At 51.2% G+C, this 142,686-nt stretch overlaps 2 protein-coding genes across 3 annotated transcripts; both read right to left on the bottom strand.

The window, feature by feature from the left end:
• Positions 1-27,008: 27,008 nt before the first annotated feature.
• On the bottom strand, positions 27,009-45,123 carry RASSF2 (Ras association domain family member 2; the record flags this gene model as incomplete). The annotated part of the gene is made up of 10 exons (XM_080716784.1): positions 27,009-27,078; positions 28,841-28,938; positions 30,794-30,915; positions 31,643-31,694; positions 34,379-34,480; positions 34,704-34,864; positions 35,762-35,850; positions 39,293-39,444; positions 42,768-42,843; positions 45,065-45,123. 10 exons carry the CDS (start codon positions 45,121-45,123, stop codon positions 27,009-27,011), a joined length of 981 nt encoding a protein of 326 aa, XP_080572910.1.
• A 36,855-nt stretch (positions 45,124-81,978) lies between these two features.
• Positions 81,979-125,139, bottom strand: SLC23A2 (solute carrier family 23 member 2; the record flags this gene model as incomplete). 2 transcript variants are annotated; one of them, XM_080716168.1, is made up of 15 exons in its annotated part: positions 81,979-82,211; positions 84,218-84,313; positions 84,912-85,049; positions 85,927-86,056; positions 90,735-90,840; positions 92,712-92,859; positions 95,173-95,329; positions 95,961-96,081; positions 99,514-99,695; positions 100,836-100,906; positions 101,892-101,980; positions 109,355-109,512; positions 112,233-112,349; positions 113,691-113,789; positions 125,032-125,139. In XM_080716168.1, 15 exons carry the CDS (start codon positions 125,137-125,139, stop codon positions 81,979-81,981), a joined length of 1,953 nt encoding a protein of 650 aa, XP_080572294.1. The 2 variants fall into 2 exon arrangements, with proteins under 2 accessions (XP_080572294.1, XP_080572295.1); XM_080716169.1 differs by having other exon boundaries at positions 113,691-113,786; positions 125,032-125,136.
• Positions 125,140-142,686: the final 17,547 nt, after the last annotated feature.

Below are 142,686 nucleotides of genomic sequence, written 5' to 3'. Positions count from 1 at the left end.
CCTCGCTAAGTAGCTGAGGCTGTCCTCGAACCGCGATCCTCCGGTCTCAGCCTCCCGAATCCTGGGGTTACAAGCGTGCACCACCACCTGGCTTAGAATTTGATTTTTTTTTTATCCTCTGGGCACTGTCATCATGACTCCTAGTGTACGTTCAACATCCCAGCTGATATCCTTGTTTGCCTCGTCTTGGGCATTTTGTGGGTTCATTCCTGCCTTCCTTCCACAAACAATGACTGATTCCTACTGTGCGTCCAGCTACTCTGCCGGAGCTACTGAGCCGGAGCGCTCATGGCGACAGAGGCAGCGGCCCCGCTGTGAGGTTGGTACCTGCGTGCACCTGTGCCGAGGCCCCCGTTGTATGGTACATCAGAGTTGCTTGTGGTTGTTGCTTCTGCAAGGCTCCTGTCTCTTCTCCATCTCTCCCCCAAGAAGCCCCACCTACCCTTGCAGACGCACCCTACCTGGAAACCTTTCTCGCTCACGTCCAGGTCACGCACAGCACAGACAGCTCAAAGAACACGTCCCCGCTACTGCCTTCAAGGCGCTCTCGGTCTGGTGGGGACAGAAACCTGGTCTTGCAGCACCGAGAAGCACCCGGCCAGACCTGGGCACTAGCAAGAAAGGTTCCCAGGCAGGGCGAGTCTGAAAGGATGGGTGAAGGTATTCAGCAGAGAAATGGGAAAGAGACATTGCAAAGATGTGTGCTGGGCGCCCTCGGGTAGCTGTGTGTCCATCATACGGGGGGTGTGGTGTGTTTGGAGTGGAGTAATGCATGCAGGGGCTGGCGAACGAGAGAGGTAAGACCCAGCAAGGTCCCTCGTGCTGCTGGCCTACATACCCCCAGGGCAGTACATCTCAAACTTTAATGTGCACACAAATTCCCTGAGATTTTTTTTTTTTTTTTTTTTTTTTTTTTTTTTGGTGGTGGTACTGGGGTTCCTGGAAGCCCTTCTACCTCCGGGCTACACTCCCAGACCTATTTTTACATTTTTATTTGGAAACAGGGTCTCCTAAGCCAGCGCGAGCGGCTGGCTTCCAACCTGCACGATCCTCCTGTCTCCGCCTCCCAAGCGCGGGGATTACAAGCGTGCGCCACCACGCCCGGCATTCCCTGAGATCTTGATAAAATGTGGCTTCTGCTTCATCAGGTTGGAGCAAGCCTGAGCCTGGAATCCTGCATCTCTACCAAGCGCCCAGTGATGCCCGTGTGCTGGTCCGTGGACCACGATTTGCTCAAGAAGGCAGCACGGAGCCGGGCGTGGTGGCGCACGCCTGTCATCCCAGCATTCGGGAGGCTGAGACAGGAGGATCGCGGTCCGCAGCCAGACCCAGCTACTACTTAGTGAGGACCTTTGCAACTCAGTGAGACCCTGTTTAAAAATAAAGAATAAAAAATAGGGCTGGGAGTGGACCTTGGAGGTAGAATACCGCTGGGTTCCATCCCCAGTACCACAAAAAAAAAAAAAAAAAAGGAGGAGGAAGAGGAGGCCAGATCACTCTTCTAAAGATGACTCCAAGCCAGGTGTGACCCCAGTACTGTGATTCCAGTACCTTGGGAAGCGAAGACAAGGAATGACAGGCTGAAGGCCAGCCTTAGTAACTCAGGGAGACTCAGCAACTTAGTAAGACCCTGTTTCAAAATTTAAAAATAATAAAAAGAGCTGGAGATCCCCAATACTAAAAAAAAAAAAAAAAAAATCAAAGATGGCCCCAGGTACTGGGGGAACTGGCCGCAGGAGCCCTGGGGGTGGGCTGGGGGGGCTGAGCTGTGTCTGTAACACGTTGAGTTCCAGGCATCCCGTTGGGATCCTACCCTATATCCCTGGGGCTCCCTGGTCCTCTGCACCAGCCCCACCCATGTCTCCGCCTAAGGGGCTGACGAAGCACCAGGAGCCGGCCCCTCGCGTCTGCACAGCACAGCCAGCCACCGCAGCAGCGCTTGGCTTTACAGGTTTAGGCAAATTCATGCAGATTGTTGCGCAGTGCTGTTGAACCGGAGTCGTCGTATTCTGGGGAAGAAGCTTGTTTCGGTAGCTTTAAAAGCACCCGCCCCAGTGTATATATTCTAGACCCAAAAGGTGATGGTTCATGTCTTCTTCATAAACGCTCTGAATGGAATGGGGCTGTGCGCTATGCTGAGATTCATGAACAACTTCGGTGTGTGCTTTGAAGTGCCACCGTCCCCAGAGGTTGGAACACCGGAGGCAGAGAGGGGACTGAAGGGGCCGCCGTGGGAGCTGGAGGACTGGCTGGGACGCTTAGCTAGACAGTAGAGATGAGACTCGGGCAGAGTCCAGTAAAAGGTGACATCATAAAAACAGGTTCTCCTGCAAGAGAAAGCGACATGCAAGAGAAAGGGGCGTAACGGGCTGGAAGAGGCGACGGTTCTGTACTGCACAGCCCGGGCCAAGTCCTCATTGCCTGTGGACGCCGCAAAGCCTGTGTGCAGGACCAGAGAGCGAGCCCGCTGAGCTGCGGGCCCCTGGGCTCTGCCCCGGCCAGGTCTTAGAAACGGACCTCCACTGAGATTCCCCTGCACAGGCCCCAGGGATACAGCCAAGGAAGCACAGGCAGGGCCTGCTCCCTCCGCTCAGCTGCCCAGCAGACCTAAACAATGAATCAGGGACCTTAAAATTAATTCCACGTGTGACTAGTAAAGGGCTCAGGATGTTAGCACAAGAGGCTTGCCTCCAGCCAAGGTCAAGGGCAAACCCACCTGCGGGAATGATGTCGGAATTGAGGCCTGAAGGTGAAACAGGAACGAGACATTAAAAACCCATACCCAGCCAGGCGTGGTGACACACGCCTGTCATCCCAGCACTTGGGAAGCTGAGACAGGAGGATCTCGGTTCAAGGACAGCCTCAGCTACTACTTAGTGAGGCCCTTTGCAACTCAGTGCGACCCTGTTTCAAAATAAAGAATAAAAAGATAGGTCTGGGGGTGTAGCTCAGAGGTAGAATGCCCCTGGGTTCCATCCCCAGTACTGAAAAAAAGAAAGAAAGAAAGAAAGAATCTGCAATCGAGGGTGGAGATAAACTTAATCAGGTCCAAGGAGAGCACAGTCTGTATCCTCCCTTCCTCTCGGAGCGCAGGAGTCTCTGCGGGTCACCTGCTCACTTGGGCAGGATTCCCCCAGGACCAGATCCCTGACCAAGGATTCACGTGCAAGGAGTTTACCGAGGGGCGATTCCCAGAAACAGCACAAGTGGCGACGCAGCGGGCAGGGAAGGCAGCCAATGGGCAGGGAAGCAGCCAGCGGGGGCTGTCAGACAGTTCACCACAACACGGCTTCCTCCTGTGGGGACCCCCGGGCCAGCGCAGGACACACACAGCAGTCACCCGCCTCCCCAAGGGGCAGGGGAGCTGGGGACACGAACACTGATGGAAAGCGGCTTCTCAGCGCTGTCATTCCAGTCAGCCAGGAGGAAATAAGCGGAGCAGCAAGGACGCTTTTTTTTTTTTTTTTTTTTTTTGTGGTACTGGAGATGGAACCCCCAGGGGCATTTTACCTCCAAGCTACATCCCCAGCCCCATTTTGTGTGTGTGTGTGTGTGTGTGTGTGTGTGTGTGGACTGGGGTTCCTGGAAACCCTTCTACCTCCGGGCTACACTCCCAGACCTATATTTTTATATACTTTATTTGGAAACAGGCTCTCTTAAGCCAGCGCGGCTGGCTTCGAACCTGCGCGATCCTCCTGTCTCCGCCTCCCAAGCGCGGGGATTACGCACGCGCCACCACACCCGGCTTCCCAGCCCCATATTTTTTTTTTTAAATTCTTCACTTTGAAACAGGGTTTCTCTGAGTTGTAAAGGGCCTACCTATGTAGCTGAAGCTGTCCTCGAACCACGATCCTTCTGTCTCAGCTTCCCAAATGCTGGAATTCACAAGCGTGCGCCACCAGGCCTGGCTTTTATACTTTATTTTGAAACAGGGTCTCATTAAGTTGCAGAGGGCCTCACTAAGGGGCTGAGGCTGACCACAAACCTGCAGTCCTCCTGTCTCAGCCTCTCAAGGACTGGGATTACAAGTGTGCACCACCACACCTGGCCTAATATTAAACTTGAAAACAAAGACAACAGTTAAAAGTAAAAAAAAAAAAAAAAAAAAAAAAAAAAAAAAACTGTTACTTTTCAACATCGGCATCTAAAAGCAGAATAAGTGTGATTTCAGCTTCTAATTATGGAGCTTGTTCATAAAAGTGCTTTATCAGCTCATACTGGGCAAGTGCTCAAGATAACGAGCATTCTAGTCTCTTCTATATCTATTATCTACAGAATCTTCACCGCAGAGATGCAGCCCAAAGGGGTAAGACGAGGGCCGCGGCGGGAGGTGAGAGGCTCGGGTCTCTGGGCTCGCTGACCTGCTCTGCGGTTCCCATGTGGCAACGCGGGCCTGTCCTCGCGGCTCTCCACGTGAGACTCCACGCCTGGAATTCTCCGCCACCGAAGTCTATCCTCAGTTCAAAACCAGCAAAGCTCACCACTGAACCCACAGAGAGCTCCTGGACCCCTTAAAAGTGTCTTTCATGCCTATCAATAGGGCACACGGCACCGTCTCGCTTTGCCCACATTATCTCCTTCTGAGCAAAGGATGGGCTGGGGCTGAGGACTGGAATGTTGACTTCTTTGCCATCATCACACAGCACCCAGCACAAAGCTGAGCACGCTGGGCCAGTGAAGGAATTCATTCGTTCATGCATTAACGCACACTATCCTGCTTGCAGAAGCCTGGTTTCACCCTTTCTACTATTCTCACGCCTACTCAGAAGATTCTATATGTCTTTAAAAAAAAACTTTTATCACCAGGTGTGGTGGCGCACGCTTGTAATCCCAGCATTTGGGAGGCTGAGACCAGAGGATCGCGGTTTGCGGACAGCCTCGGCCCATTAGTGAGGCCATCTGCAACTCAGTGAGACTGTTTCAAAATCAAGAATAAAAAATAGGGTTGGAAGCTTCGCTCGGTGGTAGAATGCCCCTGGGTTCCATCCCCAGTACCATACACACACACACACACACACACACACACACACACGAACTTCTGTCTCTTTCTGTGTCCTAAAAACAGGCTGTAAGTGGCTTCAAGTAATCCAGCATGAATTTCTTTGCTTCTCACTCACACATAGTTTACCTGCACCACAAAAAAGGCAAAGCAAAAAGTGTTGGAAAGAGAGGCGACACCCCAAGTCCTTTTTATTTTATTTCAAAACAGGGTCTCGCTAAGTTTTGGAGGCTGGCCTTGAACCAGTGATCCTCTGACCCAGCCTCCCAAGTACTGGGATCACAGGTGTGCACCACCATGCCCAGCTTCTTTAAGCAGAACTTCTTCCATTGCCATCAAGAACAGTGACTCTGTGTCTTGGCCAAAGGTCACAAAACCTCCAGAGACCAGCTGAGAGTCAGCCCGGTCCTCGGTCCTCGCTTGGCCCCCGCGGGCACCTTGGCAGGTGTGGCGTAAGTTCCAGCACGTGCGGAGCGGAATGGAGCAGGTAATGAACTGGTGTCTCCGTGTTGGGGTGTTTACAGACAAGCCGGGGAGGCTCTAACGGTCCCTGCGGTGAATGATCAGAGTGGGACACTCCAGGATTCAGGCGTGTCTCGCCTGATATAAACCGGAAGATCACAGACTGAAGCATTCATGCCTTGGTGCATACACTCTGTGTATTTCCTTGCTCTTGCAGCTGAAAAAAACTAAAAGAAACAAAGAAATATCACCCCAGTAGCAACCAGAGCCCTGACACTCAGGTCTTGGTTTCTGTGGTGTGTGCGTGCGTGTGTGTGTGTGTGTGTGTGTGTGTGTGTTGCTCTGGGGACTGAACCCATAGGCATTCTATCTCGGAGCTACACCCCCAAACCTAGTTTATTTTTATTTTTTGAAACACAGTCTCAGTGGATGAGAGTCTCACTACTTGCTGAGGCTGGTCTGGAACCTGCGGTCCTCCTGTCTCCGCCTCCCAAGTGTGGGATCACAGGCCTGGGCCTCCCTGTGCATCAGACCTGGGTTTCTAATCTCATCTCCAGTACAAGAACTGGGGCTCCTTTGAGAAATGGGCTCTTTAACTGAGGCCGATGAGCCTGGAATCAACATGTTGGGTTCCAGAAATCAAGGACGGCTCAGAAACAAACCCAAACCCAAACTGCCCAGACCCGTGTTAATGGGCTCTGTCACAGAGACGCAGGTAAAGCTCCCAGTGGCAGGAGCAAGGTCAATTCAAGCAACAGAATGAAGCGGTGCTGGATTAGGCCCAAAGTGTAAAATATTCCCAAGATTCCATACCAATATAAATAAATGATTGAACTAATTGATTAATCAGAGAGAAGAGATGTATCTCCGGGCACAGGAAATCCAAATAATATATGTAGATACTCTGTCCCCGGGAGGAGGAGCCTAAGTCCCCCCAACCAAAGCGCCGTGACTTCCTCCTCAAGAGCTCAGCGTGGAAGGAGGGGAAGGGGCAGCTTTGCAGTGGAGAAACGTGACGGTTACTACCTCTGCCAGGGGATCCAGGTCAACAGCGGAGCCGGGCATGGTGGCACAAGCCTGTAATCTCAGTACTTGGGAGGCTGGGAGAGAGAGGAGGATCACAGGTTCAAGACCAGCCTCAGCAACTTAGCGAGCCCCTCAGCAACTTATCAAGACCTCGTGTCAAAATAAAAAAATAATAAAATGGGCAAAGGGTGTAGTTCGGAGGTAGAATGGAACCCGGGGTCCCATCCCCAATACCGAAACAACAACACAAGGCCACATCAACAGTGGTGAGCCGTGCCGACAGCAGGTACTTCCGGTATGATGCCAGGAAAATAATATTTTGCCTCTGTGCTTTTCCTCCTGAAAAGCCCACAACTCCAGCTTAGTCGCGAGGGAAACATCAGACAAAGGATGCTTTGCTAAATCTCCGACCAGTGCTTTTCCCAACTGCCAAGGTCATCAAACACAAGGAAAGTCTGAGACGCTATCAGAGCCCAGAGGAGCCGAAGGGACTGACAGCCAGATAATCTGTCAGTATGGATTCACTCACTGTAACAAATGTATTAGGCCAATGGGAGACGTTAAGAAAGGGACCTGGCGGCAACGGGAACCCTGTGTACTCTCTCCTGGAAAATCTACAATCGTTCAAAATAGAAAAGTCTTTAAAAGATACCAGCAACCGAAGACAAGAGTGTGTTTGCGGTATATAACAGATAACAGATTACAGAATGTATTAAGACTGTCTATTATTGGGCTGGGAGTATATATATAGCTCAGCGGTAGATCATGTGCTTAGCATGCGCCAGGCCCTGGGCTCCGTCCCCACAAATAACAAAAAACAAATGCAAGAAGAGAGAGAAAAAACCTCTCATCATCAACGAGAAAAGGATAAACAACCCAATAAGAAATTAAAAGATGTAAGAAGGCATTCCGTAGACCAGATAAAAGTGGACAATAAATAAGAAATCTGCTAAGCCGGGCGTGGCGGCGCACCCTTATGATCCCAGCATTCGGGAGGCTGAGACCCGAGGATCGCGGTTCGCGGCCGGCCTCAGCTACTTAGTGAGGCCCTCTGCAACACCAGTGAGACCCGGTTTCAAAATAAAGAATAAAAAATAGGGCTGGGGGTGTAGCTCAGAGGTAGAATGTCCCTGGGTTCCATCCCCTCTTTCACACACATACACAAAATAAATTAAATAAATAAATAAATAAATAGATAGATAAGAAATCTGTTTAATCTCACTAATAATCAGAGAAATTCATGTTACCTTAAAATAGCAATATTTTACCCACCAATTGTGTGTGTGTGTGTGTGTGTGTGTGTGTTACTGATGTAGGATAGAAGGAATAAATAGGTAGAAAGGAGACAGACAGGAAGGAAAAGTAACATTTAACTTTAATGTAAGAACCTGGAGCTGAAGTGCGTCAGCCTCTAGTCCACAAACCAGCTCTCTTTCCCAGGCCTGACTCTCCCAAAAATTCCTGGGAAACCTGTAGATCCCGGAGTTAACTACAATATTTCTGAGAAACCTATAATTTAGGATATTTCAGCTTATCCATCAGTCGGCTAAGGAGGACCCCAATCAACCCGAGATCGTCCACCCTAAGGCTGACCAGACCAATGCCCGCCATGAACCGCCTCGGGACCACCGGACCGAGCGCATCCTCACATGGCGTCTCTAGCCCCACCCCTCACGGAAGTCCCCTATAAGAAGAGAACCCTGAACTCCCCAAAAGGCCCTCCTCATCTTGAGGGGCCACATTCTCTCTTAAATGTGTATTTCCTTCCTTTTCCCCAAACCTCTGTCCATGTCTCTGATTGGCACCTGCTAAAGTTCTTTTCCGTCACGTTAGCCCAGGCCCCTGCAGACCCTACGTTAGCCCAGGCCCCTGCAGACCCTACGTTAGCCCAGGCCCCTGCAGACCCTACGTTAGCCCAGGCCCCTGCAGACCCTACGTTAGCCCAGGCCCCTGCAGACCCTACGTTAGCCCAGGCCCCTGCAGACCCTGAGCTCCCGAGTCGAGGGCTCACCCCAACAGTACTAGGGATGGAACTCTTTGCGGTACAAGAGTGTGAGGACCAATGAAAAAGTCTTCATATAATCCCTGTGTATTTAAATGCAAGTTAACAAGGGTGAGTAGGTGGGGCTGGGGCTGGGAGACTCCTCCCGCAGCCTCGCCCACTGGACTGACTGCTCGCTGCTTCACTCAGCCTCAAGGAAGTCTCCATGCCGTTCAATTTGTCCATATCACCCCCAAACAAATTCTCTGCCTTCCATAGTTCTTGCCAGGTTTGATGGTACGTGCCTGTAATCCCAGTACCTGAGAGGCTGAGACGAGAGGACCAAAGGCTTAAGGCCAGCCTCTTTAAGGCCCGTAATTTAGGCCCTTAGCAACTTAGCAAGGTCCTGTTTCAAAATAAAAAATACAATCGGCTGGGCCTAGTGGCGCACACTTGTAATCCCAGTTTTGGGGAGGCTAAGATATGAGGATCACAGGTTCGTGGCCAGCCTCAGAAACTTAGTGAGGCTACCCTCAATTTAGTGGGGCCCTGTTTCAAAATAAAAGAATAAAATAGGGCTGGGGGTGTAGTTCAGAGGTAGGTAGAATGCCCCTGGGCTCCAGAAAGAAAGGAAGGAAGGAAGGAAGGAAGGAAGGAAGGAAGGAAGGAAGGAAGGAAGGAAATGAACTGCTAAAGCTCTCTAACAGTATTTACCCATGGAGGTCACCCCAAAGCAGAGCCTGAGACAAAGCTTTGTGTGTGTGTGGTACTGGGGATTGACCCCAGGGGCATTGTGCCTCCAAGCTACACCCCCAGTCCTAATTTTTAGTCTGCATTTTGTGTGTGTGTGTGTGTGTGTGTGTGTGTGTGTGTGTGTGTGTGTTACTGGGGATGGAATCCAGGGGCATTGTGCCTCCAAGCTACAACCCCAGCCCTAATTTTTTATCTACCTCCAGGCTACATTCCCAGTCCTATTTTATACTTTATTTGGAAACAGGGTCTCCCTAAGTTTCTGAAAGCCTCACTAAGTAGCTGGCTTCGAACCTGTGCGATCCTCCTGTCTCAGTCTCCCAAGCGCTGGGATTACAAGCGTGCGCCACCATGCCCGGCTTTAGTTTTCATTTTAAAACAGAGTCTCATTAAGTTGCTGGGGCTGACTTTGAACCTGGGATCCTCCGGGCTCAGCCACCCAAGCACTGCGATTACAGGTGTCACCATGCCTGGCGACTGTGCCCCTTTTCCAGCGTGAAATGAGCCAGGAATCAAACACACTGAGAGGTTCAGGTCACAGGCCGCCCCCCCCCTCCTGCCCTGGCCTTCATGCTGGCCCCGCCCCCAGCATCTCCGCACTGTGAGGACCAGCCAGCTCGAGGATCCCGCCACACAGCAGGTGAGGGTGAAGACAGCCAGGAAGCGCCTGGGACAGGGCTCTCCCACCCCATTGTGTTGGCCGGCAAGGACACCCGGCTTCCTGCTGCTGCAAGAATGGGAGCTGGCCGGGAAGGAAACGCACAGGACAAAGAGACAGGGAAGCCAGGGGGCCCTGGGGAGGCGCTGCAGCTGGACCCCTCCCTGGAGGGGGGCAAGAACTGTGTGGGAAAAGCCATTCTTGGTCTGGGAACCTGCCCGCTCTACCAAACCAGACAGCGAGACATCGGCCCTAGCGTTTGATTTTCTGCATTGCAAAAAGGACTCCAAACATTTGGTCCAGAAGACTGGACTTTTCTCTTTGCATTCGAAATACTTGTTTTTAAAATGTTAAGAGCTTCTGAGCCAGTACTGGTGAGACACATCTGTAATCCCAGTACTGGGAAGCTGAGACAGGAGGCTCACAGGTTCGAGGACAGCCTCAGCAATTTAGCAAGATTCTCAGAAACTTAATAAGACCTTGTTTCAAAATAAATAAATAATAAATAAATAAATAAATAAATAAATAAAAAGAGCTGGGGAGCCAGGCATGGTGGTGCACACCCAGCATTTGGAAGGCTGAGACAGGAGGATCCCGGCTCGTGGACAGCCTCAGCTACTTAGCGAGGCCCTTCACAACTCAGTGAGACCCTATTTCAAAATTAAGAATAAAAAATAGGGCTGTGAGTGTAGCTTGGAGGTAGAATGGCCCTGGGTTCCATCCACAGTACCACAAAAAAAAAAAAAAAAAAGCTGGGGAAGCTGGGCATGGTAGCACACGCTTGCAATCCCAGCATTTGGGAGGCTGAGACAGGAGGATCTGGGTTCGTAGACAGCCTCAGCCACTTAGTGAGATCTTGTTTCAAAATATAGAATAAAAATCAGGCTGGGGGTGTAGCTCAGAGGTAGAATGCCCCTAAATTCAATCCCCAGCACCACACACACACACACACACACACACACACACACACACACACACACGCCAGGTATGGTGGTGCACACTTGTAATCTCAGCATTTGGGAGGCTGAGACAGTAGGTTTGCAGTTGGAAGACAGCCTCAGCTATTTAGCGAGGCCCTTTGCAACTCAATGAGACCCTGTTTCAAAATAAAGAGTAAAAAGTAGAGCTGGGGGTGTAGCACGGAGGTAGAATTGCCCCTGGGTTCCATCTCCAGTACTGGGGGAAAAAAAAGAGAGAGAAAGAGAGGGAGAACACCTCTGGATTCAATCTCTAATTCCCCCCCCCCCAAAAAAAAATAAAAGGTAAGGCCACTTCTGGCTAGCAGGACATGGAGGTTCCTGGAGATTGTCGCAGCCAGAAAGGGTGGGGAATCTCTGTGCCCCTCCCTCTTCATCTCCCCATCTCCTGGCACCAGAATACGAGTGTCCATGGAGATAGGCCTCCACAAGGCTAAGCTAATGGAATACGAGTGTCCATGGAGATAGGCCTCCACAAGTGTAAGCTAATGGAATACGAGTGTCCATGGAGATAGGCCTCCACAGGGGTAAGCTAATAGAATACGAGTGTCCATGGAGATAGGCCTCCACAAGGCTAAGCTAATGGAATACGAGTGTCCATGGAGATAGGCCTCCACAAGGCTAAGCTAATGGAATACGAGTGTCCATGGAGATAGGCCTCCACAGGGGTAAGCTAATAGAATACGAGTGTCCATGGAGATAGGCCTCCACAGGGCTAAGCTAATAGAATATGAGTGTCCATGGAGATAGGCCTCCACAAGGCTAAGCTAATGGAATACGAGTGTCCATGGAGATAGGCCTCCACAGGGGTAAGCTAATAGAATACGAGTGTCCATGGAGATAGGCCTCCACGGGGGTAAGCCAACAGGAGGGGGGGACCCTCGTCCAATCTGACTGTGCCCTTTGGAGAAACTCTGCACTCCCGTGTCCCCCACATGGAACTTGACACCGGGTGCTCCACAACTTCAGTGTCAGCTGCCTAAAGCAAAGGAGGTGCATAGGCCTGGGCTCAGCACTGCTGCCCCCCCAGCCCTTCAGATGGGACGCCCACCCAGTGGTCATTCCTCACCTGGGCCCAGACTTATTTGTAAATTGTATACATGCACTTTTGTGAGTGTGGGAGGCACTGGGGATTGAACCCAGAGGCATTGTATCTCCAAGCTACACCCTCCCAGACCTTTTTATTTTTTTGTTTTGAAACAGGTCCTCACTAGGTTGCTGAGACTGTCCTCTCATTGCTACATTGCTGAGGCTGTCCTCAAACCTATGATCCTCCTTTCTCAGCCTCCCAGGTACTGGCTTTGTGGCTAGTCTTTGAAATACTAGTATTTGCATTTGGTATTATCTTGATCTGCATTTTTTGCAGTAATTTTTAAGCCTCTTGGAGTTTTTATGAGAGGTTTAGTCTAAGTAAAACCAAAAATAGTAATACTGATAGTTGCAGCCACTTACGTAATCCAGCAAGCCCTTTTTAAATACTCTAAATCTTTTAAGAGCATTTAATGCCAGACATGGTGGCGCACGCTTGTAATCCCAGTTTTTGGGAGGCTGAGGCAGGAGGATCGCAGGTTCGTGGCCAGCCTCAGCTACTTAGTGAGACCTTCTACAACTTATTGAGACCCTGTTTCAAAGTAAAGAATAAAAAATAGGGCTGGAGGTGTAGCTCAGAGGTAGAATGCCCCTGGGTTCAATCCGCAGTTCCAAAAAATAAAAAAACGAGTGAATAAGGGCATTTAATCCCTTCTGAGCCCCTGAGATGGATACTAACAACATACCCATTAAGCGAATGAAGAAACGGCGTTGGGCAGAGGACGCTCCAGGGTCTCACAGAGTCTGATTCTGAAAGCAGTGGAACCTGCCAGGCGCGTGTGAGACTCTGTCTCCACCCACCAAACCCAGGGAAGGCATCCGTCAAGTGAGAACCCATCACCCTGTCCCTCTGCCTCATACAAGTGGTAGGGAACTAACACACACACACAGCCAAAGTGTGGCTACTGCTAAAGTTTCGGTGACATAGAAATAAAAGCTAACCACCACTCCTAGCATAGCTGTGAAGCCAGGTGCGGTGGCGCACGCTTGTAACCCCAGCATTTGGGAGGCTGAGACAGGAGATCGCAGTTCGCGGACAGCCTCAGCTGCAACTCCGAGGCCCTTTGCAACTCAGTGAGACCCTGTTTTAAATAAAAAATAAAAAATAGGACTTGGGGTGTCTCTAGGAGATAGAATGCCTCTGGGCTTCATCCCCAGTACCGGAAAAAAAAAAAAAAAAAAAAAAAAAAGCTGTAGTCTGTCTTGTCCCACCCGGCTGTGGGTCCCCGCTCAGGGCAGCGGGAGCGGGCGTCGTGCGGCATCTGCACCGCTAGGGGGCGCCCAAGGCCGCTCCGGGATGGATGCCGAGGACCAGGAGGCCGCTGCCCCGCGCTGACGACTTCTCCTTAACCATCGTCTGTCTACCCAGGTGGAAAGGTGAGCCTGTCTCTCTCAGCCCCACATCCTTCCTCGCGCGACCATGACACCCGTGTTGGGAAAGGTCAGTGAACCCCTCTTCAGCCACAGAGACAGATGGTGCCACCAGGGGTCGTCCGTCTTCAGCTCCGTAGGTGGGTGCCCCTCCGAAGACAGGTTTTATTTATTTTTTTATTTTGAGGAACTAGGGATGGAACCCAGGGGATTTGACCTCCGAGCTACACCACCTGCCCTATTTTTTATTCTTTATTTTTGAAACAGGGTCTCACTGAGTTATAGAGGGCCTCACTAAATAGCTGAGGCTGGCCGCGAACCTACGATCCTCCTGTTTCAGCCTCCCAAGTACTGGGATTACAAGCGTGCGCCACCACGCCTAACCTTTTTATATTTGCAAGCGGGTCTTGCTAAATTGCAGGGGTCTTGCAAAGCCGCTGAGACCTGCATCCTCCTGCCTCTGCTTCCGAGGACTGGGATCACCGGCCTGTGCTGCCTGGCCCAGCTGGTCCCTGCACCTTGAATTCCACACCACCAGCCGTGCCTAAGCCCACGATCCGGGGTTAGTTTACAGCGTTGGGAGTCACGGCTGCGTGCTCACACCCGTGGAAAAGACCTTTCATCCCCTCAGTGAAACCAAGAAGGACAGCTTAAGCAGGAGGAATACAGCACTGAACAAGACAGAGAGGTCCCTGTTTTCTGGAAGCTTCCATTGTGGAGGAGGAAGCAGACCACAAACAAGTAAGACCACGTACGTCCTGCAGAGCTCAGTGGGGTCAAGGAAGCAAGCCTCTGTGATAGGAAGGGACCAAGGCAGCCGGGTGCTGTGGGCACACGTGCAATTCCAGCACTCAGGAGGCTGAGATTGGAGGATAGTAGGTTCGAGGCCAGCCTCAACTACTAAGTGAGGCCCTCTGCCACTCAGTGAGACCCTGTTTCAAAATAAAGAATAGAAATAGGGCTGGGGGTGTAGCTTGGAGGTAGAATGCCCCGGGTTCCATCCCCAGTATTGCAAAAAAAAGGGAGGGGCTAAGGAAAGGCTCCATCTTGACGGGGTCCGTGACCATACAGACCCACACATGGGTCAAAATGCCTTACCCTGGGCACTTAAGATAAGTACAATTCATTGTACATAAATTTTATCACAGTAAAGATCTTTTCTATATAATGAAAAGAGTTCTGTGGGGTGGTGCCCGCCTATACTTAGGAGGCTGAGACAGGAGGATTACAGGTTCAAGGCCACTGTCAACAATTTAGCAAAACCCTTAGCAACTCAGACCCTGTTTCAACATAAAAAGAGAAAATGGGGCTGGGAGTATAGCTTAGAGGAAGAATGCCCCTGGGTTCAATCCCCAGGACCAAAAAGAAAAGAAAAAAAGACCCCAGGCTGGATGCTTAGCCAGTGAACACCAGTCCACTCCCTGGATAAGCCCAGTAGCAGCACAGAGGAGGGAATCCAGGAAAAGGGGCAGGCCCCGTGCCTTTTGTTGGGGTTCTGGGAATTGACCCCAGGGCCACACCCACCCGAGCTCCATCCCAGCTACCCAGGAGGCTGAGGTGGGAGGGCTGCAAGTTCAAGGCCAGCCTGAACCACTTAGTGAGACATTGTCTCAAAATAAAAATGGTTGCCAGGCATGGTGGTGTACACTTGTAATCCCAGTACTTGGGAGGCTGAGACGGGAGCATCTGGGTTCACAGACAGTCTCAGCTACTTGGTGAGGCCCTCTGCAACTCAGTGAGACCCTGTTTCATAAAGAATAAAAATTTAAAAATTCCCCTGGGTTCCATCCCCAGACCCACAGAAAGAAAGAAAGAAAGAAAGAAAGAAAGAAAGAAAGAAAGAAAGAAAGAAAGAAAGAAAGAAAAACATTATAAGACATCCTGCAGCTTTATAGAACATTTTTATATACTCGTGTCATGTAAAGCCTGGACATGGGCCTAAACAAACATTGTGATTGGCAGGAGTCAGGGCAAGTGGGGAAGGAGGCGGAGGAGACCAGGTCCCAGAGCAGCAAAGTGAAAGAGGCATGACCACGTGGTAAACAAGGTGATAAACACCAGACGCTGCTTGCGGCGTCCATGGCTGCCTGGAGAACCGGGATTTGGGTGTGGGAGGAGCAGGAGAGAGCTGTTTTTGTTTGACCTTTTAAACCATGAGCACGTGTATCATTAAAGAAATGAAAAGCTATTTCTGAGAAATTCAGTGCAAAGCTATGTCCTGAAAAATGTAATCCTTCCCAAGTAAAACACTCCCCACCCCTCATCCTGCTCTCAAGATGACCTCTGAAAGCAAAGACACATATATAGTATCAACCCATGTGTCTGTTCTTTAACCAGCTAGCTATTTTAATTCGTCATTATGTCTTGGCATCTACTTTCAGTTATGACAAGTATGATTTGTGATAAGTGTGTAGGTTTTACTATTCTTTCTCTACAACTTCTGAATAAAGCATTACTCACTGCGAGGCTGATCTTTAGCTTACAATTTCTAGGGGGATACATTTCGGAGGATCTTCCTCGGAGAACAAAATAGTTTAAGTCTCGGTAGGATTCAATTATAATATCCTGTATGAATTCTTCATGTTCACTTATTTATTTATTTTGGTACTGCAGATTGAACCTAGAGGCATTCTACCTCTGAGCTATTTTGGTTTACTTATTTATTTAATTATTTATTTATTTATTTATTTAGCGGTACTGGAACCCAAGGGCATTCTACCTCTGAGTGACACCCCTTGCCCTATTTTTTATTCTTTTTTTTTTTTTTTTTTTTTTTTGGTGGTACTAGGGGTGGAACCCAGAGGCTTTCTACCTCCAGGCTACACTCCCAGACCTATTTTATATTTTATTTGGAAACAGGGTCTCACTAAGTTGCTGAGAGCCTCAGTAAGTAGCTGAGGCTGGCTTCGAACCCGTGCAATCCTCCTGTCTCAGCCTCCCAAGCGCGGGGATTACAAGCGTGCGCCATCACGCCCGGCTGTATGCCATTTTCAATAGGGTCCACATAAAAATAAAATAAAATATAAAAATCCAGGGTCTCCCTAAGTCACCGATGCTGGCTGTGAACCTGCGATCCTCCTGTCTCAGTCTCCCAAGCCCCGGGATGACGGGCGTGAGCCACCCCTCCAGGCTTCGGCTGGCTTGTCCTTTAAGGGGCTCCCCTTCTTTTCTCTACAGGCTGGGCTGAAGAGTGACCCCGTGACCATAGGAGCGCTTACCTTCCATCTCACAAAGCCCACAGCCTACACCGTTCTCATCTCAATTCAGCGTGCATTTCGGTGACTAAAATGAGAAAAACATGGCAGAATCGTGGGACAGGTTTTGGGTCCCAGTTTGAAAGAAGAGTGAAATTAGAAAGAGCCTTGCTTCACCCGTGTGGCAACAAGGCCCTCAGGTGGGGCCCTGGGTGAAGCTTGGGGAGGGAGCGCCGGCCACGTCCCAGAGTCCTCATCCCGGGAGGGAATCAGCATCACCCTGGGGCGATCTTAATACCGTTTTTTATCCTTGTTCCGGGATTAGGGTGTAAGATGAGGCTTCTTAGGTTTAGCGTTTAGATCAAAGTCACATCTGAGTCTGGGAAAGTCTCGGGGTCTCTCTGTGATTGATGGCTCTCTGTCATTAGGATTACCGGGGCGAGGACACGGGGTTACCAAGAGGGATGACGTGTGTTAGGGTTCTGGTGAGTGTGTCTGTGGGTTTCTTCCCATGTCCTTTACAGCGTTCAGTGTTCAGTCATTAGTTTATGTAATTAGGCTTTACGGTTGTCAGGGTCGGGGAGTCGGGATCAACCTCAAAGACTTCCACGGTCACTTGGAAGTCAGGGTCTTACGTAAGTCCCGAGACCGAGCTAAAGCCGCTCGCTGTATGCCAGAGCCCCGCCCGTGGGCACAGACGTCAGGTCTCGGGGTGTGAGTAACCGAGGTCAGACAGGTCACTGACAGGGCGTCTGCCCCTGGGAGGGCTTGGGGCTGCCGAGTGGTCCGTGTCAGTGTCACCTTGAGGCTGGGGTAGTCAGGCCCAGTGCGCTTTTTGAAACCGTTCAAGGTCACTTGGGTTTAGAATAATTCTGGATCCATTAGATCCAAGTTAGTTTGGGCGTTATAGGTGCCTTTAGGACCTCGTGGGTCTTTGAGGGCCTTTTGTATTGTTTGGGCTTTAGAGTATATTTGAATTTCTCATTTATATCCTGTACTGATTTTTTTTTTTTTTTAATCCTGGGAAATTCAGAAGCATTCTACCTCTGAAACAGGATCTGCTAAGTTGCTGAGGCTGGCCTTGAACCTGCGATCCTCCTGTCTCAGCCTCCCAAGTACTGGTATCACAGGTGTGTGCCATCACACCTGGCTGGCTCTGTGCCCACTTCCTCAAGGGCCCTTTAGGGTGGTATAAAGTTTAAGATCTTTTAGAATCTACGGAGATCTTTAGGGTCATTTGGAGTTGTTAGTTTAAGGTCATGTGGCTTAGGGTTTTAAGTATCACTTAAACTTTTTTTGCAGTACTGGGGTTTTTGCAAGTTTTGAAAGGGGAAAAGAAGGGGTTCTGTTTTGTTTGTTTGTTTAATTAAACACTCAATTGGAGCTGGGCGTGGTGGCGCATACTTGTAATCCCAGTACTTGGGAGGGAATAGTTGAAAATAGAGTTGGGGGTTTAGGAGGGAGCTAAAAACACCAACCGGGTTATCAGAGACCGCTGTTTTATTAGGCCCCAACCCCAATACCCTCCGGAGAGTCAGCCGGCCGGGGGAAAGGAACCGACCGGCCACCGTCTGGAGAGTTGTGCCTAGTCCTGATCGGCCGGCTGTTTTATAGGCATGCCGATTCCCTCGCGACATCTGTAGTCTCACGATGTTTGGAGTCTCGAGGCACCTGGGGTCTCACGATATCTCCGCTTCTGGCTTCCGGGGTTCCGCTGAGAGATCACGTGGGGGAGGGACCCAGCTTATCAGGAGGCTGAGACAGGAGGATCCCACGTTGTGACCACCTTCAACTACTTAGTGAGGCCCTCCAGAATTTAGTGAGACCGTTTCCAAGTCAAGAATAAACCAAGCCGGGCGTGGTGGCGCACGCTTGTAATCCCCGCACTTGGGAGGCTGAGACAGGAGGATCGCACGGGTTCGAAGCCAGCCTCAGCTACTTAGTGAGGCTCTCGGCAATTTAGTGAGACCCTGTTTCCAAATAAAATATAAAACAGGTCTGGGAGTATAAGCCCGGAAGCAGAAAAGCTCCTGGCTTCCACCCCAGCACCACACACACACACACACACACACACACACACACACACATAAATAATCGGGCTGGGTGTGTAGCTCAGAGGTAAAATGCCCGAGTTTCATTCCCAGTACCAAAAAATAAATAAATAAATAAATAAATAATAAATAATTAAAAAAAGAGGAAGAGAAGAAGCAAGTCCAGGTCAAGTTAACCCTGCATTAGAGTTCCAGACAAAACGTTTCTCAAATGGGCCCTGTCTCCATGCAGCGCTGGGTGGCATCGGTCAAGGCTGCAGAGAAGACAGGCTCAGGCTCCCCACCGAATGTCCCACCGTTCCCCATGACTCGTGGGGATGTCTGCAGCCCCAAAGAGTCGCTGCTGTCAGCCAAACAAGACTTCAGGGCCCTGAGAAGTCAACTAGGCAAGTGTCCCAGCACCTAGTGTCCAAGGTTTTAGCTATAGGCAGGCTCGTGGCAGCCTGACCACGGATGGCCCACATGTCTGACCTCCAAAGTGAGTGATTTATATTTTTTTTTATTTTTTAAATTTCTGGTTGGTCCTGGGGATTGAATCCAAGGGCATTCTACCTCTGAGCTAACCCACAGCCCTTTTTTGTTTTTATTTTGAAACAGGGTCTCGCTAGGTTGCTGAGAGTCTAACTAAATTGCTGAGACTGGCCTTCAACCTGTGATCCTCTCAGATTCACAGGTGTGATCTGTGATCACAAAATGAGTGATCTTTGTGTGTGTGTGTGTGTGTGTATGGTACTAGGGATGGAACCCAGGGGCTTCTACCTCCGGGCTATACTCCCAGACTTATTTTATATTTTATTTGGAAACAGGGTCTCACTAAATTGTTGAGAGCTTCACTAAGTAGCTGAGGCTGGCTTTGAACTTGTGCGATCCTCCTGTCTCAGCCTCCCAAGCACCGGGATTACAAGTGTGGGCCAGCAAACCAAGCTATAAGTATTTTTATAAGTAATAATACTAGGGGATTATTACTTATAAAAAAAATTAACTTAAGGCCGGGCGTGGTAGCCCACGCTTGTAATCCCAGCATTTGGGAGGCGGAGACTGGAGGATCGTGGTTTGCAGACAGCCTCAGCTAATACTTAGTGAGGACCCTTGCAATTCAGTGAGACCCTGTTTTGAAATAAAGAATAAAATAAATAGCGCTGGGGATGTAGCTCAGGGTAGAATGCCCCTGGGTTCCACCCCTGGTAACACACACACACACACACACACACACACACACACACACACACACCATATAACTTACATACTTACCTGATATGACAAAAGATAATTTTTATTTTGCATGATCTTAAAATTATAATCCCAATTTTACCCAAGTTCAATTTGCTTGTATTTAAGTAACGTCCTAGTAACTTTCTCAAATGCGTTCAAAACTTCAAAGCCTTATACCTGCTGCGAACTCCATTCAGTAATAACTTCGTTGCCTAAAATAAATACCAAATGACTTCATAAAATGCTTCCATAAAGCAAGCCAAGAAACCCTGGCTACGTTGTCAGAGGCACTCGTATTTGGGAGTGACCTTCCACGCTCTGGTATCTGTAGGGCTGATGGCTTGATGTGGGGCCTTGCTGACTCCAGACCAACCATTTAGCGCTCATCCGTGCCTTCTACTTCCGGCCTCTGCAGTTCAAAAGTGTCACTGCTTTGAAAAGGCTCAGCACTGCTCATCTACTTTACCAGCTTATATAATACCCAGCTGCAAAGCCCTCTCATTTGAAATCTCTCAGTGTATGCAAGTGAAACAATACAGACCTCTTCCCGCTCAGTAAATATAAGCATGGTTCTGGCAGGCATCACGTAAAATCTTGTCTTTAAAACCTTTTTCTAGAATCCAAATTCTGATGGCCATCATTTAGGCTACAAGCCAGGTTTCCTCGGAAGACAACTGTTAATTGTGTGTTTTATTTTTAACCTTGTATTTTATTTTTTTATTTTTTGTGGTACTAGGGATGGAATCCAGGGGCATCCTACCTCTGAACTACACCCCCAGCCCTATTTTTTATTCTTTATTTGGAAACAGGGTCTCACTAAGTTTCAGAGGGCTTCACTAAGTAGCTGAGGCTGGCCTCAAACCTGAGCTCCTCTTGTCTCAGCTTCCCAAGTACTGAGATTACAATCGTGTGCCACCACGCCGGGCATTTCAGACCTTTAAAACCAAATGCAGCCGGGCGTGGTGGCGCACGCTTGTCATCCCCGCGCTTGGGAGGCGGAGACAGAAGGATCTTGCAGGTTCAAAGCCAGCCGCGCTGGCTTAAGAGACCCTGTTTCCAAAAATAAAAATAGGTCTGGGAGTGTAGCCCAGAGGGAGAAGGGCTTCCAGGAACCCCAGTACCACCAAAAAATAAAAAATAAAAATAAATAAAAAATAAAACCAAATGCATTGGGAGAGGGCACCAAGTATAGTTTAAATATATACCATTTATGTTCAATAAAAATTTGTTTATAAATAAATAAAACCAAATGCACTGCCGGGCGTGGTGGCGCACGCTTGTAGTCCCCGCACTTGGGAGGCGGAGACAGGAGGATCGCGCAGGTTCGAAGCCAGCTGCGCTGGTTTAGGAGACCCTGTTTCCAAAAATTAAAAAAGAATAAAATAGGTCTGGGAGTGCAGCCTGGAGGTAGAAGGGCTTCCAGGAACCCCAGTACCACCAAAAAAATAAAAATAAAAATAAAGCCAAATGTATTGCTTCTCTGTATTCATCAGGGCTCTCCAGAGAAGCAGATACGAAGATGTGTGTGTAAGCCAGGCATGATGGGCAAACACCTGTAATCCTCGTACTTGGGAGGCTGAAACAGGAGGATCACAGGTTTGTGGCCAGCCAGCCTCAGCAACTTGTGAGGCCCTCTGCAACTTAGTGAGACGCTGTTTCACAATAAAAGATAAACTAGGGTTGGGGGTAAAATTCAGAGGTAGGACACCCCGGGTTCAAACACATGCACACATAACGCACACACATGCACACACACAGTTATACGTATTTGGTCTTTATCCAAGAGGGATTGGTTTCAGGGTCCTTTATAGAAACAAAAAATCTGTGGGTGTTCCAGCCTATTTGTGTAAATGACATATTTTCATATGACATATATACATTCTCCTATTTTATTTCTGCAACACTAAGGATGGAACCCAGGGGCATTCTACCTCCAAGTGACACCCGCAGTCCTATTTTTTATTCTATATTTTGAACCAGGGTCTCACTGAGTTGTAAAGGGCCTCACTAAGTAGCTGAGGCTGGCCTCGAACCCGCACAATCCTCCTGTCTCAGCCTCCCAAGTGGGGGGATTACATGCGTGTGCCACCACGCCCAGTCACACCATTATTATTATTATTATTATTATTATTATTATTATTATTATTATTTTACTATTTTTGGTCAGCAGTTGATTGGATCCAATCATACAGAGACTGCAGATGTGGTCTGACTAAGCCTTACCCTCGGGGACCACTAGGGGGCAGCCTCCATCAGCAGCCTGCCCGGGGTCGCCACACGCATGCGCAGTGGCTTGGCAGTTTTACCAAGGAGGAAGGGAAGTCCTGCCAAAGGGTTCATCAAGCTCATGCCAGAGTCCCGAGGAGCTGAGTTTGGAGCCAGGGCAAAATCTAGTCTTGCTGTGCGGTGGTCCGCGGCCCTAAGCCCCACTGTGCGCTGGTCCCCGGGCCTGGACTCCCAGGAGGACGTGCTCATTTTGCTTACTTTTCGGACCCTGCCCTGGCTTGAACGTGTCCCCCAGCTCGGGTGTTGGGCCGTGATGCCCACTGCAGCAGCGAGGGCCGGGTCTTTAGAAGGAACTAATCCTTTCATGGATTAATGGCTTGTTGCAGGAGTGGCTCAGGTGGGAACGTCGCTCCGGTGGCTGCACACCTGTAACCCCAGCGTTGGGGAGGCTGAGACCCGTGGATGGCGGCTCACCGACAGCCTCACTACTTAGGAAGGCCCTTTGCAACTCAGTGAGACCCTGTTTCAAAAATAAAGGCCAAAAAATAGGGCTGGGGGTGTAGCTCGGAGGTACAAGGCCCCTAGGTTCCATCCCCAGTACCGCTAAATAAATAAATATATAAATACTAAAGTTTCCCCAACTCAGGGGATAATTTTCCATTGTATTTCCCAATCCTGCTCATCCTGTAGCATAAATGAAGTACACTGTTAAACTGAATAGTTGCTCAAAATAAATAAATAGACTAAAAAGTTGGGCTGGGGGTATAGCTCGGAGGTGTAATGCCCCCGGGTTCCATCCCCAGTACTTAAAAAAAAAAAAAAAAAAAAAAAAGCAGGCACTGGGTTCAGTCTCCAACACCAAACACACACACACACACACACACACACTCACACACACGCCTGTGAAGCCGAGCTCTTCCACACTTGCTTTGTCCCTGTGACGCCCTTGGCCACACTAGGACCTGCACAAAGGCCTCACCAGGTGCCAACCCCATGCTCTTGGACTTCCCAGACTCCAGAACTGTGGGCCGAATAAACCCTCTATCTTTAGCCGGGCATGGTGGCGCATGCTTGTAATCCCCGCGCTTGGGAGGCGGAGACAGGAGGATCGAGCAGGTTCGAAGCCAGCCATGCTAGCTTAAGAGACCCTGTTTCCAAATAAAAATATAAAATAGGTCTGGGAGTGTAGCCCGGAGAAGGGTTTTCAGGAACCCCAGTACCACCAAAAATAAATAAATAAAAAACCCTCTATTTTATAAATTACCTGGTCCCAGGTGTTTCGTTATGGTAGCAGAAAACGGACTAAACACCACAGTGAGGGGTGGGCCTCTTCTAGCCATAAACTCTGAGGAAAGGAAAAATCAACTTATTTCCCAAATGCGCCCTCAGATTCCCAACCCGGACCTTGCAACCACAGCTCCCGGCAGGCAAAAGCAGACCCACTTAAAGCAGGGGTTCTCTTTGAAAAGCGCTTTATTTCCATAAGGTCTAAGTCAGGTGCATCAAAACATATCAAAAGGTTACAAAAATGCGCGGCTCCCTCCCGAGGCCTCGTCGAAGTTTAACCTACGTGACGCCTCAATGCATCACTTTCTCGGTTCAGAACCAAACGCTGAACCAGGTCATGTACCATCGCTGGAAGGCAAGTCAGGAAAAGATACTGCACGAAACTAAAACACGAAGAAAACCATCCAGAAACACCAGCAACCACCGGCCTGGACAGGTCGGTAATGTGCCAGGAATGCACCGAGGGGAAACTGAGGCCTCCCTCACAGCTGTGCTTCTCTGTGCTCAGTTAAAGCACGAGGATGGGCTGGCGGGTCCTTCAGCGCCTGGTGATGGGCAGACGCTTCCAGTTATGGCAGAAAGAATGGGTGGCACATTCGCCCTATTATTACCTCTTTAGGAGATCATATCTCATCTGGCTCAAGCAAGACTTTGTGTAAAACCATTTAAGAAGAAACTTAAAATATTTGTGCTGCCCACAGCTTGGAAGCTCAGGGCAGCCTCCTGTCTCATTCCACATGTTGTTTGGTCACTGTGAGACCTTTTTTTTTTTTTTTTTTGGTATTGGGGATTGAGCCCAAGCTATACCCCCAGCCCTTTTTAATTTTTGGTTTTGAGACAGTCTCGCTAGGTTGCTGACAGCCCTGATACATTCATGGGGCTGTCCTTGAACCTGTGATCCTCCTGTCTCAGCCTCCCAAGGGCTGGGATTATAGGCCTACACCACCATGCCCAGCTGGAAATTTCCATCTCAGAAATGTATCTCTGATACCAATTTCTTTGTGGTATAGAGCTTTGAAATAAAATGTGGAGTTGTCATTTAAGAGCATTTATTTTACTATTATTATAATTTTTTTTTTTTTTGCAGTGCTGGGGATTGAACCCAGGGCCTCACAAGTGCTAGGCAGAGTTTTACCACTGAGCTACACACTCCTGACACTGAATAACCATTCAATTCCATAGAAAACAATTCCTTAGCCCTTAGGAGACTGGGACAGGAGGATTGCAGGTTCCTGGCCAGCCTCAGCAACTTAGTGAGGCTTTCTGCAACTTAGTGAGACCCTGTTCCAAAATAAAAGAATAAAACTGGGCTAAGGACGTAGCTTGGTGGTAGAATGCCCTGGGCTCCTTTCTTAGGACTGCGTGTGTGTGTGCGCGCGCGCACACACACACACACACACACACACACACAATCTCAACAATTTATATCAAGGCATTTTTGCCTGGAGAACAGATTTTTGGGGGTCAGTGTATGCCACCAATACACTGAAGGAAGTCTTTTTATGAAGGTTACTAGGAGAGCATATTTTCCTTTTGGTAGGGTGGACAGAAAGGTGCAAATATTTCTCCTGGAAGCATCAGTACATCTTAGACCATAACCTTGCTCTCAGGTGTTGGCACTTTTTCCAGGACTGGGGTCCAGGCACATGTGCTGCTCCACCACTCACGAGCAAACCTACCATTTGTGCTTTTCAGGCCCTTCCCAAGTAACCCCCCCCCCCATTCAAGTCATCGGCTTTGCCACTAATGTGATGGCGGAGAGTGCGACCTTGTGCTTAACCCCACCACCCAGCCACGTGGACTTGGGTTTTTTTCCTTCACTTGATCTTGTAACAGAACCCTCTGCACAAGAAAAAGAAAAAAAGCCAGATGCAGCTTTTCACAAGATGTAAACTGCTTTTCACAAGTTAGAGGGGGAAAAAAACACCTCTACGTCTTGGCTGGTTGCTCTTCACACAATTTCAGGTTCACTGCACACAATTACATAAACCCACATAAGTAGGTTGAGAAGCTCAAACCTTACAGGCCATGTGATACCGGTGAGAAAATCCCATCCACGCTGTGTGGAAGTGTCTGTTTTAGCCTCTGCTATTACAAAGGTTTCCAAAATTCCGGGTTTTGTTTTTGTTTTTGTTTAGTTTTTTGGTGCTGGGAATCCAAGCCAGGTCCTTATGCATGCTAAGCATGTGACCAACCCCTGAGCTGCGCACTCCCAGCCAAGTTTCCAAGATCCCTGATCAGATTATTAGGCCTGGAGAAATGATCTCTGCAGAGTGAGCCAAGATGAACAGCCGCACTAGCAGAAGCGTATGGTATGGGACCCGCTTTCCTCACTTCTATCCTGGACCCATGTCTTTAAAAAGCCACGTCTACGCTGGTATCACATTCTCCAACGCGATCCACGTCTGCGACATTTGCATATTCAACAATCATCATGGTAACTAGGACAAATTACAGAGGACTTTCACAAACCAGACACAGCTGTCCATTAAGAGTCAGTGGTTAATAATTTGCTTTGTGAAAATTCCTCCCCCAAGCCCCGAAAGGAGAACTATTGGGGGCAGTGAAGGCTTTGAATGTTCAAGATAAAAATAAGGGGAAGAGAAAGTCTCCAAATCCTGTTCTCAGATGCAAACCTCAGGAGGTCTATTCACATTCACGAAACTGCTCCTCGGCCTCTGCAACAGAGGAAGTCCAGCCCACACTCTGTCCCCTCCCCATTTTGTGCACTTGGCAGAAGTGCAGAAGCAAGTCTAAGCCCCTCTGGGTCTCCGCCCACCTCGGGCTGGTGGTTCTGCCACACAGAGGAAGTATGCTTGCTAACAGCCCCATCCCCAAACAAGCCAGCCCCGGGCGCACTGGCCCAGCCACACCTCTGCTTCGTGAAACTTTCCTTCAGCCCAGGGAAGCACCCAAGAGGGCTCGGCGGCTTGGCGAGCAGAAACCCGCAGCCTCCCGTCTCTTAGAGGTGACCGTGGAGATGGAGACGGGGACGAGGTGGAATCCATCCTTTCCTGGCATCCGTCCACGTGGAACAGCACATTCACCCTTGTTACTTAAAACAATCAGTTTCCAGTGTAAAAACTTGTGGACTCATTGCATCTACCCCGTGACGATTCCTTTTTCTTTCCATCAGACTTGCCCCCAAAGTAAGGGGCTGTTATCCTGTCCACTTCCAAGGTCCTCACATCCACAGATCCTTCTAAACATACAGGGAGAATCTCTACTGACGTATAAATACCCCGCACGGTGAGCCTGCGGACCCTCCTCCCTTCCAAACATGGTCTGTACGTGGCTGCCCCGCACTAAAGGGGGAAATCTTTTCTTTAGCCTAAAGCCCTTCGGACGGGACTCCCCTGACTCTCCGGCCACAGGGAGCACACCTGCCAGCCGCACGGCCCTTGTGCTGGCTGCCTGGAATGGGATTGCGTGTGAAAGCCTCAGGGAGGCACATGAACATGGATCATGTGCGTGCGCACGCACACTTTCACGCATGCATACGCACACACATTCTGAGTGTTCCTTAGAACAAAAATCAAAGCTCTTGAGAGTGCAAGAGAGGAGAGTGGGGATCCAGGGCTGGGGAGCTGTCTGCTGGCATCTTCATCCCGCTGCAGGGAGGCTCACGTTTAACCATTCCTGTGGAAGGAAAGCGCCCAGTTTCCTGAGGGTCTTCTCTGAGCGATGCAGCCCCGGAGGTGTCTGGATTCCCTTGTTCCTGAGGCTCAGATTGTTGCTGGGGTCTCGGCTATCTCCTCCAGCCTTTGCCGAATCATCAGCCTGAGCACGGTGTACCTGGGAGCAAGAAACAGCCCGCGGTAGACGCCAGGCGGCCGCACCCCTCCTGCTGGTCTCCCTGACACCAGGCAGCACCCGCAAACCAGGGGCTGCGCCTTCGCGCTTCCAGTATGCGCTCATCCTGTAGCTTATAGGAGGAAATAAAGAGACCAGATCCAAATTAGATTACCAGCCATCAGAAAGTCTGGCCAAGCCGGGCGTGGTGGCGCACGCTTGTAATCCCAGTACTTGGGAGGCTGAGACAGGAGGATCATGGTTTGCAGACACCCTCAGTTACTTAGTGAGGTCCTTGGCAACTTAGTGAGACCTTGTTTTGAAAGAAAGAATAAAGTCAGGCGTGGTGGCACACGCTTGTAATCCCCGCGCTTGGGAGGCTGAGACAGGAGGATTGCACGGGTTCGAAGACAGCCTCAGCTGCTTAGTGAGGCTCTCAGTAACTTAGTGAGACCCTGTTTCCAAATAAAATATAAAAAAAGGTCTGGGAGTATAGCCCGGAGGTAAAAAGCCTCTGGGTTCCACCCCCAGTACCACCAAAAAAAAAAAAAAGAAAGAATAAAAAGTAGGGCTGGGGGTGTATTTCAGAGTTAGAATGTCCCTGGGCTCCACCCCCAGGATGGCAAGAGAAAGGAAAGAAGGGAGGGAGGGAGGGAGGGAGGGAGGGAGGGAGGAAGGGAAGGAGGGAAGGAAGGAAGGATTGATTCATTCAAGCCAAAGAAGGATGAGAAGATGGGAAGGTGAAAATCGCAACCATCATGAGGGCCCGCTCACTGTGTGGACTTCCACTTCCTGCCAAGAGCCAAGGGTTGCAGGAAGCCATGGCTCGGACATGGACTGAGCGCGTCTCCCACGTCATGCAGTCAACCTTTTTTTTTTTTTTTGGTGGGCCTGGGATGGAACCCAGGGGCATTCGACCTCCAAGCCACACCTCCTGCCCTATTTTTTATTCTTTATTTTTAAACAGGGTCTCACTAAGTTGCAGAGGCCTCACTAAGTAGCTGAGGCCGTCCGTGAACCATGATCCTCCGGTCTCAGCCTCCCGAATGCTGGGATTACAAGCATGCGCCACCACGCCCGGCTACACTCAACCTTTTAAGACGCGGGCCTAACGGAGCCTGGCTAGGTCAGTCACTGGAACACTGTTCTCAAAAGAGAGGGGACCCCAACTAGTTCTCCAAAGAACAACTAGTTCTCCAAAGAACAAGCTGATATAAGAGCAAGCCCGGCCCCTAGACCCCTCCGGCTTCCTGTCTCGTGTGATCTTTTGTGTACAGGTTCCCAACACTGTCATGCCACCTGCCGCGAGGCCCTCACCAGAGCCCAGGAGAAGCAGGGCCACGCTCTTGCATTTCCAAAACCATGAGACAAACAAACGTCTCTTCTTTGCAAGTTACCCAGCCTCTGGTATTTTGTTATAGCAACAGAAAAGGCACTCATACACAGGATGAAATCACTTCCCCTATTTCTGGATCTAGGCTCCAACGAAATTTAAAACCAACCCTTTTGCAGAGTTCTTCCCATTAAAAAGGAGGAAAAAACATTTTGATGTCCCACATCAAAATAAAGAGCTGACGTAAGAAGCAGGAAGCCCAGCACACTTAAGTTTCGTGTCCCCATCTGAGATCTGGATGTGTTCATGGCAGGCCCCTTCGGGAAGGCCCGTGAGACCCAGCCCAGGCAGCAGCCCAGCGCAGTCTATGCACGGGGCCCCAGTGGAGAGGAGGCGCCCGGCCAGCCCCAGCCAGCCCGAGGCCGCGCTTACTTGCGCATCAGCTTCTTTACTTCTCGGTCCTCTTCCTCCTGCAGCTTCTGGATGAAGCTCTTAAGGACGGGCATCTCGAACTTTATGTACTGAGCCACCTGGAGAGGAAGAAGCAGGTCTGGGCGCACGGCCTCCCATCATGCCACTCCTCTGCCTCCGCTCGCCCGCAAAGAGCGGACACTTCAGAGGTCTACTTTCCCACGAGCCCAAGATTTTCCTGAAAGTGGGAGCCCGCCTCGTTCCTCCAGGGTGTCTGCAGTGAAGACGGCTTCTCCCACGCAACACCCTCTCCTGTCTATCTCCCCCTTTTTCTTTCTTTTCTTTGCTCTTTCTTTCTTTCTTTCTTTCTTCCTTTCTTTCTTTTTTTGTGGTACTGAGGAGGAAATCTAGGGACCTTCTACCTCTGGGCTACACTCCCAGACCTATTTTATATTTTATTTGGAAACAGGGTCTAAGTTGCTGAGAGCCTCACTAAGTAGCTGAGGCTGGCTTCGAACCTGCGCGATCCTCCTGTCTCGGCCTCCCAAGCGTGGGGATTACAGCGTGTGCCACCACGCCCGGCTCTATTTTTTACTTTATTATTATTATTAATTATTATTATTATTTTGTGTGTGTGGTACTGGGGGTGGAACCCAGAGGCTTTCTACTTCCGGGCTATACTCCCAGACCTATTTTATATTTTATTTGGAAACCAGGTCTTACTAAGTTGCTGAGAGCCTCACTAAGTAGCTGAGGCTGGCTTCAAACCTATGCGATCCTCCTGTCTCGGCCTCCCAAGCATTGGGATTACAAGCTTGCGCCGGCACCACTAACTTCTTGATATTGTTAAGAAAGTATTTGTACCATAGGTATGGTAGTGCATGCTTGTAAACCTACCTGGAAGGCTGAGAGAGGAGGATCATGGGTTTGAGGCCAGCCTCAGCAATGTAGCAAAGCCCTCAGTAACTTAGTGAGACCCTGTTCAAAATTTAAAATAGGGCTGGGCTGGGCATGGTAGCACATGTTTGTAATCCCAGTACTTAGGAGGCTGAGACAGGAGGACCTCAGGTTCATGGCCAGCCTCAGCTACTGAGTGAGGCCCTCTGCAATTTAGTGAGACCCTGTTTCAAAATAAAGAATAAAAAATAGCCAGGCGTAGTGGCGCATGCTTGTAATCCCCGCGCTTGGGAGGCTGAGACAGGAGGATCACGCGGGTTCGAAGCCAGCCTCAGCTACTTAGTGAGGCTCTCAGCAATTTAGTGAGACCCTGTTTCCAAATAAAATATAAAAAAGGTCTGGGAGTGTAGCCCGGAGGTAGAAAGCCTCTGGGTTCCACCCCCAGTACCACCAAAAAAAAAAAAAAAAAAAAAGAATAAAAAATAGGTCTGGGGGGTATAGCTGAGAGGTAGAATTTCCCTGGGTCCCATCCCCAGTACTTAAAAAAAAGGGGGGCTAAGGTAGAACATCCCTGGGTTCAATTCCTAATACTACAGAGAGAGAAAGGGAGAGAGTGCTAGCGAGCTTGTAAAACTCCTCCAGACTCTTACAACATCCTAGAAAGGCTGAAGACATGCGTTTACTCTATGGAGATCCCTGTCTGCAGAGCATCCCTCCAACAATTCGCCAAGGGCATGCCTTCGCCCGGCTTTAGAACTGGTATTGAAGGGTGGCAATAAAAGGGGCCATGTCCGCCGGGCGTGGTGGCGCACGCTCGTCATCCCCGCGCTTGGGAGGCAGAGACAGGAGGATCGCGCAGGTTCAAAGTCAGCCGTGTGCGCTGGCTTAGGAGACCCTGTTTCCAAATAAAAATGTAAAAATAGGTCTGGGAGTGTATCCCAGAGGTAGAAGGGCTTCCAGGAACCCCAGTACCACCCAAAAGGGGGGGGGGCATGTCCTTGGCCACAAAGTCAGGCCATACCCCAACCCAACCCCCTCCCGCCCGAGGCCAGAGTATCTGACCGAAAGGCAACTCACGTCGTAGGTGACCTCCTCCACCTGGTCCTTCTCCATCAGGAAGACTTTGGACACCTGCTCACACGGGCCCTGCAGGATCCGGGCAATCAGCGGGTAATCCGTGGTCTTCAGCTTCTGTTTCTCTGGAATCACATAGAACCGGGGGCATCCCTTAGTTTGGCCTGAGGCCTTTCTCACCTGAGGAGGTGGTCAGCCCAGGGGTCCAAATGGACCAGGCACCTTGGAGATGCGATTTGTAAATGAACTATTCAGCCCGTGTTGTTAAAAGCAACCTCCTTCCAAAACAATACTTCCACGTCTCAGAACCCTTGAAAGATGCCATTTCCTCCAGGCTATACTCCCAGACTTATTTTATACTTTATTTGGAAACAGGGTCTCACTAATTTGCTGAGAGCCTCACTCAGTAGTTGAGGCTGGCTTTGAACGTGTGCAATCCTCCTGTCTCAGCCTCCCAAGTGATGGGATTATAAGCATGGGCCACCATGCCCAGCGCCCAGCCAGATTTTTTATTCTTTATTTTAAAACAGGGTCGCACTAAATTGTAGAGGGCCTCACTAAGTAGCTGAGGCTGGCTGCAAACCTAGATCCTTCTGTCTCAGCTGCCCAAGTACTGGGATTACAGGTGTGCACCGCCACGCCCGGCTCCAATTCCTTCTTTAATACACAGTTAAGTTTTAGGATGTGTTTACCGTCATATATGGCGGCACGCCCACCAACCCTGGAGACCAACAATATTTGGAGTTTCCAAAACCCAAACAACTGAATGAGGCAGAGGTTTTGTTTTGTTCTCTCACTTGCTATTTTGAGTAAATTAAAAGTTTTAAAGTACCCTGTGTTCTTCAGACTTACCACCGCTGGTGTGGACCACGTACAGTGCGAACTCCTCTGCCGAATTCTCGATCTGAATCAGGAGGAGAGACTTGTTGAGAGTGTGTGTTTACTCGGTCACCCCGCCTGAGCCATCCTATGGTCCTCAACACGGAGAAGCCAAAGTTTAGGCTCTTTTGAGGGGAAGCCTTTTATTTACAGTTCTCAGAGATGAGGCAGGTGGGTAATACAGGAATGGGGTATACCGCCATAATACAGCGCTTGCCAGCATGCACAAGATCCTGGTTCCAATCCCCAGCAATACAAAGAAGAAAAGGAGAAGAAAAGAAAGGAGAAGAGGAGAAGGGGAGGGAAGGGGAAGGAAGGCAGATTAAACATCTTTTATTTTATCTTGTGTGTGTGTGTGTGTGTGTGTGTGTGTGTGTGTGTGTGTGTTGCTGAGGATTGAACCCAGGAGTATTCTACCTCTGAGCTACACTCTCAGCCCTTTTTCATTTTTTATTTTTATTTTATTTATTTTTATTTTTTTATTGGTACTGGGGTTCCTGGAAGCCCCTTCTGCCTCCGGGGCTACACTCCCAGACCTGTTTTTATATTTTTATTTGGAAACAGGGTCTCTTAAGCTAGTGAGACTGGCTTCGAACCTGCGCGATCCTTCTGTCTCCGCCTCCCAAGCGCGGAGATTACAAGCGTGCGCCACCACGCCCGGCTCATTTTTTATTCTGAAACAGGGTCTCACTAGGTTGTTGAGAGTCTAAGTTACTGAGGCTGTCTTCGAACCTGCAATTCTCCTATCTCAGCCTCCCAAGTACTGTGATTATAGGCGTGCGTCACCACACACAGCAGGTTGACCATATTTTATCTGAAATGTTTAAGGCCAAGGTGTTTCATATTTTTTGTGTGTGTGGTACTGGTGGTGGAACCCATGGGCTTTTCTACCTCCAGGCTATACTCCTAGACCTATTTTATACTTTATTTGGAAACAGGGTCTCACTAAGTTGCTGAGAGCCTCACTAAGTAGCTGAGGCTGGCTTCGAACCTGTGCGATCCTCCTGTCTCAGCCTCTCAAGCACGGGGATTACAAGCCTGCGCCACCATGCCCGGCAAAGTGTTTCAGATTTTATAATTTTTCAGGTTTGGGAATATTTGAATAAATTTTCCTGATTGAGAATCCTTCATTCAAAAATCTGAGATTCCAAATGTTCCAACATTGGAAATTTTTTGAGTATCATGTTAGCACTCAAAACTTTTTGAGTTCTGCGGCATTTCCGATTTCAGCTTTTTGGAGTAGGGATGCTCAAACTGGCATAGGTAACATTTACTGTGAATTTCCACACTCGTCACCTGTGTTTGCTCCTCTCATACCCAGGACCACCCCAAACCATGTCGCCACCACCTCCTCTGATGGACAAGAAAACAGAGGAAGTCGCTGTCCGACTCAGCTGCAAGCAGCTAACGGACGGCAAGTCAAGCCGGAGACGCCCATCCTAGGCTACACTGGCTTCCATGAAAAATAAAGATACTGCCGGGCGTGGTGGCGCACGCTTGTAATCCCAGCATTCGGGAGGCTGAGACTGGAGGATCGCGGTTCACAGCCAGCCTCAGCTACTTAGTGAGGCCCTCTGCAACTCAGTGAGACCCTGTTTCAAAATAAAGAATAAAAAATAGGGCTGGGGGTGTAGCTCAGAGGTAGAATGCCCCTGGGTTCCATTTCCAATACCAAAAATAATGATGATAATAGTAATGATAATAATAATAATAATAATAGTAGTAGTAGTAGTAGCAGCAGCAGCAGCAGCAGCAGCAGCTGGGCACAATGGAGTCACCCGCAGTCCAGCTACTCGGGAGACTGAGGCAGAATTACTTAAGCCCAGGAGTTTAAAAGCAGCCTGGGCAACATAGCAAGACCCCATTAAAAAACTGAAAATAGTAAAGCCAGGCGTGGTGGTGCATGCCTGTAATCCCAGTACTTGGGAGGCTGAGACAGAAGGATCTCAGGTTCAAGGACAGCCTGAGGTAGTGAGAAGCTCATTAACCTAGTGAGACTTTGTTTCCAAATAAGAAATAAAGTCAGGCTAGGAGTGTAGCTTGAAGGCAGAATGCCTCTGGGTTCAATCGTTAGTACCACAAAAAAATAAAAAATAAACAAAGAGAGCCAGACGTGGTGGCGCACGCTTGTAATCCCAGCATTCAGGAGGCTGAGACCAGAAGATCGCAGTTTGCAGCCAGCCTCAGCTACTTAGTGAGGCCCTTTGCAACTCAGTGAGACCCTGTTTCAAAATAAAGAATAAAAAATAGGGCTGGGAGTATAGCTCTGAGGTACAATGACCCTGGGCTCCACCCCCAGTACCGCAAGAAAAAAAAAATTATAGGGCGGGGGGGGGGGGTGAAGAAAATATACAGTGGCAGGACCTTAAAAGCACCCATGCGCTATAATTTGCACATCACTTTAAGTATCATTTTTCAAATTAGGGCCCCAAATATGTTCCAGAAGCTCATCTGTGCCCTGGGCCCAAAGACAGTGGTCAGGGCAGGCCCCGGGGTCGTCCACAGCCGCCCATGAAGTCCCCAAGGCTGCTGCTCTCAAACTGCAGACTGCCCCAGAGGCTCCCAGCCTCGCCCTGATTCACACCAGGGGACAAAGAATAGGGTTTTTTCATTCCTGGATGACACAGCCCATCCCAAAGCCTGTGCCCGACGCCCCCCCACGCCACGCGCCCCCCAGCCTCCCAGGAACGCGGCCAGTGGGGGACTCGCCTTAAACTTGTTAAGCAGCAGCTTGAGGACCTGCGGGGTGGTCATGGTGCTGTTGACACGGACGTTGGTGACCGAGCCGTAGGCGGGTGTGAACACCGATGTCTGTGGACACAGGGGTCCGGCTCAGGGCGGGGCTGGCACAGGACAGGCCGCAAAACACTGCAGATGTGGGGTGCAGTGGGTGCACCCCACCACAGCTCCAAGGGCCCCCAGGCTTGGTGTAGACGAAGCCACCCTCCGGGTCGGCCTGACCCACCGTAGGCTCCCCGATGGAAGGCTGGAGACAGAGTCTCCAAGGCAGGGGCGCCGGCCCCAGGCACTCTACCTTGTGGTTGTAGTAATGGCCATTGATGGAAAAGCGGTGGCGCCGGATTCGCCGCTGGTCACTGGGTGTTCGCACGTTACCCCGGCGACGCACCCCAACGTCGCTACGTGTGCGCATCAGCTGCGGGGTGTCTTCCTGCACGGGTTTCAGGGCCCGAGAGTCTAAGGAAAGGGGAAATGAGTTCTGGCGGGCTCGAGGGCAAACACCTGTAATACCAGCTACGTGGGAGACTGAGGCAAGAGGACTAAGTTTGAAGCCAGCCTGGGCAGCGCAGTGAGACCCTGTCTCAAGATAAAAGTTAAAAAGGCTGAGGATGGTTGGACACGGTGGCGCACGCTTGTAATCCCAGTGCTTTGGAGGCTCAGTAAAGAGGATCACAGTTCGAGGGCAGCCTCAGCTACTTAGTGAGGCCCTTTGCAACTCAGCGAGACCCTGTTTCAAAATAAAGAATACAAGCCGGGCGTGGTGGCGCATGCTTGTAATCCCCGCGCTTGGGAGGCGGAGACAGGAGGATCGCTCTGTTTCGAAGCCAGCCGTGCTGGTTTAAGAGACCCTATTTCCAAATAAAAATATAAAATAGGTCTGGGAGTGTAGCCTGGAGGTAGAAGGGCTTCCAGGAACTCCAGTACCGAGAGGGAGAGAGAGAGAGAGAGAGAGAGAGAGAGAGAGAGAGAGAGAGAGAGAGAAAGAAAAGAAAAAGAGAGAGAGAGAAAGAGAGAGAAGGGGAGGGGAGGGGGGAGAGAGAGGGAGAGAGAGGGAGAGAGAGAGAGAGAGAGGGAGAGGGAGAGGGAGAGGGAGAGAGAGAGAAGAAAGAAAGAAAGAAAGAAAGAAAGAAAGAAAGAAAGAAAGAAAGAAAGAATATAAAATAGAGCTGGGGGTACAGCTCGGAGGTAGAATGCCCCTGGCTTCCATCCCCAGTACCGCAAATAATAGTGATGATGATGGTGGTGGTGAAATCTTGGACCACATGAATTTTCTATATCTGCAAGTAAATCACGGTTCACAACATCTGTCACCCAGTTGTTCCCTAACCGAGGCTCCTCCCAGCGCACACATACCTGAGGGGGTTGGGGCCTGGTCGCTCTCAGGAGGCCCATCCACCTCTGAGATCTGGATGTTAGGCATGGTGAGGGGCTTCAGGATGGTACTGGGGCAGAAAACAAGCAAACGGGAGACTGGTTTAGACCCTGGCGGGAGATCCCCTTCCATGCATCCCTCTCCAGCACGGGGGACATTTTTGGTGCCAGGCCGGGAACCGGCACAGCCCAGCTGATGCAGGATGCAGGTGGGCTAGGCTGAGCATTCCGGCTGGGCGCACAGGGGCAGCGCAGGAGAAAAAGGATGCTCTCTTCCAGCATCTGCAGCAACACAAGCACCCGATTCATCCAGCACAGAAGGGCGGACGCCAAAGAACAAACCCCGTGTGTCGCCTGCTCTGTTTTCAAGCGCATGCGGGTTCTATGGCTTATTTGAAAAACTTTAATAATGGCCATCTGTTTCTCAGGACAGGATTTCAGTTCAGATTCATTTCTTCTGGAGAAATGACTCTGAAATTGCTTCTGGCATCTCAAGGAGTGGAGAATAATAGGCTGGCTGCTGCAGGGGTCTGGGCAGCCGTGGAAGAGGTAAGAGCATTCTCATGGTGACCGGCCAAGCCGGAGAAAAGGCCACAGCGGGCAGTGTGAACTGGGTTGGCCATGATCACTGGGTTGGCCATGATCACTAGCGAATATCACTGGCGAATAATCTCACAAAGCCATAAAGGATAAGGAAGTAGCTCAGAGAAACACACCCAAAATCAGAGGATTTGGCCAGAGAGGAGAGTCATATTTGATCAATTAGGAGGATCCCGTGGTGAAGACCGTGGGCTTCCTGGGACCCAGCAGAGAAAGGCCCGATGTTCCAAGGTATTAAAGGAAAGACAATTAAGTGCTGAAAAACTAAGACTAGGCGTGGTGCACACGCTTGGAATCCCCATACTTGGAAGGCTGAGACGGGAGGATCGCAGGTTCGCGGCCAGCCTCAGCTACTTAGTGAGATTCTGTTTCAAAATAAGAAAAAAAAAAAAAAAAAGGGCTGGGGGTGTAGCTCAGAGGTAGAATGCCCCTGGGTTAAAACTCCAGTACCACAAAAAAAAAAAAAGATAAGAAAATCTGAGTGAACTCCTAGTTTTTGGCTTTTCCTTCCTTTTTAAAAAGAAAGTATTTAATTTTTTACATTTATTTTTGGTTGGTTTTTGTACAATGAAGTTTCAGCTTCTCGACCTTCCTCCCTGCCCAGCGCTGTGGACCCAGAGGGCCTTGATCGGCGGCCCCTCCCGCTTCCCCAAGCCCCTCCCCTCCCCCTATTTCCCTGCAGCTCCCAGGTCTGTCCATCTGTTACTGTCTGTGCTGGGGACTGGCATGGAGGTGGTGTGAGATTCCACTTGTATACGGACTTTGCTGAGTAAAGATCATTTCTTGGTGGGGAAAAAAACAACGACAAAAACCTCATCGCCTCCTGATCCAGTTGGAGCCTCTATGATCATTTGGCACCCAGAGCAGCCACTCCCTAGTCCACAGTCCAAAGCCCTCTTCTTGCTAAAGCAGAAACTGGCCTCAGCATCCTTCTTAACACAATCATGCAGGCATCCAGTGCACTTGAGACGGCATCTGTGACACATTCCTGAAAACTCTGGAAAGTACTTGTAAGTTTCCAGGGCCCCAGAGAGCAGGGAACAGAAACGTGTGTGTGGAAGGAAGGAGACCTCAGCAGCCCCAGCCAGAGCCCCCAGGGCAGGGCAGAACGGAGCTTTTACTTATTGTATTTTTTTTTTTTTTTTGGTGGTACTGGGGTTCCTGGAAGCCCTTCTACCTCTGGGCTACACTCCCAGACCTATTTTTATATTTTTATTTAGAAACAGGGTCTCCTAAGCCAGCGCACGCGGCTGGCTTCGAACCTGCGCGATCCTCCTGTCTCCGCCTCCCAAGCGCGGGGATTACAAGCGTGCACCACCACGCCCGGCATACTTATTGTATTTTAAAAAATTTTTTTTGCCGGGTGGTGGCACATGCTTGTAATCCCCGTGCTTGGGAGGCTGAGACAGGAGGATCGCGCAGGTTCAAAGCCTGCCTCGCTGGCTTAAGAGACCCTGTTTCAAAAAAAAAAAAAAAATATATATATATATATATATATGGTCTGGGAGTGTAGCCCAGAGGTAGAAGGGCTTCCAGAAACCCCAGTACCACCAAAACAAAAAAAAATTTTTTTGCGGGTCTGGGAATGGAACCCAGGGGCATTGAATATCTAAGCTACACCCCCTGCCCTATTTTTTATTTTTTGAAACGGGGTCTCACTAAGTTGCGGAGGGGGTCACTAAGTAGCTGAGGCTGTCCGCGAACCGCAATCCTCTGGTCTCAGCCTCCTGAATGCTGGGATTACAAGCAGCGTGCGCCACCATGCCCGGCATGAACGGAGCTTTTAAAATTCCGGAGGGCACGGAATGTAACTGTACGGGGGTCAGTGTCAGGCAGCGGACAGGGCTCGCCGGTTGGAAATCCAATACAGGAAAAGTGTAGAAAACAAACGGCGTGAAGCCAAAGCCCTGACCAGACAGCCCCGCGCCGGCGGGGTGGACGGCAGCTTTCCTCCTGAAATTCTCTCGGAAAGAAACCAGCTCGGCTCCAGGGTTTGGCTGCCCTCAATTAGAGAAGAAGACAGATCTCTGGCTCTGGAGTTAAACAAAAAGTTCCCTGTGGCCAAGAGAGAGAACTCGATCCTTCAATCCTCGTTTAGTTTAGAATAGAAAAAAACATTCCCGTGGTTCTGGCTGAGAGGCGCTGAGAGGCGCACTCCACCCTGGGCCTGCAGGCAGCCGGCATCAGCAAGTTTCGGGGAATGAGGTGAGTCACTGGCCCCAACTCTGAAGTCCTGGAAAGACGGTGACAAGGGCGTGGCGCAACAGGTGCCTCTGGGTTTGGGGAGGAAGCGGCTGGGTCTTCACAGACCATCACGTTGGGCCCTGAACTGGCTCCAGGCGGGGAGCAGACACACCCTGGCTGACCTCACAGGGCTGGCTCAGAAGGGGCTGGCATTCCTTTTCTTCTTCGTTTCCCCCAAGACTCAGAGAGCTCTGGGAAGGCTCAAGTTCCAACTGTCTCTCGTGGGGACCCTATGAGGAGAGGTGCCCGTGCGGAGGAGGCTGGCGGGCCAGCTTAGGGCTGGGCGTGGGGGTGCGCGCTTGTCATCCCAGTACTTGGGAGGCTGAGACGGGAGCATCTGGGTTTGTGGCCAGCCTCAGCTAGTTACTGAGGCTCTGCAACTTAGTGAGACCCTGTTTCAAAGTAAAGACTAAAAACTAGGGCTGAATTCTCCCCGAGGAGGATGCGCTGTCACCCAGGCCTTGGCGCATCCCCTTGACTCAGCACCTCCCATCCTCCCTCGGTCACCGTGGAGACTGGACAGAGACCCCATCACACCAACGCCGGCCCCTTCTCGCCCCTGCCAAAGCAGGCAGCTCTGGACTGGCTGGAGGAAAGTGGCGATTACCAGCTGGGACGCACATAACCCCAGAACCTCGGTTCCCTCCCAGCCCCAGCCGCCTCGCTCACCCCTGAGCCCCCAGGTTGCAGCCGGAGTGCCAGGAGGAGGAGGAGGGGGGCGGGCGCAGGCGCTCATGGTCGTCCTGCATCTGCAGGCGGATGGGCCGGCGCAGCCCCCAGGAGATGTTCAGCAGCCCCTCCACGATGAACTCGTCTTCTTCCTGCAACGGAGCAAACGCCGGGTGAGCCCGGAAAGCCCTGCAAGAGCCAGCATGCTTCCTGGTGCTAGCTGGGTGGGTTCAGCGTGCACGCGCTCCCTCTCTCTCTCTCACACACACACACACACACACACACACACACACACACACACACACACACAGCACACATATATGCACGCATGGTGCTGTGAAATTCCAATACACATGTGCAAATTATAGAAACATTTTGTTGTTTTTCTTGCAGTACTGGGGATGAAACTCAGGGACATTCTACTTTCAAACTACACCTCTAGCCCTATTTTTATTTTTAATATTATTATTATTATTATTATTATTATTATTATTATATTATTTTGCAGTCCTGAGGATGAAACCCAGGCTCATTCTACCTTTGAGCTACACTCCCAGCCCTATATTGTATTATTTATTTTGAAACAGGGTGTCACTGGGTTACAAAGGGCCTCGCTAGCCGGGCGTGGTGGCGCGCGCTTGTAATCCCCACGCTTGGGAGGCGGAGACAAGAGGATCGCGCTGGTTCGGAGCCAGCCTCGCTGGCTTAAGAGAACTTGTTTCCAAATAAAAAATATAAAATAGGTCTGGGAGTATAGCCCGGAGATAGAAGGGCTTCCAGGAACCCCAGTACCGCAAAAAACAAACAAACAAACAAACAAACCAAACAAAAAAACAAAAACAAAGGGCCTCACTAAGTAGCTGGGGCTGCCCGCAAAGTGCAATCCTCCTGTCTCAGCCTCCCAAGTGCTGGGATTACGAGCGTGCACCACCGCGCCCGGCTGTATTTTTTATTTTAATTTTGAAACAGGGTCTTGCTAGGTTTAGTCTCACTACTTGTTGAGGCCATCCTCCAACCTGTGATTCTCCTGTCTCAGCCTCCCAAGTACTAGGATTACGAGTGTGTGCCACCACGCCCACGCAGCTATTTTATTTTCATTTTGAAACAGGGTCTTGCTAGGTTGATGCGAGTCTCACTGCTTGCTGAGGCTGTCTTGAAACTGGCGATTCCCCTGCCTCGGCCTCTCAAGCACTGGGATTACAGCGTGAGCCACCAAGCCCAGCTCAGAACTGAATTCTCCATTACTATTTTCCCCATCCACGCTACAGAAAGTAGCTATAACATATATTTCGCAATCTGGCCTCTGGGGGAGGGAGACTTAAAGAACACTTCCCCGAGTTTACAGAACACTGGCTTCCCCAGCAGAGGAACTGTGTTTCTCTTCTTGCCTTAAAAGGGAGGTGAGAGAGCTTGAGCTGGGAGAGGCTCAAGATCTCAGGAGAGGCTCAAAGAATCAGATTCCTTCGCAGAACTTGGCAAAGTCTGTAATACGTTAACAGGCTACATGACAACCCTCCAAGAAGTGAATGAATCCTGAGGGAACTCCATATTTATACCAAAGGTTGTTGACAAATACGTTTAATGTAAAACCTTACTTTTTTTTTCTTTTTTTCTTTTCTTTCTTTTTTTTTTTTTTTTTTTTTTTTGATGGCACTGGGGTTCCTGGAAGCCCTTCTACCTCCAGGCTACACTCCCAGACCTATTTTATACTTTTTTTAATATTTGGAAACAGGGTCTCTTAAGCCAGCGTGGCTGGCTTCGAACCTGCGCGATCCTCCTGTCTCCGCCTCCCAAGCGCAGGGATTACAAGCATGCGCCACCACGCCCGGCGAAATGTAAAACCTTTCTAAGGGCCTTGAGAGGTTCTATCCCAAAGAAATGGACCTCATTTAAAAAAAAAAAAATTTTTTTTGTACTGGAGATTGAGCCCAGAGGCATTCTATCTCTGAGCTACAGCCCTATCCCTATTTTATTTTCTATTTTGAAACAGGATTTTCTACCTCTGAGCTACACCCCAGCCTTATTTTATTTTTTTATTCTGAAACACGGTCTTGCTGCGTGGCTGAGGGCCTCACTCTGTGGCTGAGGCTGGCCACCAACCCGCGAGCAGATCTCATCTATGACCAGGGATGCCTTTAGTGATGGAGCGCCCTGAGGATTTGTTCCACAAGATGTACCCAGGGAAGCTATTTAAGGACCAAAATTTTACCCAAAGCCCAGATACCAAATAATAAGAGCTTTGAGGACAATATCTGAAAGGGTCAGATTTCTTTTGGAAAGTCTCAAAGAAAGCCCTAAATTGACTTTTTTTTTTTCTTTGCAGTACTGGAGATGGAACCTCCGAGTTACACCCCCAGCCCCATTTTTTATTCTTTACTTTGAAACAGGGTCTCACTGAGTTGCAAAAGGCCTCACTAAGTAGCTGAGGCTGTCCACGAACTGCAAGCCTCCTGTCTCAGCCTCCCAAATGCTGGGATTGCAAGCGTGCGCCCGGCTTGAACTGACATCTTATGGGCAGGGCCCACAGGCGTCAGACCTGGGTCACGGCCACATCTTCAGGACCAGCCCCAAGGGAGAAGAGGACATCTGCTCAGTGAGCAGCTGACCTGCGCAGAGGACCACGGAGGGCAAAGCGGGAGAGGAAGGCCAACTTCAGGGCGGGCGAGGAGCAGGGAGAAAGGCTGCAGGTCAGCACGGGCTATTTATAAGGCCTTGCAGCTGGCAGGGCTACGCGGCATGGCTGCAGGGCAGGACTCTGCCCAAGTGGAGCGGCTGGAGGATGCAGCGAAGGCCACTGCATGCACATCCGACCCAACGGCCTGCCTGTGAGCTGAAATTCCACCGGCTGCTATCCGTTTCCAGGACGGGGTCGCCCGGCTTGACAGCCTGCGAGCGTGCTGGAGACGGCAGTGCGTGTGGCTCCTTATCAGTCGAGAACTCGGGAGTGTAAGTTACTCCACAGACGTCTCCATCGTCCACCACGGATCTGATAACAGGCTCCACAGACACAGACACCGGGAAAGCGAGCTGAGCTTCGGGGACGGAGGCCGGGGCGAGGCCACGGGACGGCAAAGGACGTTACAAGACAGCCGTCGAGCAAAGATGGCCCTCGTTGTGGGGATCGGCTCAGAGTTACCACCGGAGCTTTTGTGACTTGCCCAGAAGGACTTGGGCCCAGAAGTGGAAACACAGGGGACTAGGTAAGGTTCCTGGGCTGTGCCAGGAGGACGCCGCTTGGGGTCATCTCAGGGGGTCACTTCATGAAAACGCCCCTTGGGAGACAGCCCCTCAAGACTTTGCCACCCAGACGCACTCCCATAGAAACGTCCCCGGGACAGGAAAATGCGTCCTTTCCCGAAGGGAACGGGGCCTGGGCTCCTTCCAAAGCGCCCGAGGGCTCACCGGCATCCTAATTGGGAAGCCCCTGGCGGGGAGCGGCGGAGGCATCTGGGGACCGCGGCCCGGGGACCCTCACCTCGCGGTGTCGGAGCTGCAAGTTCTGGCCTTCGTAGTACAGGTTGTAGGTCCGCAGATGCATGAGAAGCTCGCTCCTGGGGAGAAGCACAGAAGCCCGCATGACGCCGCCGTCCCTCGTCCCCTCTGCCTCGGCCTGGGAGTGCATGTCCACAGGGGTGCATGCACACGTGCGTGCACACACACGCACATACAGACACACGAGTCTGCCACTACCACCCCATCGCTGTCTCTTCCTAGGACAAAAATCAACGCACCACCCCAGTGAGGACCTCGACATGACCAGGAGGGTAGAAACCCCAGGTCACCGAGACAAGCACCTCAGGGAGGCCCCGGGCACGGGGTGTGGTGGTACACAGCAGTTATCCTGGTACTAGGGAGGCTGGGACAAGAGGACGGCAGATTCGAGGCAAGCCACAGCAATTTAGTGAGGCCCTCAGCGACTTAAAGAGACCTTGTTTCAAAATAAAAAATAAAATAGGGCTGGGGGTGTCACTCAGAGGTAGAATGCCCCTGGGTCCCATCCCCAGTGCCACAAAAAAATTTCAAAAATAAATAATTAAAGGAGTAATTCTACATACGCTAGAATGAATTAGCAGAAAATGTGACTCCAAGTCACCTGTAGCAGAAAGTCTCCCAGTACTTTTGAACACACAAATCTGAAACCAGGTCAGTAGAAATCCCTGGGGAAATCCTTCAGTGAAAAGAATGTTCTGGATCTCACAACAGGCATCTGCGTTTGACCAAAACAGCTTAGGCTCAGACACATAGAACATTCATGTACAGTGGAGAGCATCTACTGTGTAAGATTCTCATGCCGGACAGAAAAGTATATCCTCAAACTCATAATTGAGAGTGGGGTGGTGCATGCTTGTAATCCCAGTACTTGAGAAGCTGAGGCAGGAAAATTGCAGGTTCAAGGACAGCCTCAGCAAGGAGACACTGTTTCAAAATTAAAATAAAGCCAGGTGAGCCGGGCGTGGTGGCGCACGCTCATAATCCCCGCGCTTGGGAGGCAGAGACAGGAGGATTGTCAGGTTCAAAGCCAGCCGGGCGCGCTGGCTTGGGAGACCCTGTTTCCAAATAAAAATGTAAAAATAGGTCTGGGAGTGTAGCCCGGAGGTAGAAGGGCTTCCAGGAACCCCAGTACCACCAAAAATAAAATAAAATAAAATAGAGCCAGGTGTGGTGGTGCACGCTTGCAGTCCCAGTACTTGGGAGGCTGATACAGGAGGATCGTGGTTCACGGCCAGCCTCAGCTACTTAGACCCTTTGCAACTCAGTGAGACCCTGTTTCAAACTAAAGAATAAAAAATTGGGCTGGGGGGTGTAGCTTGGAGGTAGAATACCCCTGGGGCCCATTCCCAGTACTGCAAAACAAAAATTAAAATTAACTCATAATTGAAAAAAAGTCACTTTTGACTCAATCCTCATCACACGAGCAAAAGAAAACCTCAGAGTTCAGGAGCCACTAGTATATGAAAGCACTGACTTGTCCTCTCCGTTCAGGTCACCTGCGCTAATTTTAGCTAGAATCACAGGGGCCACGTGGCTCACCGCCCCGCCAGGACTCGCGAGGCAGGCCAGTGCGCAGGCCCATGGACGGCTATAACAAAACACCACAGACCGGGAGGCTTATCAACAACAAGGGTTGGGTTCTCGCGGTTCTGGAGGACAGGAAGTCCAAGACCACGGCGCAGCAGGTTGTGTGTGTGGTGCGGGCCCTCTCCCGTCGTCAGCACCTTCTCCTCCTCCTTGTAGGACAGAAGGATAAACAAGTTCCCTGGGCCTTTTTCCTAAGGGCACTAATGCCAAGCATGAGGTCTCCACCTCGCAGTCTACACCTCCCTGAGGCCTCCCTTCTCAATACCAGCGACTTGGAGGTCAGGACGGAACACACGGGCTGAGGGCGACACATGTGGACACAGCAGGCAGCCCCCAGCCAAGCCTCCTCCCAAGAGGAGCGAAACAGGGTCTCACTAAGCTGCCGAGAACCTCTCCAGGAAGCTGAGGCTGGCCTCAAACCTGCAACCTTCCTGTCTCAGCCTCCCAAGGACTGGGGTTGTAGACTCGTACCACCACACCCAGCAAGAATAGAATTCTTTTCTGTTTGTTTTATCTACAGCTGCGACACAAGTTGCTTTCACAAGTCCAGGTTCAGCTGCGTGGCTCCTCACACGCGGGGGCCTGGCCTCTGACACACGGAGGAAGCCGAGCCTCCGCCAGTGGGACCTTCGCCCGCCGGCCCACAGCGTGTGCCACGGTGCCAGCCACGGGGAACGCAACGTTAGAACTTACTTGGAAATAAATTTATCTTGTCCACATGGGACCAGGGAAGCCTGGTGGTCGTATTCCATCCTTCCCTCTTCTTGTCATCAGAAGGAGAGGCCTGCGATTGAAAGAAGATGGAGGTTCAAGTCCGGTCGTCTTCAAGTCTGGGAACATGGCAGAGCATGGGGGCAGGTGGCAGCGGAGGAAGAGGACGCAAAACCGGGGCTCCCCAGACCCACAGCTGGGTGCCGCGCTGGCCCGGCGCCCCGACGCCACCGCGGCCCGCCGCCTCTGTGGAAAATACCCCCAGGCAAGGTACCAACCGTGCACACCCCAAGAACAGACGCCACCGCGATGCTGCACCCACGCCGGCCCCAGGGGTGACCCGGGCTCCATTCTCCCTAGGGACCTGCGGTGCAGGACACAGGCCCAGGGACGGGGGCGGCCCAGGGTCTCCCGGGGCACCGAGTTTACGCCGACGACCTCATGCGTGCCCAGGGCCACGTGCTGAAGGCTTGGGCACCCGCGTGTGCAGCTGCTGGGAGGTGGTGGCACCCCAGGATGTGCCTAGCGGAAGGGGTTAGGTTCCTGGGGTGCGAGGAAGGGACAGTGGGGCCGCCTCTTCCTCTTGCTCAGTCTCAGCCACCACGAGAGACGAGAGAGCAGTTTCCCCACCACGTTCCTCACCATGCCAGCGCGAGGAGGCCAGTCATGCGTGGACAGAACCACAAGGGCTGAACCAAGATGGTGTTTCCTCCAGTGTGCCTGTGTGTGTGTGTGTGTGTGTGTGTGTGTGTGTGTGTGTGTGTGTGCGTGTGCGCGCACATGCGGTACTGAGGATAGAACCCAGGGGCATTCTACCCCCGTCTACACCTCTAGCCCATTTTACTTCTGGGGCTGAAACAAGGTCTCCCTGGGTTACTGTGAGTCTGGCCAAATTGCTGAGGCTGTCCTTGAACCTTCAACCCTCCTTGGGTCCAAGTACTGGGGTTACAGGCGTGTGCCACCAACACTCAGTCCAGCTGTTTTTATGTTTTTTTTTTTCTTTGTGGTATTGGGGATGGAACCCAGAGGCATTCCACCTCCAAGCGACACCTTCAGCCCTATATATTTTTATTTTGAGGTACCAGGGATAGAATCTAGGGGCATTCTCCCTCTGAGCAACACCCCCCAGCCCTATTTTTCAGTCTTTAATTTGAAATGGTCTCGCTGAGTTGCAAAGGACCTCACTAAGTAGCTGAGGCTGGCCTCGAACCGTGATCCTCCAGTTACAGCCTCCCGAATGCCCGGCTCAGTCCAGCTGTTTTAAGTTGTTTGTGCCGGGAATTTTGTGACAGTGGCAGAAAGCTGACTCACATGGAGGATGGAGAAACCACCTAAATGCTCAATTAGAACAGGGTGCAGGAAGCCATAGCACATATCCCTGATGGCTGTTAAAATGTGATGATGTGACTGGGCACAGTGGCGCACGCTTGTAATCCCCACGCTTGGGAGGCTGAGACAGGAGGATCACACGGGTTCGAAGCCAGCCTCAGCTACTTAGTGAGGCTCTCAGCAATTTAGTGAGACCCTGTTTCCAAATAAAATATAAAATAGGTCTGGGAGTATAGCCCAGAGGTAAAAACCCCTGGGTTCCATTGCCAGTACCATAAAAACAAACAAACAAATAAATAAATAGACTAAATACAGGGCTGGGGGTGTAGCTCAGAGGTAGAATGCCCCTGGGTTCCATCCCTAGTACCACAAAAAAGAAAACAGAAAAAAAAAGAAAGAAAAAAGAAATATGGCGTTGGATAAGCAAACGTACTCTGTCCTTAATATTTACCACACACTCTATCACTCATCTGCCCGTCTAGACATCCGTAGTCCAGTCACCAGTCCTGTCACTTCTGATGCACTTTCAAGTGAATTTCGGCCGTCAGGCTCCTTCCCTTAGTACTTAGGCACGCTTTCCATGACACCGAGCTCCACACTTGTTCGTGGAAACAGATGGAGCCCGCCCTGCTGACACTCTGACTTTAGCCCCATGAGAACATGACAGACCTCTGACCTAACACTGTTAAGATAATAAATCCATGTTTGTTTTAAGCCACTGAGCTTTGGTAATTTGTTATGGCAACTATTTGAAGCTCGGAGGTAGAACACCCCTGGGTTCCATCCATAGTACTGCAAAAAAAAAAAAAATTAAAAATAAGCAGTAAAAAATAAAATAGTCAAGGAAATGCAAAATATAAATAAGCTTCAAGTGGGGAAAAAACCTCTCCATTTAAGACTCAAAATATAGAAGGCCTAGTTTTTTTTTTGTTGTTGTTGTTGTTGTTGTTGTTTTGGTGGTATTACGGATGGAACCCAAAATACAATCTCCCTAAAATTTAAATATACCTGGGCAAGCCAGGCATGATGGTGCACGCTTGTAATTCCAGTACTTGGGAGGCCGAGACAGGAGGAATGCAGGTTTGAGACCAGCCTCAGCAACTTAGTGAGCTCCTGTTTCAAAATAAAGAATAAAATAGGGCCGGGAATATAGCTTGGAGGTAGCATGCCCCCTGGTTGGATTCCAGAAAGAAAGAAAGAAAGAAAGAAAGAAAGAAAGAAAGAAAGAAAGAAAGAAAGAAGGAAAGAAAGAAAGGAAGGAAGGAAGGAAGGAAGGAAGGAAGGAGGGAAGGTGGCACACACTTGTAATCCCAGAACTTGGGAGGCTGAGGCAGGAAAATCACAGGTTCGCGGCCAGCCTCAGCAACTTAGTGAGGCCCTCTGCAACTTAGCGAAACCTCATTTCCAAATAAAGAATAAAAAATAAGGCTGGGAGTGTAGCTCGGAGGTAGAACACCCCTGGGTTCCATCCATAGTACTGCAAAAAAAAAAAAATTAAAAATAAGCAGTAAAAAATAAAATAGTCAAGGAAATGCAAAATATAAATAAGCTTCAAGTGGGAAAAAAACCTCTCCATTTAAGACTCAAAATATAGAAGGCCTAGTTTTTTTTTTTTATTGTTGTTGTTGTTTGGGTGGTACTACGGATGGAACCCAGGAGCATTCTACCTCTGAGCTACACCCCCAGCCCTATTTTTGCTTCTTTATTTTGAAACAGGGTCTCACTGGGTTGCAAAGGGCCTCACTGATAGCTGAGGCTGGCCGTGAACCGCGATTCTCCTGTCTCGGTCTACCAAATGCTGTAATTATAAGCATGTGCCACCACGCCTGGCCAGTAGAAAGTATAGTTTTAAGAAATTAATACCAACCTATAAAACATGTAAACTTTATTCGGAAAAATAATTACCCTATTCGGCTGGGCATGGTGACGCACACTTGTAACCCCAGTACTTGGGAGGCTGAGACAAGAGGATCACAGGTTCGAAGCCAGCCTCAGCTATTTAGTGAGGGCCTTTGCAACTTAGTGAGATTCTGTTTCAGAATAAAGAATAAAATAGGGCTGGGTTATAGCTTGGAGGTAGAATGCCTCTGGTTTCAGTCCCAATTATTGTAAAAAAAAAAAAAAACTGCCCCATACAAAATCAAAAGGCAAATATAAATTGGGAGAAATATTTACAATACATAAACAAAGGGCTAGTTATATATGAAGGTTACTATCCTTAATATGTAAAAGGCCTTCATAAATCAATAAGAGAAAGGTCTGCTCATTTTGAAAAAAAAATGGGCAAAAGACATAGTTCAGAGAAGAATAAATTCAAATGATTAATAAGTTTATAAAAAGATTTTCCACTTCCTCACGACTATTTTTTACTTATCAGACTGATGGAAATCAAGTAGTCTGATGGCCCCAGGGCCCGGTCACTATATTGGTGACCTTATTCAAGGGCAAAGCAACATCCAGCCTGTAGGCCCGTGTTGCCGCCATATGGGCCTCTGGCCTCATCCCCCCCCCCCTTCTTACTTTTACATTTCTCAGAAAAAGAACAGGAGGGAAACACACAGCCAACCCTGCTGTTGAACTGAAATGACCGGAAGCTGGAGTTCAGTCTCAGACAGAGTACTGTTCCTCCTCTCTGGAGGAAGGGGCCGAGGAAGATGGTTTACTGGCCGGAATGTGGATTCAATCGGCGACTTCCGCCCAGGGCGCGGGCAACATCTGCAGCCCTGGAGAGAGCCATCCGCTCAGCTGGTGGCTGGCAGCTCTTCAGTCCTCCCTGTCATCATCTGGAGTTTACGAGGTCCTCCTGTGCTCTGAAATGCCCTGGAACCATCTTTACTGGCATCACTTCCCATAATGCTTTGGGAATATGGACCGATGGTCCAGCAGGCCTTCATAGAAGGGAAAGGACAGGGGCTGCCCACATCGGCCCATCACAGGCCAGGGCCTGAAACACCTCCTAGCAGGTAGAGAAGAGGAAGAGGACACAGGGAAGAAAGGGCAAGCTGGGCGTGGTGGTGCACACTTGTTATCTTAGTACTTGGGAGGCTGACACAGGAGGATCGTGGTTGGCGGCCAGCCTCAGCAACTTAGTGAGACCTTGTTTCAAAATTAAGACTAAAGCCAGTCGTGGTGGCGCACGCTTTTAATCCCAGTTCTTGGGAGGCTGAGACAGGAGGATTGCACAGGTTCGAAGCCAGCCTCAGCTACTTAGTGAGGCCCTTAGCAACTTAGTGAGACCTTGTTTCAAAATTAAGACTAAAGCTGGGCGTGGTGGCACATGCTTTTAATCCCAGTACTTGGGAGGCTGAGACAGGAGGATCGCACTGGTTCGAAGCCAGTCTCAGCTACTTAAGTGAGGCTTTCAGCAATTTAGACCCTGTTTCCAAATAAATTATAAAATAGGGCTGGGGGTGTAGCCCGGAGGTAGAAAGCCTCTGGGTTCCATCTCCAGTACCACTAAATAAATAAATAGACTAAAAAATAGAGCTGGGGGTTTAGCTCAGAGGTAGAATGTCCCTAGTTTCAATCCCCAGTACCATCAAAAAAGGGCAGATTTTACACAAATAATTATTAAGTGGCGCTATTCTTTGGAACTCTAAAACATTTAAATCTTCGGAACTCTCTCAGGTAAACAGGGTTACTCACCCTGTCAAGGATTCTAAATCAGCCGGGTGTGGTGGCGCATGCTTGTAATCCCAGCATTCCGGAGTCTGAGACAGGAGGATCTTGGTTTGAGGACGGCCTCAGCTACTTAGTGAGGCCCTTTGCAACTTGGTGAGTTTCAAAATAAAGAATAAAAAAATAGGGCTAAGGGTGTAGCTTGGAGGTAGAATGCCCCTGGATTCCATCCCCAGTACCACACACACACACACACACACACACACACACACACACACAGGAGCTAGCTTGGGGCTCAGGGCGCCACTAAGACCTATGAGGGGCCAAGGCTCAGAGCACACAGCAAAGGAGACTCAGGTGGCACCAGCAGTGCCCAGGTGCCAGCCAGCCCTGGTGGATCAGGCCAGGCTGTAGGAGGGGACAGCCGTGCCCGCTGCAGGCCAGCCTAGGCTGCCAGGAGCTCCAGGAGCCTTCCCTCTCCTCCCCACAGACCCACTCAGAGGCGCTGCCAGCCTTCTGCACAAGGCCTCCCCAAAAGCAAACCATGGCTGTCCACGGCTAACAGTCATAGGCTCAGCTTCCTGTGAGGACAGCAAATGCCAGGTCCCCAAGGAGCCCTAGGCAAGCCAGGTGTGGTGGTGCTCGCCTAAAAGCCCACTGCTTGGAGCCCGGCGTGGTGGCGCACGCTTGTAATCCCAGCATTAGGAGGCTGAGATGGGAGGATCGCGGTTCACAGCCAGCCTCGGCTACTTAGTGAGGCCCTCTGCAACTCAATGAGACCCTGTTTCAAAATAAAGAATGAAAAATAGGGCTGGGAGTGTAGCTTGAAGGTAGAACCTGCAATCCTCCTGTCTCAGCCTCCTAAGGAATGGAACTTTCTAGAAGCAAACTGAATTGGGTATTTAACACCATTATTCAGATTGCCAAGGAGAAGAGGGGCGGTGTAGAACATCCCGAGGGGTGAGCATAGGCAGGCTCAGAGCTGATGCAAACGGCTGCTTTCTGCAAACCAGTGCACCTGACACAGAAGCCAGGAAGTCGGCCTAGGCCCCAGGCAGAGGAGGCGCCCAATGGAGGCTCGCAGCTCCCCTTTTGGGGACTGTCCCTGCATCTTCTCCGAGCCCTGCCCTTCCCTCTGAGGGCAATCTGGACCTCCTGGGTTGGACAAGCAACGTTACCTGGCACAGCGTCTCATCTGCAGTTAAGGCTGGCTGGGTCAGGTCTCCTGAGGAATGTGCTTTGACCCCGCGGTGAAAGAGACAGTGCCAGGCCCTCCCCGCGGCCCCTCACATCAGGGCAGGAAGAAGAGTCGGTGGCAAACAGGAAACCCCAGCCCCATTGCGCCACCCAGGAAGGAGACTTGAGTTGTGGGCTGGGTCTCTGCCAAGATGGAGGGATGACAAGAGGTTCCACGCAGAGGCTCACCAGCGGGAGCCTGGCCTGGGCAGGGCGGCCCGGGGCGGCCTCTCAGAGAAACCAGATACAATGCGCCTTCCACCTGGACGTCCCGGCCAACGGAAAGAAGGCCCCCTTCCTGGCCATGCCGTCTCTCCGGCACCTGCTCGGCCCTCGATCCTTTCCCAAGTGATCTACATCCCCTCTTACACCCGCCAGGGACCCACCCACACTGCCAACAGCACTGCCAGGAGGATCTAGCACCCAACACCACCCCAGAACAGCAGGGTCAAGTGTCCTGGGAAAGTGCGCTCCACCTGCAAAGCTCCGCCTGGGTCTATGAGGCCCGCCTTTAAGCATCAGGGCAGCTGCCTGGCTGAGGAGGGGCAGCACTGGGGTAGCGCAGGAAGGGCTCAGCCCCCCAAGGAAACTAACCCTGCAGGGCTCGTCAAGACGGGAAGCAGAGCCATCAGAAGCCTTTCGTGCTACTGATGTACAAGGGTCAAGACTAACAGATAATTGCCATGCGTGAGACCTTACCTTGGGCTCTCTTGAGTCTTTTAATCCCCATTACATCCCACGAAGAAAGAAATTTAGGGACCGGGCGTGGTGGGCACGCTTGTAATCTCAGCATCCGGGAAGCTGAGACTGGAGGATCTCGGTTCATGGCCAACCTCAGCTACTAAGGCCCTTTGCAACTCAGTGAGACCCTGTTTCAAAATAAAGAATAAAAAATAAGGCTGGGGGTGTAGCTCAGAGGTAGAATGTCCCTGGTTCCATCCCTAGATTCAATCCCCAGTACTGAAGAAAGAAAGAAAGAAGAAAGAAAGAAAGAAACAAACAAACAAACAAACAAACTTAGGACTGGGGTGTAAGCTTCCCTCTCCCCCCCAAAAAAAAACAAACCTTAATCACCCCCTTTTGCAGGTGAACCAGATGAGCACAAAACTACATAACTCACACAAAGACATAGCCAGCAAGGGCAGAGCTGAGGGGGGCCAGGATGGCCCGGCTGCAGGGAGGAACCCCTGCATACGACAGCTTCTCTTGGGACGCGGGAGACCCTACTACATCAGCAGAGCCCGCTGCACCCAGAGGAGCAGGACCCACAAGTGTGGGCAGAACCCCGGGGGCCTTGTTAGCGCCCAGGTGCCCACCGCCCCCCTGCGGCGCTGCCTCACTGGCTCAGGATGGAGTCAAGGAGGCAAGTTTCTTTGTGTGTGTGTGTGGGGGGGTACTGGGGGTGAAACACAGGGGCATTCCACCTCCTAGGCCCCCAGCCCTATTTTTAATTCTTTATTTTGAAACAAGGTCTCACTGAGTTGCAAAGGGCCTAAGTAGCCAAGGCTGGCCGCGAACCACGACCCCCTTGTGTCTGCCTCCTGAATGCTGCGTGCGCCCCACGCCCTGGCTATGTGGAGGCGCATTTCTAACAAGCTCCTCCGCTGATGCTGCGGGAGGGGCTGAGTCCCTCCAGGAACCCCTCGGGGAAGGCTGGATTCTCACTGGTTTCAGATGAGGAAACAGAAGGTCCCAGAGGCTCAGTGACTTGTCCCAGGGCACGCTGCGGCAGGAAGCCCAGAGCTCCTTGGATGGTGTGAGGCTGAGCGCAGAGCTGAGAAGATGGCGCTCCCAGCCACCAGCCGCCTGGGGGCGGGGAGGGTGGGACAGGCTAGCAGGACAGCCCAGGACTCGGCCAGGCGGACGGGGAGGCCGCGGCACTGACCCTCAGCCGCACAGCACCCGGGCTGGAGAACCAGCCACCCCGAATCAGCCTCAGCGACTGGCCAAAGGCTGGCACAGGCCCTTCCCAACCGCGGCCACCTGGGCCCCAGGGAGAGGAAATGAGCACCAGGGCTGGAATCCCCCGCAGGCGGGTCAGCAAAGCTGCTCCTTCCACGCCAGCTGGGCCCGCCTGGCCCTGGGCTCAGGCCTTTGCACGGGGGTCTGAATCCCCAACACAACGGCGTGTGCGGCATGAGGAAGCGGGGCTGGAACTCCTGCCCCATGCGCAGCTTCCTGCTCCTCACGCAGGTGCTGGCCAGGTCTGGGAAAGACAATCAAACAATCCCGGGCACCCAAACAATCGCCCCAGGCCGGATGAGACCCGTTTACAAGGAAGTCTGGCGGCTGGCTCCACAAGCTTTTGACCTTTGGAGAGATATTTAGAAGGAAACCCAAAGGCCATGGCCTGTAAACCGGGTGGGGGAGCGACAGGACTACAGAAAATAAGGTCTCCAGACAGAAGAGGCTATCCAGGTGAATGGGTGTGAATGCGCAGGCACAGGTGTGTAAGGGAGTGAGTGTGAATGCAGGTGCAGTGTGCAAATGTGCGTGTGGCATGTGTACGTGTGTATGGTGAGTTATGAACAGGTGTGCGTGGTGTGTGTGCAGGTGGGTGGTGTGTTTATAGTTATGTGTGTGCATGTGTGTGGTATATGTGTACACGTGTGGGTGCATGGATGGATGGATATGTGTGTGGTGTGTACATGTGTGGTGTGCATGTCTGATGTGTGTGGTACATGTAGGCAGATGTGTGTACATGTGTGATATGTGTGTGGTAGATGCCCATGTGTAGTGGATGGTGTGTGTGCATATCCAAGCTCATGGGTGTGGGGGCGTGGTACACTGCATACGTACAGGTGTGTGCACGTGAGTGTGAGGTGTGTCGGGTGTAGATGTCCGTGTGTGGGGACGGTCACCTCACCACCATCAGCGCCGACCCCTCTGCCCGCAGGTCTCCCGCCAGCAAGCTTCTGTTCTGCAGAGGGCGCCAGCTCGGTTCTGATCCTGTCTGCAGGGGGGTGGAGGCCAGGTCCCAGGATTGCCCCCCACCGCTCTGGGTGCCAGTCCCAGCCCTGGGTGCTCTACCTGCACCCCGGCCCGCTGGCTACAAATCAGGGATCCTACAACCCCCTTTTCGGGCTTGGTTAATTTGTGGCCGGCAGCACTCAGGGAACCTGACTTTCACAGGTTTTTTTTTTTTGTGTGTGTGTGGTACTGGGAGTGGAGCCCAGGGGGGCTTTCTACCTCCGGGCTATACTCCCAGACCTATTTTTATTTGGAAACAGGGTCTAAGTTGCTAAGAGCCTCACTAAGTAGCTGAGGCTGGCTTCGAACCTGTGCAATCCTCCTGTCTCAGCCTCCCAAGTGCAGGGATTACAAGCGTGCACCACCATGCCCAGCTTCACAGGTTTATTTGAAGGGTGCTCTGAGGCCTCGGAGGAGCAGATGTGAGGGCGAGGTGGGTAAGAGTGTCAGGCTCCCGGCTGTCTAGGAGACCCTCTGGAAGCGCTCGGAGCCCTGACCGCTCAGGGGTTTAGGGCCACTTCATTGCAGAGGTGTGACCATAGCAGGAGGCAGGGGCACTGTGTCCAGAGGTCATTAGACAGAAAGGGGGTCACCTAACGCCAGCAGGCCGGTGGACCCCGCAGGCCTGCCCTCTTCTTGGGCTCCCCCTGCAGCTTTTCCTCCTCCGGGAGAAGAGGCAGGACCCCTGGGGAACGAGGAGGGTCTCATGACCCACTACAGGTCAAGGAAGGTCACAGAATTTAGACTCTGGCTCAAAGAAACCAGAGACTTGAGACTCCTCCAGCCCGTTATCTACGGACGCCCAGGGGAGGCCCTGGTCACAGACCCTACTGCCATGCACCAGGGCCCTGCCAGAATGTACCTTTTCAGTCCTTGAAGGACTCAAATTCAGGCATGCAAGAAATGCCATGTGGACTGGGCTGGCTCAAGGGAGAGGGCGCCATCGTGGAGATGACACCGTGCCAGTAAAGCAACTCAGAAGAAACGTTTCCTGACTTTCTTTTCTTCCTGTGTGTGTGTGTGTGTGTGTGTGTGTGTGTGTGTGTGTGTGTGTGTGTGTATGGGGGTGCTAGGGATTGAACCTGAACCGTGGGGCCATTCTACCTCCAATTTACACCCCAACCAATTTTTTTTTTTTTTTGCGGGTCTGGGGATGATGGAACCCAGGGGCATTTGACCTACAAGCTACACCCCCTGCCCTATTTTTTATTCTTTATTTTGAAACCGGATCTCACTGAGTTGCAGAGGGCCTCACTAAGTAGCTGAGGCTGTCCACGAACCGCGATCCTCCGGTCTCAGTCTCCCGAATGCTGGGATTACAAGTGTGTGCCACCACGTCCAGCTCCAATTTTATTTTTTATTTGAAAACAGGTCTCACTAAATTGCCAAGAGCCTTGCGAAGTCACTAAGGCTGTCCTCAAACTTGCCATCCTCCTGTCTCAGCCTCCCAAGTACTAGAATTACAAGCGTGCACCTTCCCACCAGGCTCTGACCTGCATTTCTTAAAACCAAAGGCTACTTTAAAGGACAGTTTTAATGTCTGACCTGGGCAAGGGCAAATTAAGCTCCCTTCCGGCCCAATAATTATGGGTGTAAGTGGAGCCCGGTCCCACAGGGACTCACCCTACAGGCAGGGCCAGAGGCCTGCATCCCTCCACCCAGGGGAGACTGGCTGGTCCAGCAGGTAAGGCGGGGCTAGCTCCAGCCCCCGTTTCCTCCAAGCTTAGCTTTCTGTGATGGCCACGCGTCCTGTTTACAGAGCGGTTTCCAAGGCGCAGGCCTCTGAGGCTCACTTCTGACCTCACGTCCCCTTCCTGAAGGGGACCCCAGCGCTTCTTCCTTGTTTGGTGCTATAGGCAGAGGCACTGGGCTTCGTGTGCGGAGATTGTGGGGTTTCCTCTACTTGCTACCCGGAAATAGGGGTGGAAAGCAAAAGCCAGGTGGCTGGCCTCCTCCATTCCTCCAGAGATGTGCAGGCTCCTGGGGCTGGAGGGGGGAAGGGGGAGGGAGAGGGGGAAGAGGGGAGAGGGGAAAGGAAGGAGGGAGAGGGGGATGGGAGGGAAGAGGGAGGAGGGAAAGAGGGAAGATGGAAGAGGGAGGAAGGAGAAAGGGAGGAGGAGAGAGGGAGGAGGGAGAGAAGTCAGAGGGGAGAGGGAGGAGGGAAGGGAGAGGGAGGACAGGGAGGGGAAGAGAAGAGAGGTAGGAGGGAGAGAGGGAGGAGAGAGAGGGGGCATAGGGGAGAGGGAGGAGGGAAATGGAGGAGGGGAGAGGGAAGAGGGGAGAGGGAGGAGGGAGAGGGGGAGAGGAGAGGACCTAGCCCCACTCCCTCCCAGGGCAGCCACCATGGGGCATCCCATGTGCCCCCCCTTTAACCTGGGAACACACCCGACAGTGTGTGCGGCGTCACCCCACACAGCAGATCCCGGATCCCTCCTCGTGCCAGGGGAGGCGGCTGGGGAGTAGGGGGGTTTCCAGAACGTTTCCAGGAGGCCCAGGGGAAGCCTAGCACATCGTATCTGCGCCCTCCTCTGCCTGCCCCACAGCCCGCGACCAGCTGACTGACCCTACAGGAAGGGCAGCAGAGAAGCAGAACTTCTCCTGGGCCTCAAGGCTGTTTCTACAGAACCTCCTTTATACTTCCCCAACTGCCTGAGACTCAGACAGCCGCAGCCAGAAAGCCTGGCCTGTAATCCCAGTACTTGAGAGGCTGAGATGAGAGGATCACAGGTTCAAGGCCAGCCTCAGCTACTTAGCGAGGCTCTCAAGCAACTCAGGAGATCCTGTTTCCAAATACAAATAAAATAGGGCTGGGAGTGTATCCCAGAGGTAGAAGGCCCCTGAGTTCCATCCTCAGTACTATAAATAAGTAAAACACACATATATATGTATGTACATAAATACACAAATAAAAATTAAAAGGGCTTGGGGTGTGGCTCAGATTACTCCTGGGTTCAATCCCTAGCACCTCAAAAGAAAATAAATAAATAAATAAATAAATAAATAAATAAATAAATAAATGCTGGGTGCAGTGGCGCACGCTTGTAATCCCAGCATTTGGGAGACTGAGACCAGAGGATCATGGTTCGCGGACAGCCTCAGCTACTTAGTGAGGCCCTCTGCAACTTAGTGAGACCCTGTTTCAAAATAAAGAATAAAAAATGGAGTTCGGGATATAGCCTTAGAAGCCTCTCTCTCGCCATAAGGACTCTTCTTGGAAACCCCTTAGGTTTCCATGAAACTGCAGAGTGGTTCAGCAAGCCCTTTCCGTAAGAACCCAGCCCCTCTGAGCCGCCCTTCCAGGCCTCTCCAAGGACCCTCCCTGCCTGCACCACGAGGTTGAACTGATTCACAAGGCAGATTTAAACTGGGTTAAGTCTTGTCAATTTCCTTTTCCAGCAGGAAAAAATCGAGGCTAGCCCAGCGCTGGGTGGCCAGTGGCAGACACGCTACAAGTGTGGATACAGGAAAGGTTTATTTGTTTTTTTGGAGTTTGTTTTTTGTTTGGTTTTTTTTTTTTTTTTTTTTTTTTTGCAGTACTGGGGATGAAATCCAGGGACATTCTACCCCAGCCTTATTTTTTAGTCTTTATTTGGAAACAGGGTCTCACTGAGTTGCAGAGGGCCTCACTAAGTAGCTGAGGCTGCCCGCGAACCGCGATCCTCCTGTCTCAGCCTCCCGAGTGCTGGGATTACAAGCGTGTGTGCCACCACGCCCAGCTAGGAAAGTTTTTTTTTGTTGTTGTTGTTCAAGGTTTTTCTCTTGAGTGGACAAAGAATGCATTGGATTCTGGATTCTTCTAAAGAGACCAAGGGCTAGAAAGGACCCGTGGAATCATCTAGTCCTTTGCCTTTGAGATGGGGCAAGGAAGACCCAGAAAGATTGGAAGACATATCTCAGAAGTCACTAGATGACTCCCAGAGCCACCTCAGACAATGATTCAACTGGCTCATGGCAGAGCTTAACTGCGTCCTAGGTTTGGGCCACCCGGTACAATTCTTTCCCCACTCCCACCAGAGCCTCACCCATGCAGCCACATCCTCAGGGTGTGTGTGTGTGTGTGTGTGTGTTGCTCAGGATGCAACCCAGGGGCATTCTACCTCTGAGCTACCCCCCCTGCCCTGCGTTATTTTTATTTGGAAACAGGATCTCCTAAGCCAGCACGCGCGGCTGGCTTCGAACCTGCGCGATCCTCCTGTCCCTGCCTCCCAAGCGCGGGGATTACAAGCGTGCGCCACCACGCCCGGCGAAAATGAGACTTTCAATGAGTGTTTTAACTACAGACTAAAGCCTGTCTTAGGTTGGTTTTCCCAGAAGTAGACTCTGAGACAAGAATTCGAGTACAGCCAGGCAAAGTGATGCACACCTATAATCCCAGTACTTGGTAGGTTGAGACAGGAGGATCAAAGGTTCAAGTCCAGCCCCAGAAACTTAGTGAGACCCTCACAAACTCCAGTGAAACCCTATTCCAAAATAATAAAAAATAAAATAAAATAGAACTAGGGTGTAGCTCAGAGATAGAATGCCTGGGTTCAATCCCCAGTGCCAAGGGGAGGGAAGACTGACCATGAAGGGACAAGTCACTGCCATGAGGAATTGGGAGTCAGTCCTGCTAGGGAACTTAATTAATTTAACCTAGTTAATCTATTTTTGATACTGGGGACTAAACCCAGGGAAAACAAGGAATTGCTAAGTTGCTGAGAGTTTCAATAAGTTGCTGAGGCTGGCCTTGAACCTGCAATCCTCCTGTCTCAGTCTCCCAGGTGTGTGCCACCACGCCTGGCTCCACCAGGAGCTTTAGAGACTGCACAGAGCACACCCCAAAGTTATCCCACAGAGTGAGGGAGCTGGGGTGTTTACACACCTCCCCCCAACAGTCACTGGTTGAGGCCCCTGGAACACAAGCGGGACACTGACCACCCCTCCGACGCGATCCACACCGGCAGCTAGAAATGCTAGAAGGCAAACCCAGCTCCATCTCCACCTCTAATACTCTGTCCATTAGACTTATATAAATGAGCAATTAGCCAAACACAGCTGAGTGTCCACTCTGGTAAAACACCTCGCTGGTAAAATGCTGTCTACTTTGCCAAACTGCTTCTGGTTGACATATCCAAAGAAAGTGCAGAGCATCTTTTTGTCTGTGTTTATCCACAGAAGCAAAAGAAAAGCCCTAAACTGGCCGGGTGTGGTGGCCCACGCTTGTAATCCCAGCATTCAGGAGGGAGAGACAGGAGGATCGCGGTTCGCAGACAGCCTCGGCTACTTGGTGAGACCCTGTTTCAAAATAAAGAATAAAAAATAGGACTGGGGGTATGGCTCAGAGGTAGAATGCCCCTGGGTTCCATCCCCAGTACCGCAAAAAAACAAAACAAAACAAAAAGCCCTATGTCACTTCCCCAGTTGCCAGATGCCCTGACCCCTCTGCCTGTCTATGACCGGTTCCATCTCTAGTTGAGGTTGTAGCTGCCTGGGGCAGGCGTCCCAGAACCCCAAACTGCTCTTTCAAACACCTGTGGCAGAGCCAGGCGTGGTAATCCCAGTACCTGGGAGACTGAGATAAGGAGGATCGCGGGTTCAAAGCCAGCCTCAGCAACTGAGGCTCTCTGCAATTTAGTAAGTCCTTGTTTCCAAATAAAATATAAAAATAGGTCTGGGGGTATATCCCGGAGGTAGAAGACCCCTGGGTTCTACCCTAGTACCAAAAATAACCACAAATACCTGTGGTCACCTGTAATTACGGGCTGCCAGCCCAGCAGGGATCAGTGGAGTCTAAGGACGTCCCTGTTTACTGAGCCTCCTCCCCATCCACTAACCCCACCCTCCCGAGGCCACGTCCTCCATGGTGGCTGCAAGCAGGTCACATAGACGAAACCAGCAATCATAGTCCGTGGGGGCTTACCCCACCACAAAGATTTTCAAACTCTTCTGGAAGACAGGGTGGTATTTAAGTAGGACAGTGTCTCATTGCCATAAATAACTGAACCATATTGTGAAGAGTGGTGCCGAGGGTGCAGAGGAAGGGGATGCTACGCTAGCCTTTTCTTTCTTTCTTTTTTTTTTTTTTTTTGGTGGTACTGAGGATTGAATCTAGGGACACTGTACCTCTGACTTACGCCTCCAGCCCTTTTTATTCTTTATATTGACACAGGGTCTCACCAAGTTGCTAAGCATCTCACTAAGTGGCTGAGACTGACCTCGAACATGCGATCCTCCTATCTCACCTCCCAAGTACCAGGACTGCAGGTGTGTGTCACCACGCCCAGCGCTACCCCAGCTTTATTTATTTTCCTTTTTTTTTTTTTTTTTTTGTAGTACTGGGGATGGAACCCAGGGGCCTTCTACCTCCAAGCTACACTCCCAGACCTATTTTATTTTGTATCTTATTTGGAAACAGGGTCTCCCTAAGCTGAGGACAGCCTCACTGTCTCAGCAGCTGATACTGTCTCAGCCTCTCAAGTACTGGGATTACAAGCGTGTGCCATCATGCCCGGCAGATACCCCAGCTTTATAACCCCAGCTGGGCAGCTCTCAGCAGCGTGGCTTGGAAAAGAGCCTGGGCATCTTGGTCCATCCCAGCAGCACATAACTGAGACCTGCCCTGTTTTCATTGGAGTTGAGGAGGAGGAGACTCTGGCAGCCCCCGGACTGTTCTGGGATCCCAGGCCTCTCTTTAGGACCCTCTGGCAACCTGGCTGGGGCTCCACCCAGCTGTGTGAACACTTCCTAGCAAAGTCTCCCAAGGAGACTGACAGCAATCCTCAGGCCGGGCTCCTTGTGCTTTGATGACAGCCCCCTTTCTTTCTGGGAAGCCCTGCAGCCCAGCCTGAGGCAGCAGAGGTGCCAAGATGCACGGCCTGGGCTCCTCTCCAGCCAGCCTCCCGGCATTCCTCAGCAGCTCCCACGGAATACAGACAAGAAGCCTGGTTCTGGGGCACCAGCAGAGAGACCAAGAAATAGGACCAAGAGTGGGCCACTGAGATGCCCCAGGTGGCCCAGAGAAGCCGAGAGTAAGGGAGAGAGCTGAGAGGCTAGAAAAGAGGTCACTTAACCCCACACAGACTCTAGCGGTCAACTGGGAGAAAGGCTGACCCTCCAAACAAGCCCCGCAGAGGCAGAGGTGGACTGTGGGGCCCCAGGGGCAAAGGGCACCCCTGGGAAGGTGAAGGAGGCCGCATGGAGACCCAGCTACACGTCCAGGAGGCCCCAGCGGCTCGCTCCCACCTTCCCTAGGCCCTCGAATCCCCTGGCTTCCTGCCGGCCAGGCTCCTCAAAATTGCCCCTCATCATTTTAGTGAACTTACAACATAAAGAGGAAGGTAGTGGGGTCCTTGGGGTAAGTCTAGGCTGTACCCCCAGTTATATCCTGTGTCTCAAGCCAGGCGTGGTGGCGCACGCTTGTAATCCCTGTGCTTGTGCTTGGGAGGCTGAGACATGAGGACTGTACAGGTTCAAAGCCAGCCTTCACTACTTAGTGAGGCTCTCAGCAACTTAGTGAGACCCTGCTTCCAAATAAAGTATAAAATAGATCTGGGATAAATAAATAAATAAATAAATAAATAAATAAATAAAATTTTAAAAAATAGGGCTGGGGGTGTAGCTCAGCGGTAAAATGCCCCTGGATTCCATCCCCAGGACAGAGAAAAAAAAAAAAAAAAAGGCCATGGTTCCCAGTGCTTCCCTCGCATTGTATCAGGACCGTGGCTCTGCCGGTCATCCCAACATTCATTCATTCATTCATCCCACAGACCGTGCTCACTACAGCCCTGGCCCGCGTGGCCGGCCTCCGCCCTGGCGCGATGCCTCGCAGGCCGCGGGATCCCAGACCCCGGGAAGGAGCCTGGCGCTCCGCTTCTGCCCGAGGAGCTACGGCCAGTCCAGAATCCACAGTGCACCCCAAAAGTGGAGCTGGACCCTCGGCCAGGCCGCCAAGCTCTCGGTCCCCGACTCCCGCCCGAGTGTGTAAAAAGCAGAAGTTGCTGGCGCCCACGGCACCTGCCTGGGGGGGGGGGGGCAGGCAGGACTCGGGGCCGGGCGGCAAGCGGGGGGTGGGGGGGCTCGGCCCGGGAGGAAGGGGCCGGCACCTGCTCCCCACCTCGCCGGGGCCTGCGCCGGGGTGGGCACCTCCCGCGCCCGCAGCCGAGGGGAGGGACCCTCGGGGTCGGGGCCACTCGAACTCCCCCCGCAACTTTCTCCGGCGGGAAGGCGGGCGGCGGGGGCGCTGCGAGGCCCCGGGGGGGCTCGGGCATCCCGCGCCCGGGGGGGGGGGGCTGGGGCAGGGGGAGACGGAGATGCCGGCCGGCCGGGGTGGGGGGGCCGGCGCCGGGAAACTTTGGGCGAGGTGGGGGCGCGGAGAGAGGCCGCCCGAGCCCCGCACCTCGCGCCCCGCATCCTACCTGCGTCCCGCGCCGGCGGCATCCCGCGCGCCCCGGGCCCAGGAGTCGGGGGCCGGCGCCCTGCAGGCGGGGGTGCCCCTGCCGCGCCCCGGCCACGGCGACCCCGCCAGGCACCGGGGGCCGCGCCGCCCGCCGCCTTTATCCCGCCGCGCGCCGCCGCCGCGGGCTCCCCGCCTCCCCACCCGGCTCCTCGCCGCCCCCTCCCCCCGGGGCGGAGCTTCGCCCCTCCCTCCTAGACAAAGCTGCGCCCCGCGGCCCCCCCGCCCGCGCTTCTTCCGGGCTGGGGGAGGTGGGCGGGGTGGGGGCCGGGTCCCCTCCCCGAGCGCGATGGAGGGCGGCCACGGCCACTCCCAGGGAGCCGGCCCGAGCGCCCGGGCAGGGGGCGTGCGCGGCTGTTTTGTTTCTCCGGCATCCCGGAGCATCCCCAGGACTGGAGCCGGGGCCGGCGGGCGGCGGACGTGACCGCAATGCGAAGGGGGCCCGGCGTCTTTGTGCGCCCATCCCTGCCCCTCGCCTCCATCCCTGGACCTCGCTCCCGCCTCCCCGCGCGCGGGACCCGGGGGCGCCGGCCGCGGGCTCCCCCCTTCCAGAGCTCGCCCCCCACGCCGCACGCTGCGGAGCCGGCCCCCGCCAAAGCCAAAGCCGGACGGAAGCCCAGGGAGTTGATGGGTGGCCAGCCCTCGGTTTACGGCCCCATCCTTCCGGCCATCCCCTCCTGGTCGGAAGCCAGACATTCTTCACCAAGTTCATTGTTTGGTTCTAGGAACGTGTCTCCCTTAGAAACAATGTTATAAATGGTGATCTGCTTCCCAGGCTGGCCACAAAAGTCTGTGGAGTCCAAAATGCAGCTGTAGGGTGGTGCTGAGAACCGGCCGCCCTGAACCGACTCCCAGACCAAGGAGGCCACTGGCCAGCCTTTTATACCGAACATCAGTCCACCCGGTTCTTGACCCTTGGGTTATAAACACAAACGGCTCCCTTTAATTTCCCCCATCTGGAGTCACTATTCGGCTATTGAGCAGACAACGCTTCTTTCCTTTGCAGAGGGCGCTCAGGTGAAGGCGGTTCTGGATGTGAACCTGGACGCCCAGAGCCTGGAGGGCTCTGACCCACGGCCCAGGAGGCTTCTCCAAGGGTTCTTTCTTCCCTTCTAGACTGACCTTCCCTTGACCGCAGTCACCTGACAACAGGTGGCCAGACTCCTACGACCCAGGTCGGTGCTCTGCTGTCTAAGAAAGCAGCCAGGCGGCTGGTGCTGTAATCCCAGTACTTGGGAGGCAGAGACAGGAGGATCGCAGGCCCCAAGTCAGTCTCAGCAACTTAGGGAGACCCTATCTCAAAATAAAAATAAAAAAGCCTGGGGCTGGGGCTCAGAGGTAGAATGTCCCTGGGTTCAATCCCAAGTACCACACACACACACACACACACACAAAAGAAGATGAAAAAAAAAAAGAAAGAAAGAAAAGGAAGGACAGAAGCCAGGTAGGAAAGAAAGAAGGAAAGAAAGAAGCCAAGTGCTGCTGGAATCCTTTAGTCCTTTAGTCTCCGCTAGAGCAGCTCATCTGAGTCAGGTGGCCTTGTATGACCAGTCCACTGAGCCAGGGCGGGCTCCTGTTGTCCCATTTCCTGCCAAGAACACTGCCCCAGACCCTGTTTAACTCCAAACCTGTTTATTTCTCTAACTATATTCTCCATCGTGTGTGTGTGTGTGTGTGTGTGTGTGTGTGTGTGTGTGTGTGTGTGGTACTGGGGATGGAACCCAGGGACATTTGACCTCTGAGCTACACCCCCAACCCTTTTTTTTTAATTCTTTTTTATTTTGAAACAGGGTCTCACTAATTTGCAAAAGGCCTCACTAAGTAGCTGTGGCTGTCCGCAAACCGCGATCCTCTAGTCTCAGCCTCCCGAATGCTGGGATTACCAGCGTGTGTCACCACCCCTGGCTTTAAAATAATGTTTTTATTTAACCCAGTATATCTGCTTTATTTCAACACATAATTAGTACAGAGGAATTTTTTTTGGGGGGGAGGTACTGAGGATGGAACCCTTCTACCTCCGGGCTATACTCCCAGACCTATTTTATATTTTATCTGGAAACAGGGTCTCTTAAGCCAGCGCGGCTGGCTTCGAACCTGCGCCATCCTCCTGTCTCCGTCTCCCAAGCGTGGGGATCACACACCCGGCAATACAGAGAAATTTTTAATGAGATATTTTATATTCTATTTTCTTACTAAGGCTGAAATTCATTACTTATACTGCTACACATCACAATTCAAATGTTAAATATTCATCAAAAATACTCAAATCTGCAGGTAGAAGTTATAAAACTTCTACTTGAAAAAGTACGTCTACATACCTACTTATTCCAAACGTACTTAAACATTTCCCAGTAACTGAATCGAGTATCCAGTATACATTTTGATGTCAGTTATGAATAAATAAACTCAGAAATCAGTTCCTCAGGGACACCGGCCACATTTCAGCTCTCTAGTAGCCACGTGTGATTCGTGGTTTCCACAGGGGGGCGGTATAGAACCTGAGCACAAGAAGCCGCTGATGTCCAACTCGGAGTCCTCAAGCTGACATCTTTTCTTGAGCAAAACATTGGTGGGACCTATGGCATGGCCTGAAAGAAACCATCTTCCTAATTTCTTTTCTCTTTTCTTTTCTTTTTCTTTTTTTTTTTTTTGCTGAGGATGGAACCCAGGGGCATTCTACCTCTGAGCTACACCTCTGACACCATTTTTTTTTCTTTATTATGAAACAGGGTCTCGCTAAGTTGCAGAGGGCCTCACTAAGTAGCTGAGGCTGGCCAAGAACCGAGATCCCCCTGTCTCAGCCTCCTAAGTACTGGGATTACAAATGTGCACCGCCAGGCCTGGCTAATCTTCCAAATTTCTTCACCCCTGCCATAAGATCTGGAGAGGCAACCCTTGCCTCTGAGTGACAGCTTGCTGTGAGCTGGGGGCAGTAGGGGGGGGGGGGGCAAAGGAGAAGAACAGGGAGCCCCAGAGCTCAGGCTCCTTCTCCTGGTGGGTTCTGGGAGAAAGTAGGATGTGGCAGGGGATTCAGGAAGTCAGGCTGGGGCAAGCTCCCACTGTGACCTTTGACCCAGAGAGGAGGGACCCTGATGGGTCACTGGGGATTCTAATTGGCTGTCCACAAGCCCTGTTCTCAGCACTTGAAATTAGGGATGGGGCCACCTCGTTGGCGTCAGTTTAGTGGAGCATCATAATTGCGTAGGAGGGCCTGTGTTTCCCTCAGATATTTTATCACAGCAATGAAAAGCTGACGAACAGGGGGTCTTCTGAGAAACAATATAAAATATGCCTCAGAATGATCTCTGAGCTGGGCTTGGTGGTGTATGCCTGTAATCCCAGTGCTTCCAAGGCTAAGACAGGAGGATCTCAGCCTCAGCAATTTAGCTAGATGCCGTTTCAAAATAAAAATATAAAAAAGGTATGAAGGTGTAGCTCAGGGGCAGAACAACCCTGAATTCAATTCTCAATACAATTTAAAGAAAAAAAAAAAGTGTCAAACCGGGTGTGATGGCGCACGCTTGTAATCCCAGCATTTGGGAGGCTGAGACAGAGGATCGCGGTTCGCGGACAGTCTCAGCTCCTTAGTGAGGCCCTCTGCAACTCAGGGAGACCTTGTTTCAAAATAAAGAATAAAAAATAGGGCTGGGGATGTCTTCAGAGGTAGAATGCCCCTGAATTCCATCCCCAGTACCGAAAAAATAAATAAAATAGGGCTGGGGGTATGTGTAGCCCAGAGGTAGAAGGCCCCTGGGTTCCACTCCCAGTACCACAAAATATAAAATAAAATCAGTGAATTCTGTACCCGACTGCTATGGCTGGAGTGAGTCCCCAAAAGGCCCTTTATTGGAAGCTTCAATCCTCGCGGGCCGCGGCAGTGTTGGGGGGCCTTGGGGGAGATATTTGGGTCACAGGAGCTGGTCCCTTTGAGTGGATTAGTGCCTTGCTCTCCTGAGTTCTTCCTCTTAAAGGACGTAATTAGCTGCCCTGAGAGCACGTCGTTAGCAAGCAAGCCCACCCCTGGCGTTCTGTCTCTTTGGAATGCACCTGCTCGCCCTTTCGTTTTATTTATTTTTATTTATTTATTTATTTATTGTTTATTTAGTGATACTGGGGGTGGAATCCAGGGGCTTTCTACCTCCGGGCTATACTCCCAGACGTATTTGATACTTTTTTTGGAAACAGGGTCTCACTAAGTTGCCGAGAGCCTCACTAAGTAGCTGAGGCTGGCTTCAAACCTGTGCGATCCTCCTGTCTCAGCCTCCCAAGCACGGGGATTACAAGTTTTTGTACTCTTGGGTTTTTTTTGTAACTCTTGGTTTTTTTTAACCAAGAGTTAAAGCAGCGCCCATGTGGCTCCCCACCACCACCAGTCCCAGTCTTGGACTTTGCACAATTTAGAACCAGGAGGCAAAATGAACCTCTTTTCTTCACAATTAGCCACCCTCAGGTATTCTGTTATAGCAAACAGAAAACAGGGCAACACACCCACCCAGAGGTGACCACCCATGCCAGGAGAGAGCCCAGCTGGCTTCAGTTCAAATACCCGAACCGTAAGGGCACAGCTGACCAGGTGGCCATCATGAGAAGCCAGTAAGGACTGGGGTGGTTAGTTTTACTAACAGAACTTAACAGGATCTGCAGTCATAGCCGACATGACTGGGGTATTTTGCGCACACAAGTCTGGAACTCCCTGGATTTGTTTATGAGTTTGTGTTAAGTATCCCTGGGAATTTTCCCTGCCCTGCCTGCTCCAGGCTCCCTGAACCCCACCAAAGCAGCATAGAGACATTTTAATATGACCCTGTTTGCTGGGCATGGCGGTTCACACCTGTAATCTCAGTACCTGGGAGGCTGAAACAGGAGCATCACAGGTTCCAAGCCAGCCTCAGCTACTTAGTGAGGCTCTCAGCAACTTAGAGAGACTCTGCTTCAAAACAAAAGAGCAGGGCGTGGTGGCGCACGCTTGTAATCCCCGTGCTTGGCAGGCTGAGACAGGAGGATGGCACAGATTCGAAGCCAGCCTCAGCTACTTAGTGAGGCTCTCAGCAACTTAGTGAGAACCTGTTTCCAATAAAATATAAAATAGGTCTGGGAGTATAGCCCGGAGGTAGAAAAGTCCCTGGGTTCCACTTCCAGTATCACCAAAAAAAACCCTAGAAGAACAAAAAAACAAAAACAAAAATTAGAGCCAGGTGTGGTTGGGCACACTTGTAAGACCAGTACTTGGAGGCTGAGACAGGAGGATCGTGCAGGTTCAAAGCCAGCCTCAGCTACTTGTGAGGCTCTTAGAAGCTTAGTGAGACCCTGTTTCCAAATAAAATATAAAATAGGTCTGAGAGTGTAGACAGGAGGTAGAAAGTCTCTGGGTTCCATCCCCAGTACCACAAAAAACAGGGGGTATATTTGGGAGGCTGAGACAGGAAGATCACAGGTTCACAGCCAGAAGATCACAGTTTAGTGACCAGCCTCAGCTACTTAGTGAGGCTCTCTGCAACTTAGTAAGACCCTGTTTCAAAAAACAAAGAATACAAAATAGGGCTGGGGATGTAGCTCAGAGGTAGAATGCCCCTGTAGTTCCATCCCCAGTACCACAAAAAATAATAATAAAAATAGGGCTGGGGATGTAGCTCAGAGGTAGAATGCCCCTGTGGTTCCATCCCCAGTACCACAAAAAATAATAATAAAAATAGGGCTAGGGATGTAGCTCAGTGATAGAGTGCTTGCCTAGCATGTGTACGCCCTGGGTTCAATTCCTAGCACAGCCAAAAAAAAAAAAAAAAAGTTACTGCCAGATATGGTGGTGCATGCTTGTAATCTCTGTACTTGGGAGGCTGAGACAGGAGGATCACAGGTTTGAGAACAGCCTCAGCAAGTACTGAGACTCTCATCAATCTAGTGAGACCCTGTTTCAAAATTAAAATAAAATAGGGCTGTGGTTGCAGCTCGAAGGTAGAAAACCCCTGGCTCAATCCCTGTTACTATACATAAATAAAATAAATAAATATGACCCTACTTGTTCTCACAGCCGGAGAGACCTAGGGAAATTTGAGTAACAAAGATTTTGTCAGTGAACTACAAGTTTATCTTTCATGGAGAAGGAGTGAGAGTGAACTTTATCCACCACTAACACATTTTCATGGTCTCTAAAATATTTCAATGGGACAGTGTCTGGATTAACCCTTGAACATGAGAGGGTGTGTTAAGGCTCTCACAGGCCCCAGACAAGAGAGCCATTTTATTGAAACTGTCCTTCCTCCTGTTAAAATGCACCGGGGGCTGGTTAGGAGCAAAACGAGGTCCAAAGCACACGGCCTAGACCTCTTCACGTCCACAGAATATGTCTCTTTTCACAAGAAGTACACGGGAGTGAGCCTGGAGGCTAGACGCTCTCTGCAGCCGTCCTGCTGGACACCATTCTTGTGAGCAGTTTGGTAAGTGAGCTGTTTCTCATTAGACAGAATAATTCATAGAATTTTCCTAGGAATCCATTCAAGTTTCCTTTACCCCAGGGTTACATTCCATCAAAGCTCCTCTTTTATTACTGGAATAACTGCCGGTGACTTGTTGCGAATACGGGACTTGACGTGAACCCATGGCTTGTATGAACCCGGGACTCGTGTGAATCTAGGGCCTGGTACAAGCCCAGGATTTGTGTGAACCCAGGACTTAGTGAAAGCCTAGGACTTGGTATGAGCCCAGGACTGGCGTGCACCTATGACCTGGTGTGAAACCAGGACCTCTGTGAACCCAGGACTCGGTGCAAACCAGGTCTTGGTGCCAGCCCAAGACTTGGTGTGAACTCGGGACTTGGTGTGAACTCAGTACTTGATACAAACCCACACCTACTGCCCTGGTACAAATTGAATACCATTCAAAGTGTAGCAATAGGCAATACAGGGCCAGGCGTGGTGGCACACGCTTAGGCAAAAACACCCAGTGGGAACCAGGCATAGAGGTATGTGTCTTTGCAATCCCAATACTTGGGAGGCTGAGGCAGGAGGATCTCAGGTTTAAGACCAGCCTCAGCATCTTAGAGACTCATAGAAACCTAATGAGACCCTGTTTTAAAAAAAAATAGCCAGGTGGGTTGTCACATACATGTAACCCCAGTTCTTAGGAGTTTAGGAGCCTGAGACAGAAGGATTGCAGGTTCAAGGACAGCCCCAGCAATTTAGTGAGGCCCTCAGCAACTTAGTGAGACTCTTTATCAAAATAAAAATAAAATAGAGCTGGGGATAAAAATAAAATAGGGCTGGGGCTGTAGCTAGAAGGTAGAATGTCGTCCCTGGGTTCCATACACACACGCACACACACACACACACAATAGAAGCAAGAATTTGTTAGATACCCTGATTTCTTCATGTTGAATAGGAAGAAAATGAAAAGATTTGTTTAGAGTAAATGGCTCGACTGCTAGAGAAGTCAATTAGTCCGAGGTTCTACAAGTGTCCGGAAGCCGGAGGTTTTCAGCCTGGGTGGTGCCTGCTTCTTTGGTGGCCTTTGGGGTTCCAGCTGTACAGATGTCATTCAGTGAGTTGGACCAAAGATAAAGAGCAAATAGCAACGTGTTCAACTTTCCCGGACAAAGATTTGTCTCATCGGAGTCCCTGAGGAGGAATGAAGAGCTGGAGCTGTCACTAGTGAGAACCAACCAGAATTGAGAGGAGCAGAGGAGGGCGTGGAGGTGAGCCCGTCTGCCCATCCGCACGGTGGTGCATGTGTGTAATCCCAGGACTTGGGAGGCTGAGACAGGAGGACTGCAGGTTCAAGGATGGCCTCAGCATCCTAGCAAGACCCTGCTTAAAAAAGAAGGAAGGAAGGAATGAATGAAGGAAGGAAGGAGGGAGGGAGGGAGGGAGGGAGGGAAGGAAAATAAAAGAAAAGAAAAGGAAAGGAAAGGAAAGGAAAGGAAAGAAAAAGTCAGGCGTGGTAGCACACGCTTGTAATCCCCGCGCTTGGGAGGCTGAGACAGGAGATCCTGCAGGTTTGAAGCCAGCTGCACTGGCTTAAGAGACCCTGTTTCCAAATAAAATATAAAATAGGTCTGGGAGTGTAGCCCGAAGGTAGAAGGCCTCTGAGTTCCATCCTCAGTACCACCAAAAAAAAAAAAAAAGAAAAGAAAAAAAGGAAAAAGAAAAAAGGCTGAGGGTGTAGCTCAGAAGTAGAACACCCCTGGGCTCAAGCCCCAGTCTCACACACACACACACACACACACACACACACACACACACACACACCTCAGATTTAGATCTTTTCTGCTCAGAGTGTGATCCAGGGTTCGGCAGCATGGCCATCACCTAGGAGTTAGTTATAAATTCAGTACCAGGCCAGACACAGCAGCTCACATCTGTAATCCCAGTATTTGAGAGGCTGAGACAGGAGAATTGCAGGTTCTGGGGCAACTCAGCAAGACCCTATCTTAAAATAAAAAAAGATGCCAGGCACGGTGGCTCATGCTTGTAATCCCGGTACTTGGGAGGCTGAGACAGGAGAATCATTAGTCCGAGGCCAGCCTCAGCAAGTAGTGAGCCTCTCAACAACCTAGCAAGACCCCGTTTCAAAATAAAAATAATATAGGGCTGGGAGTGAAGCTCAGAGTTAGAACGACCCTGGATTCAACCTCTAGTAACACACACACACACACACACACACACACACACACACACACACACCATTGGGGGTATAGTGTGTAGCTCAGAGGTAGAATATGCTGCATTAAATCCCCAGTACCCTCCAAACAATCAAATCAATTAAATTTAGAACCCAGCTTCAGATCATGTCAAAATGTAACAGAATGGCCGTGTGTCCTGGGTGCCCTGTGTGTGTGCTAAGGGCTGAGCCCTCGACTGCAGCCCAGGCCAGGTGTCCCGGGGAGCACCTTGGGAGCCATGATGGGGCGGATGGGGCGCGTGTGGAGGAGGGACTTCTGGTTGAGGCCCTAAGTGTCTGGAGAAGTTCCTGAGAGGGACCATCTGGGCAGAGGCGTGGTGAGTTCCAGCTGCGGGATCCTGGCTCAGCAGAGGCTTGGCCAGTTCAGAGCCCCTGGATTTTGGCTCAGCACAGAGGCATGGCCAGTTCAGAGCCCCGGGATCCTGGCTCAGCAGAGGCATGGCCAGTTCAGAGCCCCGGGATCCTAGCTCAGCAGAGGCATGGCCAGTTCAGAGCCCCGGGATCCTGGCTCAGCAGAGGCTTGGCCAGTTCAGAGCCCCTGGATTCTGGCTCAGCAGAGGCATGGCCAGTTCAGAGCCCCGGGATCCTGGCTCAGCAGAGGCATGGCCAGTTCAGAGCCCCGGGATCCTGGCTCAGCAGAGGCGTGGTGAGTTCAGAGCCCCTGGATTCTGGCTCAGCAGAGGCATGGCCAGTTCAGAGCCCCGGGATCCTGACCCTGGGAGCCCAGTGTGGCTGGAACCCAAGGTGGGACATGAGAGGTGAATGTTCTCGAGGACTCGAGCTCCCTGTTTCCTGTGGCGTCTGGGGACACCGTGCAGCTTCCTCTGGGGTGATCTGCTTTCATCTGCAGGGCTGGCCGGGGAGCCAGAGCCCCCTCGCTCTCCCGTGGAGATGCAGAACCTTCCACGAGCAGCCTTTGGGGAAGCTTTCTTGGAGGATAGATAAAGTTCCTGAGCCAAAAAAACCTCAGAAAGCTGCCAAGGCAGTGAGGGCGGGACCGCACAGCCCTGGGATGGTCCATGGCCTCCCTCAGCCTGCTCTGAGATGCTGACCCCCTGCCCAGAGCTGCCGAATTCCTGCAGTTGCAAAGCCAATTTTCAGGGTTTTGCCACTTCGAGACCTAGCCCGCCCCTCCGCCTGCCCTGGCCCACCAACTGTCTGCTCTGCGGTTCATGGTCCTCTCCCACGCCAGGAATCACTGCTATGGAGACTCCTCCACGCCTTCCTGCTGTGCCCTGATTGAGAACAGGCCCAGCCAGCCAGCCCTTCCAAGAAGCTTTAACCTCTTCTTCCCCAGACCCCGCCCCCAGGGAAGGCAGCCAGGAGGGTCTCTGAGAATGTGATGACCAATGTCCAGTCGCCTGGCTCTTATTCTGTGGGAAGAAGAGGGTGCCCAGGCGAGCAGGAAAGGAGGAGGAGGGAGAGGACAGGTAGGCCAAGTGGAGTCTGGGTTCCGTTCCTATTGCAATGGGATGCTCGTGCGTGCTGGACTTGCTGCAGGGCTTGCGGCCTGTTGGGAGGAACTGGTCTGGTAAATTCTGTGAAGTCCCAAGGGAAGGGGAGCAGTCCACGAAGGCCGCTGCTTCTGTGAGCGGGGGTACGTTGGGGCTGGCCAGGGACACTGGCAAGGAAAAGTGGGGTGCAGAGCGAGGGAGACGAGGACGAGGGGCCCGGCAGGCATGCCAAAGCGCAGGCCAAACGGCGACTCACACCCATCTTTGACACATCGGGGGTGAGCTGCAGGAGACGCTGATGTGCAAGTCTTGAGATGTATCCAGAGGGGACCGGGCTGCGGGGGGCGGCCAGCCCCATGGCCTCAGGCCATGAAGTTGTGCGGCCGCTGCGGGGCCCTGGATCCTGCACGTCTTCCAATCAGTCGTCCTTCCTGCTGCTATGGCTTTCTGATTCTCCACAAGTTTCTACTGTTACAACCTCAGCCTGAACCTGTCCAGGGCAGGGGATTCTGGGAAATGTGACTCCAGCTGACCTCGGTCGACACAGAACACGCTGCCACCGAATCCAAAACAGAGACCTGGATGCTTGAGAGTTTTAATTAATATTACAAAGGCACTGCGATAAATCTCGCATTGTTTATGAATGTCATTTTGAGAAATCCTATTTGCAGGTGTGACGGCACAGGATTTCTCGGCTTGTTTGCTTGTTTTGTTTTGCACTCCATATTTTACATGACTGGTGCATTTGCCTTCTGTTTTTTTTTTATGTGGAGGTCTGTCTGCACACGCAAACCCTTTAATGACTGCATTATCAAAAGTGATTTCATGAAAGCCGGGCGTGGTGGCGCACGCTTGTAGTCCCAGCATTTGGGAGGTTGAGACCGGAGGATCGCGGTTCTCAGACAGCCTCAGCTTCTTAGTGAGGCCCTCTGCAACTCAGTGAGACCCTGTTTCAAAATAAAGAATAAAAAATAGGGCTGGGGGTGTTGCTCGGAGGTAGGATGCCCCTGGTTTCTATCCCCAGTACCTCAAAAAATAAAAAAGTGCTTTCATTGAGCTGGGAGTGGTAGTGCACGCCAGTAATACCATTACTTGGGAGGCTGAGATTGTAGGATTACAAGTAGAAGGACAGCCTCAGTAACATAATGAGACTCTTAGTAACCTAATGAGACCTTTTTTTCAAAAACAAAAATAAAAAGGGCTGGGGATATACCTTGGAGTTAGAATGATCCTGGGTTCAATTCCCAGTAATATTCATTCATTCTCTCTCTGTCTCTCTCTGTCTCTGTCTCTCTCTCTCTCTCTCTCTCTCACACACACACACACACACACACACACACACACACACACACACACTGCTTTGAGGGCTGGGCTTGTAGCTCAGTGGTAGACCACTTGCCTAGCACACATGATGCCTTGTGTTTAATCCCCAGCATCAAAGAAAAAATAAATGGTGCTTTAACTGACCTTTGAAAAAAATTGCAATGAGCTGGGCGTGGTGGCGCACACTTGTAATCTCAGTACTTGGGAGGCTGAGACAGGAGGATCGCAGGTTCAATCTAAGAGGCCCTCTGCAACTTAGTGAGACCCTGTTTCAAAAATAAAGAATAAAAAATAGGGATGGGGTATAGCTAAGAGGCAGAATGCCCCTGGGTTCTATGCCCAGTACTACAAAAACAAAACAAAAAATTGCAATGAGGTGCCATTGAAGTTGTGTATACGTGTTACTGGGGATGTAACTCAGGGGCATTCTACCTCTAAACTATACTCCCAGTTCTATTTTATTCTTTTTTTAAAATTGAGCCTCACAAAGTTGCTGAGGCTGGCCATCAACCTGAGATCCTCTTATCTCAGCCTCCCACGTACTGGGATTACAAGTGTGCACCATCATGCCCAACACATGGGCCTTTGGGGGCCATACAAGACCTGACCGAAACAGGCAGAAAAGAGGACAGACTCAGGAGGTGGTTGCAAGGCCCACTCAGGGTTTGGTGACAGAGGAGATAAGCGAGATGACAGAGGGGAGGAATCGCAAGTGAGCGCCGGGTTCCCAGGGAGGATGACGTGGCTGGAGGAGGTACATCTTTGGTGATAAGGGGTGGTGATGTCTTCAGGCAGAGAGGCATCTGTGTCTGTTCCAGGCCAGCAGTAGGCTCTAGCACTGGGGCTTGGACACGAGGTCTGGGGAAAGTGGAACAGCCAGTCACCAGCTTGTCGGTGTCTACCAGAGTGCTGAGAAGTACCGCTGGTGGTGGCAAGCTGTGAGATCACAGATCTTTCTTCCTTTCCTCAACAGCACACCTTGACAAGGAGCCCCAAAACATCGGCCCCCTGTGAACAAGTTCAAAGGGGAACCACACCGCCACCAGAGAGGACAGTTAATACACTTCAGAGAGGCTCAAGGGGGAGACAAATGGCATTTGGCTAGGGAGAGGGCTTATGCTGTTTTGCTTCCGAGTAATACGTGACCTTGCTGCATCCCCACTGGTACGGGGACACCCAGGACGTACATTAACGACTGTAGGGGCTGTAGGTGGGTGTCCTGCAAACAACTAGACGCAGATTCCAGTGTAAGTTGCTGAGCTGGAAGGCGATGGAAGAGTGGGGACAGACTCCCAACAGAAGTGCTCAAGTGGGTTACCCCTGTGGGCAACGGGGCCCATCCACAGCCCCACTCCCGGGAATGTATGTTAGCGTTCCTTTCAACCTATGAGCAATGATGTTTACAGTGGCTCTCTGCAATGACCTAAGACTGGGAACACACGAGCCCCTCAGACTTAAATAAACCAGTGAATCCCACGGTAATAAATATTATAAAACCATCAAGAAAGAAAAAATGAATCAGAGGGACAGAGGGATATCACCTAAGTGACAGGAAGTTCCACAAGGCACTGCCGAGTGCGCCATGCAAGACACAGGAAAGTGCGTATGAAGTCCACTTCTTTTTTCTTTTCATACTACGGAAGGAACCCAGGGGCATTCTACCTCTGAGCTAGACCCCCAGCCTTATTTTTAATTCCTTATTTTGAAAAAGGGTCTCATTAAGCTGTGGAGGGGCCTAAGTAGCTGAGGCTGTCCGTGAACACTATCCTCCAGTCTCAGCCTCCCGAATGCTGGGATTACAAGCATACGCCACCACCAGTTTGAAATCCACTTTTTGTAGAGAATAAAACGTGATTTTATACACATATATGTACATATACATGTATATATGTGTGTACGAGTACTGGGCAGAGAGATGTTTGCACGGTCATAAGAACAGAGAAATGTATGAACATGAATGATACAAAGAAAGTCGCTAACAGATTATTATAGCAATCAGAAGTTGGGGAGAGAGAAAGGGAAGCAGGAAAAGCAAGTAAACAGAGAAGGTGGAAATGTATGTACGTAAGTTCTTGTGGAGCCGGACGTGGTGGCGCACGCTTGTAATCCCAGCAATCGGGAGGCTGAGATAGGAGGAATGCGGTCGGCGGCCAGCCTCAGCTACTTAGGCCCTTCGCAACTCAGTGAGACCCTGTTTCAAAATAAAGAATAAAAAATAGGGCTGGGGGTGTAGCTCGGAGGTAGAATGCCCCTGGGTTCTATCTCCAAGCCCGGAAAAAAAAAATCTGCGTACATTAAAAAATTGTATCTCGATGCATAAAACATTAGGAAAAACGGAGAGGTCTCTAAAGGCAAAAAGGCATGTTAGAGTGTCTGCACTACTATTCCACTTCGGCAAAGACAGCAGCAGGCACAGCTTGTCCGCGAGTCCCCGTGATTGCATAAGGTGTACACCAGGGGGCGCTCTGGGACACTGCATGGTGGGCGGGGCGGGCGGCTGGGGGAGAATGTCAGTTTTTCACTTTCCCATCTTTATATTGATTCATTTGTCACAATAAGTACATATTACTTTAAAAGCCCCAAAACACCAAATAGAGAAAAATTCCTCAAATAATGGTTTCCTTCTCACGCCTCTGCTCTCTCAACATCTGGCAGCAATGTAGGCTCCCCACCCCTTCGGCAACAGAGAGGCCCATGGAGACCCGGTGGTGTGGATGGCGTCAAGTACTTGAGGGACAGATGATTGAGATTTGGAACCCTGGCTAGATGTTTGATTGCATTGTGGAAATACTTTTTTTTTTTTTTTTTTTTTTGGTGGTACTGGAGATGGAACCCAGGGGCATTCTACCTCTGAGCTACACCCTCAGCCCTATTTTTTATTCTTTTGAAACAGAGTCTCACTAAGTATCGAGGCCGTCCATTAACAGCCATCCTCAGGTCTCTGGCTCCTGAATGCTGAGATTACAAGCATGCGCCATCATGCCTGGCTCTAGGCTATTTATTTATTTACTATTTATGTGTTTATTTATTCATTCATGGTACTAGGGATTGAACCCAGGGGCAGGCATTCTACCTCTGAGTTACACCCCCAGCCCTATTTATTTTTTATTTCGAAATAGGGTCTAAGTTGTGGAAGCCTCACTAAGTAGCTGGGGCCGGCCATGAATTTGTGATCCTCCTGTCTCAGCCTCCCAATCAAGTATTGGGATTACAAGCATGTGCTACCATGACCAGAACCCTTCTACCTCCGGGCTACACTCCCGGACCTATTTTATATTTTATTTGGAAACAGGGTCTCACTGAGTTGCTGAGAGCCTCACTCAGTAGCTGAGGCTGGCTTCAAACCTGCGTGATCCTCCTGTCTCAGCCTCCCAAGCGCGGGGATTACAAGCGTGCGCCACCACACCCAGCAAGACTATATTTTATTTTATTTTTGGTGGTACTGGGGGTGGAACCCAGAGGCTTTCTACCTCCGGGATATACTCCCAGACCTATTTTATATTTTATTTGGAAACAGGGTCTCACTAAGTTGCTGAGAGCCTCACTAAGTAGCTGAGGCTGGCTTCAAACCCGCGCGATCCTCCTGTCTCAGCCCCCCAAGCGCGGGGATTACAAGCGTGCGCCACCACGCCTGGCCAAGGCTATATTTTAAAAGGACCGTCTTGCAGGTGCATAATTGTTTTTCCAGTACATGGAGGCTGAAGGAAGAGGACCACAGGTTCACGGCCAGACTTAGCTACTTAGTGAGGCCTCCCTAACTTAGACCCTGTTTCAAAATAAAGAATAAATAGGGCTGGGGGTGTAGCTCTGAGGTAGAATGCCGCTAGGTTCAAAGCCCAGTTTCACACACGGCCGGCGCAGCACTGGGTCTCTGGAGCGGGACGACCGCCTGTCACTTCCCTCAAGGTTTGGCTGCTTGGGCCTCTGACCCAACACGAAGGCCCGGGCACTGGTTCCACTGGACTTCTCCCTCGCCTGACTCTCCCAGCGGGTGGGCGTGACTGGCCACTTGCTGTGAAGAACTGTTCTCTTCTAGATGGGCAAAGGAGGAGGCATAGGAACAGGAAAACCGCGTCCAGGAGAGCTTTTATTTGTACGGAACAGTTTTAAAAATACAGAATAAAATAGCTTTATCTCTACTATTATTCACAACATCTGGTCCAAATATTACATATTTTTAAAATACTTAAACGTTTAATGAAGCCATGTTAGAAAAACAATATGAAAGTTCTTTTTAAAAACTCCATAAAAGAAGTACACATCTCAAAAAAACAACCCCACCCCAGATACCCTCAGTATGCAAAATAAAAATTAACAAACAAAACCCCAGAAAGGTGTATAGGCAAAGTCAGTCACAAAAACTCAAGGAAGATAGAGGCATCTCCACTGCTTTAAGAACAGTCAGAAGTTTATTCATGTGTCAAAGGTTGCTAGGAAGGAAAGGAACAGCGTTTGAACTGTCAGTCGGCTGGAGCACTGGTAAGGGAGTCCTGTGTCTGAACACACAGCCATCCTGAGGACGCTGATGTCGGGGATGGGGAGGGGCGTGAAGTCTGCGGGGCTGAGAGGACCCCAGCTCTGTGGACGGGGATCCGTGGGGAGGGAGCTGGACGCGGCCGGGGCTTTCCTGCACTACTGGGTTCTGACTTAGAGGAGCGGAGGGTGGAAATGGCCTCTTCTCTGCGGGGACAGCCGCAGCGCGGGAAAGCCCGCCTCTCCTGTCTCCCGGAGCCTGGGGTCCTGGGCACACGCAGCTGGCAGACGCTCTGCACTGGCTGGTGGGTTCCGCCACCATCCTTCTGGCCCGGCCACCCTCATGGCACTGGTATTACTGAAAGTTAGACTTGCCAACTTCAAATCTAAGTTGCTGGTATTGATATCTCAGCAGGGACACAGATGAAAGAAACAAGAAACAACTTAGCTCGTGATCATGAAATATACAGATGGGTAAATAAAGTATACACACATATTACAGGTTCATCCATGGAGAAATTCTATCAGCACATGACATTGTCATGAAAATCACATCATTCCCTCCCCGGAAAACTGTGACCATTATCCTGGGCAGAAATGTTACTTTACTATACGGAAATACTGCAATATCCATGCATAAACCAGGTTGACATCATGAAAAGTCAGTATGCCACAGTAGAAAACAAATCTTGCATGTGAATTTGTTACCATGAAAAACAGGAAACCCTCAGGGCCCGCGCTTCGCCCTGGCTGGCCTGGCAAGGCCACTTCCCTGCCTCCATCGACCCCAAGACACTGAAGCCAACTGGAAACCCTCGAGGAAGTCTGAAAATAAGCTACGCAGAGTCGCAGCTTAACTCCCTAGCGAGAACAGAGTCATGATGGAGCCGCCGCCTGCGTTCGGTGACCCGGCAGGTCTCGCTCCCCACGTGGCTCTGGAACACCGTCCGCCGCCTTCCCCGAGGGCCAGGCAGGGGAAGGTGGTGGCTACTCAAGGCATTCTGCTGGCAAAATGAAGCAGAGCTATGCAGCCCCAGCAAAGTGGGCCGCTGCGCCTGGGAGGCTGCGCACGGGGCCGCTGTGCCCGGAGCCTCCCTTTGGGGAGCCTCCTGCTGGGCTCCAGCAGACAGACTGACGTTCTTTCTCTTTCAACTTTTGGCATTCAGCCTGTAGCATCTGCCAGCAGGACTCCTTCCTCAAACGGCTTGTATGTGCTCCGTGTGAGCCTCGTGACTGATTAAGGGCCTCCCCCTCCCTCACTCAGGGCTGCGCGGAAGGTACCACACCCAAGGGGTGTCTGATGAGGCTGCCCTCCTCTCTCTGGTCCTGTCCCCCTACCTTGGACATAATATCAAAAGTTGTTGCCAATGGAACAAGAAGGCCGGAGACCGCTTCCATGGAGATGTGGGCACTGGACTCCCGTCCCCACGCGGTTCTTGCCGAGGACCCCACACTAACAGTTGTGACCGCGTGGTAAAATCTGGTCCAATGAGGGGTTGCAAAGGAGAGGGTTTCTAGCCACCTGAGGCCCACCCAGAAGGAGTCCCCAGGCCTGACGGATCCGTGGCTTGAAGGCTTCTATGAGGATGCGCGCTGCTGCTGCTCACCTCGGAGAGCTAGAATCCTGCGGATCTCTGGGACATTTAGCAGTTTTCCCCTTTTCGGAGCAGAGAATTTGGAGATGCCAAGCAAAACATGAGCAATAGGAACCCAGAGCAACGCGGACGAGCAGCTGCCGGCACGGCGTACCACGCTTACGGGAAGGGGCCGCAGCCAGAGTACTTCTAAAGTGACTAGGCAGTGACTACGCCCTAAACAAATAGGATAATCTAAGTTCTGTACTTAATCTGAAGGAAGATTTGGCAAACAGTGCAGTGGCTCTGAGGTGTTCTTGAAGCCCAGGGGCCGAGGGGGCCGCAGTGAACCCGAAGACCTCACAGCCTGGGTGGAGGGTGCAGGAACGGCACCTGGTGGACACCAGGCCAGACCTCGCCTGCCATGGACGCCAGCGTCCTGCCACCTCCAGAGCCCAGAGGCACACCACACCCGCAAGGCCACGGCTGCACCTCAGGCTGTGCCCCTGGCTGAAAAACTTCAAACCCCACAGAAATCATTGTCAGAAGGGACTTAGTGTTATAAATCAGATCCCCTAACGGAGGGCGTCTGCTGACTTTTCTCAACATCTTCTGCAACAACCTACACAGCGCGGTGTTCGGCCAAGGACGCTAACCTTCCCTTCTGCAAGATCAGGACCAGTGGACGCGCACCATGGCAGGTCACAGAAAGCCTCCCTACGCCGTGTCTGCCAGGGCCGCCTTGGCCAGGAGAGCAGGGGACACGCTGGCGGGGAAGATGGGGTGGGCAATACGGCGGCTCTGCCTGCCGCCTGCCCCGGCTTCCCTTCTTCACGAAACAAATTCACTTGTAACTTGACCCACAGTTTCTGGGCTCTGGTCCAGTAGTCAGTTTTGATAAATAGATTAGGTATTACAGTATTTACACTTCCATGGTATCAAGCAATACAAACCACGGCCACACCAACGGCTCCGGGCCTTCAGCAGCCCTGCACGAGCTTCCCCGATGGCGCCCACGGCTTTCCCAACACTGGCACTCTCCTCCATGGGGCGCGGGGCAAGGAATGGGAGCGAAGAGGTCAAAGAACAAACACTGAATTCTGAAAACCCGCTGTAGTCAATGACATTAAATAGGAGGAAACCCTTGTAATTACAGACGCGCAGGGGTGACGCCCCATGACGGACCCGAGACGCCCACAGACTAGCCTGTCGGCATCCGTGCGGCCCCCTAACCACACCAGCCATGGGACGAATGCCAAGCAGGCCATGAGAGGCCACAGGACAGCAAGAAAGGGCAGCCTGGTACTGGACGTCAGGCTTTCCCTTCCCTCTCGCGCCCCTCAACAACTTCCACTCCCAACCGTAACGCAGCACTGAAGATGGGCTCGTGCCCATCCAGGCAGAGGCCAGCAGCCTGCCAGGGGGAGGACCGGGCACCACAGTCACACTGGATGAGCAGCGGGGCCCGGCGAGGAGACGGGCCAAGGTCGAGTGCAGGAGCGCAGGTCACAGAAAGCCCTGGGTCCCGGCGACGGGCTGCGAGCACTGGGTGGTGGCCAAGGACTGGGATTGCAAGTTCAGTGGCGGGACCAGCAATGGACGCTCTCAGGGGGCAAAGGTCAGGGCTTAAATAAGGAGACAGGCGAGACACCATGAGACACAATCACCACCCACAACAGAAAAGAGGTGTTCAACGGGCCTTAGCTCTGGGTGCGGGATGGAAGTGGATCTACACAAACATACACTTTACTTGGCGCTGCTCAGCAAGGAGCCGCGTGCGTGCCCCGCTGCGGCCGGCCCCGGGCACAGCCGAGGCTATACCGGGGCCTGCAAGTCTTCGTCTGAGCTCCGGCTGTTTTTGCTCTTCCTGAAGCCCTTCCACGTGTAACCCGCAAAGGTAGGGCTGATGGGCAGGTAGCTGAAGCATCTGTGCTTCTTGATGATGTCCATGCCGAATGGCAGGTTGTAGGACTCCATGCCGTCCAGTGACTTGCTCCCTCTGCTCACGCCCTTCTTCCACTTCCTGATCCCTCTCTCCTCTGGGGTGCCTGTCGCACACACAAACACAGGAGTGCTCAGTCTAACGCGTGCGTCAGGGCGGCACTCATCGGACCAGTGCACGCGCAACCCGAGAAGGCGAGGCAGCCGCTCCTGCAGCGCCCGGCCGCAGGTCCGAGAGCTGACCGCGCCTCGCAAGCCCGGCGGCCACGGGCCACACGCCGCACATCCACCGCTGAAATGAGGCCCCGGCCACGATGCTGCCTTCCTGGGTCACCGCACAGCCCTCCCGCCGCTGTCCAGGCTTCCGACTCACCAGGCCCTCCCCCGACCTGTTCCCCAACACTGGGAATAAAGATACCTCTCGAAAATGCAAACCTGAATTTGGAACACTGATAGTGCTGTGCACCTGCCAGTACTTGGGAGGCTAAGACAGAGGATTGCAGGTTCGAGGCCAGACTCAGCAACCTAGGGAAACCCTGTTTCCAAATAAAATTAAATAGGTCTGGGGGTGTAGCTCAGAGGTAGAACACCTCTGGGTTCAGCCTCCAGTACAAAAAAAAAAACAAAAAAAAATTGGCCTGGTTTTAATTATACTATACAATGCTTTCATCGACCAGCCACTGGACTCGCCCAAGTTTTGTACTGCTTTGCTCAATTTTGGTGTGTATTGGTCTTGTTTTGTGCTTGAACATTACTTAATTATTTTGGTACTGAGGATTGAACCCAGAGGCATGCTGCCTCTGAACTACGCACTCAGCCCTTTTTTATTTTGAAACAGGGCTTTTTGCTAAGTTGCTCAAGTTCATCTTGACCCTAAAATCCTCCTGTCTCAGCCTCACAAGTACTGGTGTGGTAAGTACGCACCACCGCACCTGGCTGGGCTTGAAGATTTTACTGAGATCCTTAGAACAGTCCACCTCCAAAATGTCTCAATGGAGACACTGCCCAGAAGGAAGGGGCGTGGGGAGGATGAAACTGCAAGGCCCCCTGAAGGCAGCACATCCCAGCGGGACGCGTAGCAGCCATGTCAGGACACCGGGAGGGCGCGGGGCAGGCCGCGTTCCAGCCTAGGCATCGCAGGGAGCCTGGTGTGGCCAGTGTTCATCGACAAGGGCCCGTGTGCCCAGAGCAGCCGCCTCCTAGGTCGCTGACCCTGGCCTTACGACCTCAGCTTCTCCCAGCATCCTCTGGTCTCAGTCAGCTGGAAGCTCACTCAGGGCTGACTCAGTCACAGGACAGGGGCCTGGGAGGACGGGATGCAGGTAGACAAGTGGCTCAGGAGCGTGGGAGTGAGCCCACGAAAGCTAGGGTGGAGGTCCTGCGCGCGGGCTGAGAAGGGAGGCAGAGCCCAGGGCGGACGGGGCACCACCACCACCTGGCCGCGCACAAGCATCTCCAGCTGTCTCTGGTCACTCGGCAGGAGAATCAAGTTAACCAGCTTAGTACCAAAAAACCAGACCCACTGTACAGTGTCACCTGGACTGCTTTAGAAAACAGCTTAGACCAGCAATGGCTGTGAACAGACTCCCCCTGCTATGGATATGTGTATGTATATGTATATGTATATGTGTATGTATGTATGTATGTATGTATAATATCTATTGAAAAACATATATATTTCTTTTTTTCTTTAGAAGCCAGGGTTAGCCGGGCGTGGTGGCGCACGCATGTAATCCCCGCGCTTGGGAGGCTGAGACAAGAGGATCGCACAGGTTCCAAGCCAGCCTCATCTACTTAGTGAGGCTCTCAGCAACTTAGTGAAACCCTGTTTCCAAACAAAATATAAAAATAGGGCTGGGAGTATAGCCTGGAGGTAGAAAAACCCCTGGTAGAAAGCCTCTGGGTTCCACCCCCAGTACCACACAAAAATAAAAAAATAGAAGGCAGGGTTAGCTGTATTCTCTAGGCTGGTCTCAAGTGACCGCCCACCTTAGCTGCCAAGCACCTGCTACCACACCCAACTTCTGCTTCTCATTTTTGTCTGGCAACAACAGCCCTAACAAAACAGAAAACTGCACACATGTAATAAGCGTGTTCGAGATATACCACATACCTGGGATAGTGTTGTCCAAAATAAAAGCCACACAGCCCCCTACGAACATGGCCGTGGTGAGAAGGACGTTCAGCACTTGGTCAATGCCCGTTACGCCTAGGAGACAGAGGGCCGTGAGTGCCGGCGCCTGCGCAGGGGCGGCGCGGCTGTGACGGTGCTGGGGATGGAACCCAGAGGCGTTCTACCTCCGAGCTATAGCCCCAGCCCTGTTTTTTATTCCTTATTTTGAAACAAGGTCTCACTAAGTCGCAGAAGGCCTCACTAGGTAGCTGAGGCTGGCTAAGAACCTGCGATCCTCCTGTCTCAGCTTCCCAAGTACTGGGATTACAAGCGTGCGCCACCACCCCCAGCCTAGGAATACTTTTAACAAGAATCTAAAGGTATCTTCATAAGGAAAATTTCTAACAAGTGACCGGAACCACAGGCGTGTGCCATCACATGTGGCTAAGAAGTTATACATCTTACTATGGCAGTTGTCTGAGAAATCAAAGGGGAGGCACTCCGGCTTAGGAGAGGGTCCTGGTACAGAAAGAACTCAGTACCCCGTCAACCCCACAGACTTCCTGAGAAACCGCAGGGAGAGACTTGGGAGAACAGCCTGAGGAAGGTTCCGCAGCGCCGTGCCCGAGGCTCCAGCCCTCTCCCTGGTACAGACTCCAGCTCCCGCACGAGACCCAGGGCCCATCCTCCCTACCTGTGACAAGAGGGTTCTGTCGGAGGTAACTTGGAAGGACCAGCCCGAAGAAGATTGAAAACCCAAGAACAAAGAGGTTCCGGGAAGAATTCAGGTCGATGAACTGCAGGTTGGAGAGGCCGACGGCTGTGATCATTCCTGGAGAGAAAAGCAGCTGGGTGAGGTTCCCCCAGCGCCTGCAGAGGGGCCGGCTTAGGCGGAGCAGATGCTCTGCTGCCCTGTGTCCTCCGAAGCAAGCTGGACACCCGCGCACTAGTGGGAGAGGGGGAGGTGCGGCTGGAGCGCGGCCGTGAGGTCTCTGGTCCAAACATCAGCAGCCCGCTACGTGCATTTTAGATCAAGCAGACAACAAAGGACTCTGGCGTCCCCTCTGCACAAACATTTCAAATAAATTGGGAAACCCAGTTGCGTGTGGTGGCGCGCGCTTGTAATCCCAATACTTGGGAGGCTGAGACAGGAGGATCACGCAGGTTCAAAGAAAGCCTCAGCTACTTAGTGAGGCTTTCAGCAAGTTAGTGAGACCCTGCTTCAAAATAAAATATAAAATAGTTCTGGGAGTGTAGCCCAGAGGTAAAAGGCCCCTGGGTTCCATAGCCAGTACCACAAAAATAAATAAATAAGCCAGGCGTGGTGGCGCACGCTTGTAATCCCCGTGCTTGGGAGGCTGAGACAGGAGGATCCCACAGGTTCAAAGCCAGCCTCAGCTACTTAGTGAGGCTCTCAGCAACTTAGTGAGACCCTGTTTCCAAATAAAGTAAAAAAGATAGGTATGGGAGTGTAGCTCGGAGGTAGAAAAACCCCTGGTTCCACAGCCAGTATCACAATAAATAGAGAAATCCACCCAAATAACTGATGCCTGTCCTCAATTACTAGGACCAAATGGCACAGAGATCAAATTCAGAGTTCCTTGGTAAAGATGGCCCATTCACTGGGGAAAATGTTAGCTTCAATCTCACTAAAGGGTGTCTGAGGAACACAGTCTAAGGAAGCCCACTACCAGGGAACGGAGTCTTACCGAACAGTGTGCAGAAGAGGGCTCCGAGCACGGGGTCCGGGAGAGACGCGAACAGGGCGCTGAACTTGCCGATCATGCCCAGGCCGAGCATGAGCGCCGCGCCGTACTGGATCACCCGGCGGCTGCCGACCTGTGGGCGACAGAGGGCGGACGCTGCTCACCGCCGTGCTCCGGCAGCTGATTCCAGCCTGGTGTCACGGACGACCGCCAGTCCTCAGGCACAACTCAAGATGACCCCTAAACGCTTAGTTAGCAGGGACTCGACTCCAGTTACTACAAAGACATCCCAAGTGGAGTTCCCACCCCGGCCCACCCTGTCCCCAAAGCTGCCCTGCAGGGAGGAGGCCGAGGTCAGGGACCAGCCTTGGCTTCGTGCCCTGGGTGGGTCTCCCGTGCCCTGGGTGGGTCTCCCGTGCCCTGGGTGGGTCTCCCTCGCATGGAGATGTAAAGGCCACAGCGCCCCGCCCTGCTGCGCTCCGATGCCCCGCTCTTCACTATGCTGACCCACCAGTAGTAGCAACCACAGCACCATCCTCCCGGCCTCTCCAGAACCGCCTCTCCTCACGGTCTTGCCCATGAGAGGTGATCCCGAGTAGGGCCCCAAGAGCACAGCACTCCCCGGCCCAGAAGCCAGCCTGTATGCTCTCCCCAGCTCTGACTGCACGACGGGCAAGCTGGCCTCGCCGGGTCTCGGGATCCTCCCTCCATCACGGGTAAACCTGGTGGCTTTATTCAAGGAGAGGACAGTGTGCCGGAAGCGGTCTGGACGGCGCCTGGCCAGCGCAGAGCTGACAGCCCCCACCCGGGCCCGCGCCTCTGGCTCCTCCTCTGTCCACGGCCACGGAGGGACTGCTGTGGGGAGGCCAGTCCCCCACTTATATTCTCTGGAGCTTGGAAAATAAAGCCCATTTCCCAGGCTCTTCCCAACAAGGCCACACCTCCTGGTAAGCTCCCTCCTGCTCCAGCTGGGTTGGGGGCTTGCCTCCTGTTAAGCCTGGACTCTGCCTTCCAGAAGCTTCTATCTAACCTGCTATTACCCAGACAGTAGGAAGTGGAGCTGGCGTGTAACTCAGGAAGCCGCACCACTGGCCACTATTCTTCCTTCCTCCTTAGACTGTACCTGGAGGATGTAAACCAGGTAAAGAAGGCTCCAGAAACATCGGGGGGAGTGTTGCTGCCCGTCGGCAGCCATTAAGCCACACAAGACGACTGAGCCTTGAAAGGTGGCCAGGGCAATGGGAAAGTGAATTTTTAATTTTAACTTACTCAAATGTACATAAGCCAGCCAGGTGTGGTGGCGCACGCTTGTCATCCCAGCATTCGCTTGTAATCCCAGCATTCCGGAGGCTGAGACAGGAGGATCACAGGTTCCCAGACAGCCTCAGCTACTTAGGGAGGCCCTCTGCAACTTAGTGAAACCCTGTATCAAAAATAAAGAATAAACCCTGTGCTTGGGAGGCGGAGACAGGAGGATCCCACAGGTTGGAAGCCAGTTGCGCTGGCTTAAGAGACCCTGTTTCCAAATAAAAATATAAAAAAATAAGTGTCTGGGAGTGTAGCCCAGAGGTAGAAGGGTTTCCAGGAACCCCAGGACAACCAAAAGGGGGGGGGGGGTCAGGGAGAGAGAGAGGGGGAGGGAGAGGGAAGGGAGGGAGGGAGAGGGAGGGAGGGAGGGAGGGAGGGAGGAAGGAAGGAAGGAAGGAAGGAAGGAAGGAAGGAAGGAAGAAAGAAAGAAAGAAAGAAAGAAAGAAAGAAAGAAAGAAAGAAAAAACAGGGCTGGGGATGTAGCTTTGTAGCTTAGAGGTAAAATGTCCCTGGGTTCCATACCCAGTATTAACAAAAAATTTTAAAAATTAAAAAAAGTATATAGCCACATGAAGCCACTGACTATTGTACAATGCGTCTATAGAAGTGCAGGGGTCCCCTCAGAGCGGCCTGCCCCGGCCCTGCTGTAGGAGAGGCAGAGTACAGGGGGACGGGCCTGCCTGCTCGAGGTGGGCGTGGGAGGCCACAGACCCGGCTCCCAGGCCCTCCCAACAACTCTTTTTTTTTTTTTTTTTTGTGGTACTGGGGTTCCTGGAAACCCTTCTAACTCCGGGCTACACTCCCAGACCTATTTTATATTTTATTTGGAAATAGGGTCTCTTAAGCCAGTGTGTCTTTGCCTCCTAAGTGTGGGGATTACAAGCGTGCGCCACCACGCCCGGCAGAACAATAAAATCTTGTGATTCAGGTTAGACAGATCCCATTCCAGCTGATGTTCTGACCGCGGCAGGATGCGGCCTTTATCCAGGGAAGTGGCTCAGGGGCTGGGCCCTGAGGTCCAGGACACCGTCAATTGTCAATTGGCTTGTTAAAAAGCGCTGGCGGGGCACCCTTCCAGAACAAGCTGGCAAAGCCAGCACCACTCGAACTGTGGTAAAGGTAATTCTTCCCCACCCACCTGGTCCCCAGATGCAACAGCAGTCTTGGCTAAGTTGTGGTGTGTTTTTATTTTTGTTTGTTTTTGTTGGTCCTGATGAAACCCAGGGCCCTTATACCTGAGCTACACCCACAGCTCAGGGTTTTTTTTTTTTTTTTTTTTTTTTTTTTTTTTCGGGTCTGGGGATGGAACCCAGGGGCATTTGACCTCCGGGCTACACCCCCTACCCTATTTTTTATTCTTTATTTTGAAACCGGGTCTCACTGAGTTGCAGAGGGCCTCACTAAGTAGCTGAGGCTGTCCGCGAACCGCGATCCTCCAGGTCTCAGCCTCCCGAATGCTGGGATTACAAGCGTGCGCCACCACGCCCGGCTCAGTTTTATTTTTTATTTTGAAACAAAGTCTCACTAAATTCTTGAGGCTGGCCCCAATTTTTTTTTTTTTTTTTTGCAGTACTGAGAGTGGGACCCAGGGGCATTCTACCTCCTAACTATACCTATACCCGCAGCCCTATTTTTAATTCTTTATTTTGAAACAGGGTCTGAGTTGCAAAGGGCCTCACTAAGTAGCTGAGGCCAGCCGCAAACCGTGATCCTCCCGTCTCAGCCTCCCAAATGCTGGGATTACAAGCGTGCACCACCACGCTCGGCTGGCTATGTGTTTTAAACGTGTACAGAAAGAAGGCGTACAGTTTTTCTCAGGAACCCCCCCCAACTTAAAACAATTTTCCCACTATGCTATTCGGGACAAGTTTCTTGGTTATGGCCGAGAGGTGGCATCCAGTGCCCGTCAGACCCTCTCTCCCCTGCCACGCGTTGGGCACCAGGCAGCAGGGGGGCCCTCGGCACACCCCAGGCTGAACAACACAGGCCAGCGCAGCCTGTGACCCTGCTGTTCCCGCACCTGGATGCATAAGCAACATTAACCAAACTTCGTCTCTGCTCTTATTTATCTGTTTATAGATTCTGGCATGGAGCAGGGGGAAGATTTATCTGGAAACCCGCCCCTGCCCCATTTTCAGAGGTCAAATGACCTAGAAGGCTTCTGGGCTCCCCCACTTCTCAGGGAGGAGCCCAGTGACTCTAGGATGGGGAGCAGCTGCAGCCCCTAGCTGCATCATATCCCGCGGCCGGCAGGCCTGCGGCATCCTCAGCAGCGTGGCAAGCAGCCCTCCTTGGCTTACGGCCACTGGCATAGAGTTTATTTGCCGGTAATAAAGTTGAGGGGCACGGGAGCAGGCTCCTCCTGGAAGCGGGCCTGGGCAGGGCCGCCCAGGTTTATGGCATCTGTGTCTAGGGTCGGGTGGGCGGGGCGAGCGCACAGAGGCACTCGGCTGCTCGCAGTGACTCTGCGTCTGCTCTCACCCGAGAGAGTTGGGCCCCTGGGCTGTGCAGATGGTGTTGCTGCTCTGATGTAAGATGGACCTTTCCTGTAGGGAGGGGCTTCACCTCTCATCGAGAGCAACAGGTCTGTTTCTACCCCCCCCCAAGGTTTCCTCGCGTCACAGAGGTCAAAATTGTGAGAAATAATTACATCTTTTTCTGTCAAAGGAAGAGCTTGCCTTTGTAAGACTGCCACTGTGTAACCTTGTGTGTGCCCGTATTTTTATGACGATAGAATTTCCTGGAAATTGTGAGTGCCAGCCCCACCCTTGGCATCCCCTTCAGCCATTGGCGTCAAGACTGTGGGCCTGTTCCCACCAGCAGAAGATGGCACAGAAGCCCTGCTGAAATATAAGGCCCAGCAAGTTTCCTCCCCACCTTTCTTCCACATATTTCTTGCACACCTGTCTACTGGTGGCAGGATCCCTTTTTGGGGAAAAAAAAAAAAAAAGATATATATATAAATTTACTTCTGACAAAATCACATCCAGTTGCTCCTACGGCAGCCCCCTTTTTAAAATTTTTATTTGTTTTCTGTTTGTGCTTGCTTTGGCAGCAGCTTCTGCTCAGGCGTGTGCCCACTGACCGGCTTGTGTCCTGCCCCTCCCTGCACGGGGCCGCTGACCTGGCCCTCCTCACCAACCTGCCTGCACAGGCCTTTTCTGGCTTAACTCTAGCCCCCCCCTTCTGGGTGAGGCCCGGCCCGGCCCCCCTTTACTAACTGGGATGCTGCCGGCTGGTCTCTCGCTAGATCGCGCGCCTCCACTTTCCTATTCGCCGGGCCTGGCACAGGATGGTGCCCAGGAGGAACGCGGCACTTGGGCCTCCGCAGGAGGGTCAGCCGAGGACGTGAGCCTCTCGCCAGCATTCCAGACTCACCAAAGGGAGCCAAGGAGTCGGAGAGGGTGGTGATCGTGTTGAACTCAGCGCAGTGGGGCCGATCAGTGAAATGGACAAGGCTCAGAGGCCCGGTTAATTACAATTCATTAGAAACTTATTTGTACCTTTGTAATTCCCAAAACTCCAATGTTGGGACTGGATGAAGTCGAGCCATTTCCGGTACCAAATATGCCATCCAAAACACAGGAGAGACCCTCCACGAAGATGCCCCTGAGACGGAAAGGAAGCGGGGGAGAGAAGCCGTCACTCGACGGAAGAACACTGCAATGGCTCTCGACGCGTGCAACCCGCAAGTGCGGTCCACAGCCCTGCGGCTGCCCCTCCTGGGGAGGGGCTAGAAATACAGAACCTCAGACCCCACCCGGACCTGCCCCTGCGAAAGCTGCTTTCCAGCAGGGCCCCAGGAGGCCCTCTCTAAACCACCCGTTAGACACAGGTGTTTTGAAATCATATCAAATAAAAACAAAGGAATTCAGCCAGACAATAAAAACCATTTGTTGGGAACAAAGACAAACACCAGCTGTCCTCTGGCGTAAAACGTACAACTTCATTCTTTTTACTTTTAAAATCCCATTTTTATCAGGAAGAAACTCCTTTGTAATTTTATAATTAGACCCAGACGCTTTCTACCTCCGGGCTATACTCCCAGAGCTATTTTATACTTTATTTGGAAACAGGGTCTCACTAAAAGTTGATGAGAGCCTCGCTCAGTAGCTGAGGCTGGCTTCGAACCTGCTTGACTCTCTTTTCTCTGCAGCCTCCTGAGGGTCAATTTCCTACCAACTCCCCAAAGCGAGAGCAGGTGTCTGGGGGGGCATCAGTCTCTAGGTTCTGCAGGCTTCACTGGCTCTTTTTATTCTTCCCTGTCCATTTCTATGAGCTGGAACTGTGGGAGGATTCCAGAGTACCCACCCTCAAGAACAGCTGGAATGCACCTATCTGACAGCTGGAGCAGTTACTATCCGATGCTAAGGCTTCCGCTACAGATGCGAGAACAGGTGTCCTCCTGCCTCCTGCCTCCTGCCTCCTGCCTGTCTGACAGCACTCAGGGTTAGACAGGGAGAAGAGAATTTCTGCAACCTAAAAGTAACCTTATAAACTGTCAAGACTGCTTTACTTCAGAGTCCAACATTTGAGTCTATATGAACAAACAAAAAGAACAGTTGAGGAAATAAGAAATCAAAATGAAGGCCAGGCATGGTGGCGCACGCTTGTAATCCCAGCATTCAGGAGGCGGAGACTGGAGGATCATGGTTCACAGAAAGCTTCAGCTACTTAGTGAGGCCCTTCGCAACTCAGTGAGACCGGTTTAAAAATAAAAAGACTAGCTGGGCGTGGTGGCGCACGCTTGTAATTGCAGCATTTGGGAGCTGATTCTAGAGGATTGTGGTCCGCGAGCAGCCTCAGCTATTCAGTGAGGCCCTCTGCAACTCAGTGAGACCCTGTTTCAAAATAAAGAATAAAAAATAGGGCTGTGGGTGTAGCTCAGAGGTGGAATATCCCTGCTACAAAAAATAAATAAAAAATAGAAATAAAAAAGACTAAAAGAATAGGAATGGAAGCGTAGCTTGGAGGTACAATGCCCCTGAGTACCATCCCCAGTACTGGAAAAAAATATATATAAATGAAGCTGGGCATGGTGGTACAGGGCTATAATCTCAATACTTGGGAGGCTAAAAGAGGAGGATCAGAGGTTCAAGGCCAATCTCAGCAAGTAGTTAGACCCTGTTTCAAAATAAAAATAGGGCTGGGTGTAGCTCAGAGGTAGAATGCCCCTGTGTTCAATCCCTAGTACCATCACAAAGAAAAAAAAGAAAGAAAATCAAAGTGGATGTCTATCAAATGCCACAGAACCCAGCAAAGAACGGCCGTGGCCGGCATCCGCTGGGGAGTCCCAGGCTTGCAGGGCCGCAGGGAGCGCCTGACTGTCTTGGGGAGGCAGGCTGCGGTTCCTCTGTTACTTACTGGTGAAGGAAACGACAGATGATGAGGCCACTGGCCTGTCCAAGAACACATTGCAGCCCTCTGCGCTTCCTCACTTAGCTAAACCACGGCAGATGGAGGGCCGGCTCTGGACATACCTGTTGATGGCATGGATGGGGGGCGGCGGGGCGCAGGACAGCCTGGCGCAGGCGTAGTAGTCGCCGATGGACTCGATGATGCTGGCCACCACGGCGCTGAGCATGCCGATGACGCCGGCTGCGGACACGGTGGGCAGCCCCCACTGAACTGGGAAGGGAGACGGGCGTGAGCGGTGCTCCTTCCCCCGGGGAAGGCAAGACCCCGGGGCATGGGAGCTACGGAAAATGCACGCTAAACCTCCATCGCCACCTCGGCAGAGGGAGGACCCTGCTGAAGCCAGACCTCCGTGGCTTGACCGAAAACAGAAGCCACCCGGCTGGAGAGGCCATGCTTCTCCTCCTGCTTGAAAGTCGCACTCAGTGCCCACTAACTTACAATTAACACACCCTGCAGTGACGGGAAAGAAACCAGCAGCCAGATCTACACCCTGACGCGTCACCATGCCGACGAGGCAAGGGGAGTTCTCTACTAAGGCACTCGGCCACCTGGCACTGGGATCAAGGGCGCCATGCAACCAAGTCCTGCGCCAAGGTCCTTCATTCCGCTTTCAAAAAATGTTTATTCCATCTACACCGAAATTTTAAGTTTCTAATCGTATTAAATTTTTTTGGGGGGTTGGGTCTGAGGATGGAACCCGGGGGCATTTGACCTCCGAGCTATACCCCCTGCCCTATTTTTTATTCTTTATTTTGAAAAAGGGCCTCACTAAGTAGCTGAGGCTGTCCGTGAACCACGATCCTCTGATTTCAGCCTCCCAGATGCTGGGATTACAAACGTGCACCACCATGCCCGGCAGTAATATTAATTTTTAATCTGTTTTTATACACATAGGCACATTCAAGCACGTCTCCCTTGCTGGCTTCCAGTGTTCTGGTTTCAAACTACTATTTCATCTCTTCTTTTGACTAGAACTGTGTGTGTGGGGGGGGGGTACTGGGGATGGAACCCAGGGGCACTCTATCTCTGAGCGACACCCCCATTCCTATTTTACATTTTATTTTGATACAGGGTCTTACTAGACTGCTGAGAGTCTAAGTTGAAGAGGCTGGCCACAAACCTGCATCCTCCTGTCTCAGCCTCCCAAGTGTGAGGATTACAAGCTCGCCACCACCCTGGCTTTGACTATGGTCCAGTTCTTCCAGCCTTGGCAAGGCTGACATTTTAGACTGTAAATTTGTATATGAACAACCAACCAGGTAACTCTTAGCGCACCAGGGGCTGAGAACACAGTGGCTCTTGATACCTGGAAACCTTTCTTTGGGTCGGTCCACATTACTGGCGATCACACAGGACCAGGTCTGAGGTGGCTTTTGGCCCAGGAGAGCTCGGGCGATTCACCAGCTCTTGGCAGCTAAAGGTTCTCCCAAATGAAGCCCCACAAGCTTGCCCACTGCTGTGGTTGCCCCACAGAGGTGGCCCCTGTGCTCTCAGCATGGGACCGGCGCCCGCCCGGGCTTCCTTCAGGGCTCCCCTTGGGAGCTTGCTGCCCGGACAAAGCCACCTACACGTGCCACGGAGCTTCCTCCCTCCTGGCTGCCCTACCGGGTGAATTCAATCTCATTTTATCTTGGATTAAGGTATGTTTATGAACCAAGAACACCATTTCTCGGAAACGGGATAGGTATGTATAAATACACACTTAGATTTCATGCAATGTGATGAGAATGTTATTTTAGGAAGGCTAGACTCTTCAGAGATTTTGTGACTAGATCAGGAGCAAAAGGGGCCAGTGCCAACCTTGCCAGCAGTCAAGCGTGCTGGAGGAGCCATCTGTGAACGGACCTTAATATTCTTGGCCTTCCTTGCGTTTTCTCCACAGCTGGACATGGAAATAAACTTAGGCACAACCTAAGTTCAGGGCTCATTCTACTAAAACCCTCAAAGGCTAGGCAGAGTCTTTACACCAGAACCACTAACAGGCGACGAGAGGCTCCGGGCGCCTCGTGACTCCAGGTAATTGTTCAGCTGGGGATCATCTTCCGCCCTGTCACCCCCACTCCGGTTTCAACCGAAGACCCACCTTCGGCCTACTGGGAGGATTGGTTTACCTCTGCAGCTGTGAACAAATTAAAAAGATCACGGCCACCCATTAAAAGATTATGTGGACGCCATCACGCTTGGGCGGCCTGCTGCCGCTCTCCAGTCCTGGGCCTCCCGCGTCCACCACGCAGCTCACCTGCCTTTGCAGCAGCCTCAACGCCTGCCACTAGGGGGCGCCCGGCGGGACACTGGCCCAGGATCCCACCCTCTGGAGCCCCAGGAGCCCGGCCGGGTGACAGACAAGGAGGGAAGGTGGCGGCCCTGTGGGGACAAGGCCTCCCTCTCTGCCATCTAACCCTCGAGTGGGCAGAGGCTCGGGAGACACTCGGGGACAAAGGTTTCCTTGCTGCGGCACCTCTGTGCTGCTTCCAGGCCCTGCAGGTGGCCAGTCCTGGCCCCGCGGGCTGCCTGGATACGTACATGGGTACGGCACCTTGAACCACGGGGCCACCAGAAGCACGCCCTGCCTGGCGTCCGTGCGTGCGTAGAAGCCGTACTTGGTGCTGTCGGGAGGGAAGACGTCTGTCACCGTGAAGATGAAACACAGCAACCAGGACACGAGGATGGCCAGGATGATCTGAAGTGGTCAAAGGAGCTCGGTCAGGCCGAGGGCACGTGCGTGCGCTGGCTGAACGCACCCGTTCCCATGGGGACCACAGCACCCAGAGCCCACCACCACCAGTACTCTGCAGACCAACTCCTGGAACGGGACTGCGCTAAGAGCACTTATGCAGGTGAATCCCATGATCCCATGGCCCTTCCAAAGTCTCGCTAGAAAAATAATGGACACAGTACCTGCTGAGGCTACATGGGTCAAATCTCAGCCCCAACAATGTCTTTTTTTTTTTTTTTTTTTTTGGCGGGTCTGGGGATGGAACCTAGGGGCATTCTACCTCTGAGCTATACCCCCAGCCATATTTTTATTCTTAGGGTCTCACTGGGTTGCAAAGGGCCTCACTAAGTAGTGGAGGCTGTCCTCGAGCCGCGATCCTCCGGTCTCAGCCTCCCAAATGCTGGGATTACAGGCCTGCTTGATGTGCTCGAGCGAATTGGAGCCTTGTCTGGCTACGGCTGGTCGTAAGGACCCCGAAGACACCACCCACATGGACACCCCATGAGGGCCTGCTCAGAGTCTGCTCTTCACTGAGTAGCTTTTACATGTGGACCCAGGGCTCTATTATCAGGGAAAAATAAAGTTAACTACTCACAGGGAACATTTTGAAGAGCTGTAACTTGTATGCCGTCCACCCTTTCTTAGATTTGTAGATCGGGAGCGGGAACTTAACATTTCTGGCATATTGAGAAAATAGTAACACTAGGAAAATTGTCCTGAGGAGAGAAAAAGAAAAAGGAAAGGGGTTAATGGCTGTTATGTACATGTTTTAAAATAACAATCAACTTAGTGAGGCTCTATTTCAAAACAGGAAATAAAATAGGGCTTTGGGGGGGGGGTATAGCTCGGAAGTAGAATGCCCCGGTTCAATCCCTAGTACCACACAAAAATAAAATTCAGGTTTGAAAAAAGGCGCTGCTTATGTGGTTCAAAGTGAATTCTATGGAGGTCAATAAGGCCCCGAGTCGGCTACTGCCTTTATTTCAGGCAAAACCACCTGCCCCGCGGGGCTCCTTTTCCCAAGCACGTTTAAGGAAAGCACGTCCAGAATCAAGGGGGAGCCACATCTCAGGCCTCCCTGGCCCGCGTTGGTGAGGTGGAGGCAGGCGGACACGGGTCTCCTGCCTGCTCTGGACCCTTCCACGTCTATCTGACTCTCCCACTCGGACACGTGGCCGGGGGCAGGTGCGCAGGCCAGAGCTGGGCATGACCAAGTTCAGAGAAGGAAGGGCCTGCGCGGGGTGCCGTCCACCACGCCGGGCACTTTCCACAGCACCTCTGCGCTCTGCTCCTTTGGCGACTGTCCTTTCACTTTATTCCTTTTTTCTTTCTTTCTTTCTTTTTTTTTTTTGCAGGTCAGGGGATGGAACCCAGGGGCATTCTCTCTCTGAGCTACACCCCCAGCCCTATTTTTATTTCTTTTGTGTGTGTGTGGTACTGGAGATGGAACCCAGGGGCATTCTACCTCCGAGCTATACCCCCTGCCTTATATTTTATTCTTTATTTTGAAACAGTGTCTCACTGGGCTGCAAAGGGCCTCACTAAGAAGCTGAGGCTGTCCTTGAACTGCGATCCTCCTGTCTCGGCCTCCCAAACACTGGGATTACAATAGTGCGCCACCACGCCTGGTGGACTTTTCATTTACTTTAGTATTGTGCACGTAATACACGCGAACTGGAGAAAACACTTCAAAGGCAGAACAGCCAAAGGAACAATTCAGTTTGAAGAGCACGTAACAGTGCGGTCTACTCTGAACGCCCATCAGACCCCAGCATTCGTGGGGAGCCAGGCGCGGGGCGCAGACAAGACAGGCTGCGCCACCCTTGTCCTCGGGCACAAACAGGCTGTCATCTGACCCGCTGGGCGCGCTTTTCACGCTGCTTCCTAACCAGTTTTCAGCCCCTGTGGATACTGAGAACGTCCCCACCTCACAGCACCGAGCGGCTGCTTAGCTTAGCATTCTGTTCTACGGGTGGGACATCTTGTTAAACAATTCCCAGATACACAACAACAAAAGCAATGCAAACGACTGTACAAGCCCAGGCCATCCACGTGCTGGCCACTGCAACTCGGGCTTCATCCTGCTTTTATGGCCCTGCTAACTCACTGGATCTTTTTAAATATTTTAACATTCAGCCGGGCGTGGTGGCGCACGCTTGTAATCCCCGAGCTTGGGAGGCTGAGACAGGAGGATCGCACAGGTTCGAAGCCAGCCTCGGCTACTTAGTGAGGCTCTCAGCAGCTTAGTGAGACCCTGTTTCCAAATAAAGTATAAAATAGGTCTGAGAGTATAGTCCGGAGGTAGAAAAGCCCCTGGGTTCTACCCCCAGTACCACAAAATAAATAAATAAATAAATAAATAAATAAATAAATAAATAAAACATTCATCCTTTATGCATAAGGATACATATTGCAGCACTGGTCACAATAGCAATAATACTAAGATAGCATGCATGAATGCCATCTGCAGAAAATGTCAGATAAATCATAGATTAGGCATACTTATTTAACACTGTACAACTTTAGAATGAATTAGACCCGTCTAAACAATAATGTCCTGGGAAACTGAGCACCAAGGTTGTTGGGGTGAAAAACGAATTACAAAGTAACAGTTACTCTACATGTGAAAATGTTTGTATTTATTTGCATAAAATATTCTTTATTCTTGATTTGAAACGGTCTCACTAAGTTGCCGAGGGCCTAAGTAGCCGGCCAAACCCATGATCCTCCCATCTCAGCCTCCCAAGGACCGGCCGGGAGCCAGGCCGCGGCTCCTCCTCAGAGCGCCAGCTTTCGGCTCGTTGCTTTTCCGTCTCATATTTCCTCTTATTCACTTGTACCCCACTTTCTTAGGCTCGTTTCAAATCATGTCTTCTAGGTCCTGGAGATACAAGCTTGGTGCGCCATTTCCCTGAGGTTATAAATGCCCACGAGCACAGCGCTGGCCACTCCGAGCGTGACCGGCTCTGCCTCTGTGGCTGTGATCGTTGGCTAAATTAGCAGTAACAGGTTTCCATTTCCGCTGAGCCAGGAGTTATTTACGAGCCATCCTTTTGAAAGTTTCTAAGCAGTTCCTGTTGATTTTTATCCTTTTATTGCTAGTTTCTAATCTCACCGTTTTGTAAACACAATGCATGTGGTCTACACTGCACTTCTGTGAACTAACACTGTTAATGTCTCTGCACACCCACGCTGGTGCGAAGAACATTTTGACCGACATCTGGTGAAAACAGGAAATTGGTTTTCACGTACTTTTAATTTGTAATGATGTATGGGTTACTATTCATATTATTTTATATTACGTTCTTAAGCAGGATTGAGGATAATAAGCCCTAGTCAGACCACAGACCACTTGGGTTTTTTTTTTTGTTGTTGTTTTGTTTTTTTTTTTTTTTGTGTGTGTGTGTGTGTGTGTGTGTGTTACTAGAATTAAACCCAGGGCATTCTACCTCTGAGCTACATCCCCAGCACTTTTTAATTTTGAAAAAGGGTCTCATTAAATTATTATTATTAATTTTTTTTTGGCGGTACTGGGGGTGGGACCCAGGGGTATTCTACCTCCAAGTGACACCCCCAACCCCCTTTTTTATTATTTTGAAGCAGGGTCTTACTGAGTTGCAAAGGGCCTCACTAAGTAGCTGTGGCTGTCCTTGAACCAAGATCCTCCTGTCTCAGCCTCCCAAATGCTGAGATTACAAGCGTGCGCCACTATGCCTGGCTCATTAAATAGAGTCTTGCCTCAAATCTACAATCCTCTTGTATTAGCCTCCCAAGAACTGAGATTACAAGTATGCGCTTTAGTGCGTCATCTAAAAAAGGTGGCTTCTCGGATTGCACTCAGAAGTCAGGAGCTGACATGTGCCACGGAATCCCTTCCTGAAGCTCACGCCCGCCTTCCACACAGCACGGGGAAGCCGGGCCTGGAACCTCCCAACTGTGTTTCTCAACTTCTGGGTCTGAATAACTCTTTCAACAATTTGCTAGCATAAGTCAAGTAAGTTTCACCTGTCACAGCAACCTCATCATTGTTATTATTTCTTTAACTCTCTCTTTTGGATGTCTACAGGAATGTCCCGCATGTCCCCGAGGGCGCAGACGGTGGCGGCGGGAAGGCCTCCCGGTGCCCTCCCGTGCTCGCAGCAACTCACAGCATGGCGATGCCCCAGTGCTTCCCCGCTCTCTCTCCTGCTGCCTGGAACCCAGAGAGGCCGATGAGGGCCACGGTGGGCGTGATGGTCAGGGGCCCGATGTACCGCAGCAGCGCCCCGGGCAGCCCGAGCAGGCCGATGACCACTTCTATCAAGGAGGACATGATGATGGCACCCTGGATCTGAAATGAGAGGCGGCGCGGCCGCAGGCGTGAGCTGCCGGCGTGCCAAACCGAGTCACCTGTAGCCACAGTGGCACCGCGGCGGGCATTCACTGTACCGGAGGCCCCACCGCTGGCGGTCCTGGAGACCCACGCCAGCACCTGCGCGCAGGTGCCAAGGCCTGGTCAACTTGAGCGTGACGTCGCTGGTGTCAGAATTACAGAGGGCGGCCGGGCGTGGTGGCGCACGCTTGTAATCCCCGCGCTTGGGAGGCAGAGACAGGAGGATCGCGCAGGTTCGAAGCTAGCCCCGTGCGCTGGCTTAGGAGACCCTGTTTCCAAATAAAAAATGCAAAAATAGGTCTGGGAGTGTAGCCCGGAGGTAGAAGGGCTTCCAGGAACCCCAGTACCACAAAAAAAAAAAAAAAAAAAAAAAGAATTACAGAGGGCGGTGAACACCGAACCAGCTCGCCTTGCCACGGGTACTGACGCAGGCAAAACGCGTACCTCCCCCTCTAAGCACGACGGAAAGGCAGTATCGCGGACAAAAGTTCTAAGGTTTGGGAATACACGAATGTCTCTCCGAGAGTCACTGTGTCTTGGGAATGCCACCCACTGCTCTATTCTAGTTCTCTTGGAAGACAAAAATCCTTAGTTTTTTCAACAAAAATAGGCACACGCTGGACCAGCAGGGCTAACGCTGCTGTCTGTCCATGGGCCTCGGAAACGCCTCTGAGTGAGCAGGCCTGAGGTTGCAGGAGGAAAGGCTAGTGTCATGGGGCCATTGACTAAATTAATTAAGTATTTTTGTGTGTGTGTGTGTGTGTGTGTGGTGCTAAGGATGGAACCCAGAGGCTTTCTACTTCTGGGCTACACTCCCAGACCTATTTTCTATTTTATCTGGAAACAGGACCTCACTAAGCTGCTAAGAATCTCACTGAGGAGCTGAGGCTGGCTTCGAACCTGTGCGATCCTCCTGTCTCGGCCTCCTAAGTACTGGGATTAGGAGTGTGCGCCACCACGCCCGGCTGGATCAATTTAACAATGGGTAAAAATGTATCAGTAATTGAAGGCAAAAAGAGAAAAGCAACTGTGATTCCCTGGGCAGGACCAGAGTGGAGCGGAGAGGCGGCGGGCGGGCTGCGGGGGAGCGTCCTTTACCTCTCGGATCCGGGGGTACCAGATGTGTTCTGTTTGCAAGAGCTCTGCTGTCCCGTTGGCCACTGAGACATCTTGAAAACAAAAACAAAGAAAGTTTTCTTGGAGTGACATGGATACTTCACGGGTCCTACTCATCTCACCCTGTATGAGGAGTTTCCTCCCTGTTTTCCGTGTATTTATGTCATTACCCATCCTTAGAATTCAACCTCCAACAGCAGGGCTTATCGTACTGCAAGGTGGATCCCCGGTATAATTTAGTAAATATCCCCTCGTCTGAGAGCTCCTCTCGTGTCAAGTTGACTGAAGTGGTGCTACCCGTTACCGGTACCAGCTTCACCAGCAAAAAAAAAAAAAAAAAAAAAAAAAAACCACCTTTGCAAACAGCTAACTCAAATGCCCCACAACAAGGTTGCTGGACTGAGGTTGTAAAAACCTAAATAAAACAGAGGCCTTTCTAGTTCCAAAATCAAATTAATGGCCACAAAGTAACTCCGAGGAGCCAGGAAGGAAGGCAGGCAGGAAACAGCTGGCTCCCGGAAGCTCAAAATGGAACTGTTTGGAGAGTGCCACATATCTGATTCTGATGTTCTCAAATTCCCTATCAGGTTCCTTGAGGATCTTTGCAATCACTAAGGAAGGGGAATGAAAGTCGTTTGCAGAAAACCACAGGAGCCAGATCCTTCAAAAGCAAAGATGTTTCAGAGAAGGGATGCTCACGCAGCAAGAGTGATTACTACGGTGGGTCCTAACATCCACTGAAAGAGAGAGCAGAACAGCACAATTCTACTCCATTCCCACATCTATCGATCTCGCTAGCGCAGAGACAGGAGGTCATTTCTGGTCCTTCCTTGCTCTAGGGTTAGGGATGCACGAGCGAACAGAAGAGAGAGACAGACACGGTCCACGGACTGGAGCGTCCTAAGCTGCTTGTGGGCTGCTGTGTTCTGGGCCTAATTCCAGAGGAGTGAGAGCCGCCGAGGGCAGCTCATCCAGGCCTCCCTCATCACCTGCATCCAAGAGGACCCCAATGACGTATGTGGAAATAACTGCAATTACCTGTGGTGTTACATTTCCATTTATCTAAAGACAGGATGGCTCGAGCAGGGGCCAAAAATGCAAAAGCACTGGCCTGAAACAGGGGTAACCTAAAAGAAACGAGACCAAAACCATGATCACGGCATCGGGAACTACCGAGGTTCTTCACTCTTTGACGCTTTAGTCTTTCCAGGCACACGGCACCTGAGTAACTGCAGGCGCACCTGGAAGAAAGAGCCCCGGTCTGCAAAGATCTCCTACGGCACGCGGCCAGGCCCACTGGCTTCTCCGTCCTCCCCTCCTGCTGCTCGGCCCCCAGGTAGCTCCCGGCGGGGCCCGGGGACCCTGTGGTCAGTCGGTCCAACACCCCAACACCAGCCCCTGCCATCGCTGCCTTTACCCTTGGGGGTGGGCGCCGGCCAGCATCTGGGCTTCAGTCTTTCCTGATCTCATGGGCTCCCTGTTAAACATCAATGTGGACCTGCCGTTTCCCCCGCCGCCGCCGCCACCTCCTCCTCTTCTTCCTCCTCCTCCTCCTCCCTCTTAAATTCTTATTGGTTATCACAAAAAAGAAGCTCCTCCTTCATCTGCCATTCCATTATTAAGTCAAAAACCACCCTCGTCATAAAACATAAGGATTAAAATAACATTAGTGATCTAGATACAAAGAGAAGAAAAGCTGTAAGTTATAAAGTGACAGTAGATATAATAAATACTCTGCTTAACCGTAAAAGATACTAAAAGGTGTTCTAACCCATTTTTTTAAGGGCCCAGAAACCTGGCAGACTCTCCATTAAATTTCCTGCCCACACCCTCAAATTAAAGGCAGAGATCCTCAAATGCTGAAACTTGACCGCATTTTAGATCATTGATTTCTTGAATAATTTACCTCGAGTCTTGCCATCTGTATTTGGAAATGGAGAGCAGGTTGCACTAGAGTGGCTCTGTGGGTTAGCGAGCAGACTCAACCACTGTGTTTCACGTTTGTGGGGTGAAGCGCAAAACTGACTCCTGCTTGCAGGGCTGGCAACTGCCGGACACCCAAATTCTCACAGGCCCCACAGCCTGGCCAGGCCATCGGGAACCCAGCACCCTCCCCTCTGAGCTGTGAGACAGCAGTCCCGCTGAGGTAAGGCGGAAACCGGACTGAGAGCCGAAGTGGCTCCGGCGGGAGGACACGCAGCTGCCGCGAGCCCAGAGCCCAGCACCCGCCATCGGAGCTGGAGAAGGCCACGATCTGCGGTCACTACTGCTCTCCTGGCCATTGTAACCATGTAACAGAAGCAACGGAGAGGCAAGGAGCGGCTTCAAGACCACCAATATGAACCGGATGCACATGGCACGCCCGCCACCAACCATCCGGTTATAGTTACCTGCTGGAGGGCCGGAGCCCACGAAGGTCACCTAGAGCAGGATTGTGTGTCAAAGGGAAGACATGGCGGGACGCGCCCAACGCTCAGGAGGACACTGCGCCGGAGAAGGGAGGTTGGCGCGGCACTAGGAAGGGCTGCCACCTCCAGGGGCCCCAACAGCCTGCCTCACTAGAGGCTCAGGTTTCACGCGCGCCCCGTGACTCCCTGACCGACTGGGTCCCGCTCCTCAGATGAACCCCACCCTCTGAGCCTTTCAGGGCAAGCGCTTTGTGGCTCGCCCAGGGCAAGGGCCTGAGAGTGCGGCTCCAGCACACCTCACTCACTGGCCAAGACCTGGCTGCATTCTGGAGGGGGGGTAAGAGAAAGTCTCCGAGACAAGCTGGGCGTGCCTGTGCGTCTAGGGTCACTCGGAGCTCGGGGGGCTTGGGGACTGGCGGCTCAAGCCAGGGGCCTGCGGCCCTTCTTAGAGGCAGGCACGGCAGAGCACGTGGACACACTCAGCGGGAGCTTCCCCGACGCATCTAGAAGGTCGCCACAGAATCACTTTGAGGTGCACTGAGCCTGGCCACCCCGTACCGGATGAAGGGACTCATCTTTCTGTCACCCGGTGAACGTTTCTTGGGTATCTGCTTGACACAGGCACAATTCCACAGAAAACTCCCCACGGCCTTGACGGCTCTCTGTTGCGGACACTAATCCCAGTCACACGCACAGAGCGGCCACGTGGATGGTCTGAGATGCCATGGGCTGTGTCTTGAGCAGGCCCTAAAGAATGAGGCTGCAGGCAGAGAGAAGAGAGGTGCAAACGCAAGCCACGCCACAGACCAGGGCTCCGACTTCCCTGCAGGGGAGCCCTGGGGAAGAAGAGACCAGCCAGTGCCCTGAAGGCCCGGCTCTGCGGGGCACTCTAGGGCTGGGACTGGCGCCCCTCGCCAGACCACACAGATGGCCGCCTGGTCAGGGCTGGCTCTGGTGTCCCTGCCCTGTGGACTCCCACCCGGCCTGGCGCTGGCTCAGGTGACTGGCAGCCAGGCTCAGGTCACTACACCCTGGCCTCCAAAGCTCCCTCCGTGAGGCCGCTGTCCGTGCTGAGGTGCTGCCTGCGTGGACCGCCCGGTGCCCTCCAGGCTGGGGCACCCTGATGAGAGGTGAGCCCGCCACCCACCCTCACCCAGACCCACCAGCGCTCGGGGAACTGAAGGCGCTGTCTGTGAGTGTTCTTCAAAGGTCTGCTAGATGACGAGTGAGTAGCTGAGCCTTCCTAATATGTTGATTTTAACTGCAAAGTCGGGTGAGGAGACTGTCAAGATGAAAAGACTTGGCAGAGAGAGAGAGAGAGAGAGGAGACGTAGAGGATGCCACGGTTATCCCAGATACAGAGCCCAACCACGGGACGGTCCCAAGAGGCTGAAAAGACCACCGGTCCTGTGGGAAATACCGTGAAGGTGTGAAATGGATCTGCCCAGAACTGTCAAAAAAAGGGAATAAGACAAAACAGAACACACCGCGCAGAGAGGATTCCATGCCCGGCTTCCTTGAGCAGCCCAAGAGCAGCCAGAGTTGGCACAGAACTGTTCACAGCCACGTGAACATCGACTGTGACACTTCTAAAGAATCCCCTCTGGGATGTGAGCCGGCTTGGCTTGGAGGGGCTACAGTCTCATCCCGAACCAACCACCCGGAGTGTGTGTCCTCAGGTGTCTTGGGTGCCTTTAAAGGAAAACAGAACAAAAAAGGTCAAAGGAAACCTACCTTTCTCTCTCTCTCTCCCTATTTTTTATTTTGAAACCAGAGTCTCACTAAGTTGCTGAGAGCCTCACTAGCTGAGGCTGGCTGTGAACCTGTGATCTTCCCGTCTCAGCCGCCCAAGTACTGGGATTACAAGTGTGCGCCGCCATGCCCGGTGAAAGCTTTTTCTTAATTGATAACATCTTTCTGTTACGTTATCTATGTACCTCTCATCTATCGGCTGAACTATGGACGGTATTTTGCACACGTAGTATATTTCACCCAAAAAAGTCCAGCAGGCATCTCTCAAGAATATGTGTATTTTTCTACATGCCCAAGGGAAGTGTTACCTTGATAATGTGATCTAACATCTGGCATTTCTAAATTTCTCTGTGTCACGCTGCCCAGAGGCATGCTCGCGGCAGGCTGTCCTGCTGGGGCGGGGCGTGGGGCGCTTGGTTAAGGCCGCTCATTTGAAAAGTACTTTTTCCCTCCCGCAATTAATAAATGCGCAGTCTGCAGGGTGACTGGTGCACTGTGCAGGCACGGCACCATCCCCACGAGCTTTACATTCTAACATAAGGGATCTAATCACTGACTTCTCATTTTATCATCGATATACAATTATTTACTTATTTATTTATTTTTATTGTATTTTTTGCAGTACTGGGGATTGAACCCAGGGGCATTCTACCTCTGGACTACACTCCCAGTCCTATTTTTTTTTACTTTATATTTTATTTATTGTTGGTACTAGGGATTGAACCCAGGGGGGTGCTACCTCCAAGCCACACACCCCAGTCCAATTTTATATCTTATTTGGAAACTGGGTCTCATCAGGTTGCTGAGAGCCTTAGCTAAGTTGCTGCGGCTGGCTTTGAACCTGTGATCTTCCTGTCTCAGCCTCACTCACATGACTGGTGTGTGTGTGTGTGTGTGTGTGTGTGTGTGTGTGTGTGTGTGTGTAGATACTGGGAATTGAACCCAGGAGCATCCTACCTCAGCGCTGACACCCTTAAGAAAGAGGAATAAAAAGGAAGGCGCGTCCCTCCCTCCAGCACTGAGGCAGACACTCCCGCGCCGAGGAGGAGGGCTAAAGAGGGAGGAGCAGGCAAGCGGCCCCCGTGGGCGATGCAAACAGAGAGAGCAAAATCACTCCGTCACAGACAGCAAGGGACCAGCAAGGGACCCGGCCAGTCCTCAGCCGCCACACGGAGGAAGCTCGTGCTGGCCCTGGGCCAGCGCCCGCCCCAGAGGGCCCAGGCTGCAGCCGAGCGGGCAGGATGCCGGCTGTGCCCCCACCCCCGCCGCCTCACCTGCCCCTAGCTGCCTCCTTCCCGCTGAAGGGCTCAGAACGGGAGCTCCCAGGCGAGCGTGGCAGGCGCACACGCTTCCAGTTCGAAGCTCACTTTTTATTCACGTTTTACGCTGTTAAGAAATCAGACTTGGGAGAAGCTGGCAAATGGTAGAAAGGACTGGGGCCACCTCAGCCCGAAGTCCAACACAGCCGGCTGGGGCGTGAGGTCGGCCAGGGTCAAGAAGCTGCTGAGGCTGGCCCTAGACCTGCGATCCTCGTCTCAGCCTCCATCTCAGCCTCCAAGTACTGGGATTACAGGCGTGAGCCACCACGCCCCGCTGGGCCTATCATTTTAATGTGCTAGTTAAAATTCTTTCTTAGTGAACTAGGTGGTGAATGTTTTATTCGCCTGCGACTATGGTCCTGCCTGACATGCAGGCTACAAAGGGTGTGACATCACCTTCGTAGTGATTTGGGCAAAAAACGCTCACCCTGAATCATAATGCCTCTGGCCCTGTCTTCCAGTTTACACAAGAGAGAAACTGTGGAACGAGGACACAATCAAACACATACCGCGGGACCCTCGATGACAACCGGACTGCCCTCTTTAAAAAGAGGGTGCTGTAGGAAGGAAGTGGGCAAAGTATCTATCGCTAAGAGATGAAACAGCCACTGCAAACAGGAGCATGCATGGCCCGCTGGCCCCGGGCAGGGAGCAGAGGGAACAGAGGGAAGAGATGTTTCAGGGACCCTGGGGATTGAGTGTGGACTGCACCCTGGATGGTGGGACCACTGCCCATTTTTCCAGATGATCTGTCTCCTGCTCACCGGGAGACCCTCACTCCCAGAAGAGCACCTCTCTATTTCCAAATGGTTCAAAACAAAACCCCACTCAAATACGCATATAGAGAAAGGGGCTGCGGGACCCCAGTCCCCAGCCCAATCACCGCAGGCCTCCAATCTCCCCATCACCTCAGCAGCCATGAGCTCAAAGGCCCCACAGGTAAGATCCTGAAGGACCCTAGACCCAGCGGGCTCACACGTGGACGGGCTCCCCAAACCCGGCAAGATGGAAGACGGGGACTCTTACCTTGGGGCAAACAAAATCTTTCTGCTGCTCTGAGCCTGAAGAACTGAGTGAAAAAAATGACAAACCCAACCTCACAGTCCATCACAGTGCTGGGGCGACACCGGGAACAAGCCCCTGGCTCCACCTGCCTCCCCAGCCGCTCCACCTCTATCTTATCTGATTGTGTCTTGAGCAGGAAATAAGTACACAGCCTGCTAAAGTGATAACTCTAGCCCAGGGCGAGGTTCTACAGTATCAGCAACTAGCAGAACTCCAAAGATATTCGTCATAGTTATGCCCTGTAACTTCCCAGAGTGTCTTAGGAAGCTCACAACGATCTACAGACCCAGCAGATCACTGTAGTCCTGGCAAAACCCACCCCCAGCGCACCGGGAGCAGGGTTTCCTCTCCTTTTCCAAGCACAGAACGGAGAGGGGCCTGCCCGGGCCTGAGGAGGGCTGGCTAACTTGCTCTGTCACCTACGGCCCTCAGGGCACCGTCCAGTAGGTGGCCCCTGCTGAGGAAGCCACAGCCCATGACACCAAGCCCCAGCCTGTGTCTGCTCAGGGGACGCCCACCAGGACTTGACTTCCCGCCTCTGTGCCTGCTGCCATATGGAAAAGGCTCCCTGCCCTCCCGGGCCCCAGTATTCAGGACCCATCTCTGCCGCTAGCTCCCGGCTGACGACGTCACAGCCCCCTGATGGGCAGCGCTACGGTCAAGTATCTCACGACACCCCACTGCCGCCTCCGCTGCCACCACAGGTCACCCACAGCTTTATAGACCAGTCACCAGGCATCCTTAGAGAGGAGCCAGAGTAAGAGATGGCTACCACCTGTACCCCAAAAGCTCAGAAATCTCAGGCCCCAGCCCAGCACCACGCCGGGCGCCACAGTGCCCCTACCCGCCCGCAGCCACGCACTGGGCAAGACGCCGCCTCCTGGTGCACAACCAGGCGCGGGCCACGGTGGCGAGGACGCAAGGGCGCATGCTGCCCTGCGTCGCGTGGGCAGACACGTGCACCATGACTCCCAAGGCCCTTCTATCTGTGTCCCTAGGCTGCCACCCCCAGCAGGGACAGCTGAGTCCTACTCAGACTGCCTGCCAGCAAGAGACAAAACCAGCAGCTCGCTCTGGGGACAGTCCTGCCAGCGCAGGTGCCCACACGCCCAGCAGAGCCCAGGAGAGCGAGCGGCCGCTCTGAAGAGCAGGGAGGGAAAGACGAAAGACGCGCCTGCAGGAGGGAGGCCCGCTTCCACCGCCCTTCCAGCTCGCTCCTTTGAGCTGGGCCCTGGGATGCCAAGGTCAACAGGCCAGAGCCCTGACGTCAGGGAAGGTGCGCGAGCCAGCGAAGAAAAAAGACATAAAAACAAAAAAGGGCAAGTTTGAAATAAAAGCAACCGTAGAAGAATGAACACGGGGTGCACGACGGAATCCAGAGGACGGCTGGGGCTCCGGCGGCGCCTGCCTCGCAGGAGGGAAGGCGAGCCAGGTCGGAGGATGCACAGGCAGCGGGCGGGGAGCAGAGCGGGAGGGGAGGCTGCAGGGCACGCTGGGGGCTGGGAGCAGAGGGGACAAGGGCCACGCGGGACACCAGGCATCCTCGGCTTTAACAAGGAGGAGCAGCCTGGCCAGGCACGAAGGCCAGGCGCGAAAGATGCAGCTGGTAGAGAGATGGCCCAGGGCCCCAATGCCCCGCACGGTGAGTCAGAGCGGAGCCCCGGAGGCAGGGAGGCCGACGGGGCTGGACACTCAGTCTACGTTGTAGGACGGAGCTGAAGACAAACGGTGACTCGCCAGCTAGGAGTCGAAGGAGAAAGGCTGAGAAACAGCTTGTACGACTGGGAGGGGGTGTGCCCTTCACCAAGAGAAGAACCATGGCGTGAAACCTGCAGGGCGGGCCGGGCCGCAGCCACTACACACTTCCCAGCTGCTCCCCCTGGCCCTTCCTGGCCCTTCCGAGCAGCCCTGGGGCGCGGCGCCTCCCTGGCCGCCCACTCCAGTGGCACCATCTTACCTGCATCCAAAGGTGGTCTGCAGCAGAGTGGTGATGCCCACACAGAAGAAAATGGTCCCGATGAGCTGGCTGGTGGCCCACTGGTCGTGCCCCACACACATGGCGTCGGCCAACAGGAAGGGCACCGCGATCGTGCCGCTGAAGCAGGTCAGGTAGTGCTGGGGAGAGAGCAGGGAAGTGAGCCCGCCGGGCCTTTCCAGGCGGACCCTGGCCCTGCTCCCCGAGAAGGTCTCAAAACAGTTCTCACGGAGAATTTCCCGCCCCTCAGGCTGCACATTCTTCAGTGCCAAGCCCCATCTTCTTCCCGTTCTTTTCTTGTCCTATTACCCACGTAGAGCGCGGCTGCTGCCCTTGTGAACCCAGGCCAGCAAAAGGGCAGAGCACAAACTTACACGTTCCTTACTAAGTGTTTTTTCTCAAAACACTTTTTTTGGTATCATTTACTAAAACCATGGGACCATCCTCCTCTCATCTGTTAACTGGCATGGCGAACCACTCTTGTAACAAACCCTAGTCATGCTATATTCTAGTACTTTATATTTGCATGCCTAAGACAATTAACCTGTTTTTATTGTTTGTGTGAACCCCTCCAGGTCGGGGGATTAAAGCCACACAGGCTTCCCTGCACGGGTGTTTCTCTTTCTGTGCTCTGGCATCGTCCAGCAAACACAGACTGTATCTGTTCAGTCGGGTAGGGTTAAGGGCACAGTGGAACCTTCCAGAACCTTCCAGAAGGAACCCAGCCCCACACACGAGCTTCCTCTGGGGACCCTCCCTGCTCCAGAACCTTCCAGAAGGAACCCAGCCCCACACACGAGCTTCCTTTGGGGACCCTCCCTGCCCCTCGTAGCCCTGGTCGCGTGGACCCAGCACTGGCAGCTCGCTTCCCCTACCCTGGCTGGCTGCTTCACACCCCCATCTGCAGATAAGCTCCCACTTCCCAGTTTGCCAACTCGCACTGCCTCAGGCAGCCCTGAGGCCATCAGAAAGGGCAGCTGCTTGGGCGGGACTGGAGTGTCTCAGAGTGCTCCCACATCTGTGTGCTGGGGATGATCAAGGGACACGGCGGGCACTCCTAGCTGACTAGGGAGACTTCTTGTAGAAACGTGTATATTAGAAAGATTTCTGAGAGCTTGCGTCCTGCGCCCAGTCCAGACACTTGGCCCAAGGCTAGGTATTCGCTGAGAGGACTCCTGGCTCCCTTGGTCCAGGCTCCTCCTTCGCCAGGCACCTTCCTTCCAGGCTGCCATGAGCTCTGACTCCTGAACTTGGGGGACGGGGCTGGATCCAAACAGCACAGGCTCAGCCCCACCTGCGTATGAACAGGCGTGTCTGGGCACAGATCCTGACCTGTGCAGCGTCTGCGACACCCTAGTGGACTTGGTCACATAAACTTGAGAACGAAGGATGAAAACTCAGACCCTGGAGAGGGACCGAAGCCCAACAGCCGAGCCCCAGGCCAGGAGGTGCGGGGGCAGAAAGAGCCCTGGAGGTGCCCGCTCTCCACAGAGCCACTTAATCCTGCAGTGGGCAAAGGTGCCGGGGAGGGTCCGGGCCACTCCTGCTGTCCCCCCCGAGCTGCAGCAGATGGAGCGGGCCCTCCAAGGCCAAGACCTTCAGTCCTGCCCCGGCCTTTCCTGGCACCGCCAGCCCTGCTGTGGGCTGGTTAATGGCAACAGGGATGGCCATGAAGGCACACCCTCTTTCTCCACCACGTCGCTCTCCACCTGCCTCCAGTCTTCCTTCTTTCCCACGTCTACTTTTTTCCCCCTTTCATTCATGTCATTTCTTTTGCTTATGCCCTGAACGTTTTCCTTTCTTTTCTTCCTGCTATTATATAACTGGTGCTAAAATTTCCCATTCGCAGCCGGGTGTGGTGGCGCACGCTTGTAATCCCAGTGCTTGGGAGGCTGAGACCCAGGGAAATTAAAGGTTTGAGGGTAACCTCAGTGACACAGGGAGGCCCTCTGCAACTCAGTGGAAACCCTGTTTCACAATAAATAAAAAATAGGGCTGGGGTTGTAGCTCGGAGGCAGAATGCTCCTGGGTTCAATCCCTGGTCACACACACACACTAACACACACACACACACACACACACACACACACACACACACTCCCCCATTTATCATTCTTTCTTTTTTGTGGTACTGGGGGTAGAACCCAGGGGCTTTTCTACCTTCAGGCTATACTCCCAGACCTCTTTTATACTTTATTTGGAAACAGGGTCTCACTAAGCTGCTGAGAGCCTCACTAAGTAGCTGAGGCTGGCTTCGAACCTGTGCGACCATTCTGTCTCAGCCTCCCAAGCGTGGGGATTATAAGAGTGGGCCACCACGCCAGGCTATTATTATTCTTTTGGTACTAGAGATTAAATCCAGAAGCATACCTCTCAGCTACACCTCCAGCCCTTTTTTTTTTTAACCTCAAAACAAGGTCTAAGTTGCTGAGGGCCTCACGCCTGCAATTCTCCTATCTCAGCCTCCTAAATACAGGCATAGGCCATCACGCCCAACCCCATTCATCTTTTTTTTTTTTTTTTTTTTTGGTGCTGGGAATCGATCCAGAGGTATTTTACCTCTGAGCTACACACCCCCAAGCTTATTTTACTTTTTATTTGAAAACAGGATCTTGCTATGTTGCTGAGAGATATGCTAAGTGGCCGAGGCTGGCGTTAAACCTGCAATCCTCCTTTCTCGTCCTCCCAAGTGCTGGAATTAAAGGCATGTGCCACCATGCCCAGCTCCTACTCATCATAAGTAAATTTATTAACGAAATCGTCAATAAGTAAAAAATCAAAGTTGAATTTTTCAAAATTCCAGATGGTAGATGATTCAAGTATCTGCCGGTGGTCGCACATCCTGAAGGAGCCCTCTTACCTGCAAGCCCAGAAATATGCACAGGTACCAGGGAGGAACATCTTCTATAGTGTAAATCATGTCCGACCTCTGGGGATCCAGACTGCCAGTGCTGTCCAGGGTCTCTGCAAGAGAGCTCTGTGGGCAAGAGGGGAAATGTGGTGCTCAGCGAAGGCTACGATTGCTGGCTCAGCACAGCCCACTGCTGCTGAAAAGTAACTTGCTCCTCGGCCGCCATTCTCCTGAAATGCAGTTCTCAAGAATTTGGGGTTCTGTGTCCTTGGTATCATCTCGTTCCCCCAGAGCACCCAGCTTGCTCAGAGCTTCTCCCGGAGCCTGCAGGTCAGTCCTCTTGTGTGGACAGAGACGCTCCCAGGCTGGGGCCGTAAAGTGACAACCTTAGACTCCCAAAGACGCGTTGTAAAAGGTCAGGCACTTCCAAACCCAGGGCACCGCCCTCTGCGACCCACCCCGGAAGGACAGCGTTTGTGTACCCGGAGATAAAGTCTACCGAGACGGTGCCGCTCAGAACAATGCTGGGTGGAAAGAGCCAAATTCAAAAAAGCACACACGGCTCAGGTTTTGTACTAAACTGTATTCATAATTTAGGTGACCGTTTCTTCCACCATTAGCGAAGATGTTAAATGCCTGCTTTTTAGGCCGAAATTCCTACAAAGACCAGGCACTTCCGGCTGTCCAGCCTGGCGCTGCTGGTCAGCTCCGGCACCATTCTGAGCCCACTCAGTATCTGAGCCCAGAGGAAGATCCCAGGCCACCCTGAGCTCCCCACAGAGACCAAACTCCTCTGGCTTCTCCAATTACGCATGCAAACGATCTTTTTAAAAATCTTTGATGACCTAGCACAGAAAGCAAATTCAGGAGATGTTGCACAGTAAAGCTGAAGATGATGACATCCTGGCCCACGGCCACACTGAGACTGATGAGGGTTCTGCCCGGCGAATCTGGTCCACAGCAAGACGCTAACTGTGTGCTTGCCTGAGTTCCCGTGAGGAGAGCAGGACTTGGAGGCCAATCCCCTCAACACAAGGAGTGAGGGTGCCACATCACCTTCCAGGGCTGAAGGTAAACGTCTGGGGTAAACTGACATTTGGTCTAATCCAAATGTAACCAACATGATCCTTCAGAGAGGAGATTTTCTTCCATTCCAGCTATGGATATTGGTGAATTTGCATTGCTGAATGGGATAAAATGGATTGTGTACATCTTTTGAAAAGTTGGTAGAAAGAGCAGGTAAAGTGTGTGTGCGCGTGTGCGAGAGAGAGAGAGAGAGACAGACAGACAGACAGACAGACAGACAGACAGACAGACAGACAGACATAACCAGCAGCCTGGGCTGTCCAATCCTTGCCCTTCCCAAAGGCAGGCGTGGCCCTCGCCCAGTGCCTGGGGGACCTCTGGGCTCGTGGATGAGATTTAAATTAGGGCTCCGAGGCCGCGCCCCAGTGTGCAGGGAGGTACCTTCTCCGCGATGCCGTTTTCCGTGGTGTAGATGGCCATGAGCTCCGTGTCTTCGTTGTCCTGCTCGCCGCTGGAGGTGGCCCCTCCGTTGATCACCACCTGAGGAGAAACGCTCCAGTTAGAGGCTGCTTCAGCGCCACCTGTTGTAGAGAAATCAGTTTTCCCCAAAAGCCTTCAGTCAGGCGGAGTGCCCAACTGTGCGTCTCCGCCCGTCACAGCAGCGCGTTCTGGTCGCCTGAGATGACTTAGCCACGTGGTACAGCTGTGAGGTGTTGATGGAGGAGCAGCTGCGTCACACAGCTGGAGCCTGCATGGGCCAGGAGAGCAGACAGAAACCTTCCCAGGGAAACCTCAGGCCACAGGACCCCGGCACCTCCGGGAGCAAGGGGCTCGCTGAGGGGCCAGCGCCGGAGTGGGGACCAGGCTGCAGCTGAGCAGGGGCCTCGGGTTCAGGTTCCTCAGCGGGACCCCTGGCGGCTGCCTTGGAAGAAGTGCTCAGCTAGCTAGAGGAATTTGGCCTGCTGACCCCCAAATGACTGGCTCGTTTCACCTGCCCTAGTGGGGGCGGCACAATCGTTCCCTGTCCAGCAGTCTGTAGCAAAATACCTTACAGTTTTCATCTTTAGCCAAATGGTTCCAGTCCTATCCTGAAGAAGCACAAAGTAAGCCTGGTGTGACAGCGCACGCTGGCAACCCCAGTACTTGGGGGCTAAGACAGGAGGATCACAGGTTCTAGGAAAGCCTCTCTCTTAGTGAGAACCTATGGAATTTAGTGAACCTGTTTCAGAATAAAATAGAGCTGGGGGTATAGTTCAGAGATAGAGTGCCACCAGCTTCAATACTTAGTACCACAAAAAAGGAGGAGGAAAAGAAACAGCAATGTTGAAAACAAAAGAGGCTTTAACATAAAGAAAGTATCTAGTGCCACTTTAAAGATTTTTATTTTTTTGCGTTACTAGGCATTGAACCCAATGGCATAATACCCCCAAGCTATAGCCTCTGCCCTATTTTTCCATTCTTTACTTACTGAGGGCCTCAGTAAGTAGCTGAAGCCCCGTTTTATTTTTCATTTTAAAATATGGTCTCCAAAATAAATAAATAAATAAATAAATAAAATATGGTCTCCCTAAGTTGCACAGGGCCTCACTAAGTTGCTGAGGTTGGCCACGAACCAGCAATCCTGCTGTCTCAGCCTCTCAAGTACTGGAATTACAAGTGTGAGCCACCATGCCCAGCACTACGTCGCTGTTTTTAAAAGGATGTGAAATTTAATTTCAAAAATCAAATGTCAGGCTGGGAGTGGAGCTCAGTGGTAGATCCTGGGTTGGATCCCCAGCACCAAGAGGGTAAAAACAAATATTAAATAAGTTCTTCCAAAAAAAGCATCAAAGTTTTGTTTGTTTTAAGGGAAAATGATAAAAAAAAAAACACTGCTTATTAAAGCTTCATATTTGTGGCCCTCTGAATATTATTTTAACCAGAAAATAAAACATGTCTTGGAAAGCTTTCTAAAGTTAATGAAGTCTGGTTTCATTTTGTTCTATTAAAAGCAACACAGATAATGGGTAAATCTTGGCATCTCTCCCCTTGGGAAATTCAAGTTTTTATAAAACTGTCAGCATTTTATAAAAATGTTCACACCTTTAATCAAAGGGTTCAGGATCCCACATAATCCACCCACCGTGGTGATGTATCTGGCAGCTTCGTGAAACTCTTTACACGAAACCAGTCACTTCTGGAATAATAAAGAAGCTCCCCGAATTGTTGCTTTCTGTTGTTTGGATAAAAAAGCTCCCCACACACAATTCTTCAACTCCCCCTTCCCAACAGACACACACAAAGACGATTTCTTCTGGTCCTCAAATCTATAATTACAATGTGTTTTGATTATAGAAAAAAAACCAAGACTGGTGTCTCCCCAACCTGTACTCTAAGCCTCTTTTTGTGTGTGTGGTACTGGGGGGGTTCCTGGAAGCCCTATTCCTGGGTTCCTGGAAGGCTACACCCCCAGACCTATTTTTTTATATTTTTATTTGGAAACAGGGTCTCTTAAGCCTGTGCGATCCTCCTGTCTCCGCCTCCCAAGTGCGGGGATTACAAGCGTACGCCACTACGCCCGGCACTCTAAGCCTCTTTTGAACACAAAGATCTCTCCCTGTCTTCCAATATCTTGGAATCCGGAGATTCCAAACTTAACTACTATGAAAAAAATAAATCAATGTGAGTCTAACACCACAAACGCTAAGCCTCCAGAGCCTGTCAATCCTCGGTTATGACACCTCAAAAGATGCCGCTCAGAGATCTAACATACCATTAGCTACCCTAAAGCTACACCCCAAAAATGCAGCTCATAGCTCTAACCGACCGCTAGCTACTCTATAGCTGGCCAACCGCAGCATCGCCACGCGTGTTGCTTCAAATGTCATGGCCCCGTTACGCTCCCGGTAACTGCACGTCAGCATACCATCTGCAGCATGGACTCCAGAGACCTCCCAGAAGCCCGGCTCCGGCCTCCGGACCGCGCCGCCTGCCTTGGACTTCCCCGGGACCCCTGGAGCCCTGGCACCTTCAGGATCCCAGGTGTGTCTCCCCGCTCCTAGCACACTTGTGAGGGAAACCAGAGGTGCCTTCCTTCCCAGTCCCAGCCTGGAGCTTTCTCCAGGGTGGCCCCCATAAAAGCCTGTCTGGCCACCTTTCCAGTGCGCTGTCTCTCCTCAAGTGATGCTCTGCCCGGCTTCCCAACTCTGCAGGCATAAAGACCATCAGCAGACGCGCCCCGGGGAACCTGGACCCAACTACAGCCAAAACACAGCTCTCCTTTGTAGTGTACTGGCTCTGTGGTGCTGGGTTAGGAGCAACCGAAAACAGCCTAAGACTCCATCCCATGGACCCTGTCCTCCAGCGTTTCTAGAGGGTCCCGAGGGCGCCCTGCAGGGGACAGGAGCATATTACAGATACCAAACAAACTCTGACCTGCACAGAATATGGAAGGAACAGAAACCCAGAGGGGAAAGGACGATCTCCCTAACGAGAGCAGCTACGGTGCTATAAACAGCGGGCGGGCGTGACGACGCACACTTGTGATCCCAGCATTTGGGAGGATCGCGGTTCGCAGACAGAAAAGAAATATAAACAGCTCCGCCTCTGCTCACATGTTCAGTCTCCCTCATGAGATGCAAATTAAAACCAACTCTCCCCACCTACTAAATTAGCTAAGACCACACATTCTGCTGTCAAGCCTGTGGGAAACAGGCTTTTACACACTGACTATCACAGTAACCAAAAAGGCAATGTAGTGAAGACCCTTCACTTTCCAAAGTACAGCCGAGCCCCTTAAGAGCTAAGACATTTAAAGTAAGCTGTAATATAAGAATCCATGCGGCCCGGCGTGGTGGCATACGCTTGTAATCCCAGCATTCAGGAGGCTGAGACCTGGAGGATCGCGGTTCGCGGACAGCCTCAGCTACTTAGTGAGGCCCTCTGCAACTCAGTGAGACCCGGTTTCAAGATAAAGAATAAAAAATAGGGCAGGGGCTATAGCTCGGAGGTCGATTGCCCCTGAGTTCCATCCCCAGACCCCCCCCAAAAAAAAAATCCATGCAAAACCTCAAAAGAAGAGCAGAAACATTAATTTTTAAGAACATCAAAGCCAGGTGTTCTTAAACACCTTGTAATCCCAGTACTTGAGAGGCTGAGACAGGAGGTTTGCAGGTTCATAGCCAGCCTCAGCTGCTTAATGTGCCCTCCACAACTTAGTGAGACCCCGTTTCAAAATAAAGAATTAGAAATAGGACTAGGGGTATAGCTTGGAGGTAGAATGCCCCTGGGCTCAGGCCCTAGTACCGGGGGCAAGGGGAAATCAAAATAGCTGGGTGTGTTGGCACACATGCTTGTAATCGCAGTACTTGGGAGGCTGAGACATGAGGGTTGCAGGTTCAAAGCCAGCCTTGGCAATTTAGTAAGACCCTGCTTTCAAATAAGAAAATCAGTCTGGGGATATAAATTAGAGGTAGAATGCCTCTGGCTTGAATCCCCAGCACCACAATGAATGAATGAATGAATGAATGACATCAAAACTAGCTGGGTATAGTGTGGTGCTTGCTTGTGATCCCGGTCCTCGGGAGGCTGAGACAGGAGGATCACAGCGTTGTGGCCAGCCTCAGCAACTTAGTGGGACCCTAAGCAACCTAGCGAGACCCCGTTTCAAAATAAAGAATAAAACAGGGCTGGGCATGCAGTTGTGAGGTACAATGCCCCTGGGGTTCCATCCCCAATAGAAAACACACACACACCCCTAAAACTCAGACTCCCCTGCCAAGCCTAAAGCTTTCATTTGCGGCCCTTCTTTTTGATGTTCTCAATTCACAGCATATATTGGTATATTTATTTTCAAAAATCCTTTTTCTAACAGAAAAAGCTATTCATCTTGGTCGTTCCATTTTGACCTGTCAAAGAGTATTCACTCCTCTAAATTGTGGCTGCTATACGGTAGTCTAACTCCTATGTACAGAAAGAGACTTACACCAGCTCCTGCACTGGCTCCAACGAATGGTCTCTCTTCATGCTCAAGACTCTTCCGAGAATCACACTGTCAATCCCAAGATACGACATTCTTACAAAAGAAGAACATTCTCTAAGACAGCTATTCTCACAGACCATCCGAGACTTCCACTTTAAAATCTTGCAGCTCCTAACCCTCTACTTAGGAACGCACAGGAAAAACCCGCAGCCCCTGGTGTCAAAGTCCTAAGAACACTGTGTGCGGTGCTGAGGGCTGAACCCGGGCATTCTCCCTCTGGGCTGCACTGCCGGTCTATTTTTGTTTTTTATTTGAAACAGGGTCAAGAAGGCTGCTGAGAGGCTCGCTATGTTGCTGAGACTGTCCTTGAATCTGTGACCCTCCTGTCTCAGCCTCCCAAGTACTGAGATTACAAGTGTGCACCGCTACACCTGACTCCAAAAACACTTTTTTTTTAAAGTGGTCCTGGGAATGGAACCCAGGGGCATTTTATCTCCGAGCTACACCCCCAGTCCTATTTCTTACTCTTTATTTTGAAACAAGGTCTAAGTTGCAGAAGGCCTCACTACTGTAGCTGAGGATGTCCTTGAACCTGCAATCCTCCTGTCTCAAGCTCCCAAGAACTGGGTTTGCAAGCGCATGCCACCAAACCCCGCTTTCTTTTTGCCTTCTTTACACTGCTCAAAATGATAGAAAATGTTGGGCATTGTGGCGCACACTTGTAATCCCAGTACTTGAGAGGCTGAGACAGGAGGATTCATGGCCAGCCTCAGCTATTTATTGAGGCCCTCTGCAACTTAGTGAGGCCCTGTTTCAAAATAAAGAATAAAACAGGGCTAAGGGTGTAGCTCAGGTCAAATGACCTTGAGTCCAATCCTCAGCACCAAAAAAAAAAAAAAAAAGATATAAACCTTACATATTATATATTACATGTTTGCATTGGGCAAACTCCTACATTTTGTGTGTGTGTGTGTGATACTGGGGTTCCTGGAAACCCTTCTACCTTCGGGCTACACTCCCAGACCTATTTTTATACTTTTTTATTTAGAAAAGGGTCTCTTAAACCAGCGTGGCTGGCTTTGAACCTGCACTATCCTCCTGTCTCCGCCCTCCCAAGCTTGGGGATTACATTTTATCTTTCATGAAACCACTAGGATTTTTCTAAAGCCACAGCTCTGAGGCTGTTGGAACCTATGAACTAGCATCTCTATCTTATGGACTAAATAAGAGACAGGTGCTCCATAACCAGAGAGGCGGTGACCACCTTGATGCTATTCCAAGCCTCCACCGTGGACTGCTTATAAGCAAATCATTATATATATATATTTTTTTTTGGTGGTACTGGGGATGGAACCCTTCTACCTCCAGGCTACACTCCCATATCTATTTTACATTTTATTTGGAAACAGGGTCTCTTAAGCTAGCGAGGCTGGCTTCGAACCTGCGCGATCCTCCTTGTCTCTGCCTCCCAAGCGCGGGGATTACAAGCGTGCGCCACCACGCCCGGCTAAGCAAGTCTTTTTTTTTGGTGGTGGTACTGGGGTTCCTGGAAGCCCTTCTATCTTCAGACTACACTCCCAGACCTATTTTTACATTTTTATTTGGAAACAGGGTCTCCTAAGCCAGCGCGCGCGGCTAGCTTCGAACCTGCGTGATCCTCCTGTCTCTGCCTCCCAAGCGCGGGGATTACAAGCGTGCACCACCACGCCCGGCTAAGCAAGTCATTTAAAACAGCCTTCCATCTGAGTTTTTGTTTGGGTATCAGATTCTTTTTTCTCTCTTTTCTTTTTTGTTGAGGGGTTGGAGTGGGTGCTGGGGACTGAACCCACTCCAAGGAGTGGTCTACCTACCACTGAGCTGTACCTTCAACCCTTTTTATTTTTTATTGTTTTACTTTTTATTTTTTATAGGGTCTTGCTAGTTTGCAGAGGCTGACCTCGAACCTGCAATCCTCCTGTTTCAGCTTCCCAAGAACTAGGATTACAGGAATGCGACAGTGTGCTCAGCCTCGGGAGCGATTTCAGAGATCAAATGTGGGAGCGATTTCAGAGATCAAATGTGGCCGTATGGCATTCCTGTTCCTATTACAACATGCTTTCTCCGGGGTGCCTGCATGACTTTTTACTGGTGCATTATCATTACACGTAATAGTGGGGTTCATTGTTACATATTTGTACGTGCAGGTAACCTAACCTGGTTAGGACAAATCTGTCCACAACAAAACCTTCAATGACCCCAGACGCCACTGCGCGGACCCTCCCCTCGCAGCACTCGGTGATGGTGAGGGGCGTTTGTGCTCCAGCTTTCCTTCTTTTCCTTCCCATTTCCCTGGGCACCAAGGGACCCACCCTCTCGGGCAGCCCCGTTTCGGGGTCACCCCGCTTGCCCTGGCCAACCTGCATTCCCTCCTCCGGCACGTCTCTTAGTCTCACGCCTCCAATTTTTTTACGGTTCTTTGCAGTTCAGTTCAGCAAAACTTTAAAAACGATTTTCATCCCCCTTTCAAAGATGCTTTTTAGCTGGGCGTGGTGGCACACGCTTGTAATCCCAGCATTAGGGAGGCTGGGACCTGGAGGATCTCGGTTCGCAGACAGCCTCAGCTACATAGTGAGGCCCTCTGCAACTCAGTGAGACCGGTTTCAAAATAAAGAATAAAAAGTAGGGCAGGGGGTGTAGCTCGGAGGTCGAATGCCCCTGGGTTCCATCCCCAGACCCGGGGGGGGAAAAAAATCCTTTTTATAGCAAGAGACTGGGATAAAATACAGCTGCTGCAGTGCTGAATCAGCATCACAAGGACATGACACTTGTATCTAACGCTGGGCTGTGGCATTCCCAACCCTGCCTTGCTTGGTAGGCAAAATAAAGAGGGCTCTGGACACCAATGCTTTGAAGAGCCCTGCCTTCCCGACCACACCTTCAAAAAATAAAACAGCAATGGAGGGGGAAACCCAAGAGGCGAGCTCAAAAGTCAGACCGATATACAAAGACATGAAGCAGTAAGTGTGGCTGGTGCCGGGACCCGCCGGGCTCAGGCCCTGGCAGCCCTTAGCCTGGCGGTGCACCCAGGGCACCCTGCCCTGGCCTGCACAGAGGCGGGGGTGAGCTGGGCCACCGCTCAGCACCAGGGGCTGGCAGGTCCCCAGCCCTTCACGGCAGAGTGTTACTCCTGAGGAGCGGCCGGGTCTCCTCGGTAAGATCCAGGTCTGAACTTATCCAGAACACGAAGTGCAAGCCTACAGGATCAGAGAGAGAAAAGAAAGTCCCAAAGCCTCCAGAAAAAGAACAATTGGAGAGAGACTTTAAAACAAATACTTTAAGCCGGGCACGGTAGCCCGTGCTTTTAATCCCAGTACTTAGGAGGTGGAGATAGGAGGATCGCAGGTTCGTGCAACTTCTGAGGCCCACTGCAACTCAGTAAGGCCCTGTTTCCAAATAAAAAAATTAAAATAGGGCTAGGGAAATCTCAGCTACTCAGGAGGCTGAGGCAAGAAGATCACATGTCTGAGGAGAGCCAAGGCAACTTACCTGTCTCAAAATAAAATTAAAAAATAAAGCCTGGTGTGGCGGCGCGCGCTTGTGATCCCCGCGCTTGGGAAGCGGAGACAGGAGGATCGCGCTGGTTCAAAGCCAGCCTCGCTGGCTTAAGAGACCCTGTTTCCAAATGAAAAGGTTAAAAAATAGGTCTGGGAGTGTAGCCCGTGAGAGTGTATCCCGGAGGGAGAAGGGCTTCCAGGAACCCCAGTACCACCAAAAAAACAAAAAAATAAAATAAAAGAGAGCCAGGTGTGGTGGTGCATGCTTGTGGTCCCAGCATTTGGGAGGCTGAGACAGGAGGATTACAGGTTCACAGCCAACCCCAGCTACTTGATGAGGCCCTTTGCAACTCAGTGAGATCCTGTTTCAAGATAAAAAAAAATAAAGAAGGATAGGGCTGGGGATTTAGCTCGAAGGTGGAATGCCCCTGGGTTCCATCCCCAGTATCGCTAAATAAATAAATAAATAAATAGGGCTAAGAATGTAGGGTGCTTGCCTAAAATAGTTGAGGTCAACCCACAATCCTGCCCCACACAAAGGTACATTTGTGCTCTTGATGATTCAAATGAAGAAATATTTTAAAATAAATACATACCAAAAAGAAAAAAATACACACATGTACAAGAAATGAGGAATTAAAAGTCGAAGTGAACCAAGTCGAAATTGTAGGAATTACAAGTATAACCGTTGCAGCAAATAATTCAACATCAACAGATGATTATACCCAAACAGACAGACTGGTGAGCACCGGCGGCCTCGTCCAGAGGAAGACGCCCAAATCACGGGACGCAGCGGCAGGACAGGCGCAGGCTGGAAGACCGAGGCCGCCAGCCACAGACTGCGTGCTTGAGGCTTCTGAAAGCGAGCTAAGTGAGGCGGCAGGGGTGAAAACCGCCCACCTTCACGGTGAATTCAAGTGCTGACTATAAACATCACCACTGCAATGCTAAGACAGGGAAACCTAAAGCTAGTCTAGACCATGGCAGAGCAAGGGGGGCAGAGCAGAGCCGGCCAGGGTGCAAATCTGCTGGTCTCAAGGGCACAGGAAGCCCGGGAGCCCTCTGCACTCCTCTGAGCTGGTCCAGCCTGAACCCAGCATCAGACTGAAGAGTGAGCCGCCCTGCCTCTTCCCCCAGGAAATCTGCGCCATCCTGCAGCCTTGAAATCACAGAAGATCCAGGATCAGAATTTTCACCTAGCCAGTTGTGGCGCACGCTTGTAATCCCAGTACTTGGGAGGCTGAGACAGGAGGATCGCAGGTTTGTGGCCAGCCTCAGCTACTTAGTGAGGCCCTCCACAACTTAGTGAAACCCTGTTTCAAAATAAAGAATAAAAAATAGGGTTGGGGGATATAGCTCAGCGGTAGAATGCCTCTGGGTTCCTTTCCCAGTACTACAAAGAGAAATTTTTTTTTTTCACATTACAGGTAAACAAGAGTGATACCAGTTATAAAACCAGCAGCCCACCTCTCTACGGGCTAAGATAAAAACTAAATGCAGTGCCAGTAGCCAATCAAAGTACTTGTATCTTTTTATTGCCAGGGTGAAGCAAATTTTGAACCCATCCTGGGATGGTGTTCTGGGCTTTTTGGTTTTGTTTTTGGTGGTGCTGGGATTGAACCCAGGGGTATTCTACCTCCAAGCTACACCTTCAGCCCTATTTTATATTTGAGAAGCAGGGGCTCAGTAAGTTGCTGAGGCTGGCTTGGAACCTGTGATCTTCCTGTCTCAGCCTCCCAATTACTGGGAGTACAGGTGTGGGCCGCCATGCCCAAGTCTGGTGTTTTTGCCATTAACCACATTTCCAGTTTTCAGAGACAAACACCCTAAGGCAAGCTCTCTCTTGCTAAGGAGCTTTCTTCCTTTTTAAACCCAATACTTCATAGGTAAATTTACACCTTAAGTCAGAATCTGACATCTGGGAAAAAGTATTAGTACTGAATATAATGAGTGGTGAGATCAGCCTCACCCGACTGACCTCACGTCTTCAGATAAAACTACTTCTATCCTGGGCTCTGCTACCCTAAGGCCAAGCATGGACACTGGGTTCTATTTTTTTTTTTTTTAATCTTTTTGGCAGTACTGGGGTTCCTGGAAGCCCTTCTACCTCCAGGCTACACTCCCAGACCTATTTTATATTTTTATTTGAAAACAGGGTCTCCTAAGCCAGCGCACGCAGCTGGCTTCAAACCTGCGTGATCCTCCTGTCTCCGCCTCCCAAGCGCGGGGATTACAAGCGTGCGCCACCACGCCCGGCAGACACTGGGTTCTAAAAAATATCATTCATCCTCTCACCTTGCAATATGAGTAGAAGTCGGATTACATACTATCTCGTAAAAAACACATTTGTAGAAAGAAAAGTAAGCCTTCAACATACTCCAGTATATAGTGAGCACTGCAACAGGGTTTTTTTTTGGGGGGAGGGTATTAGAGGTGGAACCCAGAGGCTTTCTACCTCCAGGCGATACTCCCAGCCCTATTTTATACTTTATTTGGAAACAGGGTCTCACTAAATTGCTGAAAGCCTCACTTAAGTAGCTGAGGCTGGCTTCGAACCTGTGCGATCCTCCTGTCTCAGCCTCCCAAGCGCCGGGATTACAAGCGTGCGCCACCACGCCCGGCTGCAATAGTTTTAAAAGGTTACCAGTGCCAGGTGTGGCAGGTACACCTGTAACCCTAGTACTTGGGAGGTTGAGACAGGATGATCACAGATTAAGGTCAGCCTCAGCAACTTGGTGAGACCCTTAGAAACTTAGCAAGACCCTGTTTTAAAAATAAAAATAAATAAACCAGTCACGGTGGCGCACACTTGTAATCCCAGTACTTGGAAAGCTGAGACAGGAAAATTGAAGGTTCGAAGCTAACCTCAGCTACTTAGGGAGGCCCTGTGCAACACAGTGAGACCCTGTTTCCAAATAAAATATAAAATAGGTTGGGGGTGTAGCCTAGAGGTAGAAGCCCCCTGGGTTCCATCCCCAGTACCACAAAAATCAATCAATCAATCAATAAAGCCGGCGTGATGGCGGATGCTTGTAATCCCAGTATTTGGGAGGCTGCAACAGGAGGACTGCAGGCTGGAGACCAGCCTCAGCTACTTAGCATGATTCTGTTTCAAAATAAAAAATAAAATCGGGCTGGGGATATAGCTATGAGGTAGAATGCCCCTGGGCTCAAGCCCCAGTACCACAAAAAAATAAATGAATGAATAAATAGAGCCTATCTTACATTGATTTCAAACAGAAACTACTTGAGGTTGATCTAAGAATGGAAGGCAGGGGAGCACAATTACCGGGAGAGTGAAGAAAGCGGGGTGCTTCGGGTCTTCTTCGTATTTGCCTTCCGTGGAGCTACCCGCCTCCACGGACTTGGACGTGGTGTTCTTACCGATCCCCATCATTAAGAGAGGCAGGCGGTCTGCGCGCCGGCGGCCCGGCGCGGCTGCGGTGAAGGCTTCTTCAGGCCGGGAGCCCGGGCTCAGAAACGGCTCTTCTGCCCCCAACTACCAGATGAGGATGAGAACCGTGAGCACCATCTCCTAGCACCTGCAAGAGACAGCACAGCCACATCACCGCGGGGCCCACCGCAGCACAGAGCCCGGTATCGCGTTCCCGCACAGAAGAAGATCGGACACAAGTTCACCCCAAACTCACCAGCCACACTTTTCAAGATCCCACCCTCTGCTTCCGAGCTGCCTGGTGGAGAGGGAACCACTACGCTGTGTGATCAGAAGCGTAACGATACTACAGAGGCACTCCGCTGACAACGCATATGGCTTACATCTTACAACGCGCTGCAGAGACAGGAGGCTCTGTATCTACCCCGACCAGCAGCTAGGCCCGGCCACGAGCGGCGACCGAGCGCTTGAAATGGAGCTGGTGTAAATGAGAAACTGAATTTTAATTAACTCTAGACAGCCACTTGTGCCTACTGCTTACCGCACCAGACAACGCAGACAGCGCCAAAAATCACTTCACTTTCTAGACGTGCCCCACAGAAGGCAAGAAAAGGCACTCAAAGTATTAAAAAGAGGGTAAAAGCCAGGCGTGGTGGCCCACGCCTGTAATCCCAGTACTCGGGAGGCTGAGACAGGAGGATCCCAGGCTGGCAGCTAGCCTCACCAACTTATTTATTTATTTTGAGGTACTGGGGATAAAACCAGGGGCATTTTACCTCAGAGCTACACCCCCAACCTGGTTTTTTATTCTTTATTTTGAAACGGGTCTCACTAAGTTGCAGAGGGCCTCAGTAGGTAGCCGAGGCTGTCCATGAACCACGATCCTCCTGCGTCAGCCTCCCGAAGGCTGGGACTCCAAGCGTACGCCACCACGTGCAACGTAAAAGGCCTCAGCAATTTAATGTAGTGAAATACACGTGGGGAACTCTCATCCGAGGACGTGCTCATGGAACACTTCAACAAATACTTGGGATCGGGCCGTGGAAGGGGATGACAGGTAAGCAAATAAGAGACAGAATCGCACAAGAACTGAGAATTCAGTCGTCGGAGAGCGAAGAGGAAACGGAAGAAAACGGCTGCGAGAGCCCGGCGTGCCCGGGGCGCGGGCCACACGGAGAGGCGGGTGGCCTGGCCTGGCTTCTGCTTTCGTTCTCATCCACATCTGCGTAAAGCGGCAGCTCTCAACCCGGAGTGACTGCTCCCGGAAGACCAGTGGTCATGGCAGGTGGTCAGGGAGACACGGGCTGGGGGCAGAGCCGCTGCAGGGCTGGGAAGGGGAACGGTCGCCCTTTGTCAGGGCCTCGAGCAGGGTCAGCAAGGAACGGGGAGAGAGGACCAAGTCTGTGACTGCTCCAGAGACCTGTACCCTCGGAAACTGGCCCCGCAGGCCCCCAGAGACAGCATCCCACACCCGGCGCACAAGGCTGACGAGAACCACAATCTTCCTGTCTCAGCCTCCCAAATGTTGGGATTACAAGCGTGTGCCACCATGCCTGGCTTCTTTTAATTTTTAAAAACATTTTTTTATTGGTGCATTGTAGTCATGCATCTTAATGGAGTACAAGATGGCAGGGGCAGAGACGCGCACACACACATCACTCATTTAGCCCTTCCCCAATTGTTCTTTTAATTTTGAAACAAGGTCTCACTTAAATTGCTGAGTCTGGTCTCAAACCTGCAATTCAAGCCGGGCGTGGTGGCGCACTCTTGTAATCCCTGCTCTTGGGAGGCTGAGACAGGAGGATTGCACAGGTTCGAAGCCAGCCTCAGCTACTTAGTGAGGCTCTCAGCAACTTAGTGAGACCCTGTTTCCAAATAAAATATAAAATGGATTTGGGAGTATAGCCTGGAGGTAGAAAGCCTCTGTGTTCTACCCCCAGTACCACCAAAAAAAAAAACAACCTGCAATTCTCCAAGTCTCAGCCTCCCAAAAATACTGGGATTACAGGTGCGCCCCGGCTTTTCTCAAGCTCTTTGTTTCCTGATTAGCTTTAGAATGACAGATTCTATCGCAGGCTGAAAGGTCTTCCCAGTCTCCTCTGGAGCCAGGCGCGCTCGCACCCAGGGCGATCCCCTTGGTCCCTCAGTGTGAGCCGCCGTCTAGACCCTGGCCCTCTCCAAGTACCCCACACCTCGCCCTTTCTTGGGGCACGCTGCGCTCCTTCCCCTGGCTGCCACCTCATCTCAGGGTGGGGACCTAATGTTATGTAACGGTCAGCCTTGCTTAATACTGTATGACATCAAATCTCTGCATGACAAGCAGTCACATTAAGGTCAGGGGCCGTCGGATGTCGCGGTTAGTGCCGGCAAGGACTCCGCTCCCAGGTCTCTTCCTCTGAGTCGCCCTGGGTTCCAGGAATGACAGCTCTGATGGATGAACATCTCAGGATGTCCCCAGCCAAGGCCACCCCGCTGGGGTAGCTGCGCAGAGTCTCCTGCTCCATGAGACCCGCACCCGCCCTTGTTCCACTCCTGTGAAACCTCAAGTCAACTCGGCCTCTCAAATAAGACAGGCTCCGAGCGTGGGTCCCTTGACTCCCCGGGGTGGCTGACTGATACAGCCTCGTTTAGCCATGATCTTCTCCACTTGTTTTTTGGGGGCGAGTGGCCAGACCTGATTTGTTGGACCTCCCAGAATAAACCTATGGCCCAGGGCTCTGCTAATACTAGCACCGAACAAGAGCAGAGAAAGGTGAAGACAGTTTTGCAAAGGAAAAGAAGCATGGGGGCACACGCCTGTAACCCCTGTAATCCACCTCGCCTCCCCTTCAGAGGCTGAAACAGCAGGATCGCAGGTTCAAGAGCAGGCTTTGCAATTTAGTGAGGCTCAGAGCACTCAGCAATACCCTGTTTCCAAATAAAAAATAACATAGGGCTGGGAGTACAGCTCAGGTAGAATGTCCCGGGTTCAATCCCAAGTGCCCCAAAAAGAAAAAAAAAGGTCCATAGCACGTACACCAGAAGTTGGCAAAGCACCAGTTGCCTCCTGTATGGTCTCCAGCTGAGAATGGCTTTACAGCCTTTAAGGGAAGTGGACCGCAGTGAGTAACCTAATATAGGGTGTGGTGGCACAGGCTTGTGATCCTAGGACTTGGGAGGCCGAGGGGGAGGGCTGCAGATTGGGCGGCCAGCCGCAAGTACGTAGTGAGGCGTTCCGCAACTTAATGAGACCCTATTTCAAAAATAGGGAATAAGCCAGGTGTGGTGGCACACGCTTGGAATCCTGGTACTTGGGAGGCCGAGACAGGAAGACTGCAGGTTTGCAGCCAGCCTCAGCTATTTAGTAGGCCATCTGCCCACTTAGTGAGATTGTTTCAAAATACAGAATGAAAAATAGGGCTGGGGGTGTAGCTCACAGGCAGAATGCCCCTGAGTTCAATACCCAGTACCGCCAAAACAAAATTTTTTTCAATAGACATGTGATAGCATGTATGTATCTTAACTATCTGAACGACTCTTACAAATCAATAAATGGGAAAAAAATGGACAAAACAAAAAGAACTTCTAATCTTCAATCCCTCCAAATACAAACAGCAAAATAAATGCTATTTATATGGTCCTTATTTATATAGCCAAATAAAAGTGTACTGGGGATCTGGGCAAGTAGCTCAGTTGTAGAGCACTTGTCTAACATGGGTTCAACCCCAGCATGGTTTAAAAAAAAAAATAAAACCAGGTAAGGTGGCACACACCTGTAATCTCAGTACTTGGGAGGCTGAGACACAAGGATCAGGGTTCGGGCCCTCAGCTACTTAGTAAGGTCTTCTGAAACTTAGTGAGACCTTGTTTCAAAATAAAGAATTAAAAATAGGGCCTCACTAAGTAGCTGAGGCTGTCTGCCAACCATGATCCTCTGATCTCAGACTTCACACACACACACACACACACACACACACACACACACACACACACACAATTAATTAATTAAATAACAGGGCTGAGAGCCGGACATGTGGTGGCATGCTTGTAATCCCAGTACTTGGAAGGCTGAGACAGGAGGATCTTAGTTTTTGCCAGCCTCAGCTATTTAGTGAGGCCTTCTGCAACTTAGTGAGACCTTGTTTCAAAATAAAGAATAAAAGCCCGGTGTGGCGGCACATGCTTGTAATCCCTGCTCTTGGAAGGCTGAGACAGGAGGATTGCACAGGTTCAAAGCCAGCCTCAGCTACTTAGTGAGGCTCTCAGCAACTTAGTGAGACCCTGTTTCCAAATAAAATATAAAATAGGTCTGGGAGGATAGCCCGGAGGTAGAAAGCCCCTGGGTTCCACTTCCAGTACCACCAAATAAAAATAAATAAATAAATAAATAATAAAAAATAGGGCTGGGAGCTGGGAATGGTGGCGCAGGTTTATAATCCCAGCATTTGGGAGGCTGAGACAGGAGGATCGCTGTTTGTGGTCAACCTCAGGTACTTAGGCCCTTTGCAACTCAGTGAGACCCTGTTTCAAAATAAAGAATAAAAAATAGGGCTGGGGGTATAGCTTGGAGGTAGAATGCCCCTAGGTTCCATCCCTAGTACTGGAAAAAAAAAAACTTTCAATCCGAGGACAGCGCCACTAACTCTCCAGCTGCCCAAGACAGCGGCGCGCAGTGAGTCCTCCACAGTCCTTTCTCACGCACCCTGTGTTTGGGACCTGGCTGTCCCCCTCCCACCTGGGCTCTAGGGAGCCTCTCTGGGGCTCAACTTGAATGCCACAGACCTGAACACAGGATGACATCATCCAAACAGAGGGTTTAAGGGCTGAGCTACTTTACGAAATCCTTGTGTTTCTCAGAAGAACCAGCAAATCCTTAAAATGTGTCTTTCCATGGTGTGTCTTTCCATGGTCAGCACCTAGCCGAAGTCCCCACACACAACATCCAAAGCCCCCCGTCACCAAGGGTCCTCCTGCCACCCACACTCATATGCCCAGCCTGTCCCGTGCAATAGGTGACCGACAAGTCTACGCTAGCAAAGGCCACGTGCACGCCAAGCACAGGGCTCGCGGAGCACGCACCGACAGACACTCCACGCCCTTGGTGTGATGATCACAGCACAGCCTGCAGTTCTCACCAAGGATACAAGAGTCAAAGAGAAAAGACCCGGGAGGATAAGAATCTCGGACTTGAAAGCCAAAGTTCAAAGCTGTTTTATTCATAATAGCCTTAAAGTAGAAACAAAAATCCCCACACGGTGGTTCTCAGACCCACCCTAGGTATGGGCAACCCAGGCTGGGACGAAGCCACGTCTCCAGGGACCACGCCTGTCCAGACGGCGGGAACCGCTAATGGCTAGGAAGGGGGACTTGGGCTGAGGACATCAGGGCCTCCACCTGCAGCTGCGACCGTGTCCTCACCCAAGACCCAACGAGAACGTCAAGCCGCGGCACCCGCCCCATGACAAAGCACATTTTTAAAAGCCAACCCGTGGGTCTCGGCTTGAACCCCATCATTAGGGGATTACAGTCAAACTGTGGCTGCCGGTTAAATTCTGTTAAATGCCAAACATTTGACCTAAAAACACTTTTAATCCAAAGAAAGCAAAAAAGATTATTAAAACAAATAGCCTCAACTTATACATGACCAACTCCCTTTAAGTAAAATGACTGAGATGCTTACCTAATACTTAAGAGTCTTGCTTTAGGAAATGTGTGATTCCGAGACTAATCCCAGCTGTAACTGTTCTGTCTCCAGCTCTAAGCAGCAATGTGTGCGCTGTAAGCACAGGTTGGTACGAGACCCGGAGGTGGCAACTGTGATCACAGGGTGTGCCGCAGAGACCTCAGGTGTCCCCTCCACGACACCTCAGGAGCTCCTGCTCTGTTTCCACATTCCAAGCCAGTACCTACTAGAGGGTCATGACGTCACTGGGGGGTCTGCCCTTGGAAGGGATTAAACAGCTCTCAAGGGACCCAGCAAGGTGTAATAGAAGAGCAAGTCTGGCTGGGCACCAGGGTGCACTTCTGTAATCCCAGCTATCCAGAGGTTGGGGTCGAAGCCAGGCATAGTGGTCCCTGCCTGTAATCTCAGTATCTGGGAGGCTGCAGCGGGAGGATAGCAGCTTCAAGGCCAGCCCCGGAAACTTAGCAAGACTCTGTTTAAAAACAAAAAGCAAAAAGGGCTGGGGGTATAGCTTGGAGGCAGAATGCCCCAGGTTCAATCCTTAGTAACCTCCTCCCCTCCCTGCCAAAGGAAAACAAAACACTACCACGGCAAAGGAGGGGCAAGATGACATTAATAACAAAATATCCCATCCCCCATCCACAGTGGCACGCAGAGCATCCATAATCAGAGCCCGGATGTTCTCTTCATAAAATTAATTACAATGGTCTTCCCGAGCCCTGTACCAAATGCCCCCAAGGACGCACTGGAGACTCCCTGCGGTGCCCTGGCGTGCCATGTCAGCCTGTCACTGCCCGTCACTGCCCGGCTTATGGACTTGTTCTCTTAAGAGGCAGAGAATGTCCAAAGAAGCTGGACAGGACCTGATGTCTGAAGGGAGCCCAGGTTCTGCAGGTTCCACGTCAGAAGCTAGGCTCAGAGACCACGAGGCGCCCCGACAACAGCCCTGCCCTGCGGGAGGAAGAAAAGAGCCCAGGGTGAAGGGTGCTGGAGGAATCCTCTGGATTCTAGGAATCTAATTCTAGGAATCTCCTAGAAATAGCATGGGCGGAGAGGACACACAGCTGCCGGGAGACACAGCAACGCTGAGGGCTGAGGGCTGAGGTAAGCAGAGAGGACTGTGCTCAGCTGGAAGTCAGTACTTTATGGAGTATAAATGTGTGTCACACCTGACAGCACACCTGACAGCAGGTGTGGCGGGGCACACCCCGCAATCCCAGGCAAGATGACATCAAGGCCGCCCTCGGGACAGGAGTGGAACCCGCAGCAACTTAACGAGACCTTGTTTCAAATGAAAAGAGAGTTCTTTAAAAGGGCTTTGAGTGAGCCCGGTGTGGTGGCGGTGTCCTAGCATTTGGGAGGCTGAGACAGGAGGATCGCGTTTCGCAGACAGCCTCAGCTACTTAGTGAGGCCCTTTGTAACTCGGTGAGACCCGGTTTCAAAATAAAGAATAAAAAGTAGGGCTGAGGGTGTAGCTTAGAGGTTGAATGCCCCTGGGTTCCATTCCCCAAACCCACAAAAAAAAAAAAAAGGTTTTGAGTGTAGCTCAGAGGTAGGATGCCTGGATTTGATCCTCAGTACCCCCCAAAAAATACCAAAAAAAAAAAAAAAAAAAAAAGGACAGCAGAACAAAATATGATATTACAGTAAAGAGGTTCTGCCTGGAGATCCTGCTGGGAGAACTGACACCAGGATACACTCGGGTCTGAACTAAACTCCAGATCTTAGTTGCTTTTTTGTTTTGGGATTGAACCCAGGGGGCATTCTACTACCAAGCTACACCCAGCCTTATTTTTTACTCTTTATTTTATTTATTTATTTTGGTGGTACTGAGGATGGAACCCTTCTACCTCCAGGCTACACACCGAGACCTATTTTATATTTTTATTTGGAAACAGGGTCTCTTAAACCAACGAGGGGCTTCAAACCTGAGGATCCTCCTGTCTCCACCTCCCAAGTGCAGGAATTACAAGAGTGCGCCACCACACCCAGCTTATTCTTTATTTTCAAATAGGGCCTCACTAAGCAGCTGAGGCTGGCTGCAAACCTGTGACCCTCGTGTCTCAGCCTCCCAACACTGGGATGACAAGCGTGAGCCACCACTCCCGGCTCTTAGATCCAGCCTGAGGGGCCATGGGTCAATGTCCAGGTGATGACAGCAGCCGTCCCTGTGTGTCCCTGCGCTCCCTGTGTGTCCCTGCGCGGCTCTGACTGGTGAGTCCTCCAGCAATCTCTCCTTTCCTGACTTTTGTGCATATCCATACCGCCTGCCTAGCCCAGCACCTCCCTCTCAGATTTCTAGTTCCCAGGTCTGCACCCCAGGGCTGCCTCCTCCAACAAGCTCCTCTGGGTCGGTTGTCCATCTTCATGTGTCCATGGCAAAGGCTTCTTGGTCCAGCCTCCCCACCAGGCGGGGGGCGCTGTGTCCAGCACATGAAAGGCACTCAAATATTTCAGGCCAATTAGCCATAGACCCAGAAACAAAATCTAATCACTGTGCTCCCGCATTCAAAAAAATCGATGGCTGGGGAAAGGGGAGAAGAGGAAGTGGCTTCCAGCCAGAGTTAAAGGCGCCGTGTGAGGCTGGGGCGTGGCTCAGTGGTGAGCCCGGCAGGTGAAGGCCCTGGGCTCCACTCCCCACAACACACACCATATACAGGACATATACACACCATGTATATGTCTGTGTAAGTATGCTTGGACAACCAGAGCAGCACCAAGGAGGGCTTTTATTTATTCCTACTGAGTGATTCAACACACTTTTTACACAAATGGTGTTTTTCTTTATTTAAACACTACTTAAAAATGTATTAATCGGGCTAAGGCTATAGCTCAGTGAAACAGTGTTTGCCTAACATGTGCTGGGCCCTGGGTTTGATCCCAACACCAAAATAAATAAAAGATTAATCAGCAGCCATCACAGGAGCTACTGAGAAGCTAATCTTCCATGGATTTTTTTTGGAGGGGTAGTATTGGGGATGGAACCCAGGAGCATTCTACCTCCAAGCTACAACCCCAGCCCTATTTTATTTATTTATTTATTTATTTATTTATTTATTTATTTATTTATTTTGTGTGTGTGTGTGTGTGTGTGTGTGTGTGTGTGGTACTGGGGGTGGAACCCAGGGGCTCTTCTACCTCCGGGCTATACTCCCAGACCTATTTTCTACTTTATTTGGAAACAGAGTCTCGCCAAGTTGCTGAGAGCTTCACTAAGTAGCTGAAGCTGGCTTGCACCCGTGCGATCCTCCTGTCTTAGCCTCCCAAGCGCTGGGATTACAAGAGCGCGCCACCACGCCCGGCCAGCCCTATTTTTTTTAATTTTTTTTTTTTTTTTTTTTTTGGTGGTACTGGGGTTCCTGGAAGCCCTTCTACCTCCGGGCTACACTCCCAGACCTATTTTATATTTTTGAAACAGGGTCTCTTACGCCAGCGCGGCTGGCTTCGAACCTGCGCGATCGTCCTGTCTCCGCCTCCCAAGCGCGGGGATTACAAGCGTGCGCCACCACGCCCGGCTATAATTCTGTATTTTTAAACTGGGTCTCGCTGCGTTGCAAAGGACCTCACTAAGTAGCTAAGGCTGTCTGTGAATTGCGATCCTCCTGTGTCAGCCTCCCAAATGGTGGGATTACAAGCGTGCGCCACCACGCCCACAATTTTAAATGGAATTTTAATGGCAAGATAAAAACCAGTACATAATGAAGGTGGGTGTGGTGGCGCACACCTGTAATCCAAGCACTTGGGAGAACGAGACAGGAGGATGGCAAGTTTACGGCCAGCCTTGGCTACTTGGTGAGGCCCCTGCAACCGCGTGAGATCTTATTTAAAAATAAAAACACAGTACGTAATGGACTATCACACTCAAGATAAACATGGTTTCAGTTCATCTTTATGAAAATTCTGCGATTGGTTCTAATTCTCTCTATTCCACAGCTGAGAGACAGAGGCTGGGGAGGGGGACGGCCAGGCAAGACTCCCTGCCTCAGACTCCCCAGGAGTTGAAATTCTAGGCGCCACCACACCCAGCTAAACCTAACATTCTTATGATTGAAAAACCTTAGGGCTTAAAAAACGTATGTAGCCAGCTATAAAAGCCTCTCACTGCTCCGTGAAGTTTGAATCTCTGGATTCTTTTGTGCCGAGTTTCCTTACAGGCAGAACAGGCTCTGAAGCCAGCAAAGATGGGCAGCCAGCGAAGGGCTGAGGCTCACCCGCTGGCCACTCCCGGGAGCCTTGATTTGCTGGGAGGGGGCCATCTGAGGCCTTCTAATAAAAGGTCGCCCTTGGAAGCTGAGGTGTAACTTCCAGGAAATGGCTGTGCCCGCTGCCTGCGCCACTGTGCCAGGCGCCCAGCTTACCTCCTCCTGCAGCACAGCACAGCACACAACTCCTGCCGGCTCTAGTCCTAAGAGGAAGCCTGGGAGGAGGACCAGGGGCCGCCCCAGGAGGCCCGGGTGCTGAGGAAGCATCTCAGTTACTCTGCACGGGATCCCTCACCCCAGCGGGCGCACCGCTCTCTCTGAACACCTGCGGGCCACGCGGCTCCGCTGTGGCGGGCCTCGTGCCTCGGGTGCCAGCGCAAGCTCCCTCTCTGCTGCGGAGGCGGCCCAGCGCCGTCCGCTTCTCTCCCTGTCACTCATTAGATCCACTCGGTTTTGCTAGGCTCTCACCCTGGAGTCCTCTCATCCACCTGCTGATTGTGTTCCTCATCTCCAATCCCCCTCCAGGTCTCTCCTCCCTGCAGACACTCCAGGACACAGGAGGGAACCCGCCATTTCACCTCCTGGGCTGGGTCACCCTCTCTCTTCCCAGGCACGCAGTAATATGAAAGCCTGACCTCTCGTAAAGGGATCCTCTGAACACCCACACCTGTGGGTGTGCCGCACACTCTTTCTGCCAAGAGGCATGCTCCTAAAAAATTCATTAAAACATATCCACTAGCTGGTCTGGGCACAGTGGTGCATGTGGTAGGGGCTGAGACAGGACTGCGGGAATGAGCCCCCGTCTTAGCAATGTAGGAAGACCCTCCGCACCTCAGTGAGACTGTTTCAAAATAAAATAATGAAGAGGGCAAATAACAGAGACTATGATCACTTAGAACTGTATGCTACAGGTGCATGGGTTTTCTAGAACTATTAGGCTCCTGAGCCTACTATTCTTACCCCCACCCCAGTCCTGAGGACTGAACTTGGGGCTCTCTGCTACTGAGCTACATCCGGAGCTATGCCACACCTCTTTTTAATTTTAAGAGAGAATATAGGTAATCTGCTTTGGCTGCCCCTGAACTTGGGATCATCCTGCCTCAAACTCCCCAGGAGCTGAAATTGCAGGCGCTACCACACCCAGCTAAACCTAACATTCTTATAATCAAAAAAACCTTAGGGTTCAAAAAACATTTGTAGCCAGCTATAAAAGCCTCTCACTGCTCCGTGAAGTTTGTTTCATCTATATTCTTTTCTGCTTGTGTACCTACTTTTCATCGAACCTCTGAAAGTTTATATGAAAAGAAAAAACATAAAGGAACTTTGCAGTCCCAAGATTGGACTTGACTAATAAACAGACATCTGAAAAACAGCGAAATCTGACATTTTAGTTGCTGCAGATAGGGGTATTATTCTCGCTTTTCCTCACATATTTAATGGAGGACACTGCCATCTAAGAGACGTATAAATGTTGGTACTCAATTATCAATATTCAAATCAAGTCTGAAAGCACTAAGAATTCAGAGGTTTTCTAGTAACCCAGCTGAGCAAACAAGCTGCTCACCCCCTGAAATAGGCACCGGCACGGGCACCGCACACACAAAGGAAAAGTCATATGTACACAGAGATCACACAAGCACACATGACCACAGGTGCGTGGAAAGACACACACACACACACACACACACACACACACACACACACACACTCATAGTCCATGCTGCCTCAGAACCCATTCCCCAAAGCAGTACCCAGAAAGGGTCTTACCTCCAGCGAAACCTCAGTCAGTGACACTTCCGATCACCCTTGGATTGCCCGCCGCCCCACCCACCTCCGTCCTCGCAGAGACCGTCCCAGGGCTCAGCATGAGACACTTTCAGGTGCTGAAGCAATTTCTGGCTTTTATAACCGACATGGGCTGGCTAAAATTGTATAACCGCACCACTCATTAGAAATGCCATTTGCATTACACAACAGCCACCGCCCGGTTACGAACGGTCACTGCAGGCCCGCCGGCCTCCACGGCAATCGGCCGCAGGTTTCAGCTTGGCAGTCTCAACAGTCTATTGTGGAACCCAGCAGCTGCCGGGATTGCATTTCTCAAACCCCCACCAAGAGGGGAAATTAAAACCTACCTTTGCAAACCCTCTAGTTCAGACGGACACGTCCACCGTGCTGCTGCCAGCTCAGTGAAAAGGGAGATTAATTCTACTCCCTGGTAATTTTTCATTTCCCCAATCAGAAGCCTAAGGACAACTATTTTCTAGCTCACAGAATTCCAGAGGTCCCAAGGTAGGATTCCTTAATTAAGCGGTTGGCAAAGTCAACAAATAACTGCCATCCTGAAGAGCCGACTGCTGGAGCCCATTGAACACGGAGAGTGCCTATGAAGGCACACCAGGAAGAAGCCACCGCCGGCCAGACTGCCTGGGCTGCGCTGGCCGGGCCCCCCCTGCCCTCCCATGTGCAAACCCCTGCCCCAACTCCAGACTGACCCTCCCATCCATACTGGGACCAGTCTCAGGTGACAGCCAGCAGCAAGGTGCACCGTTAGAGGGGTCTCAGCCAGGTGTAGTGGCGCATGCTTGTATCCCAGCATTTGGGAGGCTGAGACAGGAGGATCGCGGTTCACGGACAGCCTCAGCTGCTTAGTGAGGCCCTCTGCAACTCAGTGAGACCCGGTTTCAAAATAAAGAATAAAAAATAGGGCTGGGGGTGTAGCTAGGAGAGAAAATGCCCCTGGGTCCTATTCACTGGTACCACAAAAACAAACAAAAAGTGCTAGAGGTGAGGCTCCGAGGTAGAATGCCCCTGGGTTCTATGCCCAGTACCACAGACAGACAGACAGACAGGAGAGTAGAAAATTAAAACAAGAGGCAGAGGGCATGCTTTGGGGCCTCCTCCAAGGGAAACCTAGGAAAGACAGGCAACTTTGCTGGGAGGTGAGGGCGGAGGAGGAAGGGGTGGAGAAACCAGCTTAATCTAAATGTACCTGAACAAAGCGGCCAGTGGCTGCAAGTCTGTGGATGCGCAAGCGGGAAACACACAGACCGAGGGCGCGGCAAGGCGGCCCAGGGTTGGGTAGCACCCAGAGAGCTTAGAGGTGCTTTGTGGGATGAGGAAAAGGTCCTAAAATTAGATTGTGGTTGATGGTGGTTGTACAGCTGTGTTAAGTATACTGAAAATCATGGTGAATAGTTACATAAAGTGTACCCAAAAAACCTTGTTGTGTGTGTGGTTCTAGGGATTGAACCCAGAAATGTTCTACCTCTCAGCTATACTCTCAGCCCTACTTTATTTTTATTTGGAAACAGTCTCACTAAATTGCTGACAGCCTCACTAGCCGAGGCTGGTCTGACACCTGCAATCCTCCAGTCTCAGTTTCCCAGGAGGATCCGGGTTCGCAGCCAGCCTCAACTACTTAGTGAGGCCCTCCGCAACTCAGTGAGACCCTGTTTCAAAATAAGAATAAAAAACAGGGCTGGGGGTGTAGCTTGGAGGTAGAATGCCCCTGGGTTCCATCCCCAGTACCTACACACACACACACACACACACACACTCTGACTCTTAGGTCTTGTCAAAAATTAAACGGCAGTCCCCAAAGAAAGACCTTCAATAAAACAAAACAAAACAAAACAAAAAAAGCAACATCCGTGCCGCCTTACTGGGTTTAAATGTCAAGTGCAGACTGAGGCTGTTTTTTAGTGGAGAGTGCTTACCTAACACATGCAAAGTACTGAGTTCAATTCCCAATAAAGTCAGGCACAAAGAAATTCCATCAGCAAGTATTAAGTGGAAAAGAGGGCCATTTTCATTGCTACAGTATAAAATTTACTAGGCAACTATGATGTCAATCTTCATGTTCTGAACATTCTTTCACTGAAATAAAGCCCAAATGGTTGGAAATGTAGAATGGCCAATTCTTTTTTTTTTTTTTTTTTTTCCGGTGGGTACTGGGGTTCCTGGAAACCCATTTACCTCCAGGCTACAATCCCAGACCTATTTTTTTAATATATGTTTTTGGAAACAGGGTCTCCTAAACCAGTGAGCCTGACTTCGAACCTGCGCGATCCTCCTGTCTCCGCCTCCCAAGCACAGGCAGGGATTTCAAGCGTGCGCCACACGCCCGGCCGCCAACTCTTAATTAATGTGTCTATCCATCCCCAAGAAGACAGGAGAATTGTGAGCATGGCTTCCTTCTCCTTGTTGACCTTGCAGTGTTGACTGGAAAACCAGCCAATACAACAAACAAGGCTGACACAATGAGCACCAAGCCTCCCACCACACAGGAAATAATTCCCAAAGACTAAAAGAAGCATTTGTGAAGGGTGTATTGATTTCGAGTCACCCCTCCATGCCGGTCTGGTATGGAACTGTATGTCTATTTTCTGTATTTCTATCTTTCTAATAAACTTCTTTAAATCTTCAAAAAAAAAAAAAATTTAAAAAAGCATTTGTGAAAACGGGTCACCTTGCATGCCGCAACAGAAACTTCAAATCCTTAAGAAAGGAGCATTTATATTCCTCACCGCCTGGCTTCCAGTGCCAAAAAAGATAAAAATAATTGCCAAGAAAGATGCTCTAATAATTTCATAAGTTTAAACTTTCTCTCAAACAACCATTGGGTAAAGGATGAAATTGAAATCATAAAAACACTTTTACAATTAAGATCAAAAGCCAGGCTAGGTATTATAGTGCATGCCTATAATCCCAGTACTGGGGAGGCTGAGACAGGAGGACCGCAAGTTCAAGACCAGCATCAGCGAGGCCCCTAACAAATCAGTGAGACCGTTTCAAAATAAAAGTATAGGGTTAGGGTTAGCTCACAGGTAGAATTCCCCTGGCTTCAATTCTTAGTACCAGATAAGTAGACAGACAGACCAACTGACCAACTGACCAACCAAAAGACAGACTAAAAAAAGACCAGGCTTAGAGGCACATACTTGTAATCCCTGCACTTGGGAGGCGGAGACGGGAGGATCGTGCAGGTTCGAAGCCAGCCACATTGGCTTAAGAGACTCTGTTTCCAAATAAAAATATAAAAATAGGTCTGGAAGTGTAGCCCGGAGGTAGAAAGGCTTCCAGGAACCCCAGTACAACAAAACAAACAAACAAACAAACAAACAAACAAACAAACAGAAAAGGCCAGGCATTGTGACACTCACCTATACCCCCAGTATTTGCGAGTCCAAGACCGGAAGATTGAAGGTATGAGGTCAGTCTCAGCAACTAAGTAAGACCCGTTTCAAAATAAATAATAAAAAGGACTAGGGGTGTAGTTCAGAGGTAGAATGCCTGAGTTTAATTCCCAGTACCATGCATGTGCATGTAAACACACACACACACACACACACACACACACACACACACACACACACAAACACACACACACAGAGTTAAAAATAAAAATTAAGCAACAGACTTAATAGATTTCATAAATAAGACCAAGCCGACGCTTAGGAGTCTTGGGAGGCCATCAGAGACTCTGTCCACTCCACTGGGCCTGGGGCTGTACAGGGGAATCACGTTCCATCCCACTAGAGAAGGAAGCGATGCCTGCCCATCGTTTTAGAAACGAGTATAATCCTGATACCAAATTTGATGGGGGGGTGGGGAGAAAAAAGAAACACTAGTATGTACTGCAAACCACATCAACAAGCAAACAGTAAGACCAACAGAAGTCAAAAAGACATTGGACAAAACTCAACGTCGCGCTAGCCACAGGCGTCTCCATGTCCGTAATCATAAAAAGCCCAGAGGCTGCCCATTAAAGCCACCCCTGCAAAGGTGCCTGGTGGTCCCCGTTAGAGAAGACTGTTCTGGAAGTTCTATTTCATACAGAAAGAGTCTGAAAACTCAAGTAATGGGAAAAGGGAAGAGAAAAACATTACCTACATGTAGTAGTCAGTCTACCCAGTAAATGGGGCTGGGGATTGTTCGCTTGTTTTGCTGTGCACGAGGGGGTCGCACACACTCTACCAGAGTCGAATCCCTGGCCCCAGAAACTGAGTTTAAAAACAAGTAGTCAGCCGGGCGTGGTGGCGCACGCTTGTAATCCCCGCTTGTAATCCCCGCGCTTGGGAGGCGGAGACAGGAGGATCGCACAGGTTCGAAGCCAGTCGCGCTGACTTAAGAGACCCTGTTTCCAAATAAAATATAAAATAGGTCTGGGAGTATAGCCCGAAGGTAGAAAGCCTCTGGGTTCCACCCCCAGTACCAAAAAAAAAAAAAAAAAAAGTGGCCAGGCGTGGTGGTGCACGCTTGTAATCCCCACGCTTGGGAGGTGGATACAGGAGGATCGCGCAGGTCCAAAGCCAGCCTCGCTGGCTTAAGAGACCCTGTTTCCAAATAATATATATATATTAAAAAAGGGTCTGGGAGTATAGCCCGGAGGTAGAAGGGTTCCATCCCCAGTACCACCAAAAATATCAAGTCCGGCGTCGTGATGCACATCTGTAATCCCAGTACTTAGAAGGCTGAGACGAAAGGATCACGGGTTAAAGACCAGCCTCAGCAACTTAGCACGAGTCTCAGAGGCCTACTGAGACCCCACTTCAAATTAAAAAAAAATGAGTGTAGCTTGGAGGTAGAACACCCTAGAACTCAACCCCCAGTACTAAGAAAAAGAAAAACGCAATAGAGAATAAAACACTTCAACACAGCAGCTAGCTAGCATCAAGGCCGGGACCCTCCCCTTTAAAGAAGGGCACCCGGGCCCTCACAAGGGCGAGCTGATCTCTGCTGGGGGGCTGGAGGGGAACGCCGGGATTCTTCGCATTTTCTACATTCTAGTTATGCTCCTCATTGAATCTGGAGTCAAAGTAAACACCTCAGTTCTTAGCTCCTGTATGTGGTTAATACATTCAGGAAGAAAGTAATGTAAAATAACTAGAAAGCTAAACTTAGACAAATATAGAAAAAAAAATTTTCACGAATAAACTAACACATCTGAAAATATCTCCTAATATTAATGTATTATCTGATGTTTCCTCTTTATGAATAAACTATAAAATGTTACTTAAAGCTCTTCCACATTTGAGATGGTTTGTTTCTAGCTGTCCAAAGAAGTGTTATTATATTGACCTTTCAGAGTCCCTCCTATTGTAAAACAGAGTAAACCATGAGATTTAGGATTATCAGTGGAACAAAAACTACTGATTTTGTCATCAGAAGGGGGATTTAGAAATGCTACAACAAGCCGGGCGTGGTGGGCACGCTTGTCATCCCCGCGCTTGGGAGGCGGAGACAGGAGGATCGCGCAGGTTCGAAGCCAGCCGCGCGCGCTGGCTTAGGAGACCCTGTTTCCAAATAAAAATGTAAAAAATAGGTCTGGGAGTGTAGCCCGGAGGTAGAAGGGCTTCCAGGAACCGAGTACCGCCAAAAAAAAAAAAAAAAAAAAAAAAAAAGAAATGCTACAACAAAAGCAAATGTCTTAACTAGCAGCACCCTCTAGTGTTATAATATTTAATTAGCACTTGGTAAAGGTAAGAAATCATGAGAATTTTAAGAAAATCTATTTTGGGAAATTGCAAACATTCAGAAAAGTAGGGGAAAAAAATCAAATACATTTTCATTTCATATCCAACTTCTTTATTTTGTGACGCCAGGGCCATTCTACCTCTGAAGTATACCCCCAGCCCTATTTTATCATTTTTTATTTTTTATTATTATTATTATTATTATTA

This window comes from Muscardinus avellanarius, assembly GCF_963383645.1.
Source record: "Muscardinus avellanarius genome assembly, chromosome: 19".
Lineage (NCBI taxonomy): Eukaryota > Metazoa > Chordata > Mammalia > Rodentia > Gliridae > Muscardinus > Muscardinus avellanarius.
Note: the sequence above shows the minus strand (reverse complement) of the source record. Positions and strands in the feature narration are given on the sequence as shown.